The 127,804-nt window shown below is 42.9% G+C and overlaps 6 protein-coding genes and 1 long non-coding RNA gene across 9 annotated transcripts in view; 3 read left to right on the top strand and 4 right to left on the bottom strand.

Moving 5' to 3' along the window:
• The first annotated feature begins 14,610 nt into the window (after positions 1 to 14,610).
• abca1b (ATP-binding cassette, sub-family A (ABC1), member 1B) lies at positions 14,611 to 62,346 on the top strand. 2 transcript variants are annotated; one of them, XM_080305198.1, is made up of 49 exons: positions 14,611 to 14,759; positions 26,106 to 26,221; positions 27,268 to 27,361; positions 33,808 to 33,949; positions 35,486 to 35,604; positions 41,347 to 41,468; positions 42,066 to 42,269; positions 43,474 to 43,563; positions 46,741 to 46,981; positions 47,301 to 47,440; positions 47,542 to 47,658; positions 47,794 to 47,988; positions 48,074 to 48,279; positions 48,827 to 49,003; positions 49,091 to 49,313; positions 49,441 to 49,662; positions 49,742 to 49,946; positions 50,178 to 50,291; positions 50,429 to 50,603; positions 50,689 to 50,820; positions 50,918 to 51,195; positions 51,275 to 51,495; positions 51,755 to 51,812; positions 51,910 to 52,160; positions 52,271 to 52,322; positions 52,400 to 52,522; positions 52,761 to 52,909; positions 53,000 to 53,124; positions 53,209 to 53,307; positions 53,450 to 53,639; positions 54,048 to 54,142; positions 54,481 to 54,513; positions 54,602 to 54,707; positions 55,031 to 55,105; positions 55,646 to 55,815; positions 55,928 to 56,105; positions 56,185 to 56,300; positions 56,431 to 56,575; positions 56,674 to 56,797; positions 56,906 to 57,035; positions 57,135 to 57,261; positions 57,817 to 57,879; positions 57,986 to 58,092; positions 58,865 to 59,006; positions 59,190 to 59,324; positions 59,816 to 59,919; positions 60,251 to 60,343; positions 60,509 to 60,752; positions 60,831 to 62,346. In XM_080305198.1, exons 1-49 carry the CDS (start codon positions 14,690 to 14,692, stop codon positions 60,984 to 60,986), a joined length of 6,993 nt encoding a protein of 2,330 aa, XP_080161324.1. In that variant the 5' UTR covers positions 14,611 to 14,689; the 3' UTR covers positions 60,987 to 62,346. The 2 variants fall into 2 exon arrangements, with proteins under 2 accessions (XP_080161324.1, XP_026039757.2); XM_026183972.2 differs by having other exon boundaries at positions 51,755 to 51,830.
• A 1,262-nt stretch (positions 62,347 to 63,608) lies between these two features.
• nipsnap3a (nipsnap homolog 3A (C. elegans)) lies at positions 63,609 to 66,533 on the bottom strand. The gene is made up of 6 exons (XM_026183999.2): positions 66,064 to 66,533; positions 64,639 to 64,846; positions 64,384 to 64,545; positions 64,150 to 64,299; positions 63,985 to 64,071; positions 63,609 to 63,901 (listed from the first exon to the last, which is right to left on the bottom strand). Exons 1-6 carry the CDS (start codon positions 66,127 to 66,129, stop codon positions 63,825 to 63,827), a joined length of 750 nt encoding a protein of 249 aa, XP_026039784.1. The 5' UTR covers positions 66,130 to 66,533; the 3' UTR covers positions 63,609 to 63,824.
• Positions 66,501 to 71,999, top strand: noa1 (nitric oxide associated 1). Of its 2 annotated transcripts, XM_080305210.1 has the most exons (10): positions 66,501 to 66,552; positions 66,986 to 67,229; positions 67,839 to 68,813; positions 69,319 to 69,483; positions 69,551 to 69,661; positions 69,942 to 70,033; positions 70,334 to 70,465; positions 71,192 to 71,308; positions 71,386 to 71,503; positions 71,585 to 71,999. In XM_080305210.1, the coding sequence occupies exons 2-10, from the start codon at positions 67,049 to 67,051 to the stop codon at positions 71,824 to 71,826; spliced, it is 2,133 nt and encodes a 710-aa protein (XP_080161336.1). In that variant the 5' UTR covers positions 66,501 to 66,552; positions 66,986 to 67,048; the 3' UTR covers positions 71,827 to 71,999. The 2 variants fall into 2 exon arrangements, with proteins under 2 accessions (XP_080161336.1, XP_026039772.2); XM_026183987.2 differs by lacking the exon at positions 66,501 to 66,552 and having other exon boundaries at positions 66,976 to 67,229.
• A 3,185-nt stretch (positions 72,000 to 75,184) lies between these two features.
• On the bottom strand, positions 75,185 to 83,861 carry rest (RE1-silencing transcription factor). Its single transcript, XM_026183960.2, has 6 exons — positions 83,721 to 83,861; positions 81,130 to 81,409; positions 79,855 to 80,427; positions 79,566 to 79,726; positions 79,369 to 79,452; positions 75,185 to 77,177 (listed from the first exon to the last, which is right to left on the bottom strand). Exons 2-6 carry the CDS (start codon positions 81,372 to 81,374, stop codon positions 75,322 to 75,324), a joined length of 2,919 nt encoding a protein of 972 aa, XP_026039745.1. The 5' UTR covers positions 81,375 to 81,409; positions 83,721 to 83,861; the 3' UTR covers positions 75,185 to 75,321.
• Positions 83,862 to 92,139: 8,278 nt separating this feature from the next.
• b4galt1l (DP-Gal:betaGlcNAc beta 1,4- galactosyltransferase, polypeptide 1, like) lies at positions 92,140 to 115,639 on the top strand. Its single transcript, XM_026183948.2, has 6 exons — positions 92,140 to 93,147; positions 99,786 to 100,021; positions 106,518 to 106,705; positions 108,195 to 108,317; positions 110,142 to 110,246; positions 114,212 to 115,639. The coding sequence occupies exons 1-6, from the start codon at positions 92,844 to 92,846 to the stop codon at positions 114,339 to 114,341; spliced, it is 1,086 nt and encodes a 361-aa protein (XP_026039733.2). The 5' UTR covers positions 92,140 to 92,843; the 3' UTR covers positions 114,342 to 115,639.
• A 5,656-nt stretch (positions 115,640 to 121,295) lies between these two features.
• exosc3 (exosome component 3) lies at positions 121,296 to 123,240 on the bottom strand. The gene is made up of 4 exons (XM_026183935.2): positions 122,921 to 123,240; positions 122,542 to 122,691; positions 122,263 to 122,414; positions 121,296 to 122,165 (listed from the first exon to the last, which is right to left on the bottom strand). Exons 1-4 carry the CDS (start codon positions 123,143 to 123,145, stop codon positions 121,958 to 121,960), a joined length of 735 nt encoding a protein of 244 aa, XP_026039720.1. The 5' UTR covers positions 123,146 to 123,240; the 3' UTR covers positions 121,296 to 121,957.
• Positions 123,241 to 125,613: 2,373 nt separating this feature from the next.
• Positions 125,614 to 127,804, bottom strand: part of LOC145430319 (uncharacterized) — a 2,670-nt gene continuing 479 nt past the window's right edge. The window contains exons 1-2 of the long non-coding RNA XR_013910796.1: positions 127,787 to 127,804; positions 125,614 to 127,587 (exon numbers count right to left, since the gene is read on the bottom strand). The exon at positions 127,787 to 127,804 is cut by the window's right edge and continues 479 nt beyond it. This is a non-coding gene — a long non-coding RNA (uncharacterized LOC145430319). The remainder of the gene's footprint in view (positions 127,588 to 127,786) is intronic.

The following is a 127,804-nucleotide window of genomic DNA, read 5'->3' as shown; positions in this document are numbered from 1 at the left end:
TTGTACCTTTGTAAAGTTTCAGCAGATTGAAATTCTGGATTTGAAAAATGATGCTTTCTTTTCATTTTTAAGCACTAAAAATGTTATTACAGCTGTTGGGAAACGAATATCCAAGAGTGGTATGAGGAAGACTTTTTGTTTGTAAGTGATTTATTGTTTTGTTGTTTTTATTTCAGACTTTCACACTTTATTGGTAAATGTAATTCAGAATACAAAAAAAACAAAAAATAAAAAAAATAAAAAAGTAATCATTTGATTGCTGTTTGAGTTCCATGAGGTCCATGAGCATGTCCATGAGGCATGCTTAACAGTCTGGAATTAAGTCTGCACAGGCTGCAGCTTTATTAAACAAGACATTGTATAAAATTTCTTGAGTAGGGAAATAATAATAGTTCTTGGTATTGGCTAGACTTGATATTTATCCATAAGATTAGCACTGTTATTAAATGTTGTTGTTATAGTGCTTATTTGAAGAGTTTCAGTTGGGTTTCAAAGCTCATCACAGTACAGAAACAGTACAGTGTTTAAAAGTAGAATGGGAGGGAGAACCTTCGGTTTTCAGGCCCCTCTTCTATGGAACCAGCTTCCGGTTTGGATTCAGGAAACAGACACTACTTTCAAGATTAGGCTTCAAATTTTCCTTTTTGCTAAAGCATATAGTTAGTGCTGGGTCAGGTGACCCTGAATCCTCCCTTAGTTATGCTGCAATAGGTGTAGACTGCTGATGGATTCCCATGATCCACTGAGTGTTTCTTCTTCACTCATATGTGTTTATACACCTCTCTGCATTTAATCATTACTTATTATTAATCTCTGGCTCTCTTCCACAGCATCCTCCCTTCACCCCTACCAGTCGGGGAGCAGATGGCCGCCCTTCCCTGAGATTGGTTCTGCTTGAGGCTTTTTCCTATTGAAAGGGAGTTTTTCCTTCCCACTTTCACCAAAGTGCTTGCTTATATGGGGACATGATTGTTGTGTTTTTCTCTGTTGTCTTTGTATTACTATAGGGTCTTTACCTTAAAATAGAAAGCACATTGCGGCAACTGCTGTTGTGATTTGGTACTGTATAAATAAACTTTTACTGAATTGAACAGAAGTTTATTAACAGTTTTACTGCCTTACTTTCAGTTAATGTATTTTGTTTTGCACTATGCATATTTTATATGCCATTAGGTCATTTATTGTGAAAATTCTCATGTAGGAACTATTGTACTGCATTTTGGTTCCACTGGTGCACCTGAGGGAGATGCACGCCCATGTTGATATGTGAGCATGGCAAGTTGAAGCAAGAGAAGCCAATTTAATTCAGAGAAAGTTGTTTCTTAAAAGTATCTGTAAAGTGCTCATTTCTGCCTCAAAGCATGGGTCAGCCAGCGAGGTATGTTTGTATGTTATATAGATCATTTTATGTCTTTAATTCACTCGTCTTACTATCTCATTGGATTTTATGTTATGTTTTAGTTCGACGGTGGCGTAGTTTGTGATCAAGGTGAAGCTGTAACAACCCCAAGATCTTACAACTAACATTAAAGCCAACTTCATGCCATCAGTAAAAGAACTCTTTATTGACTTTAAGAAGAGGTAGAAGTGATAGTCGAACTCGGACCTGCATGATTCCCGGCCCCCTGGTGGCAACATCGTGCCAGTGCACCAAGGACCAAGCTGCTGCAAATGTTAATGGACACACAGGTTCACAGTTGCTTCTTCATAAAGATGTCCAGAAGCCAGACATTAAAGTTTATGTTTGGAAAGATGACACAAGGAAGGAGAAACAATAAGGAACTGTGTTAAGCCTGACAACAACAGCATCACAAGTTAGCAAGAAGGGAATTAATGCACCCAAGTTCACAATTCATTACTCAAGTCAAGTTAAAGGGAGATTTTGCATCAACAAATAAATGCATTACAAGAAAAACAAAATGTCAGACACAAATGAGACAGAAATTGAAGCTCCCAGTGCAGAACAAGCTGCGAGGCAAGTGGATGAAACCTCTTTAGAGCAAACAGTGCAAATAGAGCAACGTAGAAGTGAAAGGTCTCGCATGCTCACAGAAAAGGGAAAAGAATTCCATAATCAAAGGTTACAAGGGTTGCAACGTCGCTTTGACAGTATTTATGACAGATGGAAAGCATTAATCAAGGTGGCAAAAAAATCTGTTATAAAAGGAGATCCACCTGACATTCTTGAAGGTCACATGAACGTTGTACAAAGAGAAGCAGCCGAGCTTAATGATATTTATGATGAATACAGAGCAATGGATGGACCACCTCATGATATGCGTTCCAAGCTAGACAAATGCACATCAGTGACTACAGTAGTTTTGCAAAAGATCAAATGTCACATTAAAGGAGAAACTCAAGAGGAGATTGTATGGCCTGATGCAGGCTCTATATTTACATCCTCTAGCTCTGTTAGTGTCTCAGTTCATAGTCCATTTAAAGCCAATACAGTTCTTTCTAATGGTTCCTCCTCCAAAAGACAAGAAGCTGCAGCAGAGTATGAAGCCACAAAGGCTGTGCTTCAGATAATGACAGAACAAGAGAAGTACAGAGAAAGAATGCAAATGCTTGAAGAAGAAGACAAACGCATATTCGCAGAGCAAGCAGCTGCTGCAATGTCACAACGTCTCCTAGAGGAAAAGGAGGAAACTGAGCGCAAGTTACAAAGAGAAAAGGAGAAAGCGGCCCTGATAAAGAGACAACAAGAGGAAAGTGCTGCGAGGAGAAGGTCAGTTGAGGACTTAAGAAGAGAAATTGAAAGATTGGAAAATCTGAAAGGACTCAAGGCAGCACAGGCAAAACTACAAGTTTATGAGGAAGACTACATTTCAGTAAAGCAAGAAAGAGTCACTCTAAACCCTGCAAACTTACAGGTAACAGAGTCCAAGAATACTGCTAATCAACCCTTACAACCACGAAGAGAGTTAAATGTCACTTATGAGAGCACAGGTGAGCTTGTAAAGGTTTTGGCAGAAGCTATGTCAGCTAATAGACTGCCTATTCCAGAGCCCTCGGTATTTAGTGGGGATCCACTTAAGTTTAAGCATTGGAAGGCGTCCTTTCAGACTCTAATAGAGAGAAAGAACATTCCCACTGCCGAAAAGATATTTTTTCTACAGAAGTATGTTGGTGGCTGTGTTAAGGAAGCCTTAGATGGCTATTTTCTGATTGGCTCTGAAGACTCATATGAGGCAGCATGGAATATGCTCAATGAACGTTATGGAGAGCCTTTTGTCATTGCTAAGGCCTTTAGAGACAAGTTACACACCTGGCCAAAGGTCACAGGAAAGGATAGTGCAGAGCTAAGAAAGTTTGGGGACTTTTTACAAAGCTGCCAATCTGCAATGACTAATAATGAGAATCTGAACATTCTCAATGATGGCATTGAGAATCAAAGACTTGCTGCTAAACTACCAGATTGGTTAAGTAACAGGTGGAACCGAAAGGCTACAGAGTACCAGCTGGAGCACAAAAGATTCCCACGTTTCAGTTACTTTGTAACATTCCTGTCAATGGAGGCAAGTATCGCATGTAATCCCATTACATCATACCAAGCCATAAGACAAAGTGACTTTGACCAACCAAAGACAAAACCTCAACCTACACCCATTCCTAAGAGACAAGATACAGTGAAAATCTTCACAACTAACTCTACTGAAAGAAGCATGGTCTCTTGTGTGTTTTGTAAAAGAGCAGGACACGGCTTACACAAGTGTCGTAAGTTCACTGAGAAACCTGTCGCTGAGAGAGTCAAATTCATTCAAGGTGAAAAATTATGTTTTGGCTGTTTAAATAGTGGCCATCTCTCCAAGAACTGCAGCAACAAGATGACATGCAACACATGCTCAAAACGGCATCCTACATGCCTGCATGAAGAAAGACAAAGACAAGAGGCAAAGAAAGAACCACCTAAAGAGCAACAAGTAAGTGAACTGAAGGAAACCCAGCATCAGGTAACACAGTCACAAGACATAGTCAATGAGACCACATCTAATAGAGTGACTCATGAAAGTAAAAACACACAGACATCCGCAATAGTCCCAGTCTACGTATCCACACAAAATGAGCCAAGTAAAGAAGTACTGATCTACGCTCTGCTGGACACACAGAGTGATTCTTCATTTATTCTTAATGAAGTAGCAAATAACTTGGACACAACCAAAACTCAAGTTAAGCTCAATCTATCTACAATGTCATCCAAGAAAACTACTGTACCATGCACAAAACTTGAAGCTCTGCAAATAAGAGGACTGTTTTCCAAGAAGAAACTCACTGTACCAGTTGTTTACACACGAGACTTTATACCCGCTAATCGTAGTCATATTCCTACTCCAGACACTGCAAGGGCATGGTCACATTTGGAGCATCTCACTGAACATATTGCACCCCCTTTGGACTGTGATATAGGACTCCTTTTAGGGTACAACTGCACACAAGCCTTAATGCCCAGAGAGGTCGTATGTGGTGAAGAAAACCAGCCATACGCTCAGAGAACAGATTTGGGTTGGAGCATCATCAGCTACTGTGATTCATGTGATACAGGTAATGATGTAATTGGAGTAAGTCACCGCATCATTGTAAAACAAGTTATACCAGAGACTGAGTCACCCACAAAACTAAAGAATAAGGTTCATTACATCTGCAAGACACAAGTAAAGGAAGTAACATTTCCAGATGTAATCAAAGCACTTGAATCAGACTTTACAGAGAGAGCAGTGGAAGAGACAAGCATTTCGCAAGAAGATGTCCGCTTTATTACAAAGCTACAAGAAGGAATAAAGCAAAAGCTAGATGGACACTATGAAATGCCACTGCCTTTCAAGGGCGACAGGCCAGATCTTCCCAATAACATGCCAAGTGCAATGCAACGTTTAAGTAGTCTCGAACGCAGATTCAAAAGGGACCAAAGGTACTACACAGACTATGCAAATTTTATGGCGAACATGATAGCATGTGGTGACGCAGAGAAAGTGCCGGAGAAAGAACTCTGTAATACACCTGTTTGGTATATCCCCCACCATGGGGTATACCACCCTCAGAAGCCCGGCAAGATACGTGTAGTCTTTGACTGCTCTGCACAATATCAAGACACTTCGCTGAACATGCACCTGCTTACAGGGCCTGACCTCACAAACACTTTGGTGGGAGTGCTCTGTAGGTTCAGGAAGGGCTCCGTTGCTGTAATGTGTGACGTGGAACGCATGTTTCACCAGTTTCATGTAACACCTCAAGACCAGGACTACTTACGCTTCCTGTGGTGGGAGCATGGTGACCTAAGCGTTCCACCCTCAGTCTTTCGAATGAAGGTTCATCTCTTTGGCGCTGCTTCTTCTCCTGGCTGTGCCAACTTTGGGTTAAAACATCTAGCCACGCAAGGTGAGGGAAAGTTCACTCCAAACACTGTAAGGTTCATTCAAAGGAACTTTTATGTAGATGATGGACTTGTTAGTGTTATGTCAGAGTCAGAAGCCATAAAACTAGTCCAAGAGGCAAGAGAACTGTGTAGCACAGGTAAACTAAGATTACACAAGTTCATATCAAACAGTGAAAATGTGATAAAGTCATTGCCGAGAGAAGAGTGTGCAGAAAGTATTAAGGATTTAGATTTGGCACTTGGAGAGCCATTAATGGAAAGGGCTCTTGGTGTTCAGTGGTGCGTTTCTGCTGATGAATTTCAGTTCAGAATAACTGTAAAAGAGCACCCAATGACAAGAAGAGGAATTCTGCGCACAATAGCATCAGTGTATGACCCACTGGAATTTGTGGCACCGTTCATCCTAAGAGGAAAGCAAATCCTGCAACAGTTATGTCAAGAGAAAGTTGGATGGGACGAGCCACTCTCAAATGATCTCAGCACACAGTGGGAATCCTGGCTCCTAGAGCTTCAAAACCTGTCAAAGGTGAAAGTTCAAAGACATGTCTTACCTGCAAACACAGACATTGCACAGTGTGAATTACACCATTTTTCAGACGCTAGTGTGACAGGCTACGGAGAGTGCAGTTATTTAAGAACAGTAACATCAAAGGGTGATGTTCATTGTGCCCTAGTCCTGGGAAAGGCACGTGTAGCCCCAACCAAGGTCACTACTGTCCCTAGACTTGAATTAACGGCTGCAGTAGTTGCCGCAAGAACAAGTGCAATGTTAAGAAATGAACTGGAGATAAGTGATCTTGAAGAACACTTCTGGACAGATTCCAAGGTAGTGTTGGGATACGTGAATAATGATGCAAAGCGATTTCACGTGTTTGTGGCAAATAGGATTCAAAGGATACGGTCACTCACAGACCCACGACAGTGGCATCATGTACCATCTGAAAGTAATCCTGCAGACCATGCATCAAGAGGACTCAGTGTCCAACAGCTACTCAACTCTAACTGGTTTAAAGGTCCAGAGTTTTTGTGGCAAAGCGAGCTACCTGTTGAAAATGGCAAGTTTACGGAAGTCAAGCCCAATGATCCAGAGCTAAAAACAGTACATGTGTTCAACACCAAAGTAGAAGAAAGGAGAACAATACTAGACCGTCTCACCAAATTCTCAGACTGGAGAAGAGCGGTTAAAGCTATTGCTCGTCTACAGAAATTTGTGAAGGATTTTAAAGGACTCACCCAAACAAAGGGTGAAAACACAAGTGTTGAGGACAGACAAAGGGCAGAACTGTTCATAATAAAACTTGCACAAGAAAACACATTCAGCAAAGAAATCAAGGACTTAACTAGAGGAAAGGACATTCAACTGAAGGATAAGACACACAAGCTGTACAGCCTAAGTCCATTTGTTGATGAGCAGGGAGTGCTCAGGGTGGGAGGACGTTTAACAAGAGCAACTCTGCACCCATATATCAAACATCCTGCCATTATTCCCAAATCAAGTCATGTGTCGTCTTTACTTATTAAACACTACCACGAAAAGGTGCAACATCAAGGAAGAGGAATAACTGTCAACGAGCTGCGCTCCAATGGACTATGGATCACAGGATGCAGCAATGCAGTTGCTTCTCACATCTACAAGTGCACAACCTGCAGAAAGTACAGGAGACATACTCAAGATCAACGGATGTCCGATCTGCCAGAGGATAGAATGGAAGCAACACCCCCATTCTCCTACTGTGGCATTGACTGTTTTGGACCTTTTTATGTAAAAGAGGGTAGAAAAGAACTTAAAAGGTATGGTCTTCTTTTTACATGTATGTGTTCTAGGGCAATACATATTGAAATGCTGGATGACCTTACCACTGATGCCTTTATGAATGCATTACGTTGTTTTATTTCTATTCGTGGACATGTAAGACAAATTAGGTGTGACCAAGGTACTAATTTTGTTGGTGCTAAGGGAGAGTTTTTGAATGCACTAAAGGATTTTGACAAAGAACAGTTGAAACAATATGGATGTGAGTTTGTTCTGAACACCCCCTCTTCAAGTCACATGGGAGGTGTTTGGGAGAGGCAAATTAGAACTATTAGAAGTGTTTTAACTTCTATTTTGGATCACACTTCTAAGAGACTTGACAATTCCTCACTCAGAACATTTCTTTATGAAGTCATGGCTATTGTGAATAGCAGGCCATTAACAGTAGAGAACCTAAATGATCCAAATTTAGAGCCTCTTACACCGAATCATATTCTCATGATGAAGTCCAGTGTTATTCTACCTCCTCCTGGTGAATTTGTGAGCCAGGACCTGTACCTAAGAAGGAGATGGCGCCAAGTTCAGTTTTTGGCCAATGAATTCTGGACTAGGTGGAAAAAGGAATACCTTCTCAATCTTCAACAGAGACAAATCTGGCAAAGAGATAAAAGGAATGCAAAGGTGAATGACATTGTTATTCTCCAAGAGGACAATTCTCCAAGGAACAAGTGGAAATTGGCAAGAGTAACAGAGATATATCCAAGTGCAGATGGAAGAATTAGAAAGGTTAAGCTTTTGCTCAGTGATTCAACCTTGGATAAGGATGGCAAAAGGACTGTCAAACCAGTGTACCTTGATAGGCCAGTACACAAAACTGTGTTATTGCTAGAAGCAGAATAAATGCTAAATTGTAAACATGTTCCTATTATAATGTTTAAGTAGAAATCACAATAGTTTTGTGATTTGGTGGGAGTTTTACTGCCTTACTTTCAGTTAATGTATTTTGTTTTGCACTATGCATATTTTATATGCCATTAGGTCATTTATTGTGAAAATTCTCATGTAGGAACTATTGTACTGCATTTTGGTTCCACTGGTGCACCTGAGGGAGATGCACGCCCATGTTGATATGTGAGCATGGCAAGTTGAAGCAAGAGAAGCCAATTTAATTCAGAGAAAGTTGTTTCTTAAAAGTATCTGTAAAGTGCTCATTTCTGCCTCAAAGCATGGGTCAGCCAGCGAGGTATGTTTGTATGTTATATAGATCATTTTATGTCTTTAATTCACTCGTCTTACTATCTCATTGGATTTTATGTTATGTTTTAGTTCGACGGTGGCGTAGTTTGTGATCAAGGTGAAGCTGTAACAACCCCAAGATCTTACAACTAACATTAAAGCCAACTTCATGCCATCAGTAAAAGAACTCTTTATTGACTTTAAGAAGAGGTAGAAGTGATAAACAGGATCATCCAACATGTTCAACAAAGAAACCTTGCGTATTTATAACTGATGTGATGGGTGTAGTTTCACTCTGGTGCAGCAGAGGGCAGTGTGACACAGCAGATGCTTCATCATCGTCGGGAAAAACGCAACAAGACAACAAATTTAAACTTTCCAAGCTTTTACTTTATTTCACAGTTATAGACAACCAGGTTATTACAGGCTTTCTGAAATCTTATGTCAGCTAAAATCTATTAAAAGTGTGCTTTAATGTCTGCTAAAGTTCAAACAAACATCTTTTAATGCTTCCTGGGGGCAGCAGCTGGAAGTAAACTCTCACAGCTGGTTGTCATTTGTGCAGCTGTGCTGTCATGGTGATAAGTACCCTTTTGTAATTACCCACAAAAGAGCTCAGGTACAGCAGTGGTCTTCTGTGGCCCAGACTTGAATTCAGGTCATTTATTTCTGTTGCACACTTAGAAACAATCAGGAGTTTACTCAAGGTGCTTTCCAGACAACAAGTATACAGAAAAATATGCAGAATACACAGTGACAACACAGAATGGGTGGTGCAAAGGAAAAATCATGAAAATCTCATAAAAGGGATGTCAAATAGAGCAGCTTAGAGGAAAATACATTTAAAAAATATTATTGAATGGATAAAAGCTAAGCAAAAATGAGAACACAAAAAATATCTGTATGAATGTCTTTATATTAGTTCAGTTATTTAACTGAACAAATAGGTGAACACAATCAGGGAATAACTTTAAAATAAAACAGGAAATAGCCAAACAATAGAACATAACTACTAATACCTGAGATGAAAGAGACCAGGAAACAGAAGGGACCAAGGTATAAACACAGAAACAAAGGAGGTACTGAAAGAAACACAAATGTACATACAATTTTCACAGGACTCTACTCTTTCCAGTGAAAACTTTCTTTTTCACATGAGTGTATCCTAATAACATGTAGTTAAGCACCCAAAACAGAACTCAGCGGGAATGTGGAAAACAACACTAGAGGCTAACTTCAAGCAAATAGCAAAAATCACCATTAACTGCGGAATCTACCAAGGAGATGTCCTGTGCCCACTGCTCTTCTACATAGGCCAGAACCCCTCAATGAGATTATTGAAAAGACTGGCTATGGATACCAGATGTTACGGTCTGTGTGGCAGACCGTGGGGATGAGAGGAATGAGGACCCAAGATGCAGGACTTAATGATGAAGGTAGTGCGTTTATTTACAGTGGTGCAAATAGTTCACAGAATAGATCCCCGTGTTTTCCCCTTGACTTCCGTGTCGTGTCTTCACCCACAAGTCCGTGCTCTTCCGCTCCTGTGTGTCCCCACACCCCGTGCTCGCTGCTCTTGTCTTCCCTGCACCTTCCTGGAGAAAATAACAAAGAGGCAACTTGTCAGGACACTCGACTACCGCAGGCATGCACTCGCTGAACTTGACATTTATCGACACTAACGTGGAGTCTCACACAACAATCCCATGCCGAGGAGCGCTCAGCCACAGCCTTAAGAAGCTCTCCAACGACACTTCATTAGCTTCAGGGTTTGTGATCATCTGCTTCAGGTGTGGCCATCCTCTAGACAGGATACGCCCACCAGGCCTACCTGAAACCCAGTACTCAGCCACATTCACAGACACACCCACTTGCCTATACATACAAGGATGGGGAATCACAAGAACAGCAGCAGTGCAGACAACACACACATCACAAAATAACAGCAATAATTATAACAGTAGTCCACGCTGCTCACGGACCCCGAGTCCCCGGAGCTTGAGTCCGTGACACCAGATACAGATGGAATTCAGCATCAGCCACCTCCTCTACATGGATGACACCAAGCTGTATGCGAGGAGTGAACGAGACCTCAATTCGCTAATCCACACCACAAGGATATACAGCAATGAGACTGGAATGTCATTCGGACTGAAGAAGTGTAGTCGGATGGTAACCAATAGAGTTAAGGTAGTCAGACCTGAGGGCATCGCACTACCAGAAGGCAGTATCAGCAATATCAGGGACAGCTACAAGCACCTTGGAATCCCACAAGCAAATGGAAACCATGAATAGGCAAGGAAAGCTGCAACCACAAAATACCTGCAGAGGGTCAGGCAAGTCCTGAAAAGTCAGCTGAATGGGAAGAACAAGATCAGGGCAATCAAAACCTACACCCTACCGGTGATCAGGTACCTTGCTGGAATAATAAGCTGCTCAAAGGAGGAGATAGAAGCCACTGACATCAAGACAAGGAAGCTCCTGAAAATGCCGAGTGGCCGGCATAGTATACCTGTATAGTATATCTGTGCCAAGTATTGTCTGGAAGTCCTGAGGGACAATGTCCGCTTTTATTAAAGTCAGTAAAGTCTGTACATCATCATATCAGTGAATATTAGTGCCAAATACCTAATAGATGCTAAAGTTTTTTAAATTCTCTGTACATTAAAGAGATTTTTCAAAAATAATAACTCTGAGGGGCAGCTCTTTCTCTGTGACAGGTCTGTGTGAACACTGAGTGTATACGGCAGAAGATTTTTAGGGTGACAGTTGAAGGGATTGTGTTTCTGTGGCACAACAGCTCAGATGCATGATTATATCGCATGTATCCAGCTGTGTGATCATCTGGAGCCAGGCCTCTGGGTCAGCAATCAAGCTGTGATGTCACTGTACAAACACCAATGAAATGGCTCCACTCTCACCTACTTATACAAAAGTCATACAGTTTGTGTGGGTGTTTTACTAGTTTGTGGTTTAGTATTTGGAACATTCTGATTCATTGTTAATCACCCAGGTAAGAAAATCAAATCGCAAAAAGTTGATTCTGTGGGAGAAATGTGTCATCCAGGTAACTTCTTCGGTCTCAGCAGGCTTGTCCAAACTTATAAACAATACATTTGCAAACATTTAAGTACCATTCACAGAGAGTTGGGGAATGGTTGCAATCACAGCATTATAAGATGGTCAAAGATGTACTCACAGGAATTGAGGAAGAGTATATCTTTCACCATCCAACAGTGCATCAGCAGAATCTTGATAAGTTGAGTTTCATTTTTGATTAATAGAAACCATAAAGTTAAAAAGAAACATTTTCCTGAATTATCTAAAGAAATCTAGACTCCTGCGTGAGAATATCAGGATTTCTTTTATTGTCTGAGATTCATTTTATTTTCTGAGTACGTCCTACCAGTGAGTCATCCATCAATTTAATGTGTCTAGTCAGGTCCTTGGACCACCTCAGCTGGCTCCCTTTGTTGTCGAGGACTAGCAGTTCTGCTCTGAGTTTCTCCAATATGACCAACCCCCTACCTTCCTCCTCATCTCTCCCAGAGAGGCCAGACACCCTCCATGGATCACCACCTTATCACTACTTAGTGTAAAATGTAGTAAAACAAAATAAATACCAAGTAAAATGGGCAAGCAACTTAAAATACATTAAAAGGGCAAACCACATTAACGTGTAATGAATTAAAATTCTAAATACCCCTTAGGTACTTCAGTGAAGGCTGGGTCAGTAAAACTAACATCAACTTAGTAACAGAATAAATGTTTCAGCAATCAGTGAGCTCTAATCAGTGAATACATTCACACAGTTCCAGACTTAAAAAACAAACAAACAAGATAACAAAATAAAGAAACTACAAAATGGAGTAAGCAATGTGTATGTCAGGTTAAAGATCACTAAATAAATAAAGATCTAGTACGTTGCGTCTTCAGTGTTCTCATTTCACATGAATCACAGCGGAAACTCTCTTATTGTGAAATATCAGCTGGGCCGTCTTTTATTGTGAAACAGTGAATCCAGCTGCTGGTGACCGATAGAAACCCCGCAAAGTGAGCGCTCCATCAATGGACTCTCAGAATGACCGGAAGCGTTGATACCACAATAAAAGCATATAAAAGCAATATAAAATACAAAAGCGATATAAAAACGATTTTCTTTTCATGCTTTTTAACAGGTTTAACTTTAAATTTTTAAATTTTCATCGGACCCGTTAAAACAAAAGCACTTCTTGAACAAAATACTCACAGAACTAATAGAAAGTTATTTTATAATACTAAAGTTTTTATATTTTGGTTGTTTCTGTCTTTTATTTTTATTCTTTGCCTGTACTTGACCGGTTGTTACCAATTTACCTAACTTATAATTGTACTGCAGTCATACAATATCAAGAGTCTTATTTTTTTTTCCTTAATTAATAAGATTGCATAAAATCTTATAAAATAAAATAAAGGTATTATATTTCATAAATTTAAATCAGGTAGCCTATTATCTAGCTTTTTATCTATTGGTCCACACTAAAAATGTATTATTTAATTAATTTTATTAGTTCCTTATGACAGGGTAAAAACCCCCACAAAATATCTCTGGTAAAAAGCAGAAATGAAATTGAAATATAAATATTGTTTCACTTTAAAATACACGAATGAATTGTCACTTTTAAAGAATAAATATGTTAAATATTATATAAAATATGATACACAATATACAATATTTAAACTATATTATCTAAAAATAGAATGTGATAAGATAAATATTTAAAAAAGGCACCCTTAAAATGTGCTCTTTAGAGTGTAGTGCAGCTACGGACTTTTCTGTTGTTTTAGGGTTGCTCAGCTTTGACATTTGCTTGTTTTGTGTTTTTTGTTGTTATCCTGGTTGAATAAATTTTTCATTAATTATTTCCAAAACATAAACAAGTACAAAATCACACACCGGTTTGTAAAACTTCCACCAGTACGGGTGTTGGACTTCCTCACTGGCAGAACTCAGGTGGTGAGGGTGGGTAGATGCGTCTCTAACAGCATCACCATCAACACAGGAGCAGCACAGGGATGTGTCCTCTCGCCACTGCTCTACTCTCTCTACACTTCAGACTGTGTGGCCACCCACGGCTCCAACACCATTGTGAAGTTTGCTGACGACACAGTGGTGTTGGGTGCCATCTCCAACAACGATGAGGCGGCCTACATGGATGAAGTGAAGAAGCTGGCATCGTGGTGCCAGGACAACCACCTCCAGCTGAACGTCAGCAAGACCAAGGAGCTGGTGGTGGACTTCAGAAGGGGTCAGCACAGAGACTACAAGCCCATTATCATCAATGGAGCTCCAGTGGAGAGGGTGCAGTCCTTCAAGTATCTCGGTGTCCACATCTCCTCAGACCTGACATGGGCTGCCCACATTCAGGTCCAGACCAAAAAGGCTAGGCAGCGCCTGTATCACCTACGACAACTGAGGAAGTTCAGGGTCTCTCCAAAGATCCTCAGGATTTTCTATACAGGCGCTGTGGAGAGCATCCTCACACAGAACATCACATCGTGGTTTGAGAACAGCTGTGTGAAGGACCAAACAGCTCTTCAGAGAGTGATCCGTACAGCAGAGCGATGCTACAGGATTGCTCTCCCCTCGCTTCAGGACACCTACAACAGGAGATGCCGGACTAGAGCAGCGCAGATACTGAAGGACCCGTCCCATCCTGGCATCCGGGCAAGGACAGAGAGACTCAAGAGGAGCTTCTATCCCCAAGCCCCCCCCCCCCCCCCCCCAAACACACACACGCCCTCTCACCCCCCCCCCCCCCACACACACACACACACACACGCCCTCTCACCCCCCCCCCCCCCCCACACACACACACACACACACACACGCCCTCTCACATCATCCATAAGTGACTGAGACAGGACTCTCTTCTAGACACTCTAAACCCACTGGCGCAATGTACATTTCGAATTCCTTTAATTTTAAATATTATCTATTTTGTAAAATGTTCAGATTGTCTATTCTTATTTAATTCACTTAATGTACAGAATTCACCTGCTTGCTACATGCTGCTGCTGCACATTCACTTAATGTATATATTATATATAATGTTCTTCCTCCCCCCTTTTGCACAAGTCGAGGAACGTGTCAGGTTTCATTTCACTGTTTGTTATACTTGTATAACTATGCATGTGACGAATAAAGAACCTTGAACATTCTTGTAGTTCATTTCCTCCATGGCGGTCGGGTTTTATTTTGAAGGTGCTAGGCGGAAGTGTGTTGTGACTATTGAGGCTTTACTCCGGTGAGTTTTGTCCGGCGGCTGCTGCTCCGTGAGGAGCAGATGCTGCTGAGTGAAGGCAGAGGACAAGACAGGGAGTCCCGGACCGAGCAACTGACTGCTAGCCACACAGGTGAGATCACTTCGCTTCTCTCCTCCTGTCCCCCTCTTTCATGTTCTCCCCTCTGCTTCTGCTCTTTAATCCGGTTTAACTGCGGACTTGGTTTAAACGCTTCAGCTTTTTTTTTCTCAGGGGGAAAGGGAAAAGTTCGCTTTAGGTTCTCGGACTGAATAAAAAGCATAGAAGAGGCTCCAAAATAAACTCCAAAGAACAAAAAGTGAGACAGTAAAGAGGAGGAGGACATCGGGGTGTGAACCCGGTTTACGTCAAACTCTTTAAAAAACAGAACAAACTCTTGCTTTCAAAGTGCATTTTAATACATTTAGCGGGGGTTATTTGGATTTTTAATAAAGTTTTAAAGCGAGTTGTGAAACAGAATGTGCAGTTTGTGATCGTACCGCTGGGGACGCTGCAGCAGCCGTAGTTGAGGTTTTATGAATCAAACTCCTAAAGCGGTATCGAACTGCAGATCAAAGCTTCTGACATGTTTTATCTGCCCGGAAATGTTTATTCCTGAACCTCCACATGTGAGTGTGTGTGAAATGTTCATATTTACTCAGCCTCCTTCACAGTCCCAGGGGAGTAAAATCTGATGAGCTGAAACCAGCAGCAGAATCTGCTTTTAGAAAGTCTGTGAAGAGAAGCTCAGTTTTTATGTGTTGTAGATGATGCCAAGTCAGGCTGCAGTATTGTCATATTTCCTCAGTGCGTGTGTGTGTGTGTGTGTGTGTGTGTGTGTGTGTGTCACGCTGTCTATTAGAACCCACAGACATTAAATCCTCAGTCTGGGAGTGTTATCACTGATGATTGGATTCGAATCATTTCCCTTAATCAGTAACTGCATTGATTTGTTCAGACTTTGACGATGACAGTGTGGCGTTTTAGAGGTGAAATGTGGAGTTGCAGATTTACCTGATCGAGCTTTATCGATAAAGTTTTCTATAGATGAAGCAGCTGTTGTGCCGTAGGCCGTTTCTGACCTTCTGATTTAATCATGGGCACACCACAAGAAACAAGTGTGTGTGTGTGTGTGTGTGTGTTAGAGGCGGAGCTGCAGCTCATTGATCAGTGTGAGTAAAGGTGTGTGTGTGTCCATGTGGTCTCCTTCCTTTTTGCCCAATCACATTGATCAGTCAGGCCAGTGCTGATTAAACTCTCCACTGCTGCTTAAACTACTTTCAGATCAGTGAAAACTTTATTTAAAACCACGGGCGGCTCAGACTATTCTCGACTTTGCTCAAAGATTAAGGCAGATTAGTTGTAACTTTCAAAACTAAAGACTACGCCCAGGATAAGTAACGCTAAGTGTTGCGGCTACTCCAACCAATGGCCGCGGCAGGCTAAACATGAGGACACCTGATGACGCGCAACAATTAACGCACAAAACACTTCTGTAACATTTGCTTCTTTATTTACACATGCAACCGTCCAATATATACACATCGGCACATAGGATTAACTATCAAACAAACGCACAGATTGCACAAACAAATAACTACAACTCGTCGATAACTGTACTAACCATTATGTCCAATTACAACCTGGTTTATGGCATTAATTAGTACTCCGATATACAAACACCATCAAGTTCCAGTTAAAATACAACAAAATCATTCAAGTTACGCTCAAGTTGTGCTCTGTTGCGCTCTGTTGCGGTATGTTGCGGTCAACAGAAAGTTTTGCCTCGTGCTCACCCTACCTTCTGCTCATCACATCAGGTGCTGTGTACAAGTGAGTGCAACCACCTTCACCTTATACCACACCCATGAGACACGCCCCACACCCATGCACCAATACAGTGAGTCCACTTAAACCAACCCATTTAGTCAGACGGAAACAACTCATATGGCTCCTACATACCGGCCCCTAATTATTTTAGAGCAATAATTACAGCATACTTACCACGTAGGAGACACTAATAAACATAATCAATCTTTTATCAAACATTCAAAAATACAATTTCAATTCCAAATAAATAAATATACCTTAATGCAAATAGATATTTAAAAAATGTCAATTTTCATGACTCTTCTGCTTCCTGTAGAAGACACACTTTAGTGATCGGCCTGTCCAAACAACCAGTCTTTGTCTTAACACGAATCCGACGTACAAGTCCTTTACTGTCAGAAATCGCTTCCACAATCCTTCCAGTCACCCAAGAGTTACGAGGCGCAGAATCATCGACAACGATAACCACATCCCCAGGAATGAAGTTCCGTCCGATTCTCTGCCACTTCTGACGCTCTTGAAGCTGGGGCAGGTACTCCTTGACCCAGCGCTTCCAGAACAGGTCAGACATGTACTGTACTTGCCTCCATCGACGTCGTCCATACACGTCCCCCTTCTGAAACACTCCTGGTGGTATCAATGGCTTGGTCTTAAGCAACAACAGATGGTTAGGAGTCAAGGCCTCCAAATCATTAGGATCAGTAGAGGCTTTAGTTATTGGTCTACTGTTCACAATAGCCTCTGCCTCGCAAAGAACTGTACAAAGGCCTTCTTCGTCCAAATTCTGCACTTTCAAAATGGAATTTAACACCTTCCTAACAGACCTTATGAGACGTTCCCAAACACCGCCATGATGGGAACCAGCAGGAGGATTAAAAATCCATTTAATGCCCTTTTGCAGCAGCATCTCCTGAATCTGTGCCTGATTCCATCCTTCCACTGCCTCTCTCAACTCGCGTTCACCACCCACAAAGTTGGTACCATTATCCGATCGTATCTCCAATACCTGACCTCGCCTTGATATAAATCGACGAAGCGCATTAATAAAAGAATCTGTGCTTAAAGATGACAATACCTCCAAATGCACAGCTCTCACAGCCAGGCATGTAAAGATAATTCCATATCTCTTTACTTCACACCTTCCACGCTTAACTTGAAAAGGTCCGAAACAATCCACTCCAACCCGAGAAAATGGAGGTTCATCGGGTGAGATGCGATCTTGTGGAAGGTCTGCCATCATCTGATATCCTGATGCTGCATGAAGTCTGCGACACACTATGCATTTAGCCAAAATCCTCCTTATGGCAATGCTTGCACCTGGAACCCAATACCTTTGCCGCAATTCGGACAGCATGTGGTTACGTCCACCATGCCCTATTTTCTGATGTACATGTTGAAGTATTAGGTTAGTAATATGCAGATCCCTGGCTATAATTGTTGGATGCCTTGCATCTTCAGGCATAGCTGCCCTACTAAGCCTACCTCCAACTCTCAACACACCATTCTCAAATTTAGGATTAAGCCTATAGAGCTCACTACTCTTCTTCACCCTGTCACCCCTCTGCAACCTACTGATTTCATCTGAATATCTCCTTCTTTGACAAAAGCAAAGAACTGCATTCTCTGCCTTGTTAAGCTCTTCTACCGAAAGAAATCCTTTAGCAGCATGGTCCTTGACAGTTTGCAACTCTCTTTTAAGCCTTTCCTCAAGATTTTCTTGAGTCACGCTTGATGCAAAGCTTTCTTCCAGCTGTTTCCTCTTTTTACTAAGTTCCTGCAACAAATCTTTGAATCTAAGAACCCATGCAACCATCCTTTTTAGACGAGTCCACGAAGAAAAATAAGTAATGAACTTCATCACCCCATCTTTGCATTCGTTTGTACCAACAGCATTGACTAAAACAGTCGTTTTAATCTCTGGATCATTTATGGAGCTCTTTCCAAAATCAAGATTCACTGGCCAATTAATTTCTGGTTCAACAAGGAAGTTTGGCCCTGACAACCAAGAATCATCCCTCAAAAAGGTTTGCACCTTAACCCCCCTGGAGGCTAGATCAGCAGGATTACATGATGTATTAACATATTTCCACTGGGAAGGTTTGGACACTTTAAGTATCTCGGTCACCCGGTTTGCTACAAACACTTTAAACCTTGAGGTTTCATTGCTGATATACCTTAACACCGAGGTACTATCAGTCCAGAATACCGACTCCTGCAAATGCATTTGCAGCTCTTTTTTCCACATCTTATCCATTCTACTCGCAACTAAGGCAGCTGTCAATTCCATGCGAGGAATGGAAGTTTGTTTTAATGGAGCCACTCTTGCTTTACCCATTATAAACGCACAATGCACTTGATTCTGGGTACTGCGCAACAGCAGATAAGTGACTGTGCCATAACCCTCCTCGCTTGCATCTGCAAAGTGATGTAACTGAGCAGAAGCAACGTCTCCAAAATCAGAAGGTTTAAGGCACCGGTCGACCTTAAAATCTGCAAGAAGGCAAAGATCATTTAGCCAAACTGTCCATTCTTGTTCAACAGTAACTGGCAACACATCATCCCAACCCCAATGACTTCTGCATAGTTTCTGAAGGATCAACTTAGCAGGCAGCACCACAGGTGCCAAAAACCCTAATGGATCGTAGATTGAGCTCACAAGGGACAATATCCCTCTCCTTGTTGGAGGTTTGTTTTTCAGTGTGATCTTAAACTTGAATGTATCCGATTGGATACACCACTGTACACCCAGTACTCTCTCTACCGGTAACACATCACTATCCAAATCCAGATCCTTCATCTCCTTGGATCGCTCCTGTTGAGGTATAGCAGCAAGCACTGCTCTTCTGTTGCTAACCCACTTTGTGAGCTTAAAGCCTCCTTTAGCACAAAGAGCAACAAGTTCCTGATAGAGCCTCACTGCCTCCTCTTCAGAACCAACAGAGATAAGGCAATCATCCACATAGAAGCTATGTAAAACATTGTTGACAACCTCTAGTCTAAAATGATCTCTGTTGTCCTCTGCACATTTCCTCAAGGCAAAATTCGCACAACTTGGGGATGAAGTAGCTCCGAAGAGGTGTACTTTCATTCTATATTCCACCAGATCCTGACTATGATCTCCGTCCGGCCACCACAGAAACCTTAACAGATCTAAGTCATCTCTTTGTACTCTGACCTGATAAAACATGGATTCAATATCTGCCATGAGCACCACATGTTCTTTTCGGAATCTGGTTATGACCCCGACTAGCAAGCTAGTGAGAACTGGGCCTTCCAGAAGTTGTCCATTCAGAGACACTCCCTGAAACGAAGCACCACAATCAAAGACAACTCGTAACTTCTTCTTCTGTGGGTGATACACCCCATGATGTGGAATATACCATAATCCTCCATCACAGCGATCGAACTCTTCAACAGGCACCTTCTCTGCATACCCTTTAGAAATGACTTCAGTCATAAAACTGGTGTATTCGTCATGAAATGAACCATTCCTAATAAACTTTCGTTTAAGGCTCAGAGCTCGCTGTTCTACAGCCTTCCTATTATTTGGCATGTTTACCTGATTGCATCTAAAAGGCAAACCAATGGTGTAATGACCATCAACCAACTTAGCAGAATCCATCACTGACTCCATAAACTGCTGGTCTTCTCTAGACAAAGCCAACTGCTCATCTTGAATACATTCTGGAAAGTCAGTCTTCATTTGACGTTTCCACAGTTCATCCAATCTTGCTACGGAAATCCTATTAACACTCACATCAAAAATGTCAGTATTACAATCCTCTCTGAGAGGACCATTCACCGTCCAACCCAGCATAGTTTTTACTGCATAGGGACCTCCATCTTGACTTCTAATAACATCCCATGGCTCCAAAGCCTTGGGCACATTGGTCCCGATCAACAGGTCTACCCCGGAATTTATCTCCAGTATGTTAATATGGCGCAAATGTGGCCATCTTTCGAGATCTTCCTGTCGGGGAATATTACGTTGATGAACAGGCATGCTTTTTTGAGTAAATAAGTCAGGCAAATCACAGTAATTATCTAAACCCAAACCAGCTACTTCCAAATCTGAAACCACATAGCTACTGACCATTTTCTCCTGACCCATTGTCCGCAAAAGAATGCCAGTTTTCCTTCCTGAAAGATTTAGCCTATTCATGAGTGCTTCCGTACAAAATGAAGCTGAACTCCCAGGATCCAGAAAAGCATAGGTTACCAATGACTGAGTACCTTTCTTAGACTTCACTCTAACTGGTATTACGGACAGAGCACTATTTTGCTCACCGGCCCCAGTAACACCACTGCTTTGCACAGCACAAGAAGGACCTTCATCTGATGGTTCTCTCCCTCCTATAGTTTGCACTGCGACACTTTCCCTCCGCTTGGAGTGAATATGTAAGAGTGTGGGGTGTTTCTGGCTACAAACTTTACACAAGAGACGTTTCCTACAGTCTCTGCTTCTGTGCCCAATGCGCAGACAACCATAACACACACCATTCTCTTTCAAAAAAGATAATCTTTCACAGTGTAACTTTCTTTCAAATGAAGGACACAAATCCAACATATGCCCTGCTCCACAAAACAAGCAAGCCTTCGTCACAACTGAACCATTTTCTCGCCTCAGTGCTGGCTCAATCTTCCCTTCCACCTTGGCCACTGTAGTAGCAAAACTACTCCGCTTAGCCTTGGGGTACAACTGAGGCTTACTATTCCTCGCATCTTTTCTGGTGGCTGTCGGAGGATCCTGTATATCTCCAAACAATGGATCACTTGCAATCTTAACTTGCCTTTCAACAAACTCAACGACATCGCAAAAAGACACTTTACGTCGAAATCTCTCCTGTAGATCGCAGACAACATTCCTCCACTTATCCCTGAGCTTGTAAGGCAACTTTTTTATAACTGCTTGCATATTAGCAGAGACATCCAACTCATGCAAGGACTCAACGTCCCCCATTGCATTGCAACACTGCCTTAACAAAAACCCATATTCCTGCAAAGCCTTCACATCATCAGATTTTATAGACGGCCATTTACTGACCCTTTCGACGTAGGCAGCAGCAATTTTCAGCGAATTGCCAAAGTTCTCTTGGAGCAAAGATTTAGCTTTAGCATATCCATACTCAGCAGGCATATAATGACAGCTTCTGACCATTTCTCTTGGATGGCCTCTAGTGTATTGCTCGAGAAAATATAAACAATCCTTAGCACTGTGAGCTTGACTCTCCACCATGTGCTCAAAAGCTCTCATAAATGTTTGATATTGCAAAGGATCGCCATCAAATAACTGAATGTCACGTCTTGGTAACAAAAACAGAGACTGCTGCTCAGCTAATAAAGTTGTAATTTCATTTTGTTTCTTCAAAACTGTGACTAAATGATCATGACCCTCACCACCTTGCCCTGTATGTGTGAGAGGTTTTGATTGTGCGTGGGACTGTGAAATCATCTGAGTAGTTGAAACTGCACCTGGAAATACTTGATGCAACTTAGTCTCTGCCCTTTCCAACGAAACGACCTTGGGTTGAAAAGTATTTTTAAACTTGGGCCTTACATCCAATACCTGTGCTTGATGATCACTAGCATCCACACCCTGATATGGTTGTTCTGGTAACACAGGTTTGAACGTCGGAGCATTAGGATTTAAAACGGCTAAACGCCCCTGCTCTCGTTCTAAATACGAATTCATTCCATCGGATTTAACATTAGCAGCACTTGAGACTCGGGACATTTCAGAAGTTTTTAAAACATTCACCTTTGCTGCTGAGGCTGCTATTTCAGTTTCCAAGTCAAGCAGCTCCTTTCTTTTCTTAAGCTGTATTTCTTGTTCTTCCAAAGCATGCTTTTCTTTCAACAACCTCTGTCGAACAAGAAGGGCAGCCATGTCAGCCTCTGCCTTTATGCGTGCTGACAAGGCAGATGAAACCATTGAGCCACTGAGTGATGATCTGCTTTTCCTACTTTTGTTTCCAACATTAGAGATGCTATCACTTGGATTAACATCATCTATCGCAGCACCTTTACCAACATTCCCGGTCTGCCTAGAAACACCAGAACCATTTCCAGCAGGTAATGGATCAGAGGAATCAACACCAGGTGGATTTAAATCTGGCAAATCAAGCTCAGACACCTGATTTTTGCTCTGAGGGTTTCCCTTTGCATCATGAAGCCATTTCTTTATCTCCTCCATAAACTCAGTATTATGTGCTCGCACACTTATGAACCAAGCAGTTTGTTTTTCTTGCTCTGCTTGAGGAAGCAAAGGAAGCAAGGTTTCATGCAGATGAGTCGCCTCTTTAAGCAACACAGACAAATTCTCTAACTGAGCCTGAACAGTTGAAACATTATCCTCATATTGCTTTAACTCTTTAATAATTTTTATGACCTTTTTAATTTTATTAATCTTAGTGTGACGTTCTGTTTGCAGTCTTTCAATCTGATTCTCCAAAGCCTTAGCAGTCGGTTTTGGCTGTCTTTTCTTTCCATCCACATCACCACATTGTGTTAATTGGTGTGTCTCCATTTTTCTTCAAAACATTACGAAATCCAAACGCTGAACTGCACCTATGCCACACAGCCTCATTCCAACACCTCAACTTGATGACGTTCACTTCATAAACCCTGGCCATACACAATTGACAGGAGCAATATCCCCCACTAACTGCCTATTAAACCTAACTAACTTAACCTAGTCTTCCGTACATACTAGCGGTGGGTATTTATGTACCTCCATACCGTCAGCTGTGAGGAAGACAAACTGTCTTAAACACAAACTGCGGCGGTACTCCCAAGCCAATGGCTTCAGCCGCCTGATGCACAAATACTAGAAAGCAAATCAGTACAACGCCTTGTGCAGCTGTACTGCTAAAACCTAACAGGGGAACAAAACTCCTGAACAAAATGCGCTAGTGTAGCCAAAGGCTTAATCTAAAGGCGGGTGGACAAAGGCAACAGCAAACTACAAAACTATCATCAATAAAACTCAGCTCTTCATAAATAATCCAATAAAACCTAAAAAGAGCTCTTTCTGTTGACATTTGTCCTCCTACACTAAGTCTTATTTCAGAGACGTGCCTGAGGAGCTGCCCCGATGGCAAAGGACGGAAGAAACTTAAACAACACAGCTGATAATTTGCACGGCACAAAAGAAAGAGAAGAAATCGAGCTCAGCAGTTTAGATTAAAGACGTGATCCTAACATACAGGTGACAGGCATGAATATAAATGCCAGCGGTGATAGGAGAAGATCAGTTCCAGCTTAAACGCTCAGCACTCATCACTTCTTAAGCATGCACTGCAGCTCTTCACATGTGTTTGCTCAGATCAGATTAATCATGCCTGAAAGCTGCAGCTCCCAGTTGACGTCCAGCTGATCCCTGCGGTGATGCAGCAGGTAGATGTCCAGAGAGCGTACATCGATTCGTTTTAGACTCCATCTTTAGTGCCTGCTTTGTGATGAGACAAGACGCAACGAAAAACTCCCTTTTCAGGCTTGGGTAGGGGCATCCATCTGCTGCGACCGGTTGGCGGTGAGGGGAGGAAGACAGGATAAAGACACACTAGAGCCAGAGGTGAATAATAACTAAAATTCCTTCAAAAGGATCTTCCTCGAAATATAATTCAAATAAAAAAATTTAAAGATGAAGAAAAGTCATTGTCGGGGTTTCTGCTATACACAGGGATGGATTCTGGGCGTTTTTGACTGTAAGGGTTATTACCCATTAAAACAGACTGTGAGAGTCACCTAGTCCCTAATTCCTGGTCCCCTTCTTAGGGTCCTGTTCTGTTACCATGTCCTGAATCTCATTAACACCACAAGTAACACCTGACCTGCCTAAACCCGGCGACAGGACGCATGATGACCTCTCACACCACCCAGACTTTAAACCCGAGACCTGCAGGTTAAAGAGCGACACCTGTGACTCACTCTCAGGTTATTGTAGCGCACGTGTAAAACCAGCTCGCTTTCTTATTTTCTTATCAAGTTTTACTGTTTCTGCATCCGAGAGTCTGCAGGGTGACATGAAGTTTGTTATCAGACGGTGAGGGTGGGGCTCGGCGTGGACATCCTTAGGCTCTGCAGCTCTCGGTGTCCACACCAGTATGTGGGAGCTGAATGATTAAAATCAATACAAAATAAAATACAGAACTAGAGAGCATTGCATCTGCGTGTTGCCCTACATTGTGCGTGTTCTGCTTTTTTGTAAAGAAAACCACCAGTGGCCCACGAGAAGTTCTCAGAAACAGGGGCTGACGTCACATGGGTGAATATTGCTGACTGGAGCTTTAGTTGACATCTCTTATTTATTGAAATGTCTGACCTTAAACACCGCATATCGTATCTAAGTGCGTATTCATGCCGCAGTAAAGGAAGAGATAAAGCTTTTGTTTCAAGCTTTATGGTGTAGATTTTCACGTGCACTTTGAGGCGTTTGAGTGCTTACACGCTGGATTTAAATCACAGGTGCTCAGATTGTTATTAGCGTGCAGGAGTGTTTTGCTTGGTTCAGACTTTCAGACCAATTGCAGTTACAGCAAAAAACTCGCAAAGAGAAACAAAATCACTTGGCATGTGTTTGAAGATGCAGAAACATATTTATTTGCAGCTTCTCGGTATTAGACCTTCCTTGAGTTCTCTACCTTTTCTGCTAATTAGTGTGTGGGAGGCTGTTTGCAGATCCAGACCTGAAAAAAAGTCAAAATACGAGGAAGGGATCAAGTTTTTACTGAATGATGGTTTGATGTTATACAAAGTGGGATAAAGTAACGCCTACAGGCAGGCAACAAGATGGATGTGCTCTCTGTTTAATAAAGTCATAATAGAAGGCAGTAGTCATCACGGTTCAAAACGAGACCCAGCCCATGCAGGTGATGATGGCAGGGTGGAGGTATGCGAGGTGAAGTTGTTTTTGTGCTGTTGCATGATTACAAACTCAAGCTAAAGCAAACCAGAGTGCATGAAACCAAAACGTGAACCTTAGTTTGGAGTTTGTGGTGTGAGAGACCCTCAGGTGTGTATTTTTAAATCCTGAACGTTGGATTCATAGCCAGAAGTGACCGAATCTGGATGAGAGGGTGGAGTAAACCCGGGAGGAAAACAAGAGAGCTGAGAGGGTAAAAAAGGAGATTTTCTTAGATTCACCTACGCTATAAATAATTCTAAGGAGATGAAATCCTGACTCCAGAAGGATACCTGGATCTGAAACGGGTTGCGATGTTCTCCTGAGATCATCCAGGAGACGCCCACAGTTCTGATTTCAGTTTGATGTGTTTGTAAAGATGTGACGGCAGATGTGCAGTTTGCTCCAAAGGTTCCTGGGTCAGGATTCGATCACCTTAAAAAAATACACATGTCAGGTCTCTGATTAAAATCCTCAGATAATTTAAAAATGTTTGATGAGATTTTAATTTGTGTTTAACTTTGTGAAATATTTCCTGTTTTATTTCCAAATGCTCTCGCTAAGAATGAAGAGGGAACCCTGTGAGGATGACTCTGATGGGAAACACTGGGACAGTTGCTGACTGTGTTTCAGCTGATAACTTGGACTGAGATCAGCAGCTTCAGTATCTGATGTGACCTTTGACCCCTGCACCTTTGAGCTCAGTGTTGTTTTGTGCTTTAATGCAGAGCGAGCAGCTGCTGACGATTATTCAGGCGGAGCAGCGACGGCGGCAGGAATGTCTGTCACTACACAGCTGGGTCTGCTGCTGTGGAAGAACTTCACCTACAGACGACGACAGACGGTCAGTCACACACACACGCACACACATCAGGGCTTAGCCTGTCAACCTTTACATCACTTTTCATTCATCAGGGTGTCATTTGGTCCATAAAAAGTCTTTTTAAAGGTTTTTGTTTTTCAGTTTCTGCATTATTCAGTCAATCACTTGGTCCATAAATAACCTTTAGACCCTTAAAATCTTAAATGTTGGACTGAACGAAATATATTGCTAGACAAAACAGTCGATTAGGCTGCTTTTATGAGCCTTTACCTTCCTGTCCTTAAAGAAACTGCACCTTCTGCTCTGACATGTTGGATTTATTAATCAGTCATGTGGTTCCTGAAACAGCCGATATCTTTAGCTGAAGGAAAAAGTGTTTGTGGGATTTTTACAGATGGTTACAGAAGAAAAGTCTAAAAGCGTGGAATAAATGCCATGTTGTTTGTATATGTTATCAGTGTGTGCCTGTCCTTGGAGAAAGAACTACTTGTATAGCAATTTAGATTAAATGTTATTTAGCTGATCAGTTTCTGGATAAATCAATCGCTTGATTGTTTGATAACATGTCTGATAACAGAGAGAAACATTTTTTTAATGATGCTTTTACGCAAAGCATCATGTGAGGAGCTGGAAATACAAAAAATACTTTTATTTTCTACATTTTTATGTTTGCAAACTGAGATGAAGCTGACTTTAACTGGTTCAGTTTGTGTTACCTGGATAGACCACCTGTTTGACTTGTTTTATGTTTGACCACAGAAACAAAGCGGTCAGTGTGATGGGGGTTTAAGGTCACCTCTCTGGAGTTATGTGGGTTTTTTTGTTTTTTGGGGGGGATTTTCACTCGACCCTGATCAGTAACCTGGTTTGGGCTCCGTGCTCTGCTGCTGATCGATCAGTGACTTTTCATTAATTATGAATAACTTCTGATAATAAACACGTGAAGCTTAAAAGGAGCCAATCAGGAGGCTTTTAGACCGCATGCACGCACTCTTTTTGTGTTTCTCTAATGGTTTCCCGTTTCTAGCTGGATTACGTGTCAAAGTGTGTGTCTGTGTGTGTTTCAGCTCCAGCTCCTGGCGGAAATCGTCTGGCCCCTCTTCATCTTCTTCATCCTCATCTCTGTGCGGCTGAACTACCCTCCCTACGAGCAGCATGAGTGTGAGTTGAAAACCTTTATTTAAACGCTAATCAAACGGCGCTCTGGTTCAGAGCCTGAGCCGATCGATCCATTGAGGCAACGGCTGCCCCAGTTTCACAAAGTTTCAAGAGATGAAGAGTGATGTCGGAGAGCATCCTCATCCAATCAGCCTGCAGCATCGTGTCTGTTTGATCTGGGAGACAAATCTTGGTGTGACGCGAAGTTTATGCTTGTCATGGTTGACCCAGCACACGGAGCTTCGGGCTAAAAATGATGATGTCATAAACATGGTGGTGACAACATCAGGCGGTGTTTGACGTATGTTGGACGTCATCTACGTTGACTTCGTTTTTCAGCTACGAAAGTGATTTTCTTTGCACAAAAAATGAGCACAGCTTCTGCTAGAAACACTGTCAAACCAAAACAGAACTGGACCAGCACCAGTCAGGTGGTGCAAATACGCGCTGGAGGTGAGAGACATGAACACAAAGGTTCAAATCTAGAACGTTCCTGCTGTGAGGTGCAGCACCATTATATAAATCACACAATAGGCGTGTTTCTGACCCCAGCATCATCATGGAGGGGGGATAGAACTACCTTAATTTGTGCACCCTGACCCCGTCTCCTCCTCCGGCGTGGCAGTGAGGGTGTCAGTTATTGGTGGTCACACAGGGGGCGATCAGGCTGTAGGCACATACATTCCAGCCCAGTCCAGCTGGAGTCCTGTTTTCAGGTGTTCCTGGAGGGTCCAGGGGCGGCCAGATGAGTGCTGGAATATCTTGTGCTGGTTATCATCTCTCTTCAGACCCTTGCACCTTTAGGAACATCTGATATCAGTTTCACACTGATTGATTTCTCATTACCCGAGGTTATTGATTGACAGTGGTCCTGGAAGCAGGAGGAAGTGCAGTATTGCTTACTGCTGCAGGATTTCAAATTAAAGCTTCATGTGCTAAATGAATCTCCCCGTGTTGTTTATCACGAGGAGCTTGTTTTTTATTGCTCTTTATCGCTCATTATCAGACGTCGTGAAGGCCACAGTGATCCATCGACAATCAAAAAGCTCTGATAGGAGTGCTAAACTGCACGAAAGGGTTAAACCTCACTTCAGCGTCTTCTTTTTCCGTCTCAGCGTAGACCTCGATGTTGCATAAATAAATCAGCTGTTTGAAATCAGATGTTTTGAACATCTTCCCAAGCCTGAAAGGAAATATGACGAAGGACATGGAGAAGTTGGAGAGAAGAAGCTGACTCAGACAGGAAGTTATGGTGATCTCACAGAGAGAGAAAGCAGGAAAACATTTTCCAGGTTACTTCCACATGGAAACGATCTCAAGTTTGAATCAAAGGTGTTCGAAGCTGGACTGAACTGCAGATGGAAATTGGTCTTTTTTAAGTTTTCTGTTATGTGTAGATTCAACACCGATTCATCTCTTGAGTTTGGCGAATTTTTATGTTTGAGTGATTCATTTGTTAATGCTAAATGGTTAAAAATGGTCAGGTATAAGAACTGGACTGAAAATGAGTGAAAAAGCAGCAAATGTCCAGAGAAAAACTGGATTTTGCTCCTTGAAAGCAAAATATGAAGACGTGAAGCGGTGACTCAGTAGCGAAGGTCCACTTTAAACCTATAGCGAATGGTTGTGTGATGCGAGGCCTTTTCGCCCGGCGAGCGCTGTGAAAATGAAGAAAAACTGAACATCTGCTGGTAACTCCATTTATTAGTCACATGTCAGCAACTTAATTATGTTTCCACCCATCTGTTTGTTCATTTACTTTGAGCATTGACTGACACGTCCGCTCAGCGAAAGCTGACGTCACCCGACGTCTGTAGCTGGGGTGGCTGTAGCTCAGGTGGCAGAGCAGGTCAGCCACTAATCAGAAGGTCGGTGGTTCGATCCAGGGCTGCCTCCTGGCTGCATGCCAAATATCCTTGGGCAAGAAACTAACCCCATGTTTGCCTACTGGTGGTGGTCAGAGGGCCCGGTGGCGCCAGTGTCCGGCAGCCTCGCCTCTGTCAGGGCAGGGCAGCTGTGGCTACAATGTAGCCACAGCTACATCGCCAGTGTGTGAATGTGTGTGTGAATGGGTGAATGACTGAATGTAGTGTAAAGCGCTTTGGGGTCCTATGGACTAGAAAAGCGCTATACAAATGCAGGCCATTTACCATTTACCATAACAGTCCAGACCTCAAAAACACAGACTTCACGATTGATCAGTTCACGTTCTTCCCATCAACTAATCGGTAAACTCTTCCACCGCTGCAGACGATATTGTGCAGCCGACAGTCATATTTTAACCTGGATGAACCCTGTGAGATATAAAGTCACGATCTGGGACGACCCCAACCCCAAACTGTTTTACAGCAGTTCCGGAAAAAAAAGAAGACTTCCTGTCGTGTGTTTTCATGCTGAGACTTTGAAGGAAAAAAAGTAATTTTTCTCATTTGTTGAGCAGTTCAGTTGAAAAACAAAGGAAGAACAGCCTAAAATTGTTTAAGAGAAATTAGTGGAATCAGTGGAAATATACCAGTGTTTTTCCACACTGCTGTCCTTAGAGACCTATTGTTATTCCACCCCCGTGAAATCTTTACCGTAAAGGCATTCAAGCAACTTGTCCAGATCAAGAAATGCTTTTAAGTGTTAACTTTTTACTATTAAATCTGGCATCACTGCACCGGGAATATCTGTGATTTTACTGGGAATTTGTCACAGTTAATAACAGCAATTTGCTGTAATTGACTCTTCAGCCGTCTTTTCATCTCGCTCTGTTGAAGCTCAGGAAATCCTTCCTTAAAACGACGCAGTTAAACTTTTAAAATGTAACACATGTCGGCATAAACCGACTCAAATAGGGTGTAAAATGCCAAAGTTTAAAATGACTGAGGGGATCTTGAGATAATCTGGTGTCAGCGGCTGAAGATGAAGAATCAGAAGCTTCAGGCTATACTTTTTTACTGGATGAATGAAACCTGCCTCACAGGAAACAAAAGGAAACGCTTTCATTCCTCACCGATTATCTCAGAGGAGGAGCGCCTCTCTGCCTCACTCGGGCCAAACGTCAACATCAGGAGATGAAGATGGAGCAGGAAGCTGCTCGTCTTCCTCTTTCCCCGTGAAAGCAGAAGCTCTGGGCACTCGAAGTACTTTCACTTCTCGTGCTGTGTGAGAATAGTTGTGCAGTGCTTCACGCAGCATGTGAGCTGCAGGGACGTGTTGAAACTCGCCACGCTGGATCAGAGACGAGCTGGAGCCCGCTCGATCCTTTAATATCCAGTTTTCCACACCAGCATAGCTTTGAACATGTTCATGGAGACGAATTTATAATGGTTAATCCCTCTGCGTGGGCACTTTGGGTCAACACCGCGTGCTAAACGTGCTGTACAAATTAATGTGACTTGACGTGACACGACAGCTCCGCTGCACACAGTTCAAACTTTTCTGTTTGTTTTTGTGGCATATATTCAGAGCTGCTGAGCTGCTTTCAGCTGTAGATCCCACTTTTCTTTCAGGCGATTGTCCACCATGCCGGCCAAAAACATCAGAAGTATAATGGATGTGATTGAGTCAACAGGGTAAAATTACTTTTTAAGATTAATTTCTAAAGAGAATGTGGCTGTTGACATCACCTTTAACGAGTCTGAATCAGTCATGTGAGGGCAGTCTCCTTCATCTGTGGCTTCTTTTTAAGGTTTTTCCACATTATTCACTTCAGTTGACTCTGTTTACAGCATCTAAAAAAAAGTTTAGATGCTGTTTAAAATCTAAAGCGTAAAACCAAAGTGTGGATGTTTCATCCTAAAGCAACTCGTCAAGTGTTGAAATTTGATTGTCTTTTTAAAAAATATCAGCTCTTTCTCAAATTCAGTTGTTAACACGCTTGAGTGAAGTTGTTACGGGAGAACGTTTCCCACTGAGGTGCATCACATCTGTACACCAACGTGTTACTCCAAAACCTCTGACCTTTCAGGGGTGTACTTGAATGCATCGCCAAGTCTCACAGGTGATTTAAGAGTTAAGGCGTGGTTGAAAAACTCACCTGCTGCACTGTGACCAGATAAAGAAGCGCTTTGGGAAGAACATATTTCAACTGTGCTCCTGAGCAAATAAGATAAGATACCTTTATTAGTCCCACGAGTGGGAAATTTCATGTTAAGGCTGCCGATCTAGTGCACGCAATAGCGGCGCCATCTTACCCCCCGACCATACATACATGACACAAAAACATCACATGGGGAAGACAGGTCAGAGGAGTATGCACAACACGAGGAAAGATAAGGAGAAAAAAATAACTCCCCCAGACTGAGCTCCAACAGGGAGATCAGTTTGAGAACAGAAAAAAAACACCTCTGCACATAAGAGCACATGAAAAAACTCTTAATACACCAAAGAAACACATGACAAGCAACAGGGATGGGTAAAGGGTGAGAGACAGCCAGTGTAGAAAGTGCATCCGGCCTGCAGCATAAGCGCTGGTCTCCTTGATCCACCGTCGGCATCGGAAGGGAATAAGCGTCGAAGGTGTTTGGAGGGGGAGGGGGGATGAGTGTACATCTGCATGTGTGTGTGTGTGTGTGTGTGTGTGTGTGTGTATATGTCCAAATGAGTTTATTTTACCAACTTCCAGCAAACTCTGAACACCTCAGGGGCCACGATAAGTGAAATTACTAAATAAAGCAGCCAGCTGACTGAGGTGTAACCACGCTGGAATATAACTGCAAAGAAAACAACGTGATGATGTGGATGGTGTGACGCAGTTATCACAGCAGAGTCAGGCCACAGTGCGTAGATCCACATGTTTGAGTTGGCAGCACGAAACAGAAGTTCTGTTTCATAACAAGTCACAGACAAGAGAGTCTCCACCTGCTGCTGGGACAGGTGGAGGACTGAAGGATATCCCTTTAGTCTGTCTGTGCCTAGACTAGCGCCATCTTTAGAGTATAACTATTTTCATTACAGTGTGTAAAAGGCTGTTTATGGCTATGATTCAGACGTCACTGAATAGCGAGCTAGCGTAGGTTACCAACCATAACACCCACATAACCTCAGCTTTCTTTCTTCCTCTAGTTTTTTCTTTTTCAGCCCCAGTGGGAAAAATCTTGATCTGACCTGTCTGTGTGTATGAACATGACTTCTCTGTCACGGGCAGCAGACATGATGAAAGTGATAAGTTTATTAAAATATTTGCCTAAACCCGCATGTTTATGTTTACCTGCCTGTTTTTGAGGATTGTTGGCAGACCGCTGCTGGTGTGGGGAAATCATGGTGCACAAGTGGACCCAATTGCAGTAATGTAAATTGCACGAGTCTGCATATGGACCTGCTTACAATGTAAATCTGAACCTGACAAACACCAGGAGGGAGGTCCGAGCGGGTGGAGCTTTTGCTCGAGCTATTAATTGATTAAGCAGCACACAGTTCATCATTTGCTCTGTGGCACTCGTGGCTCAAGAGTTGGGAGTTCGCCTTGTAACCGGAAGGTTGCAGGTTCGAGCCCTGGCTTGGACCGTCTTGGTCGTTGTGTCTTTGGGCAAGACTCTTCACACAGGTGGTGGTCAGAGGCCCCGGTGGTGCCAGTGTCCGGCAGCCTCGTGGCTACAATGTAGCTTGCCATCACCAGTGTGTGAATGTGTGTGTGGATGACTGGATGTGTAAAGCGTTTTGGGGTCCTTAGGGACTAGTAAAGCGCTATACAAATACAGGCCATTTATTAACATGTTTTATGATCATTATCAGTTCACAGATTTAAGCTGCAGTGTGTCTTTTACACCCAGTTTAACAAGTCAAGCTCTGGTGTTTTGGTCTGGAGCCTGTGGGAGTTTTTCACCCCTGAGCTCATCCTGAAGCTGTTGTTCCACCTGTGTGGCCCTCACTCTGCTGTCGAGTGAAGTGAATCTGCGCCTCTCCTTTATCTTATCTGTGTTTTGATTAAAAAGAGGCCAGTTGGCAGTCTTAAAGGTTCCCTGATATCAGCGCCTTCTCTGTGCGTACAGCTGACACGGTGAAGCTCAATGAGAGAAAGGGGATAAAGGTCTTTGCTCTCAAAGTGAACCCGCTCGTGCCTCTGCCCTCGGCTTCAACCTGCAGCGGGTGCCGCTGATGCTCGACTGAGGGCGACAATAAACCAATTGCAGCTTATCTGACACCTCTGAGTCCAGGTGAACGTGGGAACACTCTGTTCCATCAGAGCAGGAAGATAAAGAAACACCCTGAACATCTTTCAGATTAAATCTGACCGCAGCACACAGGCAAAACCACATCTATGGCTTTAAAACCTGCATATCTTACATTGGGAAACACAGGGGCTTTATTCTCTTCATGTTACAGTGCAGAGGTGAGAGGGCGCCTAAAAATGTGCACTATATCTCCTGTGAGCCTGTTTGGAGCTGGTCACAGCTTTCCTGTCATTTTTACTGCAAGATCTTCCGACTTTCTTGTGACTTCCTGTTTTCATTTCCTGTCTGCAGGTCATTTTCCAAACAAGGCGATGCCATCAGCCGGCACGCTGCCCTGGCTTCAGGGAATCCTCTGCAACGCCAACAACCCCTGCTTCAGACATCCGACACCGGGCGAGTCCCCGGGCATCGTCGGCAACTTCAACGACTCAATGTGAGTGGCCAAAAAAGAGGCTTTTATTCTGAAAAACTTCTCATCTTTATTAAACTGCTAAAGCGTGCTTGTGGTTTCATCTTTTACTAATCAGCAGACATTTTTAAGTAAAATGAATTTTATTCTGATAGTACCTCACATTCTTTCATTTCATTTTCATTACATTTACATATAGAGTGAAATCTCAGCTCAGTTCTTACATAAATGCCGTCTGTAGAGCTGAAACAGGCTGTCAGTGACTTTATTTCTGAAACTTTATTGATACACTTTAACTTTCCTCCTCTCACACATTAACAGACAAAACAGAATTTTAAGATTTCAGCTGCTTTTACCTCTAACCAACACCGGCAGGTCATCTGCTCTCAGTGTTTGTGTATAAGCTGACGCTTCAGCTGTTTTCATGGCCTAAACCCAAAATCAGTAAGGATTCATCATGACTGATTACATCACACACATCAGCCGATTTTGTGGTCGCTTTTTTCGCTATTAGTTTACACTCGGGAGCTGCTCGTTAAGCGGTACTGGAACAGTGACCTTCAAAGTAAAAGCTGCGGCCTTTTGAAATGTGTTGGTTTCACCAATAAGGAGTCGCTTTTACTATGAAGGCGAACATAGTTTTTTTTTTCTGGTTTGTGTCGTATGTGTTTGACTTTCACCACTCTGTGGTTAGTGGGCGAGCGTTTGCAGACTAACCGGCATCTTTCATCCAACCTGTGGTGTACCGTGGGAATCTGCTGGTGACCAGATCGATCATAAAGAGGTTTTGGGTGCAACATCTTCTTCGTGAGCCAATATCACCCAGAGGTCGCTGGAGGTTCGCTGGTCTCTAGGCCTGTGTGACTGAGGCCCCAAAGCTTTAATCTTATTGGTTGCTTATCAAATTCCTGCTACGTTTCCATTCTCCTAAGGAGCCAGAAGCTCAATAACTCTCAGATGTTGTGACACATAAACATCAACTACTTTTAAGACTTAAAGCTACGATATAAATTACTTATCTGAGCTTTTTCACTTTAATACTTCATGTTCCTTTACTTGTTTTAAAGTGACACTTAAACTTCCTGTAGAGTTTAATTTTGAACCTTTTTCCACTGTTTCACTTCACATATTTTAAATAGCACCATCTGCTGACACCTTCCTCCCTTTTCTGTCTGCAGACAGTCAGTGTAAGAAGGTTAGCTTTTGAACCTGTGGACTGAAGTAGTATCCTTACATATCTACTACTTTTATCTAGAACCTACCTTTGGCTGATCCCTTGTTCAGAAGGTGGTCACTTCAGCTGCAGATTGGATCTGTGATCAAACCGGGGGATCTTTTGCTTGTTAGGCGAATGTAAACCTTAAACTCTGGAGTTTAGTTAGTCACTGCTTCCATAATAACTAACACTTTAACTGTTTTGAGTGTCAACAGAAATGTCATTTTAACCTGTTTGTTGTTTTCACTGTAAGCTGGCATGTGCCGGGTCTTTCCCTCTGTGTTTGTATGCATGCTAAGAGCTTCTTTGTGGCTCACGTTTGATGTTTTACTTTTATTTTGCAGAATTTCTCGCCTTTTCTCGGACGCCAAGAAGATCCTCCTGTACAGTCAGAATGATAAAAACCTTGAGGGCTTCAAGGAGCTGGCTCAAGCCCTGCAGGTGCTGCAGTCCAGCCGCTCAGGTAGGACACGCAAAACGCAACCCTCACTGTGTGGGGATGAGCTCAGATCAGGGTTAGCGATGCAGTTTGACTTTGTTTGATTTCGCTAATCTGAGCATCAGTGTGGTTTGGAGTGATAACAGACATATCAGCCGTAATCACGTCATCACAAATAAGAAATACACAATGTAGATAAAAACTCAAAGCGTTTAAATGGCTAAAGTTCCAGCTACGAGGTGTATTTATAGACATGTTCTTGTTTTAATCTTAACAACCTGCACACGGCAACAAAGATTAAAAAAAGGACTTTGCCAGCTTTTGGATAAGAAAAGTAAAATCTTACTGTGTCAACATGACCATAGTAATAATATTCATTATTATCATTTTTAAACTGTATAACAGAACAAATGCAGAATTTAAAAGAAGTAGAACATTTTCTTTTAACAGCCAGCCGGTGCCTAAATGTGAAGGTTTTATCGCCATTCCTTTAACAGAGGAACCTAAAGGCCAAAATGCATGCACTTATTTTGAAAGGTAATGTTGTAAAAACACAGCAGAACCCTAAAACTGGTCACCTGGGCCCTGATTGGTGTTAAGAAGTTAAACTTACTGAGACTTCAGGCCAGATGAGAGCCTCGGAAACCAGCCACATAACACCCATCTTCCATATTTCTGTGAGAACAGTTCCTCGTGCAAAACAAGGAAGCTGGAGGCAAAGGTTTAAACATTTCTTGTGCTGATTTTATGGCAGCTATAGGACTTGGTCTTTTCAGACTTTTGAGACGCACCTGATGAATTCCTTAACCCCAGGTTACCATGTTAGAGGAGAAGATGGACTGAAGTTATCACCTAATGCTGGCTACATTGGTTAGCAAGCTTCATCTATAGACTGTACAGTAGGACACAAACAGTTAACAGACAACTTGGACGCCGTATTCATACAATTAAGCTAACAGCAGCCATAATATTGGTTGGATAATTGTATAAAAATTAAAAAACTGCTGGAGCCTCGAGTGGACGTTAGAGGAACTGCAGCTTTTGAAACTGGAACGTTAGCTTTTATTTTTTAGCCCCAGAGGTTAATGTTTGGAGAGAATGCCTTGACTAACCCTACAGTGTAATTCATAAACCTGTGAGTCATGACTGTCGGCAGGCTCTTTTTTTGAATGCCACCTTCGTCAATAAATCATCTCTGAGATCAGCTCGCTGAAGGAACCTAACAGCTAGCGAGTCTTTGCAGAACCTCTCAAAGGTCAGCAGGTTTTTAGGAGTCCTTTCTCTGCCGCAGGAGTTTTCAGGCTCGCTGAACAAAAAGAATTTCTCTCTTTTGTGCGTTAATTTGCAGCTTTGGCTCTCTGTGGGGGGCGTTTGTTTTCCCTACCTGCACCGACCTGCCGGCTCTCTTGCTTCTCCTCCCTGTTGATTGAGCATCAGCACGTTTCTGCTCTTTATTCCCTCTAATCTGATAATAAATGAAGCAGTTTTATTGGTCAGGAGGGCGATGGTGTGATGAGGGGGCGGCATGACACGCTGCAGCAGGTTTACCTGCTTACCTTCCAGGTGAGCTCACCTGGTTAGAGGGCAGCAACCAGGATTCAGCAGTTCTCAGGAAACTTCATAGCCCGAGGCCTTAGAAACAGATCTGCGAAAATGCAAATGTTTCTCTGCAGGAAAGCGACCTTTAACGGTTTGTTCAGCACCAATAAAACAGATTTTCATCTGACAGACAATTTTCATGTCAGTTTTAAATCTAAAGCAAGCATAGAAAGCTAATCAGCTAATTCTCAAGCTTCAAATGAGCCAAGACCTCCAACGTTCACATCGAGGCGTTAAGGCTAAAGACCGCACAACGAAACACACTGAAAGTTTTTCCTTTGTTTGTTTTTTTCTGGTGGTTTTTATAGTTTGTTTTGTCACTTTGTGTTGTTTTTGTTTGTCTGTGTTTGTGTCCTGGTTTTTGTCTCTTCATGGTTAATTCGTTGTCTTTTTGTCTGTTTTTGTCTCTTTTGTAGTTGCTTTTTGTCTCTGTATGATATTTTGTTTCTTTGTATCCAGTTTTTGCCTCTTACTGTTTGATTTCTTCCTCTTTGTGTTTTTTTTGTCTTTGTTTTTGTGGTGTTTTTATTTGTCTGTGGTTGTTTTTTGCCTCGTTATGCTGGGTTTGTTGTTTTGTTCTGTTGTTTTTGGTCTTATGTTTTGGTTTGTTTTGTATGACATGGGGTTTTTTTTGTCTCTGGTTTATTTATTTGTAGGGGTTTTTTTTGGTCATTTTGTGTCCTGTCTTTGTCTCGTGTTGGTTTTCTTCTCTTTGTATTTGATTTTTGGCTGTTTATGTTGTTTTTGGCTCTCTGTAGTTGGTTTTTGTCTCTGTTTTGTTTTTATGGTTTTGTGTCTTATTGGTTTTTGTTTCTTTTTATCTTGTTTTTGCCTCTTCATGTTTGTGATTTGTGTCTGTTCGTGTTATTTTTTTTCTATGGTTCCATGGGTTATTTATTTGCCACTTTGTGTCCTTTTTTTATTTTTATGTGATTGTTTTTGTTTCTTTGTATTCAGTTATTGCATCTTTCTATTCAATTGTTCCCTCTTCGTGTTTGATTTTTTTCCACTTTGTGTTGTTTTCTCTCTGTTGTGGATTTTGTCTTTCGGTTGTCATCTGATCGCGAGCGGTCACTCCACACGCAGTTTTCTGATATTAACACAACTCTCTTCTGACTCTGCTGAGGGGGGTAGAAGGGTGGCAGCAGGAGCCGATTCTGATTGGCTGGCCCTGTGGCCCCTCCCCTGCAGGTGGACTGACAGGGTCAGCGTACATCGTGCATGTTCGCGACGCCCTGTCGTGTTGGGTTTTCTGCTGCTCGGCTCGGCGCCGTCCCGCAGAGCGTCACTGAGTTCAGATGTGTCCCTGCAGCTGTACAAACGTGTAATTCAGAGTGCCCTAATGGGGGTCCACATCAGACCTGAACCTGGATTTGGGTCGCTGCAATCATCTCACATAACCATTACTGTACAGTTTAGCAGCTGACTGTTAGTTCCTCTGTGGATTAAAACCCATCCGGCAAGCTTGAAGTCATGAAAGTGGAGGACTCTTTGAACATCTTTAGTTTCTGAAACACTATCAAAAAGTTCAAACATGATGAGCGGCAGACAAGAACCAGTTTTTTAATGTGGTACCGGAACGCGGTGGTGTGGTGGTTTAATGATGGCGAGTTGTGATTGAAGCAGACGGGCTTCTCTGCTGGAAACTGCTTCTCATTTGACCAATCACATCACTGCGAGCTGCTGATGTCAGACAGCTGGACCTGTCCTCTGACCCATCACTAACACTAACTGTAGTAACACTCAGTCGGCTTTTTGTCCCCAAAGGGCCTCTATACCTCCGCTCATCTGAGCACAGATGAACACCACATGATTGTCGCCTTCGAGCTGAAACAGGAAAATTAATCATCGATTGATTTATTAGAGACAGATCAGAGAACATATGATACTTCCTCGGAAAAGACTCGCTTTTACGGCAGTCCTACCTGAACTTGATCTGTTCAGGGTTCCTCCTGCTCGAGCAGGAAGTGAAGCGAGTAGCTGATCTGGGCTGGCACTGAAATCAGATTGAGGCTGAGGAGTGACGGCTTCTGATTTTAAATAATTTCTTTCACAACAAAATCACATAAATCATAAATATGATCTCCGTATTTTAGCTGAACATGCTGAAGTCTGCAAACATGGAATGAAAAGTGGAAAATTTAAACAGATAAATGGTAGATCGTCCAGGCTTACAGAAGCTTGTAAACCATAAAGTTGTGCTACGTGAGATAAGCGCAAAGACAAAGTGCATTTAGTGAAAACAATAAGCTGTCACACAAAACTGGACTAAAAGAAAACGTAAAGAAAATTGTGTGGGCTGTCACAACCCAGCGTACTCCTAGTGTCAGTCCCAAGGCCAGATAAGTGGGAGGTTTGCGTCAGGAAGGGCATCAGGCGTAAAATCTGTGGGAAAGCAGATGTGCAGATCCATCCATGCCGACCTCTGGGGAAAATAAGGAAGCAGCCGGAAGTACCTGTACTGTCCGGTCCAAATATGGTCGTTTGTGACAAACCTGTAATAAAATATGAATATAAAAAACCAACATGGCACGAGCCAAGTTACTAATGTTAAGTCACTTTGAGTGAGCTAAGGTAACAATTGTGTGACAGCACAATGGCTTTGTCCATGTTTTATAAAGTCTGTGAATAGAAGGGTACAAATATTAATTGGATGTATGAAAATACAGATCACATCTTGGAAAATAAGAAGTGAAACAGGAAAATGCAGCAGAAGAGGGATAAAAAGATATGCCTCAGTTTGATGCTCTCCTGCTGATAAACAGAGTGATGAAGGAGCCGATTAATAACGGTGACGTCGTTCTAAGCTGGAGGATAAAAGCTTCTGAGGAAGCTCGACGATGCTTTTATTGAATTTTAGGGTTTCTGATGGAAGCTGGCTGATGGATCAGCAGCCGCATTTTACCAGTTAGAGCGTTTCTTCATGGATGTCCATAAAGCTGCAAATAAAACCAATCGATCGATACATTTCTGTGGTTTGCTGATGTTCAGCAGGCTGGAGGCAGGAGGACAGCAACGACTGTAATCTTGGATGATCCGTCATCTTAAATCTCCATGTTTTGAAAGAGTGAAGCAACACAGGCAGAGAAGCTTCACACGTTAGCTTCCTGTTTGTTTCAAATGAATGACAAGAGAAGCTCCTCTCAGCCTTCGTTGCAGCTGCCTGTTCAAACCTGCAGAAGAAGAAGAAAGGCGCAGGGAGGGGTGGGCATGTATGCGTGCGGGGGCATCATGCAAAAGTGCATCCAGCTGCTGTGATGGAGCTGAGTGGAAAGTTTGAGCTGCAGGCGTGTGTGAGCACGCAGGTCGAACGAAGAGCAGCGATGACGTAACAAAGACTGAACGTAAAGCCCACTTGCAGCCGCTCGGGTACGGACGTGCCCCCGACAAGCCCAAATATGGTCCGAACGCCTCCTCAGGCCGCAGTTATAGCATCTGTACCTTCACTAAAATGATTTCAATCTGACTTTCAGATTCAAACTGACATCAGATTAAAATAGAAAATCCAACCACAGTAAACGGACCATTAACAATCACTCCAGCCGTCCAAATCCAAACACATAAAACCTCTCAATCGTCTGGGATTATTGGTAGTTCAAATATCTGTCAAAGGTTTTTATTGCTGTAGCAGTCGGCTCTGTTACCAACAGTCACACCTGTTTGTTTTTTTTGTTTTTTTATTTTAATCTCAGATCTGTGTTTTTGTGCAATTGAATTTTTCTCATCGCAGCTTTTTGGGGTGTTTGAGGAATTTTGTTTTTCAGGGATTCCTCACAGTTTACTTACCAATGTCATAAGAACATAGAGGAATGTCTCTGTTTAATGGCCTGACTGTTACCTGTTAGTCTTTCTCCTGCACCAATCACGAGTCAGTGGTGTGTCACCTGAGAGGCCTAAAAGCTTGAATGAAACCAATGTTTTATCAGCCTGTCTCGTTCTCAGCTTGGACGGATTTTAGTCAAACCGAAAGCAGAGATGTCATTTTAAAAATGTGCTGGGGGAACTGCTTCACCCTCTCCTCTGTAAAAAAATTACACAATTGCTTTGTGGCCACAAATACGTTCACATTTAAAAGACAAAACCCTCTGATTTACTGGAGGAGGAGAAGGAGGAGTCAGGTTTCTCTGACCTGCTCTGTTTTGTCTGTTTTTGTTTTTTCTCCCACAGGCTTCAAGTTGAAGCATTTCCTGCGAGACAATGAGACTCTGTCGAGTTTTCTGTTGAGGAACGCCTCCTTCCCCGAACACAGCGTCCAGCAGATCACGGAGGCCGACATAAACCTGCAGAAGGTGAGGAGGCATTCTGCACATGCTCAGTCTGTGAGCCCTACATGGAAACGGGCAGCTGGAGGAATTTTACTCCAACTTTCATTCATGAGAAAACTAACAGTGTGGAGTAAAACCATCCACAATATACAAGATAAAAAGTTGACAGATATCAGATGAAAGTCTGAAAATATAGGTAAAATTTAAAAAATATATAAAATGCAAAGAAACACAACACAGTATGGAGTAAAAGAAGAAGAAGAAAGTGTCAGACTAAATAAAATAAAAAAATAAAAAAATATGCAATAAAAGCTGGAATATTGTGAACCGGTGTACAGAACACAAGAAAGAAAAATGCAAATATGAATTAAGTGGAGAGGTGGAATAACAATAAGGAGGAAAAGTTCGTGAATGATTAAACACTTGAAATAGAATTTGCTAACTTGCAGAAAATCTGCAGAGTATATGGAATAAAAGACTGAAATGTTGGAGTACATGTTACACAGTAAAACATGAAATAAACACAATGATTGAAACTAATTTCAGAATATTAAAGTCAGACTATATGAAGCGAAACCTGAAGATAAAGAAATCCCTCTTTGGCCTCTGTTTCTGTCTCAGGTCCTCCTCGGGGGGTTCGGGGTCCACCTGAGGGACATGTGTCCCAGGAAGGGGGGCAAGCAGAGCCTGGAGGAATTTGTGACGATCTCGGACAAACAGGTGTCGGCGATGGTTCAAGAAAAGATCTGCCAGGGTCTGCCCGCCTGGCTCAACCACGCCGAGGAGCACTTTCTGGACAACTTGGACTTCCTCAAACCCATCCGGGTAAATACGGCCCTGCTAATCCACTGATATGATTCATGTTTTGCTCATTTAAAGCAGGTTTTTCATCCAGAAACTTTTAGAAACTTTTTCTCCCAGTGTGAAACCACATCCTGCAGCGTTTCAGCTTATCCTGTATGAACACATTTCAAATCGTGACTTGTCTTCTTTTCTGTTAAATACTTTCTCAGATATAATGATCCTTATAGATGTCAAACACTTGAACTGGCACACTGAGCACTTTTTAGCCCCGAGTTCTGCCTGCAGGTGTGTCTTTCAGGCTGCCTCTAACATACTTTAAATAACAAACTTGTCTGAAAACGTGAATTTTACACTGGAATAGTCCAAAGGCATTTTTTCCTCCCCCCCTCCGTTCAGGTGACACAGCAAAGGTGTGCTGGCGTGTCCTCAGCATATTAAATGTGTGTGTGTGGGAGGAGGCGTGCCTCGGCCTGTCCCAGCTCTTTACAGTCTCAGTTTTCGTAGCCCGGAGACCAGTTTGAAAGAGTTTGAAGGATTCAATGCAGCCATATGTCACAAGAGGCCTCAGCCTCTTTTGTGTGCAGAAATCTACGAGCACTTCGAGTGACTGCAAAGCTGAAACCGTGCGAGTTTCCACAGCAGCACAGAACGAAGTCCGTGAAAATCCAGCAGCCTCGTCTCAGAGAAGTCATAGGTGTTTAGCTAGTTATCAGTTATAGGAATCTTAAACAGAGCGAACTAGACTTAAAAGCCAGATTTTAGGGGAAAATCCCCCACACATGCCCATTATTGCCGTGCATTTATCTCCAGTTATGACACAGCAACTTTTAAAACTTGATTAAAAATCAGACAAATGACAATGTTCGGAGAAAAGTGGACAACACGAAAGCAAAGAAATGTTAGATACTCAGAGACAGAGGAGTGAAATCGTCACAAATATGAGCCAAAAATAAACAACAGCGAGCAGAGTTCAGGTGATCTGCTAGAAGTGCAGAACACCTAAAGAGTTCAGTTTGCTGGACGAGTGCTAAATCTGTCTGTTTACAGGGTCCAGAGAACGTTCGTATGATGACTTATGTCATCACTCAGTATCTTTCAACACTGCTAGGAAGGTCTCTGTCTCATCTGACTGTGAAACATGTAAAAATAAAAATAACTAAACTGAAGATATTATTTATTTCAGCCAAGGTTGAGCTGAAACTGAAAATGTCTCTTTGTCTTTCAGAGGGACGTCAGGGCTGACCCCGAGGCCGTCCAACAGGTCGCCAGGGCAACCGACAACCTGCTGGATAGTCTGGGTTCACTGGCAGTTGAGGTAAGTCATCAGCAGGAGCTCAGACCTTTATTAGTACGATTAATATCTCAGCAGCCGTGTTATTGGTTCACAGGTCCAGTTCAGACACTGAGGTTTAGCTTAGCATAAGCTAGCAGCTTAAACCACCTGTCAGTCAAAGAGGCCACTCCCCTTTCGTATCAGGCTCTGAAGGGGTTTATTTTTGCTTTAAATTGGCCTCTTTGGGGACTGGCTCACTGCTGGAGCCTCTGGTGGACATTAGAGGAACTGGAGCTTTAGCTTAACCCTTTATCCCTGATGGCTGATGCTTGATTCAGGCTGATGCAAAGATCATCAGTCAGTTTTTCTTTGTGTCTTTTCATCATGTGCTTTTAATGATGGTGTTTGTCTCACGAACAAAGATCTGGGCACAAAATATCACAGTCAGCTTTTTACTGGACATGCGCATCACCCAATCGAGTCTTCCGGGCCACGTCAGCACCATCAGGGGCCACTGGGTTTACTTGGCAGCTCTGAGTGTCTCTGCGAGTCTTTGTGTCCAGATAAAAGCAGTTTCCCTGCAGCAGAGACAGACGAGTTCCCAGCTGAACAAAGACTCAAATGTCTCAGTGGGTTTATACTTCACAGCCGCCTCAGGAGGAGAAAGCACGAGTCCGAACAAACAGCAAACACTCAGCGTCCGTCTACGTCCTGCTGAGACGCTGAAGACCGCAGATGGCTGCATGCAGCCTTTAGTGACCATGTTAGAGGTCACAGAGACACTGAGGGCGCTCTGAAAGCTGCATTGTGTGGCAGAAAGTGGTTTGCGACACATCTGCAGCTCTGCAGAGCCTCCAGCCTGGGATTACAGTGGGAATAGACTGGAAATAAAGTTTGAGTGGGAGACTGTGGTTGGCGTGAACAGTTTGATAACCAGAGTAAAGTTCAGTTAGACTTCCCCAGATTGTTGTTTTTTGCCCCGAGGTTATCACACACTTTAAAACACACAGTACACGCAATCGCTCTGTGGGCTAAAGTGAAAACATGTGACAGTGTTTTTTTTTGGTTTGTGCAGGCGCTGAGTCAGGGACAGGATGAGTGTGATCCTGTGAAAAAGGGATTTAAGATGGGCATTATTGAACTGGCAATCCAGGAAATTACAACATTTAGTTTAAAAAACCCAAACAGCTAAATAACTTTAACAATCTTATCTCCTTCGTTCTGCTTTGTTCTCATGGTCAGAGAGGAAGTGTTTTTCCCAGCACTGCATTAAAAATCATGTGATGAAGAAAGAAGAGACACTCAGCTGTGATGGGACCATTAGAACAAAACCCATTTTACATTTTCTGTGAAAAACTCCCAGTTTAAAATAACTTTATTCAAACATCTGGAGCTCCATCTGTTTGATAGGATCCCAGTCATATGAAAAACACATACAGTGTCTCCCTGTCCACAGGTAAACACGTAGTTTACACGCCCACGCTGTCAAAACCTGACCTACTTTCAAGCGTCTCAGCTGTGAGGTTTAAAGGCGATATGTACGGGATCTGATGATACGGCGACAATAAAGTAGTCCTTGTTTTACTGCCTGGTTAATATATTTATTTGTTTAATCAGTTCATAAAAGAGTGCTTTGAACAATAACTTTACAGCTTTAACATGAATGGTAAAACATGCCTGTCTGAATTTCCCAGAGCCCAGGGGACACACTATAGAAGCACTGACAGCAAAGGCTGGGGACAGTAGAGAAACAATAAACATGCTGAGGACAAAAACGGGAAACCCAGCGTAGAAATACTGGAAACAAACTTTAGAGATACTCGACACATAGTACTCAAACTTTTGCAGATAATCCGGATAAATATTGAAGAGGTGGTGGGGACAAACTGAAGAAATACTGGGACAAAACTGTAGACATATTGAGGACATGTTTGGGACAATAACTACCCTTTTCCTCAGATTGGAGCTGCAGCAGTTTCACTTCTGCTGATGCCGCTGACCTAAAGTAACCTGCGGCTCTTCCTCTTTGAGGTCCCTTCCTCCTGAGGCAATAAAAATAATAACATCTGAAGCTCCCTTTACCTTTCCTCTATTGGTACTTTTTTAATGCTCATATTTAGATTCTGCCAGCAGGCACCAAAACTCCTGTGGTGTTCCAGTCAAATTAGAACCTTTTCATTTAGAAGAAACTCACATTGTTACAGAAGAATGTGTTCTTTCTGGTTCCTATTTTGTGACACACCTGGGGAACATCTGTGAGCTTAAAAGGACCTAATTACCAAAAACAGGTGAAATAGCAGAACTGGAAAGATTTTGAGTCAAACAAGCAAAAGTTGATGCTCAAATCTGTAAATCTGTTTGGTTTATTCTCCTTTAAATGAGATATTTTTAGAGACTGAGCAGACACATAAATCATGATGTGGTTTAAGGACCGAATGATTAATCTGTGAGCAGAAAACCAAACTGCTTAATGAGTTATCAGATATTTTGGTTACAACTGTGAGACTTTTAAAAGCTACTTCAAATTAAGCATGTGGACCATAAACATTGTTTTTTTTTACATTAACTGGATCAGCTCTTTGCATCTGAACTTTTGCTTTGTTACATCACTTTTGTTATGATATGTATAAAATTAGTCTGAGCTTCAACAGGAAGCGCAGCCAGACACGAGTTTACTGTCAGCAGTTTTTAGCTAGGGGAGAGTTCAGCTTCATTCTGTGATCCATTTTTAGCATGTTCAGTTTTTAACCTTCGGCGAATGTCTATAATTCCTGAGTTCAGACTCTTTTTAAAGTTTATTTCATTTTTAATTACGCATTGTTTTCCACTTGAGCCTTAACTTTGATATTTTTCATTTATTACATGTTTATATATTTCAATTTATAATTTTTATGTAAATCTAGCGCTGGTTCATAACAACAGAGAGAGAACCCAAACATTGGGTCAGGGAGGAGCATCTGCCTTGACCTGAGGGGTGAAGGAACAGAGAGGAGAGTGTAGATAGACAGGGCAAAACACAAGCTACAGTCAAGTGCAGACAAAATGTAACATTTTGAAGAGGGAAGTGGATGCTCAGTGCATGATGGGAAGTCTCCCATCTCCTTGAGCATATAGCAGCGTAAATTAAGGGAGGGTTCAGGGTTCGCGTGATCCAGCTTTGGCTATCAGTCCAGTCTCCCTCGACCAGTCTGACCAGTATCTTCTGTCTTGGGTCTACAGTTGGCCAGTATGAAGAGCTGGATCGATCTGAGGAATGAGATAGTCTTCCTGACGCAGAACGCCACGTCGTCGCCCAGCACCATGTACCAGGCCGTCTCCCGGATCGTGTGCGGTCACCCTGAAGGCGGCGGCCTGCAGATCAAATCCCTCAACTGGTACGAAGACAGCAACTACAAGGCTCTGTTCGGAAACTACAACAGCAGCGAGGACGAGACGGCGTCGCTCTATGACAACTCCTCCAGTGAGTCCTCGGGGTCATCCTCGGACCTTCCAACCCCAATGAAGCTTTTGTATTCAGTAGACAAACATTCAGCTAATACAGCCCATGTCAGAGAAACTAAACTCTTGCTATATAACAGCCTCCTGTGAACAGATATATGTCCGAGTCCAAGAATAAAAACACTGAGGTGGACATGAGCTATTATGTCCACTTCAAGTACTCTAGGTGCTTTTAAAGCCAGACTCTGATACTTCTGTATTTATTTTTCTTTGTGTTATCGTGATTCCTGAAACATGCCTGCTACATGTATGTGGTAACCTCCATCACGTGTGTGTCGTAGCTCCGTACTGTAACAGCCTGGTGAAGAACATGGACTCAAACCCCATGTCCAGGATGATCTGGCAGGCCCTGAAGCCCCTGCTGTTAGGGAAGCTCCTGTACACCCCCCACACGCCCGCCACGCAGAAGATCATCCACGAGGTATGATGTCACTTCCTGTGCAAAAGCTCCAGACTGCAACTGATTGGTCACCTTTAGCTAGTAACCCAGGGTAAAAAGACTCATGTCTGTGGTGTGTTTAGGTGAATCGGACCTTCCAGGAGCTCGGTGTGTTCAGGGAGCTGGGGGGGATGTGGGAGGAGATAAGGCCCAAAGTCTGGGACTTCATGGAGAACAGCGAGCAGATGAACGTGATCAGGGTAAGCAAGCTCCGCCCACCACCTCACGTGTTCTTCATCATCGATGTCTTTCTAACTCATCTGCTTTATTTTAGACAAAATGTTCTCATACCTTTTCTTTTTTCCTTTCTTCTTTCCTTCCTATCTTTCATTCAGACTCTGCTAAAGAACAACATCACCGCCAGAGTCTTCCGCGCTCAGCTTGCTGACACGGACTGGACCGTAGAGGACATCTCCAACTTCCTGTCCAAGCAGGCAGATAACCAGCAGCCACCAGGCAGCTACCTCACCTGGAGGGATGTGTTCAACGAGACCGATCAGGCCATCATGAGCATCTCCCACTTCATGGAGGTCAGTATCCAAGCATGCAGGGAAACTGGCTGTAGTTGGTGTGCACAGATCACATGACCGGATCTGTGTCTGTCTGTATTTTAAGTGTGTGAACCTGGACAAACTGGAGCCGGTCTCCAACGAGGAGAGAATGGTGAACGTGTCCATGAAGCTACTGGAAGACAGGAAGTTCTGGGCAGGGATTGTGTTTCTGGATGTCCCTTCCAACGCCACAGAGCTACCTCCCAAACTCAACTACAAGATCAGAATGGACATTGACAACGTGGAGCGGACCAATAAGATCAAAGACGCGTAAGGAGCCACACACACAGGCAGATAAAAGTGTCCTGTTCCTCATTCCTAAATTCCAGAATTTACTCCAGTAAAGCCAGCACAAATAGTTTATAGGTGGGTTTGTGTACGGTCCGTGTGAGGACTCGCCTCTCAGTCAGCAACAGCCAGGACATCCCCGTAATGTAAAGCATTTAATTTCTACAGGTAAAAACTGTATCTGGCAACACTGTAGAGAAAGCATAAACAGTATGTGGGTGAAAGGTTATCTGATGCTCTGCAAACCAGAGTTTTAGGTTTGTTTTTTAAAATTAATTGGAGCAAATTTTAACACTTAACTTATAATAATTACATTTTTACAATAACAGTTTTTTTTTAATGTACTTTTAAGTTACAGACCTTGCAATGCAAAATAATGCATTTGAGGTCTAAATTGACAAAGTCATGGCCTTGGCTCCTTTGCTTGAGCATTACCTTTCTTTCAGTCTTGTACTGTTGCTTCTGTAGCTCTTTATCACATCCTGCTGTTTAACTAGCAGCACTTCCTGCACTCTGTCCTCCTTCTCAGATACTGGGACCCGGGTCCTCGTGCCGACCCGTTTGAGGACATGCGTTACATCTGGGGTGGGTTCTCGTACCTTCAGGACGTTATTGAGCAAGGCATCATCAGAGCGGTGACTGGCACCAAGGAGAAGACGGGAGTTTACATCCAGCAGATGCCGTACCCGTGTTACGTAGATGACATGTGAGATTATTCACATCATTTCCCAGGTTTGGTCCCCTCCTCGCCGCTCTCGGTCTGTAACCCCGTCCTTCCTGTCCTCTTTCTCAGTTTCCTGCGGGTGATGAGCCGCTCCATGCCTCTCTTCATGACTCTTGCCTGGATGTACTCAGTGGCCATCATCCTGAAGAGCGTGGTGTATGAGAAGGAGGCTCGACTGAAGGAGACTATGAGGATCATGGGTCTGGATAACGGCATCCTGTGGTTCAGCTGGTTCATCAGCAGCCTGATTCCTCTGCTCATCAGCGCCGGGCTGCTAGTGTTGCTGCTCAAGGTGACGACTAAAAACCAAAATACATAGAAAACAGTGTCATTAGAAAAACAGAGCATCCACACATACACATCTCCAAGAATGCAATATTAATAATGTCCCATCTCTTCTTCTCGTGGTTCCTGTGCAGATGGGGAACCTCCTGCCCTACAGCGACCCCGGCGTCATCTTCCTCTTCCTGGGGTCCTTCGGTGTGGTGACCATCATGCAGTGCTTCCTGCTCAGCACGGCATTTGCCCGTGCCAACCTCGCCGCCGCCTGTGGAGGAATCATCTACTTCACCCTCTACCTGCCATACGTGCTCTGCGTCGCCTGGGAAGAGTACATCGGCTTCGGGACGAAAGTCTTCGCTGTAAGGCTGCGCATCTTTTTCACAATTTTAATGTTGTGATGTGATGGGGCGAGTCACATGCCCACCTCTCGCTCTGCAGAGCCTTCTGTCCCCTGTGGCGTTCGGATTCGGCTGCGAGTACTTCGCCCTGTTTGAGGAGCAGGGAGTCGGTATCCAGTGGAAGAACCTGGTGTCCAGCCCTCTGGAGGAGGATGACTTCAGCCTCCGCACCGCCATCATCATCATGTACTTTGACTCCTTCCTGTACGGAGTCCTGACATGGTACCTTGAAGCCGTGTTTCCAGGTGAGAGCTTTTCTTCTTCATGTGTTTATTGAACTGCAGTCATCATTATTTAGCATGCTACAAGAAGTAATTGTTAGTTATACATTATTAACGGTTATAATCAACACATCCTTTGAATAGCTCATCCCCAGTTCTTCAAACTATCGATCAGTCCACAGGCTGTTTGTACACTGACCATGAAAAATCTCTGATACACAACAAAGACTCCATAAAGCACGTTCTGCTCCTCAGGTCAGTATGGGATCCCTCGGCCGTGGTACTTCCCCTTCACTAAATCCTATTGGGTTGGAGAAAAGGACGGAAAGTCCAACAAACTCCCACTGAATCGGAGAGGAAACCCCGGAGGTGAGATTACTGTGCTGCGAAGCTCCAGAACTTCCTCCTAAAAACCAACAACTGAGTTCTCTTTATTTTTAAACAGAGTTTTTAATGTGAAAGAGACTTCCTGAACATTGCAGTAAGATGTGTCTGCATGTCTGCAGCGGTGTGCATGGAGGAGGAGCCGGCTCATCTGGAGCCTGGAGTCTACATCGAGAACCTGGTGAAAGTTTACCGTCATGGTAAGAAGCTGGCGGTGGATGGACTGACGCTCGGCTTCTACGAGGGACAAATCACCTCCTTCCTGGGACACAACGGAGCCGGAAAAACCACCACCATGTGAGTCCGAGACACACCACACTGCTGATACAGATTCTGCCACAGGTCCTGGTGCAGGTAACATCCTCCTCTCTTTTCCCTGCAGGTCCATACTTACTGGCCTGTTCCCACCTACCTCTGGCACTGCCTACATCCTGGGCAGAGACATCCGGACAGAGCTGAGCGCCATTAGGCAGAGTCTGGGAGTCTGTCCACAGCACAACGTCCTCTTCAGCATGTGAGTGCTTTTCCTCAACATGCTTGTTATGCTGTCTTCGCTCCGTCTTTACCTCGATTGTTACGTGACCTTGCTCATGTTGTGGCACCTCTTGCAGGCTCACGGTGGAGGAACACATCTGGTTCTACGCACGGCTCAAAGGCTTGCCAGAGGAACGCGTGAAAGGTGAGATCGAGCAGATCCTGCAGGACACAGGGCTGCCGCACAAACGCAACTGCAGGACCAGCACTCTGTCTGGGGGCATGCAGAGGAAGCTGTCCGTGGCCCTGGCCTTCGTCGGGGGGTCAAAGGTTGTAATCCTGGACGAGCCCACAGCCGGCGTGGACCCTTACGCCCGCAGAGGAATCTGGGACTTGCTGCTGAAGTACCGTCAGGGTAAGGTTCTCCCAGATTGGTCAGATTTTAGCTACTCTCTTCGTTTTGACTGGATTTTTAACGTTGGGTCTCATTTCAGGCCGGACCATCATCCTGTCCACTCACCACATGGACGAGGCGGACATCCTCGGCGACCGCATCGCCATCATCAGCCACGGGAAGCTGTGCTGCGTGGGCTCATCTCTGTACCTGAAGAACCAGCTGGGGACCGGCTACTACCTGACGCTGGTGAAGAAGAACCCAGAGCCATCACTCAGCTCCTGCAGGAACTCGGCCAGCACCGTCTCCTTCACCAAGAAGGTCTCTGTAGAATTTATTTACTAGTAATGCTTAGCTCTGCAGTTTTCAGTAGTATATAGGTCTTTCTTTACACTGTATTCCAGTACGATTGATTAATTTTCAGCAGTTTGTCTGTTAGTGAAAAGTATTTTTGCAGTATTTTACCTTTACCGTGTAGTTGTCTCCTTATAGTATTTTTCTTTAGCATTTGGAGTATTAATTAGCATTATTAATTCCTGTGCAGTAGCAATACCTTAAAGTAAAACCATTTGTGTTTTAGGAGGAGGAGTGCGGCTCAGTCAGCAGCAGCGACGCAGGACTCGGCAGCGAACATGAAAGTGAGGCCGCTACCATCGGTGAGCTCTCTGTTCCCACAGAGCGTTTGATTGGTTCGCTGTCCGGTGGATCTGATTTGTTTTGTGTCTCCGTCTTCAGAAAATGGCCCAGCAGCATCCACCTGCAATATCCCCTTTGTACCCCCGGACGTGTCGCTGGTTTCTGCCTTGATCCTGCGTCACGTCCCCGACGCCCGCCTGGTGGAGGACCTGGGACACGAGCTGACCTACGTCCTGCCGTACAGCGCTGCCAAAGACGGAGCCTTCGTGGAGCTCTTCAAAGACCTGGACACGAAGCTTTCCGACCTCGGCATTTCCAGCTACGGAGTGTCGGACACCACCCTGGAGGAGGTGGGACACATTTGAGTAAAACTGATTTGTGAAGCATTCTTCTCGGTGAATCACCGTGAAGCATGAAAACAAAAGTATGACATTAGTTTTAATGTTTTATGTCACTTTAGATTTTCCTGAAAGTGGCTGAAGACAACGGAGTCGACACCGAAGTGACCTCAGGTGAGGAAGGAGTGATGTCTGACTGTGACATATCAAAATAAGAGCCTGAAATCACATTTCCAAGTTTTTTTGTTTAGACGGGACACTTCCTGTTCAGAGGCGGAGGAGGACTCATGCTTTCGGTGGAGGAGACCCTCAGAGCTGCTTGAGACCGTTAACAGATGATGACAACGATGACTGCAATGATTCTGAAGACCAAGGTACAAAAAAAACACAGCAAAGCAAAATGTATTCACAGAGAGTTACAATGGGATAAAATACCAGGGGCGCAAAATTCAAGGGAAGAAATCAAAAGACTGGAATTTCAAAATAAAGCGCCAACTGTACAGAGTAACGAGTGCAAATATGAGAAGTTTCTCACTTTTGTTGTCTTGTAACATCTTGTCTGCGCACTCTCAACGTTTTCTTATTTGATCATGTGACCTCGTTTCCTCTCAGAGTGCAAAGAAACCGACTGGCTGAACTGTACTGACGGTAAAGGCTCATATCAGGTGACAGGCTGGACTCTGAGGAGGCAGCAGTTTGTTGCTCTGATGTGGAAGCGGTTTCTGTATGCCCGGCGCTCCAGGAAGGGCTTCTTCGCTCAGGTATGCCGTCGCCAGCGATAAAAACCCGCTGCTGCTTTCTGATCAAACCGGCCTGCTGCGGCTCATCGGGGAAAAAAATCTGTGTTTCAGATCGTCCTTCCGGCCGTGTTTGTCTGCATCGCTCTGGTCTTCAGTCTCATCGTGCCGCCGTTTGGAGTTTATCCCAGTTTGGAGCTGCAGCCGTGGATGTACCAGGAACAAGCGACCTTCATCAGGTACACGACTGCCCTGAACTCTCACTGAGTTATCCAGAGGTATTTCCTGCGATCTGACTGTGGTTGTGTTTTTCGAACTCTCAGTGATGATGCTCCTGGAAATGCCAACATGCAGAAGCTTTTAGATGCGCTGCTGAACGCTCCGGGATTTGGGACTCGCTGCATGGACGGATACACGAACCCGTAAGAAACTTCGACACCCTGAGCATTACATTCACTTTAAACTAGTCTTCATCAACGTGTGAGCGAATCAGCTTTTACTCACCTGAAACCTCACTACATTTTTTTTTCTACCCTCTGTCTCTTCCTCTCCTCCTCCCTGTAGAGAGGCACCCTGTACGATGGGCGATGAGGACTGGTACACTCCTGAAGTTCCTGAAAGCGTCCTGGAACTCTTTGGCTCCAGAAACTGGACCATGGACGATCCCTCTCCAGCCTGCATGTGCAGCTGCGATGGCAAGAAGAAGATGCTGCCAGACTGCCCAGCTGGAGCCGGAGGTCTGCCCCCACCTGAGGTCAGAGCACGGGGAGTGGTGGGCAGATACGAAAGGAGGACACACACATTCAACCTCTATGGGATGCTCGTTTTACACCCAGTCAACTTGCTAATTAACCTCATTAGCTGGCAGATGTTCCAACAATAGGTTTTTAGTGTAATCGTTTTTTTAGCTGTAATAACTTTATCAAAGCCACTTTGAGCTCTCTGAAGGGGAATTTCTGTAAGCTTAGAAAAACTTTGAAAAGAATCACCTGAACACACTTAATATTAAATTAGTTTTAACATAGTTTTTAAAAAAAAAACGCTATTTTGTGCATTTGGCCCAACTTTAGTCTTAGATTTACCTGACCTAAGCCTGACCCACCTGTGTGCAGCACCCTGTGAAATTGTGGTTAAATAAAAAGGGACTCTTCCTGTCGTTCAGATGAAGCTGAGTGAAACGGACATCCTACAGAACCTCACTGGGAGAAACATCTCCGACTACCTGGTGAAGACTTACGCTCAGATCATTGGCAAGAGGTAAGACACACTCAGAGGACTCACCTGCTCTCACACACACACACACACACACACACACACGCTCAGAGGACTCACCTGCTCTCACACACACACACACCTACACACACACACACACACACACACTCAGAGGACTCACCTGCTCACACACTCACACACACACACACCTACACACACACACACACACTCAGAGGACTCACCTGCTCACACACTCACACACACACACACACACACACACACACACACACACACACACACACACACACACACGCTCAGAGGACTCACCTGCTCACACACACCTGAACACAAGCCAGACTGAAAGTTTTTTTCTGTTTTCACAGCTTGAAGAACAAAGTCTGGGTGAATGAATTCAGGTCAGTGTCTGGTTTTATTTTGAAATCATAAACACCATCTGTTGGTCATTTGTAGGTGCTCAGCTGTTTTCTTTTGGTATTTTTACAGGTACGGAGGCTTCTCATTGGGTGCCAGGAGCACTCAAGTCCTCCCTCCGGCTAACGAGATCGACGACGCCATAGAGAGAGTCCGAAAGATCTTTGAGTTAGAGAAGGTCAGTCAGAGAGAAACATGTTTGACTCATTGCAGCTTTTATTGTCCAGACATTCCTCCAAGCTGTCGGGTTTATTACAAAGCAGACGTTTTACTAAAAACACACCGGCTTCAGGCTCGACTCACAGGCTGATGAACTCAAAAGACAATTACACCATCAGAATCTAAGTTGAGATGGTGGATATATTTTAGGTCAGAAATAATTTATCTTTAGTCTAATGAAGTTCATCAGAGGAAAGCCAGTCCACCTGTGTGATCCAGAACCAGCCCTTGGTTCTTTAAAGGGAAAGTAAGACTTTGAAATGTGACTGCTGTTTCCTGCAGGGAGCCGCTGCAGATCGATTCCTGGACACTCTGTCTGGCTTCATCAACGGTCTCGACACAAAGAACAACATCAAGGTGAGAACACATGGTGGCGCCGGCCTCAGGAGTATGACTGCAATAATAACTGTAGTATTTTCAATGAAGGTCTGTTTGGTCTTTATACTATGAATTAGCGTTCCAGCATTTCGTGCTTTATATCAACAGGAGATATTAAGACAGTTTTTTCAGGGTTGGGAAACACTTAAGTTAAAATCGTTTTATAGTTACATTTTTTCCAATTATTGAAATCTAATAATACGAGTGGACTTTTGTGGACTCAACATGAACGTGCGGCAGGTAAATTGTGTGGTTTACAGACAACTTGATGTCATTTTTCTTTGTTGTTTTGTTTGTAATGTAATATGTTTTGATTTTATTACTAATTACATGTTAGAAACAAAACCATCAGTCCTTCAATCAAATATTTGACTCACTTCACCCACTGACAGCTGAAAGAGTCAGTTTAGTCAAACCTGCGGATTAAAACTGGTCATTCACGGCTCTGTTGGGAGGAGGGGACGCCAGCTAACATGAAGAGGCTGTTCACTGGTTTGTCCTTGAATCCTCTCTCCTCAGATCTGGTTTAACAACAAAGGCTGGCACAGCATCGGTGCCTTCATCAACGTGATGAACAACGCCATCCTCAGGGCAAACCTCCCTCAGGGGAGAGACGCCAGCAAGTACGGCATCAGCGCCGTCAACCACCCGCTGAACTTGACCAAGGAGCAGCTGTCCCAGGTCGCTCTGTGAGTGCACACCTGAACGACACACCTGTCGGCAGTCTTTGTTTGCACCTCAGTCCTCTTAACCCCCCCTCTTTGTCTCTCCCCACCACCTCCTTCTGCTCTTCATCTCCAGGGTGACGACCTCCGTGGACGTCCTTGTGTCCATCTGCGTCATCTTCGCCATGTCCTTCGTGCCTGCGAGCTTCGTGGTCTTCCTCATCCAGGAGCGGGTCAGCAAAGCCAAACACATGCATTTCATCAGTGGCGTCCATCCGCTGCTCTACTGGACCGCCAACTTCATATGGGACATGGTGAGACCCGAAACAAGTGCCCCTGTGTCCTGTGTGTTTGTGCGCTTGGGTGTTTGCTGATGCCTGCTTGTCTCTGCAGTGCAACTACATCGTCCCGGCAACGCTCGTCATCCTCATCTTCATCTGCTTCCAACAAAAAGCCTACGTATCATCCACAAATCTGCCGACCCTCGCCCTGCTGCTGCTGCTCTACGGGTCAGATACTGCAAAATACTGCAAAGTACTGCAGTGTACTGCATGCTGCCACTGTATCATACTACATCAGAGAGTGACACCGAGCCAGTTTGTGCTCTAACAGAAACCTTTGTTTTCCTTTTTCTCCCAGCTGGTCAATCACGCCGCTCATGTACCCGGCTTCCTTCTTCTTCAAGATCCCCAGCACGGCGTACGTCGTCCTCACCAGCGTCAACATCCTCATCGGCATCAACGGCAGCATCTCCACCTTCGTCATGGAGCTGTTCGGAAACAACGTGAGTCCTCACGGACGCCGACGCTAGATTTTAAAACGATTCACAGATCGAATGAAAATAAACCCGAGAGCAGCGGTTTGACTTTCCATTCTTTTCAGGAAATCGGAGGAATCAACGACATCCTGAAGAACGTCCTCCTCATCTTCCCTCATTTCTGTCTCGGTCGAGGTCTCATCGACATGGTGAAGAACCAGGCGATGGCCGACGCCCTCGAGAGATTCGGTAGCTTTCCAGTTTCTGATCGCAGCATTTATTTATTTGTTGTCTGTAGTCAGTCAGCGTGATGTGAGGCTGTTGAATGGCTCTGTGAACGCTGTGGTCGTGTTCCAGGTGAGAACAGGTTCCGCTCTCCTCTGGAGTGGGACATGGTGGGAAAGAACCTGCTCGCCATGGCTGTGGAGGGAGTTGTCTTCTTTTTCATCACCGTCCTCATTCAGTACAGGTTTTGCATCAAACCCAAGTGAGTCAGCACACCTGGATCGCTTCATTTCGTCTTATGTAGACCAGTTTGCAGGAAAGCCGGTATGAGCACCGTGTTTGTGCGTCTATGTGTGTGCAGGCCGGTCAGTAAGCTCACCAAACTGGCACCTCTGGGTGAGGAGGATGAGGACGTGGCCCGAGAGAGACAGAGGATCGTCCACGGCCTCGGACAAGGAGACATCGTGGAACTTCGGCAGCTGACGAAGGTGCAGATTTTTATCCAACTTGTTTTTTCCACCTGAACCAAACACACAGTCAGAGGCTGAATGACGCTGATAAACTATATTAATGAAACAAAGCAAGTACTTCTTAAGAGCTGTTACCCAACGCAAGGAAATTTTAACACAGCTTTTCCAAACATCTGGTTTTATTTCAGATGCTTACGTTATTTTACTTTCCACACAGAAACAGAATTTTTTCACCAAAACCAGAAACTACCAGGGTCAAGATGATTAGCCCCCATCCTAACAGTCAGTTTTGTTTAATTTTTGCAGTCGTTTCTTGTAGTTTTTAACAAGTCTCGTGTACGTCTCCTGAGCAATCCCAGCCCATTCTTCTTTTGGGAACTTCTCAGGCTCCTCCTCAAATCTGGAGGAGCCTGAGAAAGAAAACCTAATGAGTCACTCTCTCTTTCTCCCAGATTATAACAAATCTGTTGTTGTGTATGTGTATTTTTATGATGCTTGTTAATCTTTATTGGAGATTGGAAGTAGTTTAATCCAAAGTAAATGATTCGTGACCGAGTGAACTGTGTCCTGCAGGTGTTTAAGAGGAAGGAGAAGCCGGCGGTGGATCGACTGTGTGTCGGGATTCCTCCCGGAGAGGTGAGCTCGATCTGCAGTCTCATGTTTCAGTTCAGCCTCTAAAACCAAACCATCACCTTCATAAAAATTAACCTGTGAATGGTGATTTTAAAATGTGCGTCCTCAGTGTTTCGGCCTCCTCGGTGTGAACGGAGCCGGAAAGACGACCACCTTCAAGATGCTGACGGGAGACACCATAGTGACCAGAGGAGAGGCTTTCCTGGCTGGGAAGAGGTGAGGTCAAAGGTCTAAGCAGCTCAGAGCTTATTGGAGCTGAAACTTTCTGGGTTGTTGTTGTTGTGTGTTGGAGTCGGGGATTGACCTGGTTTCCTGCAGATTTATTCTGAGGATTTAGTTCACTGAGAACTCATTTCACTTCACGTGGTTGGGCCTTAAAATTGGAGGCCATAAGTCGTAATTAAATAATTTAACCTCATTTTAAAAGAGAAGGTAGGACGATGTGTGACACGTAAAAAAGTTTCAAAAAAAGTTTCAAACAAGTGAAAGATCTCTGGATCGATCCTGAAATCTCTTTGGGGTTGTATCAGGAAGAACATCTAAGGTAAAAATCATGGATTTAAAATCTGTGGAGCCAGCCGCCATGTTATTCCAAATCATGAACACTGATTAATTAACTAAAGACATGAGCGTCTTCATCTCTGAGGGCTTTGTCTTCTCGTGATTTCTTCTGACTGTGCAAACAGAACCTGAGCTGAAGCTTTAACAGCCGAGCAGCTCATTACTCGCTGCTCGGATCCTCGTTCAGCAGCTCAAACAAAGTTGCTAAAACAAAGCCAGGAAGTTGCTCCATTATTTTATAATTGTCAGCAATTCACGTGCAGAGCTGCGCAGTGTTCCCTGCAGGGCCTTCGCCCTCACACACCGTCCTCCATCCACCAAAAAGTCACACTAGGCACAGGTGCAGTGGTGGGACAGCAAGAGGATTAATCTAAATTTAAATTAAAGTATTTTTCTGCTCTTCATGCTAATATCTGTGTGTTTGCAGCATCCTGCGGGAGATTGACGAGGTGCATCAAAACATGGGTTACTGCCCTCAGTTTGACGCCATCAACGAGCTGCTGACAGGAAGAGAGCACCTGGAGCTGTACGCCATCCTAAGAGGGGTGCCTGAGAAGGAAGTGTGTGACGTGAGTGTAAACACACTGCCAACAGACTGCAAACACTCAAAAGCACAAAGCAAACATGCACTGCCAACACACATTGTAAATATGCAGTTTTAAATAATAAGACACCCTGAGCAACACACTGCTGTGCATCTGCTGCCCATGATAATGCTCATCGTGATGATTCTGCTGCTGTTTGATTGACAGGTAGCAGAGTGGGGTATCAGGAAGCTGAGTCTGGTCAAGTATGCAGATAAAGCAGCTGGAAGCTACAGCGGAGGAAACATGAGGAAGCTGTCCACATCCATGGCTCTGATCGGAGCGCCCCCTGTAGTGTTTCTGGTAAGATGCACCTCACTGCCTAACTTTAGTTAAAGGTAAAACTAGATTGAAGTAAGATTCAGTAAGATCACCACGAGGGGCATCGAAGCAGAGCCACAGATTCACCGCAGGGGTCAAGACTGCAGGTTTTTCCTTTAATTTGTCACTCGTCTTGTAACTGAAGAAACACGCTGTTGCACAACAGCAGCAGAACCAAGGCAGCCAATCACAGTGCAGATGCTTAACAGTAGGATTTGTGTGTGGGGGGGTGAGGTGGAGTTGGAAGGGTGGAGGTTGTGTAATGGGAAAAGGATTTAAAGGAGCTGCTGAGGAAAACAGGAGTAGGAGACGGGAAGGTCTGAAGCACAGAACAACGAGAGCCGGTGCTTTGTCAGGTGCAGGTAGAGGAGGTGTGGCTACAATGACACTCCTCCCCCTCCTCCTCACCTTTACCTTCTGCTTCCTGCTGCATCTGTGGGCCAACCTCAACCTGGCTATCCTACTCGTTACAGGACGAGCCGACCACGGGTATGGACCCCAAGGCCCGCCGAGCCCTCTGGAACTGCATCCACAGCGTCATCAAGGAGGGCCGCTCCGTCGTCCTCACCTCGCACAGGTAAACACGAGGACAGGCGGATGGTTTCATGGTTAATGCGTCCTCATAGTGGGTCTGCCAGTCGCTCAGTTTAGTTGGTAGAGATTTTGAAAGGTTGAGACATGTTTTTACCATATCTGTAGAACATTTTTGGCACTTTTATATTTCCAGTTCAGATTTATCTTTATTGATTCCAAAATTGCTCACTGTCATCAGTGACTAACCCTTTGGCTGGTGATAAAAACAGTAATAGATATCTACAAGCACAGCCAAACATATGTTAAACAGTCATCGTGACACCAGCTGGCGTCCCCTCTGCGTGTGCTTACTAAAGCGGCTGTGTGTGTTTCAGCATGGAGGAATGTGAGGCTCTGTGCACGAGGATGGCGATCATGGTGAACGGCCGGTTCAGATGTCTCGGCAGCGTCCAGCACCTGAAGAACAGGTAGCGCTCACTGACACACGACAGCAGCTACATTTAAACACATTCATCCTCCAAATCCAGCTTTTTAAATTGATCGGTCAGAGAAGTTTGTGCTCAGAGAGCCTCTAATGTGAGTTTATTTTAAATGAGTATCTTCAGTGTTGAACTCCCGGTTTTGTGCCTCAGGTTTGGCGATGGGTACACCATCATCCTGCGGGTGGCGGGGCCGAACCCCGACCTGCTGCCCGTCATGAAGTTCATTGAAAGCGAGCTGAGCGGCAGCACGCTGAAGGAGAAGCACCGGAACATGCTGCAGTACCAGCTGCCGTCCTCGCTCACCTCGCTCGCTCACATCTTCTCCATCCTGGCCAAAAATAAAGAGACGCTGAGGATCGAGGACTACTCCGTCACTCAGACCACGCTGGACCAGGTAGAGACTCGCACGCACCTAAGAAGGTACTAAGGGGGTGTGGCCTGCAGAGGCTCTGACTGATGTTTGTACTTTCAGGTGTTTGTAAACTTCGCGAAGGATCAGAGCGACGACTATCACTCCAAAGACAACTCTGTGAGGCGGAAGGACGTCGTCGTCATCGACCTCCCGGTACTGAGCTCGACCAGCGGAGCCTCGCATGATGGTGGCAGGCTGTCGGAGAGCGTCATGTGACCGCACTGTGAGGCTGAAGCTTCAGCCTGGACTTGACCCGCAGCAGAGAAGACACCTACCTCTTCTCTGATGTCACACTGATTTTTAAAAAAAATGGCGGTGGGCGGAGTCACCTGCTGCCTTATGCCAGTCAATGCAAATGATTTCCTCTGGAGGCGGGGAGCGCTTTGCCGACAACGCCGACTTAAACACTTGAACGAGTGCCTTCAGACCTCCCGCGGCTCCGAGACTCTTCTTCTCTTCCTGATTGAATGCGAAGAACGCGAGCGACTGTTTTTGGTGACAAACGATGAAGAATCCGAGGGCTGTTTGAAAAAATAAAATCACACGTTTAAAAAAACAAACAAAACAAAAAAAATTTGATTCCGTTTCTACTGTCAGACTTTATTTATATGTGTAGTGAAACGAGACATGTGTAATTTGTTGTTTTATTTTGACAGAGTCATTAACTGTTTCCTGTAGTGTTTAACTGCCAATCAAAGCACCTGATACAGAGGAGACATGTACTGATTTTTATAGTTTTGTTTTTTAAAGAAAGGATACTAAGAAAAGCCGTTTTGTGAGTTTGGGTGTGAAACAGTGAAATACCTCATCAGCTTCTGAAGCACACTACAGTATTGATGAGCGGCCTTGCTGATCGATCGGCGAGCTGCTAAAGGTGACTCTCTGTGACTGCAGCACTTGAAGTGTTCAAACACCATCAGTTTGTCTTTGCACTGAAATCAAACTTGATCACGTTTATTGACCGTGCGGCTGATGGATGAAGAGCTGTTACGACCCGAACAACCAGGATTAAACTGAAAAAAATCTCCTGCCTCCACCCGGCTCTTTACTTCGCTCTGACACACACACACACACACCCACACACACACTCCTCTCTTAGGTTTTTTAAATCACTAACAGTAAAAAATGAATTCAGGTTTGGAAAAGTTCAGTTTAAAAAGCAGAATCAGTTTTTCTGCCACTGAATCTCACCCAGCAATCCTGAACACCACCTCTGTGAGGTATTTTGACCATATCCCTACAGGTAGGAGGCTTCTGAACACCTCCCTATCCCCACAGATGACTGGGAGGTGGTGTGTGGGGAGAGGGCAGTAAGGACGTCTCTGCTTAGACTGCTGGCCCCACTGATCTGAACCCGGATAACTGGCAGGAAGATGGATGGATGGATCCTGATGAATCTCCTCAGACCTCTCATATACACTCATGACTAAAAAAATGTTTGTGGAAACAAAATTTGTGCCACTATGTTCTTTATTATTATTATTTTTTACATGTTTCTATGATGTAGTGAAGAACAATCGTGAGCATTTCATGTTTCAAAGGCTTTTATTAGCAAATAAATCAAATTTCAAGCAAAGACTTCTTCTGCTGCAGTTCTCTGTGACGTGCTGGCTATCCGTGCTGATCAGTTTGCGGGTTTCTGCTTGTCCACCCACTTTTTAAGGAAGAACCAAGTAATGTTACTGTTCATAATCCATGTGGCCAAAGGTTAAAGGCCCTGAGGTGGACATGCATAAAAATAAAGTCTAAACTGTAAAGACAGAATTCAGATTTACACACAGTTTGAAGTTTTTGTGTGAAAGAAAAGAAAACATGTTAAAACCAAGAAATCTTCAAATTCTAGAAATCTTAAGTTTTCTTCTTTATTTTGAATGAGATGCTTTCCCACAGGGTTAAATAAGCTTTTAGGGTCATTTCATCAGAATCAGCTGATTTTACCTGAATACTAGTAAAACTGCTATTACAGGAGAGCATCCATAGCTCACATCGCACCCCGAAGGCTAAAGGCTGCATTAAAACTTTGATGTTTGTATTACCACACGATGCCACCAACCTGTTATGGCGTCTCTGTGTCTTTTCATATAATATATTACTCCATGTTTTGTTTTTTTCAAGGTCAGCTTTGACCTGGGATCCCAACAATGAAGATCAAATGCTTAGTCAAGCCAATGGCCTTTGTGGGAAGTAGAAAGTTTCTACTGATTTTCACAGTTGCTGTGACCTTGACCTGCGACCATCACACAAAATTTGAAAATGAAACCTTAAAACTGTGGACGCCTGACTGCTAACAAACAAACAAACAGACCGATTACATGCTCTCTCCCTTTGGTGGAAGAACAGGGACTGGATGTTGATCCTGGTGTTAAAAATAGGTGAAAATGGGAATTTTCACATGTTCCAACTTGTTTTGAGCAGCCACCCATCACACGTGGAGACACAATGCCTTAAAAAGTGCATTTTGGATAAAATTTAAGTTTTCTCAGAAAACAACACGATCAAAATTACATTAAAAAGCTCCAGATTTTAACCCAGCTCTACTTGCTTCTCAGTTTTCAGCCTTTTTATATGTTGTCTTTGTACCAGATATTATCATATATAAAGCTACTTTGGGCTGCTCCTTTATTCACAGCAGGTAGCTCCACACATGCCTGATGCAACCACTCTCTGAGCCAAATGAGGGACCTTTCACCTGTTAGGTGAATGTGTAAACTGCTCCAGATGTTATCGGATAACAGGCGTGAAATGACGTGTAAATCATCTCCTTTATTTAAATATTTTTTAGTCCCAGCTTTGTGGAAAATAATTCCATCCATGAGCGGAAAAACAGTCCACAGAGTCTGAGAGGCACGTGACAGTTTATTTTCACACTTTGAAACTTTAAAGCAGCCAGTCAGTTAACCTAAAGCAAAGATAAGCCCCGCCCACCTTTTAGCTGTCGCCAACACTTGCTGCTGAGCACGTCTGCGTCTACAGAGGCCCAAGTAGGTCAAACTAAAGATCAGGTTTGCATGCTAAACTTTGTTCTGGGTGAGAGGCGGGCATCAGGACAGGAAGTTACTTCAGAGGCGAGAAAGGACACGGCAACATGAGCTGGTTCCTCTGAGAGTCCAGATTGACGATGTTGTTTCTCACTGAAAGACACAGATTATCGATTATTGATTAATGTATGAGGGATTTTTGTCAGTGTGCGATGTCATGATGGGCGGAGTCTCACCTGCAGCCACCACTCTGGCATCATGGTGAGCTGTGTGTCGGATTTCAGCTCTATGGTCGGGGCTCTCGAACCACCAGAGGGCGTGAACTGACGAGATGCACACAGTGACATTGTCAACCACTCACAGTCCCATGATCACTCACAGTGACATCGTCACCTCAATACCTCTATTTTGCAGTCCAAACTCGCAGTGGAAAGCTCCTATCAGCTTGCCGTACCCAGGTGCATCATGGGCATTGATAGCGGCCTGGAAGGCCTTTCCCCAAACTGCTGGTCCACCAGGACGCATCTGGAAAGAAACCAGCTCGTACACACCTGAAACAAACAAACAAAACAGGTGAGTGTTGACCAGCTGGGGATGATGTCACTGACACGTGAAACACAGAGGGCGGGGCTTACCACCCTCTTGCAGCGGACTTTGCAGGCGGCTCCAAGGAACCATATAGGTGACTTCGTTGTCCTGTGACGTCAGCATTGGTAAGGCCTTGGAGAGGTACTCTGACACCCAGGCGGGATCCTGAGCGAGCGTCGCCCGGACCTCTGCCCGCTGGGCGTAACTGTCTGAGGAGTGGGTAGGGACCCGTTACCTTTTAAAAGCCCCATGAAGAAGAAACACCTTCATATTGTGTGAGAGAAGAAGAAACAGGTCCTCACCATACTTCCATATGTGGAAGGCCTTGTTCAGGCCACCGTACTCAACGCTCCAGTAGCCGACCAGCTCGGAGTGGGCAGTGCGCAGGTGGATCTTCTCATTGGTCAGCTTGAGGAAGGCAGCATTCTGATCCGGGAGGATGCAGTAGGTGCGGAACTCATAGAAGGTTCTGTGTTTCTGCTGGGGACCGGTGCCGAAGTGCGCACGTGGCTGCAGAGAGGAGGGAGGAGTGCAGAGGTCTCACTCTGACAGAAAAGAAGGAGCATGGAGTTCATCGATACTCAAAACACATTCTGGTTTCTGTTGTCCTAAAATCAGCGTTTGTATGATACAGCAACAAGAACACGCAAGCCAATCAGCAAACAAAGAAACACATTTGGATCAAAAGGTCTGAATCATGGGCCAATGCTGCTGGGGCACAAGTCAGGGACCGATCGCCATTGGCTGGGTCACCTGAACGAGGACATCTGATGTCACAGGACTGAAACACCGGATGACTTCAGGAAACATCACTGATGATGTGACTGCTGAAAGAAGTGTACAGAAGTGTGTACAGGGCTATACTCCCTCATAAACTGACAGGATGAAGATTAACAGTGTGAATGGGTAATTTTATAATAAATAAGCAAATGAGTGTGTACCATCAGACTGTCCTTTATCTAAATAAAATTGGGGTTGAGGGTCATGAAATTATTTCTGTTTACCTAATATCACTAACTCCTCTGTGAGATGCAGTTTTTCAGCATAACGAACCATCTAAGGCTGGAACCAGAACCACAACCAGAACTGCTAAAGCATGTTTAAGGTAGCAGGAAGTCATTTGTTTGTTTGTTTTTTTTGTTTTTAATTTGTCAGAGATGTTTCTTATTTAACCACTCCCCTTCTCCCATGCCTTTTTGGGTCCCACATTAAAAAACTCAAAACAATCTGTTTATAAGTCTGTATTGGGGGCATGTGAGCCCTTTAATCTGTGTTAGAGATATGACCAGTGTTAGAGGAACATCCAGAACCCAGCATGGGAGGACAGACCCTGATAAAAATCAACACAAAACTGTCGTCATGGAAACGGTTTTAGTTGTATCCTGCTGCCACCTGCTGGGCTCCTTAAAACACTGCAGCTGAGGGATACGTGACCGTGGACCACAGAGCAGGCTCTGTTTGTGTCTCCGTGTGTACTCGTGTGCGTATTCACGTGAACCCACTGCTTTTCTGCTGCTGGTTAATTTTAAACTTGTGATCTTTGACCCAGATCAAAGCTCAGCAGGTCACACACGGAGCTCACAAACATGAAGTCTAGAGCAGGAATGTGCGTGTGCACAGGTTAAAGTTTACATGTTCCAGCTCGGACGTGCGTGCACTGTCAGGGTCAAGGTGCAGATTCGGTGCACTGACCTGCTGGGCTGGTTCTGGGCTGCAGCTGGACTCACCTGAGCAGCAGCAGCGGGTCTGAGGAGTAGCGCGGCGGACCTCAGAGAGCAGCTCAGCTTCAACATGTTGAGAAAGTGTCCGAAACGAGTGGAACTGCAGAAAGAAAGTCAGGCAGGACGTGTGCAGATCCTCTATGAGCATGAGGTCTCACTCCTTAGTACTTCCTTCCGCTCCCTCTCAATGAGATGATTCCTATCAGGGTTTTTTTTTTTTTTTTTTTTAAATTCTACTGGTCAGTCCCTTGACACTGGCACTGACTCTGCCTGATGTCTCTTCTTTCTTACCTGCCCCCTTACTATCCCTGTGTCTGATTGGACTGATGCACCCAGTCCCTGCTCCAATCCAGCTGCACCACCACCTACTTTACCACCAGCTGGGGTCATTGAATGAGTTACTCAGAAGGCTCCAACCACGCATGACAGTACCTTTTCAATGTACGTGGAGACACGATGAGGGATTTTACATCCACAGCAATCAATAACACATAGGTAACTTGGTTGTAGCTGCTAGCTGCCTCCAGGCTTCTCCACCTAACGAGTAAAGACACAAATAAGACTTAAATACTATCTGGTGACAAATATTTATTGTGAATTGTCTGTGCTAAAGAATAAAATAAGCAAATTAATTAAGGCCAATCTGTAAACACTTTGTTTTTGCTTTTTGTTTTTTAAAGTTGTGCGTCTAAATTTAAGGCGGAGTGAGCTCTCCTGTCTTAACGTCTCAGATAGCAGGACATTATGACGTCACGACTTTTAAAACGTTTTCCATTTGGCTGAATTTATGAATTACTTTATTATCACTATCTCACGCGCAGTGTTTGATTTTTGATTGCTTAAAAAAATAAAGTAAATGTTAAGTAAATTATTATTTTTTATTAAACCGGAACAAAAACAAACCACTAGCCTTACGTCACGTCCACAGGAGGAAGTTGAAGCAGAGAGGTCGGCTCCTCCGCGTGTGCTGAGTGCGCGTGCGGCAGTCGGGATGCTAACGATCCTGCAGGTGTGCGTCCGCCGCCACCTGTGGAGGAGCGCGTGTTCTTCTGCCGCGGGAGCGCAGAGGGGCTCTGGGGCCGCGGGGGGTCGCGGTCTGAGCCGGCCCGGGGTCCGGACCTGCACCGTAGACCCGAACCTGGAGGAGCAGTTCGTGTTTCTGGACTGCACAGGTGAGCGCGCAGGTGCTACAGGGATAAGAACAGGTTCAGCCCAGCAGGTGGTTAGCTGTTCTGCAACAGTTTAATGTGGAGATATCTCTGTTTATGTGTATCTCTGTATATGTGTTTAATATGGAGATATATCGGTTTATCAAAGAGAAACACGAAAATCAAGCACCAGCTGACAGTTCAACCTTAACTGGAAAGTTGAACTCTCCGGGAATAGTTTTTTCTCATTTAGTATTATTATTATTTCTGCTGGATCAGTAAAGGTATTAGCATAGCATTACTTGTCTGTCTTCTGCTATGTTCATATGATCAACAGGAACAGACGGGTACTACTAAGAATCTCTTAATAATGCTTTGAATACTCTTTAAAAGCTTTAGACCCTCCTGCTGTCTGCACATTGAGGTCTGCGGGATCTTCCAGGAGTGGCAATGCTGTTTTTTAGTGGAATGATTGGTTGGTGGTGGTTCTGTAACATAAGCTGCTCTGGAGCAGGTTAGGTGTGCAATCACTGAAAACCGAGCCTTAAAGCCCCAATTCCAGCTTCAGAGGACAGGTGTCTGCAGAGTTGCTGCAAAGGTGTCATGAGTCTATCTTCTTCTCTCCTGGTTCAGATGCAGATGAGGACTCCAGTCAGGAGGAGAAAGAGCTCCTCCATCAACTGAGTGCCACCACTTCCTCCTCCTCCTCCGCTGCTGCGCCCGGATCATTGGTCGATACTCAGTTGTCCCCGCAGAAACACCTGAGGTCTCTCGAGCGTCAGCTGCAGCTGTTGAGGCATGGCGTCCTGAAGGAGCCGCAGGCAAAGCTGGACTCCCTGATCCAGTTCCATGATGTGGACTTCCCGTTGGACGAGAGCATTGTGGCTGCAAAGAAGAAAAAGAAGGCGGCTGTGGGGAAAGGCGAGCACAAGATCTACGGCACCCCCGACGTGGACGAGCCGGTCAGCGACACGTGCTGCTCAGGCTGCGGCGCCATGCTGCACTGCGCCGCCGCCGCTGTCCCTGGCTACCTGCCCAGTGAGAAATACAAGGTGCTGGTCCAGGAGGGTCGTCTGAGCGGCGCCACCTGTCAGCGCTGCCACCTGCTCACCCACCACCACAAGGCCCTGAACCTGCAAATGCCCAAAGACCAGTACCGGGACGTGGTGCGGCAGATCCGCCCGCACAAGGCTCTGGTGCTGCTCATCGTCGATCTACTCGACGTGCCGGACTCCATCATCCCCGACCTGCCTGAGCTGGTGGGACGCAACAAATACATCGTTGTTCTTGGCAACAAGATCGACCTGCTGCCCGGAGACTCGCCGAACTACCTGCAGCGACTCAAGCGGCAGCTCTCTCAGTACTGCAAGGAAGCCGGCTTTGGCGATCAGGTGACCGACGTCCACCTGATCAGTGCTAAGACTGGGTACGGCATAGAGGAGCTGATCTCCAGTCTGCAGCGGTCCTGGAAGTACAAAGGTGATGTGTACCTGGTGGGCAGCGCCAATGCCGGGAAGTCGACGCTCTTCAACACGCTCCTGGAGTCCGACTACTGCAAGTCCAGAGCCTCAAATGTCATTCACAAGGCTACCATCTCACCGTGGCCAGGTCTGCACCAGACTCCATGTACATTTTCCCCAATTTATCGTATCTTTGTTTTCATCCAGATACAGAGAAGTCCCAGAGCATGATGGGAGATGTTTATGAATTTGAAGTGGCTGCTTCTTAATTCGGGTTGAAAAAAATTCTGTCACAAACAAATCTGTCAGCAATACATTCAAGACAAATGCTACTGGTTTTAGATTTTTAGTTAAATCTATTCCGATCATATTTATTCTTTTGAGTTTCCTGTTTTCCCGTAGAATAATTTAAAGGAGCTTAGTTAACAGTTACTAATGACAGCTGCCCCCACGAGAGATGGTGTCAGAGAGTCTATTTTTATTTTAAGACATTTGGCAATAAAAAAAAAAATATATATATATATATATCTAAATACTGTTTTAATGATTTAATTCTTCTCCTCTTCAATTATTTCTGATATTCTTGTCTCTTGGTTAAACTGTTGAGTTTCCCATCATCATGTGACTGTTTCCTCCTGCTGTGGTGCATTCAGGGACGACTCTGAACCTGCTGAAGTTCCCCATCATCAACCCGACTCCGTACAGGATGTTCAGGCGTCAGGAGCGACTGAAGGAGGCGTCGCAGCAAAAGGAGAGCGAGCTGTTGCCAGAAGAGCTAAAAAGGCTGCAGTACTTCAGCAAGCAGGGATACTTAGTGGGTAAGTGGTGAAGGAGCAGGAAAGACGAGGAGGTGCTTCCTGTCTGAACATGTGTTTATCTCTTCAGGTCGCATTGGCAGAACATTCCGGGTTGAAGGATTCAGACCGAATGAGATCCAGTTTGATCCTGACAGCCTGGCATTTGGAGAAAACGAAGATGGCGAGGAGACCACGACAGGTGGGCGAACTGATGCAGGAATCTGTCGAAAGCATTTTATGGGAATCCAAAAATGTTTAAGTGATCATTATTGAAGCTTTAATTAGTGGTTATCTTGCTGTAACATGCTTTACCTTCTTCCTGTATTCAGACTGATATTTACTTACTCCACAGGAGACTCCATTAATGTTCTCTCCCATCTAAGCCTCCAGTTGTGATGCTCATAAATTATTACAAGTCTTATAGAGTTTTACTACACTGCTGATTTGACCTTTGACCTCTGTGTGACGTTGCCTTCCAGCTGCCAGCAGGTCAACTGAGGAGCTGAGTCACAACGAGCTAAAAGACGCCCACTGGCTGTACGACACGCCGGGAATCATGAAGGAGCTTGATGTGAGGCTCATTTTAATCTTCAGGCTTGGAGCTAGTCCTTTAAGAAGACTTTCTTATGATTGGCTACCCTTCGTCCCAATTATTGTAGTCACCTGAGTTCATTCTCTAAGCAAATATCTCTGGAGTCACCCTTACACTTTCATTAACTATAAATCAGTGGCAGAAGCTCTGATTTTACATGTTAACTGTAAATGCCAGCCTCCACACAGCAAGGGGCACTGCTCCACTGAATAGACTTCTCCTCAGTGTGTTCCTGACATTGGATGTTCACAAATCTTTCTTTTCCTCTCTCTTTCTCAGATTCTAAACCTGCTGCATGAACAGGAAGTGAGGTTGGTAGTTCCCACCCAGGCCATTGTCCCGCGAACGTTCGTTCTGAAGCCCGGCACGAGTCTGTTTGTGGGAGCTCTGGCCAGGATCGACTTCCTGCAGGTGAGAAGAAGAAGCTGAACAAAAGAACTGAAATCCAACTACTGTGGCGAAGAGTGAAAAAGAGCAAGAGAAGCAAGCTGTTAGTCAGAGTGGAGGAGCAGCACCAGTGAGAGCGGACTCCATCTCCACTGAGGTGGATGAGCTAGTGACTGTAGTCCTCGAAGTTTGGGGGAGGGGGTAGGGCAAGGCAGAACAAGGAATACTTTTGGATCAGAGTCCAACAGCGGGATGAGGCTTGCTGGAGAGGCCACTGAACGTATTCTTCAGTCATTTATTTATTAATGAGTACAGGTGTGGTCACCTGTACCTGTGGGTGTGAATGTCACAGTTGGCTGGGGGAAAAAATTAAAGGGAAAAATCCAAAATAAATTTCAAACTTGTCAACCTAAATCTTTTTTTTCCTTTGAAGTCTTTACAATAATTCCACTTTGAACAAAGAACACTTCAAGTTTCTGTTATCCTGACCACACCAACGAGCCAGTATCTGTTTAAATTAACCCAGATGTTGTTAAATAAATTGATACATTCATGATTGGAGATGTTTAAGGATTACAAATATCACAGTGGCACATGGACGTAAGCCTGGGCTCTGAAACGGCACCACTGGTACTTGAACATGTGGATGTTCCTGAAGCAGCTGCTGCCACAAATAGAAATGAGCTCTTTGGTGCTTCTGAGCGACTAATAAGTGATTGATAAGCTGCTGATCTGCGCTGTCCTCCACAGGGAGAAAAGTCCTGCTGGTTTTCTGTCGTGGCCTCCGATCGGGTGCCGGTTCACATCACTAGCCTGGAAAAAGCCGACAGCATTTATGAGAAACACGGTGGACACGTGCTGCTGGGGGTGAGTTGCATGAGCCCTGCACAGTGCTGCTTTCGAGTGCTTGTGATTATTAATGCTTGTGTGCGTGCTGCGTTCAGGTGCCTGTCGGAGGCTCGGAGCGCATGAAGGAGTTTCCTGCATTGGTTCCTCAGGAGTTCAGTTTGGAGGGTCGGGGTTACCTGGAGGCTGCTGCTGACATCAAACTGTCATCTGCAGGTAAATTCATAAACATCACCTGCAGCACCTTCAGTGTCTCACCTGCCTCACCTGCCCATCTCTCGCACTGTCTCTCTGCAGGCTGGGTGGCTGTGACAGCAGTGGAGGGCGATCAGCTGCTGTTGAGAGTTCACGGGCCGCAAGCTGCAGGCTTCGGTTTGAGGACGCCGTCGCTGCTTCCTCACGTCATCTCTCTGAAAGGAGAACGTATCCGCAAGTCTGCTGCATACAAACCAATGAAAGCCGTGGGTCTGCTGCACAGCGGACTGTCGGCCACCGGAACCGAGAGGCTGCAGGTGAAGAGGAAGAAGAAGAAGAACTGAGCCAAGGGTAGAGGATGTGGAGGAGGCGCTCTCACCACCAAGACTCTCTGCAGGTGGTTGTAGCTCCACATCTAGAAGAACTGACCTCTGACCTCAAGGAATGTGATTCTGGATCAATTTGGCTTTGTTGGAGGATGTGTGTCGTTTTGTTAAATAAATATACATATTTCATACTGTTATCGTCAATGGCGTTTATACAGCTGTGTCTTAATGTTCTGACAGTGACAGGCTGAAATTCAGCCACAATAAATACGAAGTTATACTATCGAAATAAAATTAAATTCACACTTTTAAACCAACGTCCTCACAAACTGGGCCTCCAGTGCCGTTTCCTCACCTCTTTATTTGTGGTTCTTAAATAATTCACTTGTTTCCCCCGAGAAACTCCTGTTTCTTTCACTCTTTCTGGTAGACTTTAACCTCCTGGACAGTGTTCATCATTTGTTTTGTTATTTTCAGAGCGTCTTCTTTGAAATGGTTTATTTTATTGATGTTGCTCATAAGTGACATTAGACTTTGTATTTCATTAAGTTGTATACTAATTTTCCCTGAGCCAGTTCTGCTAAAGGTCTATTCCTGGTAAAGGGGAGTTTTTCCTTTCCACTGTCACCAAGTGCTTGCTCATAAGGGGTCATTTGATTGTTGGGGTTATCTCGCTATTATTGCAGGGTCTTTATGCTTGTTGTTGTGATTTGGCACTATATAAATAAAATTTAATTTGTTTTAAATGTAAGGTGTAAAATCAGAGGTCTAGGTGGAAATACCCTCACATTAAATCTTTTTACTATTTAAACTCGTGTTCACAAAAATCTGTTGGGAAAACTGTTAATTTGGGGGGTTTTGGTGTTAGCTGGTCGTGATGCTTTGATTCCATTCTGTGCAAAAACACATCCATGTGTGATATTTTAAATGTTGTAAATATTTAAAGTCACACCAGATTTTCTTTGAAGTCTGATTTTTAGAAATAATGAGGCTTTTAATAGACTCCGAGCTCCGGTTAATTCTGAATATGTTCCAACTTTATTAAAAACGGGCAGACAGATGCTGAAGTTGCTGATAGTGTTTGGAAATCTTTATTTACAAAAAAGCAGAAGAAAGTACGTTACAGATTAAAGCTTTAATCGGTTAGTTTTTAGCTGAAGAGCGCACTCAAGCTACTCACAATAACATCAGACAGTTAGACAAACATTTCTAATTTGATTTAAACCTGACAGGAGAAGACGTTTCATCTTGTTAAACAGGCTGCAAACCTTTGTAAACGATAAAGTTGGTGTATTATCTGATCATTTTCATCACTCAGTTACTCTGATATTAAGCTGTACATGGGGCATGGTGGAGGCCAAGGTGCTCAAGTTGAGGCTTCAAGACGGAAACTAAAATACAAAGTCTGTAGAAGCAGGAAGAACCTTCTGATCGCAGTGTGAATTAGCAACAAAAGCGGTTTCGGGACTGACTGGACGGACTTTTTGGCTCACGTAAATGTAGTGTCCTCTGAACGCAGCCCCAAATAAATTTTGTTCCTTTCTTTAAAAAGATCATTTTCACCTTTCTGTCACAGTTCAGTTAGGCTTAGAGATGCCTGAGAGCAAGCACTGAGGGCAGTGCTTGCTCTGGAAGACTCGATGAGCCCCAATGGGCTTAATTACAGAAAAGATCAAATAACACCATCCTTATCGTTAAGTTACAGAAACTACACAAGCTGCTGCTGACACAAACCTTTACAAGCAGTAACTCATACACATGATGTCGTTTTCATTTGATAGTAATAAGCCTCTGTAATAATAACAGTCCTCGGATGACGATCACTCTGTACAGTTGGAAAGAAAACACTTTGGCGTCTCCACTAAATGAAAAATAACCCCCCAACCCCTAACCATTAATGGAATTTAATGTTTTACTACAGCTGGTGTAATAACCAGATCTTTAATCAAAGCATTCACAAACTGGTACCAGGGCCACACTAAGGGGAAAAGGGAATTTTGAGAATAAAATTCATCTTCCTGTTGGCGCCTCTATAATATGGGCTGTGCTGACAAATTTGCACAGTCTGGTGAAAAGTATCCGGAATTCAGCTATTCCAGTTAGGCACATTTGAGCAGACTCAAATAGCTGCTAATGCACAGATGCAAGAACATCAGTGGTCACAATAGTGAGAGGCCACCACAGGAAACGGTGAGACACTTAAAGTGTTTGATCCTGAAGGCGTGGGGCTCAGGTGCTATGTGGTTTGAAGCCTGCTCAACACACACACACACACACACACACACACACACACACACACACACACACACACACACACACACACACACACACACACACACACACACTTTTTTTGTGGAAGCACAAAATAATTGTGTGAGCAGGTTTTCATCCTTTCAAAAATCTGGTTATTTTAAGTAGACTTACTATTTAGTTTGGTTTTAATCAATCTTTTCCATAAAGTAGCCCTAACACTAGTCCCTAACACAAAAATAGCATATTCAGACCAAATGCAAAGTGAAGTTTAAGTGCAGCGTGATTACAAACAAAGTTTGGAAAAGGTTGTGAAGAACTGAACACAAATTCAACAGATTTGCTTTGAGCTGTGTTGATTTTCCTGCAGACTGTCCATTTACTTCAAGCCAGAAATGGAGGAAAAGCCAGCTGCTAAATGATAAGGAGAGTAATCTTAGGACTTCATTTGAATGTTACATGACTCCAGGTATTGGTGAGGTTTATTAAGAAGCAGTCATCCCACTGGCTATTAATATATGTGATTGTGAAAAGGTCCAAAAACAATCCAGCGACTCTGCTTCAGGTTTTGTTTGAACACACCAAAGGAGAAAAGCATTTTTCTGCAGACTTGAACCTTCAGACGACAAATATAAAAACAAATGAGAAGAAAAGCGCAACATTTCAACAGCTGATTGTCAAAGGCACTGAATGTTTTTTCTTTAAAAAAAAAAAAAGGGGGGGAAAAATTCCGCTTTTACACTAGAAAATCTTTCTTTTTTTCCCTACATGGAGACTTCACGACACTGACAGGTTTAAAAAGGTCTCCAGATGTTCTGTGGAGGTCATGAAAATTGATATGATGTTAAAATTCATTGTATGTGCAACAGCAGAGTTGAGGTGGACATGATCTGAGAGAGAGAAAAGCCAGTGTGTCGGCTCAAACTGACCCTACAGACCAGACCAGACCAGCATGTAAAAGTTCAAAAGGGTCTGAGCACCTAACATAGCCCCCGACGCCTCTTCCAGGACTCCACAGGAGGAGGCGGATTCTGGAAGACCTTCCAGAATCCTGGAAGTCTTCAAATCAGCAAAACAAGAGCAAATCTGGTGATAACTGAATAGAATCAGCTGCTAAATTTAAAGAGTTGGTGCTCGGACACCAAATGATGAGACATTTGTTCAGTTTATACGTTTGTGCAGTCTTATTTCACACAACTGGAGTGTCTGCACTTTAAAGCAGAGACGGGTCCTAAAGATGCACAGTGTGCTGGATACAACTCCTCATTTCTGGGAACTGCTGTCCATGTAGTAGACGTTCACCAGGTGGCGGTTCAAGTGGCGCCGATACTCCACCTCCAGGGGGAACGTGCGGTCGCAAAAGATGCACATGTGACTCTTTAGCTCAGTAGGAGTTGGGATCTCATCAGTGGGTGTTTCTGGGTCATTGGACATCTTAGTCGACCCGGCGCCGTTGCCATTGAGGCCGGAGTCGTCGCTGCCCTCGGAGGCGCTGTCGCTGATGTCACTCCCTCCTTCGTGGCTGCTGTGGATGCCCTCGTCATCCTCGGGCTCGGTGGGTTTGCTTCGCTGCCCAGGGAGCACCAGAGAAGGTGGTGACTTGGGTTTTAGGAATGTTGGCGCAGGTTGTTCTTCAGCAGGAGAAGGCGTGTCCTCACCGGAGCTGCAGGTGGGTGAAATGTCCGTCTTCTTAGAGTGTTTGTTTGGAGTCTTTTCTGGCTCTGGTGGAGCATGTGTACTTGCGGTGGTTCTTGCTGCAGGGCTGTGTTCTGTTGGGTCGCTGTGAGCGGTTTCCTTTGAGTTGTCCAGATGAGAAGAAACTTTCTGAGCCTCTGAGCATGGACTGTTGATTGAAGTTGCTCGACCCTCTGCTGGCTCCACAGCAGGCTGAGGGGTGGGGGCTTTCTTGTTGGAGCTCCTCGTCTTCTTCTGCTTTGCTGGTATTGCCCCATTGGACTTGTGTGCTGTCAGACTGGACTCAGTAACCTTACTGGTGTTTTGTGAGGCAGGTTTAGACTGAACATCCTCCACAGCTGAGGCTTTCACCCTCCTGGTCTTGGATGGAGTGCAGGGCTTGCTGGAAAGATCTAAAGCCTCCACAGCTCTCCTCTTTAATGCCTTTTCCTTGACTACCTTTTCCTTCTGACCTTTCTCTGGACACTTGTGTTTCTGTGGAGCTTGTTTGACGTGCTCTGCAGTCTTCTCAGACTTCTTTGTTCCAGACTTTCTGGCTTTGCTGGCATTTTTGCTGTCATTCTTCTGATTTTCTTTCTCTTTCTCAGGCATCCCTTTTTGTTCCTCTTTGTGCAGCTTCTGCCTGGCTGATCTTGCCTCCTCTGGCCTTTGTTGGTCAGATTTCTCTCTCTCTGCTGGGTCTTTCTGGGTTATGCGTGCTTCTGCTTGGTTCTGAACAGCTACTTTCTCTGTTGCAAGCTTCTTGGCTCGTCTCTTCACTTTGTTCTCTAAACTTTCTGTCTCCATCTGTATTTCTTTAACAGATGCGTTCTCCACCGGACTCTCAGTGACCTTCTCGACCTTCTTCTGTCTTGTGATCTTTTTCTCTGGTTCCACTTTGTCCTTCGCTTTTGGCAGTTTCTCAGATGTGATGGTTGATTTCTTCTGAACCTTGCCAGGTGTTTCGGTCTGTACCGATTGGCCAGTGCTGGGCCGAGTGTTCTTTCTGATTGACAGATTGATAGGACTCGACTCCTCCTCCCCGTTGTCCATGTCCAGGTCTTCCTCAATGCTGGATGAATCATCAAGCTTATTTGCTCCAGAGTCTGACTTTTCCTCTGCACTCTCGGGACCTGGTTTCTTGACTCGCAGCTTGACTTTGGAAACATCCAGGGCAACATTGCAGCCAGAGTGCCTAGACTTGATGTGATACTGCAGGTTGCATTTCTTGGAGGCAGCATACTTGCAGAGGGGACAGAGAAACTGCCGAGGATTGAGGTGGAGTTCAACATGCTTCTTGTAGTTGCTGCGATCAGCGGTCTTGTACTCACAGTAGGGGCAGGAAAGAGGTTTGGGACCATTGTGGACCTGTCGAGCATGTCGAGTCACCTCGTGTTGGTTGGCTGCCAGGTAGGTACAGCTCTCGCACTTGAAAGGACGCTCACCTGCACACAAGAAAGTGAGGTGTTACACCCTTGCAGTGAAGGCAGTAGGATATAGAAAAGCTTCATGCAGCAGGTGAGTCTGATACTTGAGGATCTATATACGTCAGTAGACTGATTCCTTATGTTTGTCTGTAACTGCTATATGTCTGTATTCACAACCCTGAGGTCCCTTTCTTAACCATAAAGAACAAAAAACACACCATGCACAAGTCTGACTCATCTCTAGTTCAAAGTAATCTCCTTGTGCACCTGTGGACAACTTCCCATTGTGGCTGCTGTTTTTTGAATGAGCTCCATGGTGAAATCGAGCAAACTAGCTTCCAAACATCAACTTCGGTTTAAAGTGGCCACCTTTCAGGCCAAAGATCATCACTGCTGAAGTTGAACGGTCTCCAGCTGGAGCCCATAGACCAAACATTTATCCAACGGTGTGAGGGAGGGCAATTACTGCTGACCAAACCAACAAAACTTTACCATCCTACCCTCCTCACAGAATTTGGTTACGTGGAGATTGGTCAAATTGCTGTTAATGTGCTTTTTGCTTTTTATAGGTGGAGTTTTTATTTAACCTTTTCTCAGCAAATCTATAAATTGTATCTTGTTTAGTAAAATCTGCAAAATTATTACTTTCAAATCATTCAGGTTTATTCGTGTATTCGATGGAAGCCAAAAAACTGAAACAGGATCGTTCATGCAGGAGTTTGAGGATCACAGAAGAGCAGATAAAACTGAAACCACTTAATCAGAGGCCGTTTTCTGACCCCGCTGATATGTTTTCAGATTCATCTGCTCTTCGGTGTGAATGCCCCACAGAGCAACACAACACAACACAACACAGGAGGTGGTAGCATATAGTTCTGCTGTTACCATGTTAGTCCAACAGCGACAGCTTCAGTGAGAGCAACACAAACAGAAATGTTCAGAGTGAGTCAGAGGAACAAAAACAGAGCGAAAACATCAGTGATATTAATTCTACTTAGTCCTATCATATATCACTAATATCACCATGCTACATCTACTAAAGTACAGCAGTGTGAGCACTAAAACTACTGTAATACTAATACTTTAACAATTTTACTCTCGGGTCTTGAATATTCAACTATGAGCTAGATAAGAAAGAAAGGTACATTTCAGAATCTAGACCAAGGGTGTCAAACTCGGCCGTATTTTATAAATATGGGACAATCCTGCTTTCAAGGGACAAGAAACTACTACTACTAGGGCTGCACGATTAATCGTTAGAAAATCGCGATCTCGATTCATACTTATGTGCGATCTCATTTCCAAATGACAACGATTAAAAAAAAAAAAAAAAAAAGACGACGACGATTGTACCGCATTTTGATCCGGGACGCACTCTGCATGAAAACAAGCGCTCACTCTTCCTGCTCAACAAATGACAAGGGCGGAGCCTTATACCACGTGATACAGAAGCTGTGCCGTGTGAGTTAGCAGGGAAAAAACAACGGAGAGCACGTCAGGGATGACAAGAAAGTGACAGGAGAAAATCCGTTCTGGTCAACCACCCAAACACCAATAACGGGAACCTTATACAGCGCTTCCCTATACACGTCGAACTCAAAGAAATTATGGAGGCTATCACTTATCACCTGACCAAAGATATGGCTCCCATCAACACTGTGCAAAACGAGGGATTTAGGAAAATGATCAACACCCTAGACAAACGCTACACAGTGCCGTCCCGCAACTATTTTTCTATCGTTGCACTACTTGCTCTATACACGCAGTGTCGAGCAACGGTGGAGACGGAATTTCAAGCAGTTCAACATTTTGCAGCAACAACAAAACGTGAGACATTTGTTGTTTTTATGGTTATTTATTGTTTTTATGTTCAGTCTCAACTGTTACGAAGTTGATGTGCAGTTAATAAGTGCAATAAATATTTATACTGGAAAAGAAAATCGTGAGAGAATCGTGATCTCAATTCTAAGCCAAAAAATCATGATTCTCATTTTATGCAAAATCGTGCAGCCCTAACTACTACTACTGCCCTGACAAACTGCCCGGGTCTTTACGCCATCTGCTTAATCCTGGAACAAGTGCCAAACAAAGAGAGCAAACCACTCACTCTGGCTGGCTAAGAGAAACATCGAGCAGTGTTGTACAACTGATTTAACAGTTTACTATTCAACTCTCCAACTGATTTATTAGCCTCTACAGTTAGTTTTACCTGAGTGAGTCCTCATGTGTCGGGTCAGGTGGGTCTTCTGTGAGCTTGAGTAGTCGCAGTATGGACACTGGAATGGGCGAACACCTGAAATAGACAGAAAATAACACTGAGGTCCCACGACTACCTACATACAGACACTTTTAGTGCCTAAAAGACTTCAGACAGGCAAAAGACAGAAACGCAGAGGGTCGTCGTACCAGTGTGAGTCCGAATGTGTTGGATATAGTTGCTCTTGCGGTCAGAGAAGTAGGAGCACTGGCTGCAGGTGTGCAGTTTGCTGGGGAAGTGATTCCTTAGATGTTTCCTCCAGTGGTACTGACTGACGGTGGTGTATGGACACAGAGTACACTTAAACACCCTGCAGAGACACAGCGGCAGCACACACTCGTTACTCAGGTCGGTAAAAAAACTGGTCATTATTTTTCCTGCAAAATGCTGGTATATGGAGGCAAAGTGTGTGTGTCAGTGCACAAGTGCAGGTCTTACCTGTGGTCTTCACCCTCCTTGTTGTGGTGTTTCAGGTGGGCGATATAGTGGTCGTATCGGTTGGTGTTGTAGCCGCAGCGCTCGCACCTGATCAGCCCTTTGATGTCATCTGCATTGGCTGCCACCTCCCCGCCGCTCTCGGCCTCACCACCTGCCGGGTCCTCGGGTGCTTCCGCCTCCTTTGCCTTGGTCTTGCTCCTCCCCTCCACCCGGTTCACCACCATCATCTTGCTGATACTGTGGGTGCTTAGATGATCCACAAACTCCTGCTCATTTTCCGCCTGGAAGTGACATGGTTTGCAGAGGAACGGTTTCTTCTTCTTCGTGCTCTCCGTCACAGCAGGCGGGGTCTCTTTGCGTTTGGCACCCTGGGGAGGTGGTGTTTTAGTGGTGGTGGCGGAGGAGGAGCAGGGCTGAGGCGGGCAGGACAGATCTTCAGCTTTGTCTTCCTCATCCTTGTTCTCATTCTCCTCTGTCCTGTTTCCAACAACCACAGCACGGATACCTGGGCCCAGAGTCTCGGGATACTTCTCAATACCGGCATCTCTCTGATTCTGGTTCTCGTAGCCATACCTGATCGCACACACAGGTGAGTTAGTGGCCAGATGAAACAGGTATCTGCAATATTACTATCAGGTTCTATAGAGCAGGTCTTTCTTTTATTATCAGTAATATCTCAATCAGAAAATCTAGAGCATGCTTTAAAATATTTTGCCTGCTGTGGGCATCCTTTGCACAAACGAGGGAATTCCTCGCAATACGCACTCACAGTTAAGCTGAAATCAAACCAAACTACCCACACTAAGTGCTGCTGGAAAGGGAAAATGACTACAAAAGCAACAACTCATTCTTCATGACAGCAAAAAAGGCAGATAACTCGCTTCTGAACTGGGAGCACATGGGAGCTTCACGGGCTGTCCTCAACTGGAATATGTAACGCCTTTTGCAACTTCACAGGGAAACATAAAACATTTATAGATCTTAGCTTCCTTCATTTTAAATCCAGACTTTTTAATGACCTGCGGGAACCCTGTGTGTGTAATCATGTTTGACCAAACGCAATCTCAACAGAAAAAAAGTGTGATTATGATTTCTGCCATTCAGAGGAGCTGTCGCTGAAGGTTTTTTCTCTTAATGGCAAATATAGAAACGGCTGGATGTTTCCAGGAATAGCAAACAACCCATGAGTTAAAAAATAGTTCCAATGTTTGTTTAAAGTTTCCCTTGGTTAATATGGGGGTCAAGCCAAGGTCGGACTCGTTCTCACTTCCTCACCTGACCACACTCTCGTCCTCGCTGTCCGAGTAGCTGCCTCCCACGGTCTTCAGCTCCATCATCTCCTTCTCACCATCACAGCCACCGCTGCTCTCCCCGGCTGTCACCGCTGCCACGTTTGCCAGCATCACCAACTGAGGGGCGGGCAGCGTGTTCCTGGGCATGTCGCTGAGATTCTGCCCATCCTCCATCAGAGGAACACCCACGGGGAACATATCGAGTGAGAACACAGGCTGAACTGCCATGTGGAGTTCAGCGCTTCACCTAGACACACGGAAAGCTGCAGGGACAACGACACGGGAGGAATGTTTTTAATAACTGCGACCTCAGAATCATAACCACATATATGTTTCTGGTTATTTTTTCCTTTAACTTATGTGTAACACTGAACATGAAGAGTTCTAAATCCTCTCTGCCTAAGACGGACCACAGATAACAGTTTTTCTCATGTAGGATTTGAGCACAATCTACTTAATAATGTCCATAATTACAGATAAATGCAAATCTGCAAATCCACACAAGCTCATGGCCCTCATTTCTGAATATTTGAGTGGAACCGTTCCTACCCTGTGCAAAAAAATAATCTACAAAACATGTGGACCGGCTTGTTTTCGCATGTTACTAAATCAGACTCATTCTGAACCAGCAGGCTTGTGCAATCTGCATACTGCCACTACTTCTCTATCACTCCTCTAGTTTACCTCCAGTTGAAGCAGAAGTGGTGACGATGTTTTAAGAGAGAAACCTGCATCGCTAAGGCAAGAAAAAAAAAGGGGGGAAGCGAGGTTCCACTTGATCACTTTCACTTTGGCTTTAGAACTAAAGAAACTCTTGGATGAGACGTGAAACGTTTTCAAGAAATTTAAATAAGTCCACTTGCCTTCTTATAAAGCTTCCTAGGCTAACATGACCTGGATGACTGAGACATTATGGTTTGTTTGGGGGATTTTTGCAAACTGTAGATGATGACCAAAGGGCAATAATAACGACAATAGTTTTATTATTGTTATTAGCAGCAGTTTTCTATTTAAAGACTTGTGCTTTTTCCTAAGAAAAGGGCCACTATTTGTTCTCATGCTGTTACATCTAAGTTTGAGGGTAGAGTACGAACACAGTCAGGTATAAAATTACTGATAAATCACTGGCTTGTGTGTAAATTTTTCTTACTCACAATTTACGCAGTGCATTTGCACAGCGTACTCCTACGTGGAATAAAATGTGTCACAGAAACAGTGTTTGTCTTAACTTTTAAAAAATGTATTCTTTTCCTAGTATTACTAAAACTTTTTAAAAATATTTGTAATACTTGGACTGTATGATACATTTTACTGATACAATGTGTGTTTTTAACTTATTGTAAAAAAAATAAAAAATAAAAATGGGACTTCATTTTATTTTATTTTGTTTAAAATATTTTTCATAGTAAAAAAGCGATTCGTTGGTCATGTTAGTCGCTTAAATAGCTTGGTCACTTGCGGCTTAGGTCTTTTTAATTTACCAATTTTAAATATTAGCGCTTATTACTAATTAATGAGCCTCCCGGGAGATGAATTTGCCTATTATAAAAAAAGAGGAAGTCATTACAGGGTAATTTTCCTTCCTCTCAGAATAAACATCCTGCAGTAAAGATGCTGAAATAACAACTGAAAACTTTCACTGCATCGCTTTGTCGGCCATTTTGAAAGCAGCACCACGGCTCAGTCGACAGCGCCACACAGAAGTCCCTCTGGAAAAACACCAAGTTTAGAGGACCATCCCGCGGGGAAGGAGGCCGCCTGGCAGCTACTTAAACCCCACATCTCACCAACTAAAGGTCAAAGTTATTCAGCAGAAAATAAGCCGAATTTATGGTGGAAAAACAGAAGTGAAAAAAACCTAAAACTCTGCCACATAAAAACACAAATACCTCCATAAATCTGTCGACATCGAATTAGCAGTGGTGGAAGTAAACTTGTTCAGCTGATTTGGATCAAGTTAAATAAGGTCAGAGTGGACAAAAGAAGGAGGTTTTAAGTGAAGGATTAAAAAGTGAAAGTCCAACAATCTGCCCAGATTTAGGATGTCTGGGGACTAACAACATCAGGAACTATTTTCTGTAGAAAAAAAAATCTCACTCACGATTTTTTTTCCTGAGACGTTTGATTAAATCACTTTTAACTTGAACCCATGAGATTATATTTTACTCGTGTAAAAATGGTAGCTGTAAAGCTGCCGTTGTAATTTACAGCCACCATTTCAGATCCTTACGGAGTTTCACCAAACTTCGTTTGCGGAAGCGCACAAGTCGAATCAAACAGCGACATTTTACTGCGGCACTTCGGAGTCGGTCTAAAGTGTTACAGGAGCTTTTCCAGCTGTTTTTCAGCGGCGAATCTGCAGCTGGCAGCCGGGAGAATGTGGGGAAAGTGTGGGTCGATGTGTTAGAGTGTTAGCCATGGTCCTGATCAGCCCCGGACAGCGCCTTCTTCACCGCCTCACCGCCTCCATTTTCCCAAACTGACTTCAACTTTGCAGCCGCTCCGCTCCGACAAAAACCCCGCACAGATGCGCTTTCAGCCCGACACTTCCCGCCCTGCAGCCTGGACACTCACCGGCTCCTCACGTCCGAACTCTACGAAACTTTTCCTGGACTTCTGCTTCTGTTTGTAGTTTTTCTTTCTCCCTTCGACGAACAGCGCACGGAGAAAAGTGAACACAACTTTCCGCACATTCCTCCACAGCGACGCACGACCGTGACGTCAGCACGTCGTTCACACAGCGCGAGGAGGTGTGGAAATCAGTTCCCAATCTTTTATTTTAAAGTAACCGTATTATTTATTTATTTATTTATTTATTTATTTATTAAATAGCATAATTCATTAATTTTATTCACTTTATTTCGATTATTGTACCTGATACATCCAGTTGATTTAATTTTTTTTATATAAAATGTCACAGTTACCTACAAAGATGACTTTTCCCTCATACAGAACAATAAAGACAGTTTTTTTGTTTTGCTTTTTAATTGAAAACAAAAAGTTATACTCTGTTGTTTCAGTGTTGTGCCAAAAAGTAGCCTTGTATTGTTATGGAACTCTTGTGCTTGCTACACCAAATAGCCAGTTCCTGTTAAAAAAAAAAAAAAAGGAAGAAAGAAAGAAAGAAAGAAAGAAAGAAAGAAAGAAAGAAAGAAAGAAAGAAAGAAAGAAAGAAAATGGGAGACTATAGAAATGTCTGTCTCCTAAACAGCTAATGCAGTGCTCTTGTTAAACTCTTTGAATTAAAGCTGAAAGTCTGTGCCTCAATCACATCTTGTTTTTTGTTTGTTTGTTTGTTATTTTATTTTAAATCCACTGTGGTGTGGACAGAGACAAAATCACAAAATATGTTGCTTCCCCAAATTCTTTGGACATAACTGTACATAGTCCTCACCCTCACCTGACCGTGAAATTTATACAAATTGTAAAACCTCCATACACACCTATCGTTCAACTAGATTATCCCATTATTGATGAAAGTATATGAATCAGTATAATAAAGGGTTAAAAATGCTCACACCACTGATTTCTCAGAATCATTTTTGTTTCAGTCAATCAGGTTTGATTCCTTATTGAATGATTTTAAACACAAAATTAACATCTGAGTATATCAAAACAGTGCTTACAGACTGGCAAAAGCAAAGGAAAAGGCAGATAGTGAATTTTATAGGAGGTCGGATACTAAGGCATGAGAAAAGAACTTGTATCAACTGGCTAGGCAGAGATATCAAACTGTAAAGGATGTGCAACAGGTTAGGGTGATTAAGGGCAGAGATGGAAGTGTACTAGCACTCAAAATGAGTACTTTGAGTGGAGGATGGATGGTGGAAAGAGTGAATCAGGAAGAGCTGATGATTCGTAGGGAGGAAATGAGGGTAGCTATGATGAGGACAAAGAGTGGAAAGGCAGATGGTCCAGATGACATACCAGGAAATGTCTCGGAGAGAGGGCAGTGGACCTTTTGATCAGATTGTTTAACACAATGAGAGTAGGGAACAGCTGGAAAAGAGCCCGGAGAGGCGAAGGCGTGCTTTGGAGAGGATGACTGAGAAATGGAATAGAAGTGCGTTGGTACCTATTTTCAAGAACAAGGTTCTCAGAGTTTAACAAGAGCAGTGAGCAGTATTCAGTGATACAGGAAACATCAGGGTAACAAGACACAGCTAATTCAAAAAGATGATACCTGGGCATCATTACTGGAAACAAGTGACAGGAGTTACAAAACAAAATACAAACCTTATTTATTTAGATTTTTCTAAAAGGATCTTGGAGCAGTTACCACTTAAAAAAAGGAATGAGAATGAGGAGAGAAAGTGGGGGTTTGGTACCTCTGGGCCTCCATCTGGAGCCTGCCTAACATTAAAAGTTTCATCCACAGTGAGAAACAACCAGCAGCTTACTTACAGGTATTATCACTTCTCCTTCAGTTTGCACAGACGACAGAGCAAAGACTGCCGGCCGAGGAAGACTGCAGGTGCTGCTAAACGCTTCTGGAAAAACATAACGAAACTGATTCCAAGTCCAGCATAAACTTTTAAATTTATGGATGGATACTTGATTTCTTTTTTGCCAGGCAAAAAGCTGTATTGAACATATTGTAACAACAACACAGGCTGACCAAATACAATGATCCATAAATATAAATATGAAAAATAAATATGTCAATAAATAAAAATTATACAAAAAGAAAAGAGAAAAAAGAAAAAAGGCACACACACATATTAAATTTAAATTACTAAGTAATGAGAGTAATTTATAGACTGATCCATTTTGAACTGCTTTCAGAGACTTACTAAACAGGTTTAGATCATTCGTCCAGAATCTGCATTTGTGAATGAAATATTTTCCAATTAAAATTACATTGTTAAGTTCAATTCACGGAGAATCTCCGTGAATCGCTACCTTATTGTGTTCCCAGGGATCCCAGGGGCTATGCTGTCTGGGCGCTTTTGCCCCCTGGTAGGGTCTCCCATGGCAAATTGGCCCTGGGTGAGGGACCAGACAAAGAGCGATTCAGAAGACCCTTATGAAGAAAAAAAAATAGGGTTACCGGGGCCCCGCCCTGGAGCCAGGCCCAGGGAGGGTGCCCGAGGGTGAACGTCTGGTGGCCGAGGCTTAGTCCATGGGGCCCGGCCGGGCACAGCCCGAAAAGGGGACATGGGCCCATCCTCCCGCAGGCCCACCACCCGCAGGAGGCGCCATAGGGGTCGGGTGCATTGTGTGCCCGGCGGCGGCCAGGAGCGGAGGCCCTGGCGGACTGATCCCTGGCTGCCAAGACTGGCAATAGGGACATGGAATGTCACCTCTCTGGTGGGGAAGGAGCCCGAGTTAGTGCGTGAGGTTGAGAGGTACCGGCTAGATATAGTCGGGCTCACCTCTATGCATGGCTTGGGCTCTGGAACCAGTCTCCTGGATAGGGGCTGGACTCTGTCTCAGTCTGGAGTTGCCCCTGGTGAGAGGCGGCGGGCTGGGGTGGGTATTCTAATATCCCCTCGGCTTGCTGCCGGTACGTTGGGGTTTTCCCGGTGGATGAGAGGGTTTGTTCCCTGCGCCTTAGGGTCGGGGAACGGGTCCTGACTGTCATCTGCGCTTATGCACCGAGTGGCAGTTCAGAGTACCCAGCCTTCTTAGAGTTCCTGGGTGGTGTGCTGGAAGGTGCTCCACCTGGAGACTCTGTTGTCCTGCTGGCAGACTTCAATGCTCACGTGGGTAACGACAGCGAGACCTGGAGGGGCCTGATTGGGAGGAACAGCCTCCCTTATCTGAACCGGAGCGGTGTTTTGTTATTGGACTTCTGTGCAAATCACAGTTTGGCCATAACAAACACCTTGTTCGAACATAAGAGTGTCCATAAGTGCACATTGCACCAGGACGCTCTAGGCCAGGGGTGCCCAATCCCAGTCCTCGAGAGCTACCGTCCTGCAGCTTTTAGATGCATCCCTACTCCAACACAGCTGAATCAAATGGTTTGGTTACCTCTTCAGGATGCCATAGTGTTTGGCAAAGGCCTGATAACAAGCCATTCATTTGATTCAGCTGTGTTGGAGTAGGGATGCATCTAAAAGCTGCAGGATAGTAGCTCTCGAGGACTGGGATTGGGCAGCCCTGCTCTAGGCCGTAGGTCGATGATCGATTTTGTAATCGTATCACCAGACCTGCGACCATATGTTCTGGACACTCAGGTAAAGAGAGGGGCTGAGCTGTCAACTGATCACCACCTGGTGGTGAGTTGGATCAGGTGGCGGGGGAGGACGCTGGACCGACCCGGTGCACCTAAACGCGTAGTGAGGGTGTGCTGGGAACGTCTAGCAGAGGCCCCAGTCCGCGAGATCTTCAATGCACACCTCTGGCAGAGCTTCAACAGCATTCCGAGGGAGACTGGGGACATTGAGTCCGAATGGACCATGTTCAGCGTCTCCATTGCCGAAGCTGCTGCATTGAGCTGTGGCCGCAAGGTGGTTGGTGCCTGCCGTGGTGGTAATCCCCGAACCAAATGGTGGACACCAGAGGTGAAGGGAGCCACCAGGCTGATGAAGGAGTCCTATCGGGCTTGGTTAGCCTGTGGGACTCCGGAGGCAGCCGACAGGTATCGACAGGCCAAGCGGAATGCGGCTCGGGCAGTGGCTGAAGCAAAAACTCGGGTGTGGGAGGAGTTCAGAGAGGCCATAGAAAACGACTTTCAGACTGCCTCGAAGCGATTCTGGCAAACCGTCAGGCGTCTCAGGAGGGGAAAGCGGTGCTCTACCTGCACTGTGTATAGTGCTGGCGGAGCGCTGCTGACTTTGACTGAGAAAATTGTCAGGCGGTGGAAAGAATACTTCGAGGACCTCCTTAATCCCACTGACACATCTTCCGAGGAGGAAGCAGAGTCTGGGGATGAGGGGAATGACCCGCCAATTTCTGGGGGCGAGGTCACTGAGGCAGTTAAACAACTCCTTGGTGGCAGAGCCCCTGGTGTTGATGAGGTCCGCCCCAAGTTCCTGAAGGCTCTGGACGTTGTAGGGCTGTCCTGGTTGACACGCCTCTACAATGTTGCGTGGAGATCAGGGGTAGTACCCCTGGACTGGCAGACCGGGGTGGTGGTCCCCATCTTTAAGAAGGGGGACCGGAGGGTGTGTTCCAACTACAGGGGGATCACACTCCTCAGCCTCCCTGGGAAAGTCTATGCCAGGGTGCTGGAAAGGAGAGTATATCCGCTAGTCGAACCTCAGATACAAGAGGAACAATGCGGTTTTCGTCCTGGTCGCGGAACACTGGACCAGCTCTTTATCCTCTCAAGGACACTTGAGAGTGCATGGGAGTTTGCCCAACCAGTCTACATGTGTTTTGTGGCCTTGGAAAAGGCATTCGGCCGTGTCCCTCGGGGTGTCCTGTGGGAGGTGCTGTGGGAGTATGGGGTGTCTGTGGGAGGTGCTGTGGGAGTATGGGGTGTCTGGCCCATTACTATGGGCCATTCGATCCCTATACAACCGTTGCAAGAGCTTGGTTCACATTGCCGACAATAAGTCGGACTCATTCCCGGTAGGTGATGGGCTCCGCCAGGGCTGCCCTTTGTCACCGATTCTGTTCTTTAGGCTGTTAGCCTGTACGTTAGCCTGTTATTGGACTCATCTCGGACGGGGATGAGTCTGCCTACAGGAGGGAGGTTGAACGTCTGGTGTCCTGGTGCAGCCACAACAACCTGGTGCTGAATGCCCAGAAGACAGTGGAGATTATTGTGGACTTCAGGAAGCACACAGCCCCACCCCCCCTGTGTTCACTGCATCATTCCATGTTTGGAACTGATCACCACCTGCACTCATGTATATATCTATCTACTTAGCACTTTTAATTCTTATTTTTATTTTTATGTCTATTTAAGCGTTATATGACAGTATGTTTGCACTAAGTACCGCAGCAATTTCCTAATGTTGTAAACCTGCTCAACATTTGACAATAAAACCCTTTCTGATTCTGATTCTGTTCAGAATTTTTATGGACAGGATTTCTAGGCGCAGCCAAGTGGCGGAGGGTTTTCACTTCGGTGGCCTCGGAATCTCATCTCTGATTTTCGCGGATGATGTGGTTCTGTTGGCTTCATCGGGTGAGGGCCTCCAGCTTGCACTAGAACGGTTCGCAGCCGAGTGTGAAGCAGCGGGAATGAGGATCAGCACCTCCAAATCTGAGGCCATGGTTCTCAGCCGGAAAAGGGTGGAGTGCCCACTCCCGGGTCGGGGATGAGTTCCTGCCCCAAGTGGAGGAGTTCAAGTATCTCAGGTTCTTGTTCGCGAGCGATGGGAGAAGGGATCGGGAAATCGACAGATGGATTGGTGCTGCAGCTGCAGTAATGCGGAGGCTGCACCGGTCCGTCGTGGTGAAGAGGGAGCTGAGTGTAAAAGCAAAGCTCGCAATTTACCGGTCGATCTACGTCCCTACCCTCACCTCTGGCCACGAGCTGTGGGTAGTGACCGAAATGAGCTTCCTCCGAAGGGTGGCTGGCCTCTCCCTTAGAGATAGGGTGAGAAGTTCGGCCATCCGGGAGGGGCTCAGAGTAGAGAAGCTGCTCCTCCACATCGAAAGGAGCCAGCGGGCCAGCGGGCATCTGATAAGGATGCCAGGAGGCATCCTTATCAGATGCCCTCAGGAGGTGTTCTGGGCATGTCCCACTGGGAGGAGGCCCCGGGGCAGACCCAGGACACGCTGGAGAGAGTATATCTCTCGGCTGGCCTGGGAACGCCTTGGTGTTCCCCCGGATAAGCTGGAGGAGGTGGCTGGGGAGAGGGAGGTCTGGGCTTCTCTGCTTAGGCTGCTGTCCCCGCGACCCAGCCCCGGATAAAGCGGATGAAGATGGATGGATGGATTGTTGAGCAAATTTCTGCTTTTCTATTCTGGCCTGCAACCAATCCAAAAGGACTGTATTGTTTTACACTGAATTTTTCTGACTCACTGTTACAAAAATACAGTGATTTACCTGTTCTTTAAATCTTAGTGTAATAAAATCATTAACTGGATAAATTTCATTTAAAATGGTTTAAAATGTTGTCTCCAAATTTTGGTTATCTGATCTGATAGAGATAAAAATATCTTATAAAGATATAGTGTCTTTTAACCTGATTAGTATAATTTTTTTAGCATTAAATGTAATATTTTCATTGTGGCGCAGATCAGGATCTTTGAAATCTCTGAGTGCTGCAGATCTTCGCTAAAGTTTGAGAGAGTGGGACTGTTTTATCAACTTTTTATAGATTTTTGGATTAAAGCGAAGACTGAATTTAAAACAAAGTTCTTGACACGGCCAGACACCACCAATATCATTCATTTATATGTGCTATTGCCCAAACGGATATTACTGAGATTGGTGTAATTAAGAAAACTTTGTTGTTGTATTTCAACATTTTGACCACATGGAGGCGCAGTAAACATTCGTAAATTACCACAGCCCGTTCAGACTGTAATAATAAACTTCATGTCAACAATTTATTATACTTTTTAAGTTCTTTTGTGTAGTTTATATGATTTATTTTCAGATAATTTACTTGGCTTGTAGTTTTTATTTTGTGCCAATTTTTCAATGTTCAATTAATTAATTTCACTTTATTTTATTTTAGTTTTGTTTGCTTAATCGTCTAAATGCATTAATATTAAATTAATGTAGTCATTGTTTTAAAGGTACGTAACTGATTGTCACTTAAGTAACGACAACTCTGTTGTTTGTTTAACTGAAGCATTGTTTGTTGTTGTTTACCTGTTTATTGGTTGTTTATTAAATTGTTTCTTCTCATTGTTTTATTTTGTCTTAATGTACTTTATTTTTATCTCTTATTTTACTTTGTGTAATTCATTTGATTTAAGTAATTTTATTTTATTTTAGTATGATTTATTTCATTTCATTTCATTTTATGAATTTATTTATTTATTTTTTCGTCTTCTTCGTTTAATTTCTTTACAGCCTTTAATCCTTAAGAATAACTAGCTTGACTCAGGGAAGATCAATGATTCATAACGCAAATAAAAGATTTGTGAAGTCTGTAGGCGGTAAGAAGACGTCACTGCTTTGTATAACCGCAAGCCAAGTCTCTTCTTCAAATTCACTACCGTGAACTTCCTCCAGGAAAATCGTTGCGTTTGCCTTCAAAATAAAGGTCTGGCTAGGAGCTAAGAAGAGTTTAGCTAATTTTATTCTCATGTGTTATCGTCACCCTAGCATATTAGCATAGGAAAAAAGTAACTGATTATGTGAGTAATTTCATTCAATAATCTGATACATCCTAAATGATTTGGTGCTCTGATAATTTTGACAGTTGTATATTTTTTATGTTTAACAATAATTTCTGATTTGAGTTCTAGTAGTTCTTACATTCGATGTTGTCTCATTAATCATCTGACAATTCTTCTGACCTCTACAGTTTGGCCTGGGTCTGCCTCTCCACTGTTAGGATAAGAAGATATTTTGAAACCTTCACTAAAGCTGTTTTTTGTACTGTGATAAGCTCTGAAACCTGACTGGATCTCTTCAAATAAACCATCTTCAGATAAAAGGAAGCTTGGAGATTGGCCTATAATTAGCTAAGACAGTGGCCTTTAAAAATGATCATGAAAGTACTTGAAGGCATGTGGTACATAGCTGATTAACAGTGACAGATTAAATGGTGAGGTGTTTCTTTTATTATGTTTATCTATATGATTGGAGCAGAACTGGTTGAAATGTTATATTAATCACTATGTGCCTCATTGTGGCATTTTAGGGTACTGTATTGCACAGGTACAAAAGTGTGTTGCCCTTTCATATGTGAACACTCAATATGGTTTCTTGAATTTTTATTTCAATTAACTTTGGCCTTGGGCAGTGAGAGTGAAGGTAAAGGTCAAATGCAAGGCCTAATATGTCTTTAAAGCTGTGGATGCGAACAAACCGACACTACCTACTCCCTCCCTTGGGGTGGAGTGTGTGTGTGTGGGGGGGTGTTATATTAAAAAGAGTGTTTGTCAATAAAAGAAAAAAAAACTTATCAATGGATACATCCATGTTTTATATAGAAAAAGACTTCTTGATTGATTAATTCACTGACTGACTGACAGATCAGTGGGATTAATTTATAACATATAATTTATTAGTAAGCATTTAGAGAAACGGCACTCCGGGTGGTTTTGTGTTTTATTGTGAAAGTCTGAAACCGGAGGTGTTCACAATAGTTTCGTCACACTGACAGGTTAGTGTCCTCTGCGGCACGCGAAAGTTTATCCACTCTCTCCGGAACTTCGCAGCTCACCCTCCGAACTGACGTTTGCTGCTCCCGGCTCCGGTACTGACTGACGTGCGGATGTTTCTCTCGAGCACTTTTCAGAACTTTTCTGCGGGATTTGTCAACGTTTGTTAGCCAACTTTAAAAGAGCCGTTTAACGGAGACGCATAGTTTCCGAGCCGCGTAGCTGTGAGTTTATTTTAAACCGGAACTGAGGGGCAAACTAATTAATTTACCATCCACCTGAACGTGACGGAGCTCGTTTTTGTTTTTGACGTCTCGGTTATTCGCTTTATTCCCGCGACATTTCGCTTATTTTAACCGGATATCACAGGAAACTTGGAAACTTTCCCGACAACTTGCAGGAAAATGGAGTCTGAAAGCAGATAACATTAAGCGACCAGGGGAAACAGACGTTATTTCCGCTTCATCGGCCGGGTTTTAACGAAACACCTCCGGGACTGTGCGAGCCAGGATGCCCGGAGAGTCCTCCGTCAACTTCGGCGTCCTCCACCGGATTTGTAAGCTGGTGGTGCTGCTCTGTTTTCTCCACATCGCCGTCACTGTGGTCTTCTATGTCCGCTCCTACGATTTCCGCCTCGCCTTCGTTCAGAATCAGCAGTCCAGTAATAACATCCCTAAGATCCAGAATAACAACCCGGTGGTGACCTCCGGACTCGAGCCTGCGAAAGACGGGGATAAAGTCTCCGAAGAGGGGGAAGTCTTGGAGCAGCCGGTGAAGAAGCTGGAGAAATGCCCCGAGACGTCCCCCCTGCTGGGTAAGACTAGCCAGAACCCTGGTTCTGAGGTCCACAGTCTGTTTAAAGGTTTAAAACAGCACAAACCTCGGAGATTGACTAGTTTCGGTCCTCACATTTTAATAGGAAACAGGGCAGTATAATTGTGACAGTATTGGTTTCTGTGACTTAATAACCTATTCAAACAGACTTTAGCTTCAACTACCAAAAACAATAAATATGCTTTTCACGACTCACGATCGTTTACTTTTTAACGGCATAAATGCAGATTACTAACAATTAAAACCAAGCATTTGGGGCTTAAATAGTGTACTTGTTCCCTCCCGACACCTCACTGTATTTCTGTAGCAAGATACTGTACTGCTCCTTTAAGTTTCATCACCAAGAACAAATGAGGTCACTTGAGTGTTTGAATTGTTGTTTTAGAAACGGTTTGTGGAGCTGGATTTTTTAAAATAACTGCCCGAGGTTGGAAATGCTGCCTTATTGCAGGGGTAAGACATTGTTTAAGATCCATCCATCCATTCTCTTGCGCTTATCCTTTTCAGGTTGACGATGCTGTGACAGCATGAGTCGTGGCAGAAAAAAGCAGCACACTGGACATCGTGTCTTCCTTTCCTGACAAAAACTACAGTTAGGGTAGCTTTATCTACTAAACTTAGTTCATACTGGTTGTTATTATTTACGTATGGCACATCACTCTGCTGTGGAGAAGAGGCGCGAGAACAGTTACTCAAAGAGACGCCTTCACGTGCTCATCTTGTCCAACAAACAGTCCATACCTCTATGATATTAACTAAATGAAAACGGCACTTGAAGAGTTTAATTCAGAAATGTGGCTGCCTTAAAGCCACATTCCTGTACTCTTTTTGCCTGTTGCACAATCGAGTTACAAATCACTTTCTGTTCCCACTTTATGGCATTAGAGAGCACCTACTTTCAGTGATGCTGGCAGAAATGAAACTTACAGGTTTTAAAAGTATGATCTAAATATGAAGCTCAAGCTTCAGGATCTGCTCCAGTATCAGGATAGGTGAACAGACAAGGCTTTGCAATTTAGCTGAGATCTTTAGACTTGATCAGGTATTTTTCATAGGTTTTACAGCTTTTTATATTGATAAAAGACCCCTCCCTGCAATAGTAATAGATACACAAAGAAAAAAAGGTCACCTTCTGCCTTCTGGTATAGAAATTACTCTCTCTCTCCTCCCCCCCCCCCCCCCCCCCCCCCCCCCCTCCCCGTCCGGGGGGTTCAAGTAAGTCTTTTGTGAATGAACAAAAACTTCATATGTTATATTTACAGGACAGTCTGGACAATGAACCGTCAGCAGTTATATTTTCTGTAATTTTACACATTTTGTTATATACTTTCACTGATCCATGATGCAAAATAACTTTGAGATCCCTGGACTAGATTAACCAAATATGTTTTGTGGTACATGATATGTTTTGAAGTGTACCTGGAAATAGCTTAAATGACATCTCGGTCCAAAAATACCTCCTGCCTCCTTCTGTCGTGAGGTCAAAGATAGCTCTGAAGTACGACTGATAAGAACTTGTGCTCTGCCTTCATGCTAACAGTTTGTTACCATGAAAAAGTCATTACAAAAAAAAGATCCAGTGTAACTCCATTCTTCCTCCTTATTAAGGCTTCTCATGTCTGCATCACTATGAATTATGGGACAGCATTATCTCCTTTCCTTCCATAAAGGAGAATTCAAATGACTAATCTTGTCAAATTGCATATGTGTATGAATTTCATGGACACATGCTAAATCTAGCAGTGGGAAAGCTTTAATGTTTGTTTTGGGTTTTTTTTTTAGTAAACCAATTAGACAGAAAATATTAAAATTTTAATCACTCCTCACAGTCTTAAACCTCAAAAATGTGATTAATTTGCTTTAATAATAAGAGTGCATGCACCTTTGCATTCATGTGCTCCTCGGAGAGCCGGAATCTCCCAAGCTGAGAAATCATTCCTATGATAGTATTGTGCTGATTTTGGCCGAAGAGGATTACTGCCAGTTAATACCTCTTCCAACTCATCTTTGTCTGTGAACGGTTACAAATTACAAACTAAATCCCAAAACAACGAAAAGTTTCAACTTTATTACCATTTTCCCATTATTTATTTTTTAGCCAGCTGGAAACAACTTTTTTCGATATCACATGACCGCGCAGTAAGATTGAAATAACCAAAATGAGAGTAATTGTTGTGTGTGGCGTTACTTTTTAAATAGATGAGGTGGAAGAACACGAGGAGCTGCCTCCACGTTAGGTTTCATGAATCTGTGGGGTTGCAGATGGCTCTAGTTTAAACACCAGAATGGGCTTGATTTATGGGGGAGTTTTGTGTGTTCTTGAGTTCATCTGATTGGAGTCCAAACAGCATTCAGGAGATACAACGTACAGCTGCAGCCAGGTGTTCGGTTACTTTTAAACTTCGTAGTTTTGGCTCACATTAAATCTCAGTGTCATCCAGCTGTGATCTAAAGATCTCTAATAAGGTGTTTCCTCTCTCCTCATGTCTCCTCCTGGTGTGGGGATGCAGTCAGAGGTGCTGGGATGTTCTCCAGATGTGAGATAATGCAAGCCAATCAGAGCCTCTGTACATGCTCCTCCTCTGAGTTTCTGCTGGAGCTCGGGTTTCTGCTAAAGCTGCTTGTCCTCCATGCTTTGTTTGTGAGAAACAGCCGACAGAAGCAGCAGCAGTTTGCAGGCTTACGAGTCTCTGAGGAGGTAGAGTAGAGGAAACCAGATGCTGTCTGTTCACATCTGACCTGAGGTTTCCAGTCCTGAGGCTTCCTTTATAAACACACACATGCAAACACACACACACCTCATGTCAAGGTTGGAATTTATAAGATAAAAAAACGCTTACAGAGCCCCTTTAGCGGAAACATTCAGACCAGCTGGCTCTCGAGTGCGTCTCTCCTCCCATAGACACACTCAATCTCCTCCGTGTTGGACTGCAGCTTGGAGTCCTCGTCTTGTTCTGCAACCTCTGTGACTTTGGCATAGCAGCACCCATGAACCAGTTCGCCAGCCTACTGCAGGTTTTAGCTAGAGTGCTGCAACTAAAAGGAGAGAATCCACATTCATGAGGTGCTTTGCATTTTTGGTTGAATGAGTTGTGTCCATTATGAGGTGGACTGTGGTTTTAAAACAAGTCTGTTCCAAATCACAGGTGCAGACAGTGTTATAAAATATTTTGTAGTGCAGGTACACTTTTAGTACGAGTTCTGTGTTCTCTTTCATAAACGTCCTCTCTGCGTGTTTGTCTGGACTTTCAGTTTGATCAGTTTGTGTAACTTTGATCAGGATGTTTGTTATTAGTCTGATGATCTCATCGTTTCCTCAGCTGTGACCTCTCGGACCCCCTCAGACCTCTCAGATCAGCTCTGTCAGCCCACAGACATTCAGCTTCATCGCACTCTTTGGTTTCTGAGTGCGAACTAGTCTGAACCCATCTTGACTTTTAACTACACAGAGAACTTGTGAAAGTGTGGATTTTTAAAATTGTGACCTCGTACAGACAGCTTTAGAAAATGTGACAGAAAACATACATTTTTAACTGTATTTTCATAAGCTTTATAGCTTTATCTACCCAATATATGGATGTTCATGCTACACAAAAAAGATTGTTTTTTACAATCTACTATAGACATTTATATATTTATTTATTCATTTATTTTTTGCAGTGTGCAATTAATATTCATTGCACACTGTCCATTTTCTTTCTGTTTGAGCCGGATTAAGTTTGCTCTCCTTGGTTATTAATGAGCAGTGAAAATGATCAATGGTTTGACTCTGTGAACTCTGTCAGACATTGTGTCATATAAAGAGGTTTCACTCTACAACACTTATTTGTTTCTGTAAGACCAAAAGCTCCTATTATCCTAACTAATATTTACTCAAGTATTGGGCAGATTACGTGGAGCCACAAGATGGCTCCATGTAATCTACGGTCTGACAGCCAGAGGTCAGTAATGGGTATGTAGGATCAGTCGATTGGTCAGCTGTGGGGTTATTTAGGTCAAGTGACTTGTGTTTGCTCCAATCTCATAGATGGCAAACTGGCTGAAGTGAACCCTCACTATCAAATAAGTTTGAATTTTCACAGTAAAGAAAGACCATTGAAATCCGCTTGTTAAGTGGATATGATTTGCCATTCGCTCTTTCTGGGTCCAAGCGCTCCTTCGGGTTTCAGAATCAAACAAGCACTTAAAAACAGTCCAAATTCTTCTAGCTCCAGTAAAATGATCTGTGCAAGTCTGCTTTTTAAAGACTGCCCTTAAATCTCCTCAAAGACCAGCTTGAATGATCCAGGAGCAAAGTGACATTATCCAGCAGTTTGTATCCATTGGCAGGAAACTTCTCAACTTTTAATTCAACTGAAGACCTACGAGCAGTCCTTTAAAAGCACAAACTGTGATTAGCTAGGAGTGTTGGTAAGTCCAGCATGCTACGGAGGATTGAAAACGTTATGAAGGAGACTCACAACTGTAAATACGGACTCTACACTGTAAAAGTGAATTATTTAGCAATAAAGTCTTTGAAACTTATGACATGCTTATGATTGTTGTTCACTGTATCATAGGGAGAAAATTGAGCCATTGCCCAAACTTTTGTATATGACTGTAAATACTCAGCTCAAGATTAACTCCCCCTTTATAAAAAACAAACAAAACTCCATTAGGATATCTCAAAACTCCTGAAATATGATTGCACGCTGCTCTATTTAACAAATCAAATCTCACACAGACGTACATCTTTTAATAGCTGACCTTAAATCTTTATCCAGAGGGATGACCAACTGAAAGCAGCTTGAAGTGGCTTAAAGATGAACATATTAACATGTGAAACTGTGCTGAAACCACGAGTGGAAGGCTAACAGTGAAGGATGTGGTAAAATGGTTCCAGCTGTGCTCCTGCTTCCTCTGTTAGGGAGTCCTGTTTGGTTTCTGTTGACACGTCATCACACGGTGAGAAATTGTACTCTGGACTTGCAGAGGAGCAGAACATTTTATCTGACATGAGTAGGACTCTGTTCTAGCTGTAGTTTTCTTGGCACTGGTCTAGCATGATGTCACTGTTACAGAGATGTCCGTAACGCGCGGGCAGACATGTTTCCGTGTTCAGGAAAATGACGTGAATATACAGGCTGTATAAAAGTTGTTGACCTGAGATCAGCGTCTAACTGCTCTCTGGATGAAGAGCGCAAATCTTTGTGTGTTAATGAGCTGTTTGGACTTTTGGACGCTTTCTACAGCAGCATATTTCTCTGATTACACACTGAGAACTGCAGAAGGTTGGAAAATGTTCTGCAAGACAAAAACAGTTTTCTGTCCTGCTGTTTGTGCTCACATCATTTCAGTCAGAATAAACCAGAACAGACTGGAAGAACACGCTGCAGGCGTACACAAACACATTTAACCTGTCCTGACGATTATGTGACCAGACTCTTCACAGCAGTTTTCCTCAGATACATTTTACTTCGTCTCTCAGGGGCCGCTCTTTTCATTCATTCAGATATAATGCTTATAACACATCAGAGTTTAATGGGAGGCGGTGCTGGTTATCTTGGTGATATGTTTGGCATGAAAGGACTCCGCATCGTTTGATGGGAATGAAATTTATCACTCACAGAGGGATGAACCCTGAAAATCAAGGTGTGACTGGCTAGTCCAGTTTGCCCAAATTTCATTGTAGCAACTCAAAAGCGGTTCTCAGTAGTTTGTATGCCTCCCCCCCCCCACCTGCTTGTATGCATGCCTGACAGTGTTGGGCCATGCTCCTGATGAGATGAGATGGTGTCCTGGGTATCACTGAGCTCCTGGACAGTCTGAGTTGCAACTTGGCATAAGCCAAACATAAGTTTTGAGCGCAATCTATCGGATTTAGGTAAGGCAAGTGTGGAGGCCAGTCAGTAGTATCAAATCCTTCATCCTTCAGGAACTGCCTTCATACTCTCGCCACATGAGGCCGGGCATTGTTGTGCACCAGCGGGAACCCAGGGCCCACGGCACCAGTGTATCGCCTGACAACAGGTCCCAGGATTTCATCCTGATATCTAATGGCAGTCAGGGTGCTGTTGCTGAGCCCGTGGAGGTCTGTGCGTCACTCCATAGATATGCCTCTCAGACTATCACTGACCCTACATACTAATACATACATGCTAAACAATGTTACAGGGAACATATTGTTCTCCACGGCTTCTCCATATGCTTTCACGGCTGTCACATGTGTTCACGGTGAAGCTGCTCTCATCTGTGACGAGCAGGACGCCATTGGTGGACCTGCCAGTTCTGGTATTCTATGGCTAATGCCATATGGGCTAAGGGCCTTCTATGGCCCTGTCCAGCACTCCCAGGGTACCTGCCTGTCTCCCAGAATATTTGGAATAATTTTTATTCATTAGCTTATCCTACTGTATTTTTCCATGTGGATGTTAGTGAATGAGGGCTAGTTGTTGTATATTTATATATTATTTAACTTTTTGTTTTTCTACACTCTATTTTTTTTTTTTTTTTTTTAAATAATACTTTGTCTCAGTTTTTTGCCTGTGGGTGAAGCTCTCTGCTGTGGCCACCTGAAAAGGTTGTGCTGATCCTTTACTCTGTAGTCAGACTCTCTGATGTTGGTGTTTGTGTCCTCAGTGGGTCCCCTGCGAGTGGAGTTTAACATTCCTGTAAACCTGGAGCTGATAAAAAAGGAGAACCCCAACGTGCAGCCGGGCGGATGCTTCAAACCCAAAGACTGCGAGGCGCTGCAGAAAGTGGCCATCATCATCCCGTTCCGCAACCGAGAAGAGCACCTTAAGTACTGGCTGTACTATCTGCACCCGATCCTGCAAAGGCAGCAGCTCGACTACGGGATCTACGTCATCAACCAGGTACACTTGCGATGTGTGTTCATACATGAGAACAAAGGGACAATTAAAATCCTGTGTGTATAAGTTCCACTGTTTACTTGACAGGGTGGACTGTTGGCCTCTTTGCGTAAAAATGAAATGAGAGAGAGCATGTTTATCCAGAGTTTGGTTTCACAAATAGTAAAATAATACATCAGGTCTCCTGCCTGTGTGACGCCAGTGTTGGCATGAATGGCTCTTTAGCCTCACAACGCCAGATACATTCCTGGAATTCAAGCTTCAGCTTGTTGCTTACATGAAATAATCAGTTTGGAGACATTAAATACACTGTTGTGTCTGGGTGCTTCCTCCTCACTATCACTCCCCCTTACTGTGCGATGGCAGGAGTTTGTTTTGCAGTGTGCAGCTGTCAGTGATAAAAAGAAGTTTATCAAATGTGACTGATGGGGGTGTGTGCAGGGGGTTGATCTTGCTACTTCTGACCAGAAATACCAGTCAGTTAAGCTATTCATGTAGCTAACTATTGATTTACAACAGGAATAAACCATTTATAATAAGTCCTCTGTACAAAATCAAACTTTTTATTAATGCAGTAACTACCTTTAAAATTACTGTTGAGTATTAGATTAACAAGAAAAATAAGTAATGAAAGCAAGCCATGGGGTTTAAAAATAAGATGATAATCTTTATTTATTTATTTTTTTGCCTCTTTTTGAACTGGACCCCATCTTATAACTAAAAAGGAGCAGTGGCTATCAGATGTAAAGCTCTTAAAGTTCCTCTTAGGGTGGAGAACAGTGGTTAAAAAAAGGCTTCATTCCTGGAACAATTAATGAAATACCTTTGAACTTCTCTGTCTACTCTTCAATCACATCATGATTGTTTAACATAAAAATCCACAGGTGGTTCACAGAGTATCTCACAGTAAGAACTCTAAACTTCTTTCTTACGCGAAGCTTCTTCAATCAGCAGAATTTACTGTGAATTCTTGGAAACTGGGAGTGTGATCACTAGTGCTATTGATGTTTGCAGGCCGCAGTGTCACATACTTTTGAGGATTCTGGAAACTGTGCGACTGAAAGACTGGTGGCTTTTGCTTAAGTACACAGAGAGGGTGTGTTCACTGTGTTTTGTGTTGTGCAGAAGGCTTATCAGCACAACACAAACTGGAGCAACACTAACAGCGTTAGTGGCTTTGGAGCTGAAATTCGAGTCGGATCAGTCACCCATCTCAAACAATTTTAGGTTTAGATTGGACTCTGGTTACTAGGAAGATTCATTGTATTGCAGTTACTCCCACCACTTATAGATTACCAGAGGAGTTATTTAACATCTCTCTTAGCAGGACTGAAGTAAATACGCTTAAATCTATTTTAAGCCCAACAAAACTCACTCAGGCAAATTATTATCAAAATAAACTATTGTTGTACAGTTTGATAAGCTGACAGATTCTGCTACTCCAAGATGTAGGTGATGATGATGCGATTAACTAAACAAACGAATGTGTCTGTGTGACATCAAGTGTTGTGTTTGGATAGTAATGTCTTTTCTCAGCTTCTTAGATCCTGTTCCTGATAAATCCTACAAAGGGAAACAAAACTGAATTGAAATAAAAATTCAAAATTAATAACTCTCATCTGTGTTGATTATTTTTTGATTACTTGAATAAAAGGACAGTTTTTAGTTTTGGGGCTCAGAAGTCACCAGTGTTTCTGGATCTTTGCATAGTTGAAATGTTAAAATGTGTTTACACAGCATCCGGAGAGCTTGTGATATGCAGTAGAGGCCATCAATTAAAAACTTGTTAGAAATTTGTTATTGCTCCCAAATGTTGTGCCTCTGGGCGCTGCTTTCTGCTGTCTGTGTGGGAATAAGAACTTTGCGTATAGTTACAGTCTGCGTGCTTGGTCTGAGGATCTTTGCTGCTTGGTTTGATGAAAGCCAGCCACCAGGCCTCTGAGGACGGATAAGCAAGCTCGGGTGTTATTTACATGTAAATGAGCTGGTGCCCCACCTGCAGACAGAATCAGGGTCAGTTTACACCTACCCAGGTGAACCCAGGTGACCTAACGAATGAATATTCACTAAATACGTGGGAGTTCATTTGCAGAAAACTTAAATAACAGAGACGAGTAAACACGAGTAAACTAGCACCTGCTTTTCCAGTCAACAAAGACCTCAGTGTTTTGCCTTTCTATACCACGGAACTCTATTCAAATATCTTCTAATTTACCTGCAGTCACTCTGCATGTATCCAAACCTAATCCAAATGTTTCCCAGCCTCCATTCAAATATCTGCTGATTTACCTTCTCTATAGGTATATGCTAACGTAAACATACACAAAACTTAATTTAAGATAAATGCTAATATAACATCGGTCTGCACGTAGGCCAGCAGGAGGCTGTCGCTGATGAAAATTTCACACAATTGAATGGAAGATGACAAACAATAGTTTTGTAATATAATCATTTTAAATTGAAGGGTTTGAATCATAAATATTTAACACTCAGTAAATATATGTGGTGATAGTGACTGTTTACAAACATCATCTGGCACACGCAGCTGTTGTATGTAGTGTGTGTGTGTGTTGTTGTAACTGCATGGACCCCAGTGACTGAAGACTGAACGTCATAGTCAATCACCTGACTGATTTCTGAACTTTCTTCTTCTGCTTTGTTTCTCTGTGTGACTCACAGTTGTTGTTTTTCTCTTTCTTGTGTGTGTGTCCTTCCTCCTCCTCTTCCTCCTCACTGTGCTTATCTTGCTGCCCCTCCTCACCCCTCCAACCTCCCCTCCCTTTGCATGTCAGGCCTTTCTGATCAATGGTTGTGGCCCTGGAGACGCTGAGGCTCAACCCCCGTTTGGTGTTGACTGAGGGGGTCGCACTGGTAATACAGGCTTCCTTCTTCTCTTGTTTTCTATCTGCTCCAACTTGTTTCTACTGTATTTGTTTCCTGTGAAGCTTTACTAACCTCTTTGTGGATCTTTTCATTCTGGCAACAGGAATTTTATCAGTTCCCTTCGGGCGCACTTCTTATTTTTTTGCATGATTACACTTGTTAAAGCATGCTACAGAGCTGCTGTGATGCAGATATCTGCAGCAGCTGCAGATCTCAACTTGCCTTCATGCCTCATGAAGTCACCTGAAGGATCTCTAGCTTTGTGTGCTTGTCAGCTGAAACACAACTCCTTTGTTGGGTTGATTTTGCCCTAAAAATAAATATGTTTAGTTTAGTCTTTTAAAAAGAACGCTTGTTTGGTTAGAGCATTAAAAACTACTTTGTTAAGATTAGTCACTAACAAGAACTCAGTTATGTTTAGGCCCTCCATACACCTTGGTCAGGTTTAGACTTTAGAAACTACCCATTATTTGGCTTCTGTACTTTTGGATGGAAAATCTGAAGATTTACGTTTATGTAGATGTACATCAACCTTCATCTTTAGGCTCCCTTCACACCTGCTCAGTGCTCACGTTTGTTGCGTAATCACCTGAGGTCTGTTTACTGCTCCCATAGAAACCCGAGTTATTATTAGCACAGCAGCAGCAGGCATGAAGTTCTGAAGTTTCTCTCATCCATCCCACGTGGCTGCTCACAGCTCCTTTATTCATCATGAAGGACAACTGGACCAGGATCAGTGAAGGAGTGTTGGATTCACTGCTGGTCTGTTTGTGAACAATGGTCATGAGTACCATTCACAAACAGTTGGAGAATGGCTGCAGTAACAGCATTGTAAGATGGTGAAAGATGTACCCTTAGGTTCTGTCCTCGATTTAGAGATGGTGAGGTCTTCCTCACAGCCCATTGTTCATTCAGTGAGCTTGTTTCAGTTATTATGCAAATATACGGTTTATAATGTTGGGGAAACCCGCAGTCACCTGAGACACTTATGTTACACTTCAATGAGATACTTTTTACCCCCCCCAAAAAAGGCAGAGGTACAGGGAGTGCAGAATTATTAGGCAAATGAGTATTTTGTCCACATCATCCTCTTCATGCATGTTGTCTTACTCCAAGCTGTATAGGCTCGAAAGCCTACTACCAATTAAGCATATTAGGTGATGTGCAACTCTGTAATGAGAAGGGGTGTGGTCTAATGACATCAACACCCTATATCAGGTGTGCATAATTATTAGGCAACGTCCTTTCCTTTGGCAAAATGGGTCAAAAGAAGGACTTGACAGGCTCAGAAAAGTCAAAAATAGTGAGATATCTTGCAGAGGGATGCAGCAGTCTCAAAATTGCAAAGCTTCTGAAGCGTGATCATCGAACAATCAAGCGTTTCATTCAAAATAGTCAACAGGGTCGCAAGAAGCGTGTGGAAAAACCAAGGCGCAAACTAACTGCCCATGAACTGAGAAAAGTCAAGCGTGCAGCTGCCAAGATGCCACTTGCCACCAGTTTGGCCATATTTCAGAGCTGCAACATCACTGGAGTGCCCAAAAGCACAAGGTGTGCAATACTCAGAGACATGGCCAAGGTAAGAAAGGCTGAAAGACGACCACCACTGAACAAGACACACAGGCTGAAACGTCAAGACTGGGCCAAGAAATATCTCAAGACTGATTTTTCTAAGGTTTTATGGACTGATGAAATGAGAGTGAGTCTTGATGGGCCAGATGGATGGGCCCGTGGCTGGATTGGTAAAGGGCAGAGAGCTCCAGTCCGACTCAGATGCCAGCAAGGTGGAGGTGGAGTACTGGTTTGGGCTGGTAACATCAAAGATGAGCTTGTGGGGCCTTTTCGGGGTGAGGATGGAGTCGAGCTCAACTCCCAGTCCTACTGCCAGTTTCTGGAAGACACCTTCTTCAAGCAGTGGTACAGGAAGAAGTCTGCATCCTTCAAGAAAAATATGATTTTCATGCAGGACAATGCTCCATCACACGCGTCCAAGTACTCCACAGCGTGGCTGGCAAGAAAGGGTATAAAAGAAGAAAAACTAATGACATGGCCTCCTTGTTCACCTGATCTGAACCCCATTGGGAACCTGTGGTCCATCATCAAATGTGAGATTTACAAGGAGGAAAACAGTACACCTCTCTGAACAGTGTCTGGGAGGCTGTGGTTGCTGCTGCACGCAATGTTGATGGTGAACAGATCAAAACACTGACAGAATCCATGGATGGCAGGCTTTTGAGTGTCCTTGCAAAGAAAGGTGGCTATATTGGTCGCTGATTTGTTTTTGAATGTCAGAAATGTATATTTGTGAATGTGGAGATGTTATATTGGTTTCACTGGTAAAAATAAATAATTGAAATGGGTATATATTTGTTTTGTGTTAAGTTGCCTAATAATTATGCACAGTAATAGTCACCTGCACACACAGATATCCCCCTAAAATAGCTAAAACTAAAAACTACTTCCAAAAACATTCAGCTTTGATATTAATGAGTTTTTTGGGTTCATTGAGAACATGGTTGTTGTTCAATAATAAAATTATTCCTCAAAAATACAACTTGCCTAATAATTCTGCACTCCCTGTATTGTTGTCATTCCGCCAGGTGGCCATGTAGTGTAGACATCAAAGGTCAACTTTCCTTAAACTCCCCTAGTGTGCGATAGAAATCCTATCTATTAGGATGTTTTGTTGGGCATTGTGCCTTTGAAGAGTGAAGAGTGTAGACACACAGGATTTTATTTGATCAATGTGACTTGAAGCTGTCAGACCAACTTTATTTACTTTATGGGGTAGTGCAGATGTGTGACTTAAATGTTTTTTATTTATCACCTCGAGGCAGTATGAAGATTTGGGTGGCTGGTAACAAGTCACCGAGGAATCCAGAAGACTCAGTCTAATAGCTTGAATGATCCATCATGCTGGGATTAACTATATTTTTTTTCTAGTTTTCGTCCATCTGTTTAAAGTTTCTGTGCACTGTAATAACCTCTATTTGGAGCAGCTTCGTGCTGTCTTATTGTCCTTAAACGGCTCTTCTGACTTCACTCTCTCTTTGAAGGAAGTCATTTTTTTTCATATGAAGCAGAAAGTACACTAAATGCAAGAAAAATGCTGCAAACTTGCATAAAGTGATTAAGAGTGTAGCAGGAGACTCAAAGTCTGTCACCACTAAATGGGTGATGCAGATTAGGCTGCATTGAAAGTAGCCCCTGTAATCTTATGACACGATAGTCGTACGTCAGCGCAGACATAAACATTTTTAAACCCAGTAAAATTTCATTAAACTGTTTGTGTTGTCTCAAAATCCTGCAATGTTTTAAGGTCATACTGAGCTTTATCTTGTATTACCTCGAGGGAGGCTTTTACGCATATCAGTTTCTGCATATTTGTACAGTTCAAGTTGTCTAACATTCTTCAAACCGGTCGATCAGGAAGCTGCTGTACAAGGAGACAAAAAAACATCATTGTTTGCCTGGTGATGGATTCATTACATTTGATCTATATTATATACTCTACGATACAGGTCAAGTTTGAAAGTGTTTTTTGTGACTAACTTCACACTCTGTTCTTTAACCAGTGCTGCACTTTTAACCCCGTGATTACCTGTGTGTGTGTCAGGATGGCGACGAGACCTTCAACAGAGCCAAGCTGCTGAACATTGGCTACGCGGAGGCCTTGAAGGAGTACGATTACAACTGCTTTGTCTTCAGCGATGTCGACCTCATCCCCATGGACGACCGCAACACCTACAAGTGCTTCAGCCAGCCTCGGCACCTGTCTGTGTCCATGGACAAGTTCGGCTTCAGGTGAGACGCCACAGGAAATAAAGGGATGAGAAACTTAAACGACAGTTACGCTACGGAAAACTGAATGGAGGTGCAAGACAAGCAGATTTATTGTGACCATCTCCAATGAACTTGGGATCTCGTTGATTTGAAGTGATTACTTCAAAGTCGGGGACCAGGTCTGCAATAACTTGCAGTCTACTGTTGTCTTCAAAGCAACTTTAGTGCATCGAGATGGGACGGAGACAGACAGTAATGGTTTATCAATTTCTTGTAACCTGACCCTGTTATTGAGGATCTCTTTGTCATGCTTTGAGCTGATGGTGTCAAACTCTGTTCTGTTGAGGTCAGCTGAGAGAGGCACAGTATGTGCCGTATACCTGTCAGATACATGTTTTGGGAGGAGACTTTTAAAGGAGTCGTGTTTATCTCAGCTATGTAACCCAAGGTCGAACACAAGGTCAGGCAGAATTATCTCATGATTAGTTCATAACAATACCCTGGAACTGTAAAAAATGACCCCTGCTTGCATGCATTTAGAAGTTTTTGAGGAAAAACATCCTCTTCCTTTTTCTTGCTGGATCCTCCAGCCTGTCTGACTGCATTGCAACACAGGAGAGGCTGTGCAGCTGCTGACTGTAATGCTGTGTTTGAGGCTGGGATAATTATATAACACAAAAGTGATTGAACTCATTAGTCACAGTTTTGGAGTAAAAGAGACTTGCTGCTGGAGATAAATTAAAAAAAAAAAAGCCTCCTTGAAGCATTCCTAGCTGAGAAATGAGGGTCTTTTTTTTTTCTTTCTAAAAATCCTTGTCTTTGGTCTCGCTGTGAGATGTGAAACGAAAGTGCCATTTTTGGCATCGGATCATCCCGCAGAGCTGACGTGTCAGTACTCAGGTCTGGATGTGCTCAGCACTGAATCTGTATTGTGGGCCGGGTTAATCGTGCAGACAGTGTGTAGTTCTAGTGAAGAGAACAGACAGACTTTGAAACCACTGAGAAAGAGGTGGGTACTGAAAGAAAACCTCCCTTCCTGTTTCCTGTCACCGCTGTCCCTGAGCAGCAGCATTTCCTGTCAGGAAGCCCAAAGAAGCTGATGTGTGTCATTTCACCTCCTGCTGTTGTTCTGTGAAAAACAGGCTGAGCATGGAAGGAAAAAATGTCCACTGTCACTCAGATCACGACACGAAGTGTTTACACAAAACTGCTTTGTACAAATACAGGATGGTAACTGGTTATGAGAACAAGTGAAAGCTGCTTCCTCTATGCTCTGCAGGCTGCAGCTGAGTGAGGCCTTATCATGTCCAGCTTTGTTTTTCTTCTTGACTTTATTAGAGTCACTTTGCACGATTCACAGTTTAGAATAATAATAATTTACCTTATATTAGGCCTTGGTGCAGTCCCTCAGTTCATGCTTTGTCTGAAATGAGCCATTTTAGCTCCTCTGCCTTTAATATCCAAGATCGATCATGTCGGTCAGCTTTAATGACCTGTTTGTCCTCTGCAGGTTACCGTACAATCAGTATTTTGGAGGCGTCTCCTCGTTGAGTAAAGAGCAATACTTGAAGATCAACGGCTTTCCCAACAACTATTGGGGCTGGGGAGGAGAGGACGATGACATCTACAACAGGTACATTTTCTGCTTTACATGCTGCAGCGGACTCGCTCGTGTCATTACAAACGCATCACATTAGGGCTGCTCAATTAATCGAATTTTAATCACGATTACGATCTGGGCTTTCAACAATCATTAAAAATGACTGAGCCGATTATTAGCCCCTCCCTCATTTATCCGCAACACCTTAAAGGCCGGTCCGTGAAAATATTGTCGGGCATAAACCGTCCGTGGCGCAAAAAAGGTTGGAGACCGCTGATTAAGAGGACCCGAGGGAAGCTCGGAAAGCTAAGCAGAAGTTATTTGGAGAGTGACTGCCGTTGGTTGAAAAGAGAGTTTAAAAAAAAAAAAAAACTTCAGTGGTGTTGCACACTATTTTATATTATTTTTTAAAGTCATTATTCAATACATTGTTATTGTTAACCCTTTAAAGCCGGTCAGAGCTGCACGCTCCGTTTTGTGTAACTATTTTTAAATCCCTGTAGAACCTGAACTGTGTAAGCTAGCGCAATAATTTGTTTTGCATATGAAACTTACATCTTATGCCATCAGCTTGTCCTCGGTCACGGTTTCCTTCCACATAAAGCTTTGCAAAAATTGCATAAAAAGCGCTTGCAGGAACAAAAACATAATATTCCAGAAACACGCTTTGCCGATCCGATCAGCTGTTCGTAACACTTCCCACATTGAAACAGACGTCACCGCTAACTATCGCATGTCCGCCATTTCCTGCCCGAAACCGGAAGTGACGTCATTTTCGCGGAAAATGTAGTTGTTTTTTTTAACTTGTAGGCCTTAAAAGCCTATACTGGTCATGTTTGACTTTTCTGAATAGTTTCTGGGATGCTTGCACTGCTGGAAATAGTTTATTTTGATGCACATGCTGTTTTCTTTGCAAATTTGCATCATAGGATTGTTTTTGTTTTTCCTGCAGTATATAAAAATTGCTGTATCTCCAAAATAAAACTATGAAGACACTCAAAATAAATTTCCTGTTGTTGTAAACTATTTTTTCCAACTTTTTTGTATTTAAAGTTTTGAGGGATAAGCCTCTTAAATTTCTCCAAGTAGAAATATATGTAAAAAAACAAAACAAAAACGATTTTCAATTTTTTTTGTAGTTTATTGCACTTTTTTGCAATTAATGTAGTTACTATGGACTTAATGCATACATATTATTAAAATATGGGCTATAACAGTTGTATAGCAACTTGAAATGCTCCCACAAATGGCACTACAACATGTAAAAAAATAATATAAGCTCTGGCGGACTTGGTTCTATGGTAGGTCGTTAGGGTTAAATAAATATCGTCAAATAATCGAGATCTCAATTTCAGTGAAAATAATCGTGATTATCATTTTTGCCATAATCGAGCCGCCCTACATCACATACCGTCTTTATACACATGTCACATGATCCACAGTCTACAGGTCAACCACAGCTCCAGTGTCAGTTTTTATGTGTCTGAGGCTTTTATTTGATTTGAATTGACAGCAAATATGTGTTGTTATCCACTCATCAGCTAATGAATCATCATAAAAATGAATAAATATGTGCATGAAAATTACCCACGTTTGAAAAGAACATTTTTATATGGGGCAAAAAGGAAATATGTAACATTTACAAACACTTGGAAAATATTATATTATAAAATATATTATAAAATTATGAAGAAAAAAAAAAATGCATGCCTGGACAATAATAAAAAAAAATTTTAATTACCAAAAAATAATTCAATGCTACAAATTAATTATTACCATCTTTATTATATTTAAAAAATATAAATCAAAGAAAGACAGTTTAAATATATTCTTTTAAAAAAACTGTTGTGTTTTCAGGGTGGCATCTAAAGGAATGTCCATCTCCAGAGCCACCGGTGAAATCGGGAAGTGCCGCATGATCCGACACAACAGAGACAAGATGAATGATCCAAACCCACAGAGGTGCAGACCCAAATCATCTTCACACAACTCTGCTTGTTATACCAGACACACACAACACACACTGTCGTTTATTCTGCATGATGACAGGGAGTCACGCTGGAGTACACCCACTCCTGAACTGTTTTCACTTCATATAAAACTTGTCACATGAGATTTAATTTCATTAATTTCATTTCCAATGTTATTCCTCACTGTTGCATACTTTGGAAATATAACATTGACTTTCACTGCTATGCCGATGATCCGCTGCAGTGTATTTCTTCCAAACCCAGTTTCTCCCTTCCACCCATCTCTCTTTGATTGCTTTAAGAAGATTAACCAAAGTTCTCTGATTTTCTCAAACTCAGTGGTAATAAAATAGAAGCTCCACCTGTCAGCACAGATTCCACTTCAACTAAATCCTACAGGTTTTCCATTAATATTGATGACAACTCCATCCTTCTCTCCACTCAGGTTAAGAGTCTGGGTGTCATCCTCGACAGTACTTTATTAATCTTCCACTTAAGCAACATCAGTCATCTCTATCCCATCATCATCCTCCATGCTGCTGCCACGATTAGTCGACTAGTCACGATTACGTCGACTATCAAAATCGTTGATGACTAATTTAATAGTCGGCGCATCGTTTGAAGCTTTGTAAGATCCCAAAAGACGCAGGAATAAGTAGCAGGATTTAAGAGTGTAATAACGGACTGAAACAGAAGATGGCAGCACTGCATGTACAAGGATGCCAGCTGCCGTTAAAACCCGAAGAAGAAGAAGCAGCGTCCGGTATCGTAGCTGTGTCCAAATTCAGGAACCGCATCCTCCTGTGACCGCATTTGTAGGCCGATTACGTTACAGTGACACGACGAAGACTGTCCAAATTCGAAGACTCCCGACAAATGCGGCCGACAAATGCGCCCTTCATTTCCCCAGATTTGAAGGATGGGTCGGGTGTATACTTCGTGGCCAAACCTATCCCAGAATTCATAGCGCGGCCCTGCTCAGTTTCCAACAATGGCGGCAGCTAGTTAGTTTTGATATTTGATATTTTAATTATTCTTTCTGGGTCACAAAATAAACATTTAACATATTTTCAGGCGAGAATGTAGCTGTGTAAACTTCAAATATCTGCTCAGTTTATCAAGACACCACATATAGGGCTGGGTATCGTCACTGATTTCTAGAATCGATTCAATTCCGATTCACAAGGTCCCGAATCGATTCGATCCACGATTCGATTTGATTCGATTTAAATCTGGGAAATTTTGACAGTCAGAAATATTATAATTCAGATCAGTACATTTACATATTTTTGTATCAATAAAAAGGAAGCTGACACACGCAAGACTTTATCACAGGTGTGAGCATCACAGCAGAGGCCTTTGTGTCAAAGTAGCTGAAGATAAAACACAGAAAAACATGAAGGTGATTTTCCTGGCCTGGGATTTTATAAAAATATTCTGCAGTACATCAAAAACGAAAGAAAACCATTAATGAACATTACCTCTGACGTTACAGCGGTTTTATTAGAGACACGGTTAAGCGTTTTGCATTTTGAATAATTTTAAAAAGTTTAAATTTGTTCAGTATTGAACAGCAGAAATTAGGTTTTCTTTTCGGAAGAATATAAAAGGGAAAAAACAGCGGCTGACAGCACTGTAAACAACAGTAGACTTTGCGTAACAAGCAAGCGAATAATGAAGAAAGGGAAACTGTTCTTGAAGTACAGAGAGAGAGAGAGAGAGAGAGAGAGAGGGGGGAGGGAGAGAGAGAGCTGTGCATCGCGGTGGAAGCAAAACAGTAAAAGTCAGAGTGAATTCATGACGATGTTTATGTGAAGCGTTTGGATCTTCTTTTGCTGCTGGTTCGGTCAATATTGTTTGGAGAGAGATCAAACTAACAGCTTTAGAATCGGCTCATTAAGGGCGTGAACACAAAGCGCGGAGCCGCCGACAGATCAGAATCAGCGAGCTGTCGGCTTTCAGCCCCGACTGTGAGAAAGGCAACATCTGATTCTGAGCCGCGGGTCGCGCTGTGTGTTTAAGTCTATGTGCAGAATCCGTGTTCCTGCTCTCATTTACTGTCTTAACTGTTTGGTGGTTCTTGAAATTTTGTGAGATGTCACCAGAGATTCTGGCATTTTGGGCAAAATAAATTTATATTAAAAAAATTGATTCAGGATTTTAATGAATCGATTTTACGTTATCCAAGCCAGAATCGATTTTAATCAATGAATCTATTATAAAAACCCACCCCTAACCACATATTTTCAAAAGCGCTCCGACGTTTTCGGAGACGTCTGTTACCCACTAGCTCGATAGCTAGCCGGGGTTCAAGGCTCACTAGAGCTCGTGAAAACATCGAACTCTTGGTAAATCGTTTTCAGACCCACCGCCGTCTTTCGCTACTCAGGTTAAACATGATATATGAGTCACTTAGATAACTTAAAATGTTATTGTTTGGTTTTTTTTAGTATTTTATTTGTTCCTGAGTAAATCGGTTTGGCTGAGATTAAAGTTATAGTTTTTACACAGCTGAATAAACATCAAGCAGACAACTGATTATCAGAAGTGTGAGATGCTCGAGAATATTCTCCGGTGTCCTGTTATATTTTAGATAGCAAGGAGCAGACGGCTGCGTTTATTAAACTCCACCAAGACAATCTGCTAATTTCATTAAAATTGAATAAACTATCATCTTGTCTTTATTTTTAGTTAGCACATACCTTAAACACTCAAAGCTGTAAGCTAATGATAGTTATATAAGAGCAGATCCATGCTGGTGCAGTAAGCTGTACGTTTTACGTCCAATGGATGCATGATCTGATTAGTCGACTCATGGCAAAAATAATCGGTGACTAGTCGACTATCAAAATAATCGTTTGTGGCAGCCCTACCCTCAATGCTGCTGTCATCCTTGTCCATGGCTTTGTCACTTTTTGGATGAATTATTGTAATTCTCTTCTCTTTGGTCTCCCTAACAAGTCCCTTGATGAACTCCAGAATTCTGCAGCCTTGATCGTAACTCGCCCACACCCTCAGAGAGCACATCACCTCTGTGTTTCAGCCACCTCACTGGCTGCCTGTAGTGTCTAGAATCACTTTTAAAATATTGCTTTTCACTTTCAAATCTCTCCATAACCTGGCTCCTCCCTGCTTGTGTTGCTAGTCCCTTCCGCTCCCTTATGTCTTCTTCTGATACTCACCTTATTGTTCCCCGCACCCATCTCACCACTTTTGGGAACAGAGCTTTGAGCTGCTCTGTTCCCCAGCTCGGAAATTCACTTCCACCTGATATTAGAAACACAGGCTCTTTTCCCTTATTCAATTCAAAACTAAAAATGCATCTTCAAACTGGCTCACTCTCTTTAAACATCAACTCCAATTATTGTCTAATGGTGTTTTGTTTTTTTGTTTTTTTAAATCCTTTTTACTCTTTGTCTTCTATGCTTTGAACACTGACCTTGGGTTTTAGTAAGGCGCCCACAAAAAATGTGTTATTATTGTTATCAGTACTGTTAGGTCTACACTTATAGACCTCGCTGACTCAGAGACTTATTCCCGTGAACAAAGCAAGACGAACAGAGATCAATCGGTTTTAACTTGCGCATGGGGAGCCCAGTTGGAATCTTAGAGCTGTGAGTTCTGCACCCAACCTCAGAGGCCTCCAACTCTGGCCCTCTCCTGCAGAACATATGTCGTGTGTGTCCGCAACAGTGAACGTGTGATGTGTGTGTGTGTGTGTGTGAGCATGTGATGTGATCAGTGAAAAGTGAATGTATGTCTGTGTAGAAAACAGAGGTGAGCATTCATGCTAAAGACCTAATCATCTTGCACACTGACAACCATAATGATCCACAATTGTCTAACAAGTACCATTACTCATCAATATTTATACTGCTAATTAAAATGATGGCTAAATGTGGTTTTAAGAGTGAGGCTGTTGGTTCTGAAGGGTCTGGATGCTGTTTTTGGTTCCAGGTTTAACCGGATTGCTCACACTCGAGAGACCATGTACAAAGACGGCATAAACTCTCTGAATTACCAGGTGGTGAGCATCCAGAAGCTTGACCTTTTCACTATGATCACCGTGGATGTGGGAAAGCCATGAAGGATCTGTGGCACTGGGACCAGGCTGAAATTCACACCGTGCCTCTGACACTTGAAGCTTTAAGTTCTGGTTCTGCTCCAGAACTACTGGACTGTTTCCATGATTTTTCTTTTTTTTGTTTTTTGGGTTTTTGCACAAACAGACTCATGGTTTGTGGAGTTTTTTCGGGGCCTTAAGGACTCATTTCTGATTGGTCAGCTGGAACCAATCAGCTCCCACCATCTGTGCGTCAGACGCTGCTGCTGGGATATTTCCTAAACAAGACTTTTGTTTTGAAAATCAGACAATCAGAGCGGCCCTCAGGGTCATGTGGTCTGGGCTTTACTGCTGGAGGATTAGGGGTTATTGAGTGTGTCTGTTTTACCTTTTTTAAAAATCAGGTTTTCAATCAGTGATCAATGTTTCTTTTCTTTTTACAGCCAAAGTTTAATCCAAAATGAAACAAGAGTCTGTTCCTCAATAGATTCTATTACTAATTAATCAGCACTGATTGATTATCTGCTCGTTTTGATTCCAACAAAACAGGAAAAAAAAGAAAAATGATAATTATCGGTGATGGTTGGTTTCTCTGTTGACTGATTAGCTGTACTTCATTTTGATTGATTGATTGTATCTCTAAGTGTCCTTATTGGTACCAAAGACTTTACTGATCCTGTGGATGAGGTCAACTGACTGCTGGACAAGTTCGTTTGATTATTGATGACACATATTGATTCAGTGTGTGTTATCTGTCCTGCATGTTCATTTGTGTCTGCAGACCAGTCTCCTCCTCACTCTGTGAACAAATCACCTGTAAATGTGCCTTAGTGGTGGGACTGGTGGAGAAGCCAGTGTATGAATGTGTGGGTTCTTTTTGTTTTGTTTTTTTCCCCTTTTAATATGCCATGTGTATGTTCTTCTTTGTGTCTTGTTTCACTCGGTGTTTGTGGTGTTGTCTCTGTGGGTCATGCTGTGCTGTAGATAATCATTTCCAGGGTGGAGGTCAGCCTGACCCACAGAGATGAAACGTGAATGGGAACACAGCAGGCTAGAAAAAAAGAAAAGGTAATGATCCTTTTAAAAGCACTAAATTCAGATTCATAAAACCAGTTAAATTAGTAAATACCTGAAATCAGATTTCTGTCCTGCTGCAGTGATTTTGGCTATAATATGTTTCTGTATGTGGACATTAAAGATGATGTGTTGGGCTTTTCATTGTTTCCTCTATTTGGATTCCTTTCCTGTAATGCAAACAGCATTTCACAATTTAAAAAAAAATTAAGTAAATAAAGAATTATTTGGTTTCCCTGCACCATTAATATGCTTTGATGCTTCTTAGAAGATTATAAAAGCTTTTGCTACTGAAAAACAGGTTTTTTAGTTAAATGTTATTCACAGAAGCCCCGCCCAACTGCTCTTTCTGACTCGGAAAGCTTATTTAACGTTTGAATCTGTTTTGCCTGAAAAAGAAAGACACTATAGTCCTGTCTTCCTGTCTTCACCCCCCAACTTGTTGCTGCAGATGGCTACCCCTGCCAGTGCCTGATTCTGCAGGAGGTTGTCTGACATTGGGGTTTTCGTAAGCTGTAAGCCATAATCATCAACATTATAAAAAAAAATAAAGGCTTGAAATATCTTTCTTCATATGTAATGAGTCTATATCATATATTAGTTTGACTTTTTAAGTTAAATTACTGAAATAAAATAACTTTTGCAAATCTTCAAATTTTTCAAGTTTCAGGAAATTCTATCCAAATTCAATAAAAGCTGTGCCTCCGAAGCATAACAGAAAAGGAACTTTGCTTTGATTAAAAAACATTTTACGCCAGTAAATGAGGGAAAGTGATACAGTCCTAAAAGCAAATATTTAAAATCACAGCTTAAAACTGACCACTGCATGTACAGAATCATTAGAAACAAAGTTACAGGGCAACTTAACAAATTTCTTCCTCGAGATCAGAACACAACAGAGAAATACTAAATTACTGTGGAAAAGTATTAATCAGAGAGCACCTGAAAAATATATCCATACAACTTCAAGTAAACTGGGCCATACAAAATGAGTCTCGTTTTTGTAAACAGTTTTAATGACTATTTTATTAATGTTTGTTATTAATATTTTATTAATAAAGTTTGCAGAAATACAATCTGCTTTATTTTAATTGGTAAAACTACTTTAACTCCCAATTACAAAGATGATGATGATAAAGTACGTAAAAATATCTAAACTATAGCCAAACTCATGAGCAAAGTGCACCTGGGGGCTTGATACTTTTCCCCTAAAGAATTATAAGGAGTTTTTAACTACTTCTGTTAGTCATTTTATTAATTAGTCATTGGAGGAAGGTATATTCCCATGCCATTAAAAACCTCTACTGTAACTCTATCAATATACCACCAGCCTCTTCAAAAATGATTGAAAAGGTTGTGTCTAAAGAACTGATGGCCTAACTGGAGAAAATCTACTACACCCCATACAGTTTGGTTTTCGAGCTTACTGCTCCACATCTAACTCCATCTGTCTATCAATGCCAACAAACTGGATTCAGTCCTGACTCCTGCTTATCGTACTGCTTTCAGTGTTTCAGGATAAAACTGAAAATATAACTGAGAGCCTGTATGGGAGTACCACAAGGCTCAATCTTAGGACCATTGCTGTTCACTATAAACAATTTAGTAAATATGATTTTCCATCTGTGTGATGGTGTTAAAACCTTGATGTATGCTGATGACCCAGTGCTATATTTACACATTAAAGACCTTGAACAAATTGCTGCCAAATTAACATTCAGTATTCAAAAAGTGCCAAAATCATTCATATTTTATTCTGAATAAACAGAAATCAGTGACTGTTCTTTCAGAATGAACACAACGTATTCACCCAAGTATCTACACTGATGGAAAACAGTTAAAAAAAATGCTGTTCAGTTTAAATATTCAGAGGTTACCTTAGATTCCACTCTTATATTTTAAAAAACATTTCAAAAAGATGTGTCATATGCTTAAATACAGCATAGCTACTTTAATTCATTAGGAACTAACTGACAGTTGCTGCATCGAAGACATAATTGAATGCAATGATTCTTTCTTAATTTCATTACTGCATTTCATGCTGGTCACAGGACTGGATTAAAATCCATCAGATCATTTCACAAATGAGTTCTTCAAGTTCTGGATACTATTATAGTGAGATAATTACTGAAAATAACATGTAACATTTTGATAATCTAATATTGTATTGTTTATACATAATGCTGCTCTGACACCTTTGATGGAGAATGAAGTTTCACCAAGTCATATAGTATAAAGAAGAGCTTTATGACTTGACCAAAGAGTTTCAGCTTGTCCCCTTCATCACGGTCATCAAGAACAGTATTGCAGACAGCATTTTAAATAAATTAAGTGTCTGAGTAGAGAAAAAAATCTAATAGGAAACATTTAAAACAACCGATTGTATGACCTCAGTGTATTTCTACACCAACAGAGCACCAGCATGGATGGGCTCAGCATGTGGTCATGTGACATAAGACCAAATAAGGAGTGACTGATGTCCAGAGATGGGCAGTAACGCGTTACTTGTTACTGTAATATAATTACTTTTTCAAGTAACGAGTAAAGTAAGGGTTTACTATTGTAAAAATGGTAATTAGATTACTGTTACTTTCCTGTAGGAACGCTGCAACAGTGGATCATATATCGAGTGCGGGAGAGAGTATGAGCATGCAGTGTTTAAAGCGTGGAAGTACTGACCTTACTTTGAGTTTGATTCCATAAAAAGTGACAAAAACATTAGCGTGGGAAGAAAACTTCTTTTTACAGCGAAAAAAACCCTAAACAAGCTCCTAGTGCGCAACGACGTAATGGGAAATTCACAGAGAAACTCGCAGATTCTTCCACTGACCACTGCGGCACACCTGCACCAGGGCACACCTCCGCCTACTCCACTCCTGCTTTACAGGTGAAAATAGAGCAACAGGACCGCTAGTCTTTGATTTTATTTATTTTCTGCTGTGTTTTACTTGCATCTATTTGAAAGACTGAGTGTAAACACAACAAATATTTTATTTTATGTGCTGGAATGTGCAGAAAATAGGTTTAGATATTAAACTAATTTCTTCAAGTCAGAGAATGGTGCATATAATTTAATTTTTGCTAGATGCATAAAGTTAAAAGATTAAAACTAATAAAACAAGTTTAAAAAAAAGAGACTTTTCCATTTGATTACATTTTGTATGATGGATTATGCAGAAAAAGTAGAATTGGGCTGAAAGATCTATCGCTTTATCACCTATTCAGGTTGTAAATCGTGTTTTTAAAAAGTAACTAAGTAATTCATTACTTTTGAAAATAAGTAATCAGTAAAGTAACGGGATTACTTTTTTGGGGAAGTAATCAGTAATTAGTTTTGATTACTTTTTTCAAGTAACTTGACCAACACTGCTGATGTCACATCTAAGTGTGAGATTTGTCCAGCACTGCTCTGAGTAAATAAACGGAGCTAATGGTAGGACTGTAATATACCTTTCCAGATGACACTGGGAGTGTCAGCGGGAAGTTTAAGGTGGTTTTCAAACAAGATTTATAACCAAACACCTTTATTATCAGCGTGTTGATCAGAGTGAGTTTACTGAATGCAGTCATAAGAGAAAGTTTGAGAGAGTTTGAGGTATTTTCAGACCTGGAGGTTTGATGATTGCTAAAGTCTCCATGAAACAAATTGAAGTCACAGCCCATTGTTCATTTAGTGGGCTAGTTTCAGTCATTGTGCAAATTTACTGTTTATAAGGCTGAAGAAACCTGCAGTCAGCTGAGACTGAAGAAGTCACTTGGATGAGTGACAAAACGATTCTCCCACTGAAAAAGCTAAGTCCAGATGAACAGAATCAACCTTTTGGGATCTTGATGAAACAGCACACCCCTGCTGAAGGACCAGAGTCCCTGCAGCTCTTCGCTGTTTCAGGACTCCGAAGTTCTGCTGTCTCTACAAAAAAGAAAATATAAATAACTAAAACTTAAGAAATACGAAAAATAACAAAATCACAGTTAAGGACTTTTAAATACTGAATGCAATACAAATTTCTTCAAATTTGTATTCTATTAAGGAGGTCAAGGGCAAATGTGGCACCATATATTGACCTCTTACTCTTACTCTTAAACTCAACCCTGAGATTTCTGCTATATCTTCTCGCAAGTTCCCAAAATGCTGTCCTGTTCGGTCACATATTTGACTTTCCAAGTAGGTACAAAGGTTTTGCATACAGTTGCAGTGATCTAGAACGTTCCACTCAATGCATGTTTTGCGCTCTCCTCAGTTGCATCTTCTTGTGCATTACTTCTCATAGCATCTTCATGTCTGCAGCCTTACTATCATGAGAAATATCTCCTGTCTGAAGAATCAGGTGTCAATTTGTGCTCCCTGATGATGTTTCATTACAATTGACAAAACCAAATAAAGGTATCAATCACCATATAACAGACTACCTATAAGCATTTAATAGTTTCTCATTTTCTGTGAAGAAGCAGTGTCATTGTGGTGCTACGAGTGCTGATCATCAGCCTGAAACCGACCGGCTTCCTCAAATTTGACCCTGGCTCACTGTCATTAACAACTGTTTAAAACCAGTCCTCAAGCTGCTCTGCTCACCTTTGTTTTGGAATAAAGTTGTTTTCCTATAACTTCGATACCCTAATGTGGCTTCTTGGGGAAAGAACAAGAGTCAAGGTGTTTGCCAGTCTGAGTTTGGTTTGAATTAAACGAATGTCTCATGCCGCTGGGGCTCTGGGATGCAGAAAAGTTTCTAGTTTGGCAACTAATCTTCAGATAAGAGATAAACCTGACTCATTCAAAGAACATGAAAAAGGCTTGGAACATAATCTGAAATCTTACTGAAACAAACCCGAGATTTTAAAAGTGACAAGTTGTTGACAAACTGAGGTGACAGGTGCACATTTAATCTGTTCTTTCCCCAAACAGAAGATACAAAACAAGCCTGATATAAGGGAAGCGACCTCCATACACCCACATGTGAAACCAGACTAAGTGTGGAGGCCTGAATTTCCTGAATGAAAAAACTGGAGAATCATTTTTAGAAAGTGATGAATGTTTGAGACCATCACTGCACTGTGTTAAGCCCTCATCAGACATGTGTCAGAGATAAGGGAGGATAAGGAAGTTGGCGGTTACTTCTTTATGTCATGGTTACCAACTGCCTTTGCAGGTTGTGGTTCATTATCTGATAGCACAATAGCAGAGGAGGCATTTGGTGCATCGTTTCTCTTCTATTCAAACTTGACCAAGTGAGCTCCAGTCAGAGACGTTATCAGAGGGAGAGGTGACAGACAACAGCAGATAAAGATCTATAAGCTGCAGAACAGCATTAATATTCCTGTGAATTTATGAGATAATATTAATGCAGTAAACAAGCATGAAACTGTGTTCTTATCACTGTCTATGAAATAGTTGCTTTGGTCTTTTTTAAATATTATTTTCTTTTGTCTTTGTTTTTATGTGTTGCTGTGTTCCACTGCCCCCTGGTGGTCAACACAGATGCTGCAGGTCACCTACAGTCATTTAGAATTAAAAAAAAAATTAAAAACAATTTTCTTTTTACTTAACACTTAAATTTAAACCTCTTTAAAAACCAGAAGTAAAAAATTAAATCCATATTTGATAAATGCACGTTATGCTTCAGTTTTTAATTTTGATCCTGATCCCATCTTTGGGTTCATTAACAGCGGGACAATTATCAACTTCAGACTATCTGAAAATCTAAAGGAATCATGAAAATACAAATTTTATCACGCAGTGTCTCCAGTTATGCTGCTGCTGTGTCTGCCATCAGGAAGCCAAGCTGTTCATGTTGGACTTGGAGCCGATTAAAAAAAAGAAAATAGTCATGGCTAAAGGTTTTGACAGTGTCAGAAATGTGTGCTTCAGCTTTTTTAAATGTCTCCATCTCATAGAGAACAAAGCAATTTATACATTTTAAAGGCTTTTATTGGCAAATAAATCAAATGTATGCACAGAGTTAGTATTTACAGTGTTGACCCTTCTTTGTAACCTCTACAGATCTCCGTAATGTGCTCTAGATCCATTCCTGCCTCATCAGCACTCCAGTTGATCACAGATTCTCAATCTCATTAATAGTGGAATTTTCTGGTCCTGGATCTGAGATATTAATATGCAGATCTCTGAGGGATCACTTTACCTTGTGATGTGGTGAAAAAGGCACAGACTGTCACCAAACTGCTCCAGGATTGTAGGAAGGAGCCGCTCTTTGGTCAATCCTCAACTTCTCTGAACATTTATAATTTTGACATTACTTTTTTTTTTTTTTTTTAAATATTCCCCCCTCACCCTCATCTAGTTTTATTTATTTTCATCTTGAGTCTGTCATGTTTGTGGTTTTTGAGTGGGCAGGTTCTTTGACAGCTGCTTTTCAAAAACGTTCAGACTGGAGCTCCATGTGAAAACATGTAATGATCCTTTAAACACTGAACAGCTGTAGCCATGCTCAGTGTAATGTCACAGAGCCCAGGAGTGACATCACTGCAGCATTACACCTGGACTCAGGTCTGAAGTGGTCTACAGTGTGGGCTCTGCTGGTTCAGTCGGTGTCCTGGAGTCAAGAAGTCGTCTAGAACGCCCCCTGCTGGACCTTCCTGAACAGCTGCTGTCTCTGCTGGGCCGTCATGGTTTCGGCACTCTGCAACAGGTTTGCGATGATCAGCGTCTGCTGCACGCTGGCCGATTTGACCCAAATGCGTCCGTTCATCCCGACCACAAGCTCACACGGGAAGAGGTGCTCAAGGTCTGAGCGGATGTTGCTTTGGGGTGCCAGCAGCCTGAGGGGGGGAAAGTAATGTTTAGCCTGAGTTAAAAAGACCATAGACACAAATGCTGGTGTCATGTTAGCTGCAGAGGGTGCCATGTGTCAGTTACCTTCTGACAAGACCAAGAGAGACTCTGAATAGCAGACCTCCTGTTCCAAACACTCCCATCCCATTAGCTCGTCCTGAGCTGTCAATACACACCAGCTCTGGTTCCATGTCCTTATTGGCTATGAGGAACTGAGCAAACACCAGGTCGCCCATCTGTACAGGTGACACACAAACACACAGGGAGGAGAGAGGGGGAATCATTACAGTGGCTCTCTTTAACCTAAAGGTGGATTACCTTTAGAGTTCCCTGCACACCAAACTCCAGTCTGATTTTGGATACCTGGACGTTGGGTCTGTTCCTCTTGGTCGCTCCTTCGAATGCCAGGTAGGACAGAGACGCCTGCTCACTCCCTCCGAAGTCCACCTTGAAGACATCTCCAGATTTGGCGGTGACGATCCCGATGATGCTCTCTCCTTTAGCTGGGACATACTGAGGATAAAGAGAGACATAATCAGCTCCCAGCACGCACTGGTTTACGGAGGTCTGCTTGGTGCTGTGATTAATTCGGGGTTATACTTGAACACTGAGAGAAACACACGTTTCACACTTCCAGGTTTCTGAGATAAATTAGCATCCAGAGAGCAGAAAACCAGCCCCTATCGATGAATTAGGTTATCAGAAACTCACACTGGCGTTATCTTACTAATATTTCTCTCACCCTTCTCTGTTGGGAATCGATCCAGAACACGTTGGGCTCCTTGTGTCGCAGCACGCCGCTCTTACATACCACTAGCCGGTCACCGCAGCGCCGCAGGCCCGGACCGCACATCACCTTCTCCGACTTCACCGGCGCCGTCAGAGAAATGTTCTCTTCGGCCTCGAAGGAGAACTCGTCCCCCGGTAACAGCACCTCCCCAACCCTTTCCTTCACGGTAGAAAACATGCTGCCGCCTATTCTTCAGCGTTAACTCCTCTAACAGGTTGTTGTTGTTTTCCACCGGAACCCCCCCAGTATCACACGCAGGAAACATCCAACAGCGCCCTCTGTCAGTCAGGAGTTATTACAACATGCTGGTTGTTGGTAGATTTAGAAAACAAAACAAAACAAAATAAAAACCAAAAACATGTGTGACCCAAACCATTGTTACCAGGTCTGACTGATCTTTACCTAATTTTTAACATGTCTCTTTATTAAATATGTTATTTAACATCTCAAAGTGATTATAAATTGAGAACAAAAGCATACATCATTATAGTGTTATTTTATTCTTCAGATACTTTGATATGACAGTAGATTGAAAGACAAGAGAAAAAAATAGGGATACGTCTGAGAAAAAAGGCTCAACAGTGAAGTCCCAATTGTATCAACAAACAATTAAATAAACAGGGAAAAAACAAAAATCCAAGAGTAACATTATAATTTACAAGAAAAAAAGTGTCATTTACAGTGAGGATCATTGTACACCTAAATAAACAACTAAATAAATACATAAATATGTGTAGACAAACAGAGGATCTAATCTAAATTAATTTACAATAAAACAGTTATGTCAAATTATATAATTAATGATTCTTTAGTTGTTACATTTTGTGCATTTAATGGCACTTACTGTACATTTTAATTGGTATGAATATATTTTTGTATTTATTTTATATTTTGGCAGGTTTTGTCCTCCATATTTAATCCAGTCAGCTGCTGTTTTCTATTTTTATTTATGTAAATATACACCTCACACCTAGTTAATTTCAAATTAATTTTGCGCATCAGCAGATCTCTTTTCTTGAGCAAATGAGAGATCAATCAACTCATTCAATTCAGGCCATAATAAAGGAAAATAGCAAAATTTAGAGCATAGATTTTTACCATTAACTCAGCAGAGACAGATCTTTTTTAAAATTTTCCACCACCTTTGGCAGCAAGAACTACAATTGGGTTTTCTGATAACTGACAATATAAGTCTTTCATATTGCTGTGGAGGAATTTTAGCCCACTATTCTTTGCAGAATTGTTTTCATTTCATACACATTGAAGGGTTTTCCAGCATGACAGACCTGTTTAAAGTCACACCAAGGCATCTTGGCATCTTGGCTGAGTCAATCTGGACTTTGACTCAGCCACTCTAATGCCTTCATTTTGTTTTTCTGAGCCATCCAGAGGTGAACTTCCTGCTGTGTTTCTGATCTTTGTCCTGCTGCTTAACCTCAGTGTGCTTGAGCTTCAGGACAGGAACTGATGGATGGATTATAGAGAGCAGAATTTATGGCTCCTGGGTACCATCACACTGCCACCACCATGTTTGAAATGTGAAATGTTGTTAGTGTGATGTAATGGGATTCAAAATAGTTCCACTTTTGTCTATCCAAACAGTCTACAGAATATTTTCCTCAAAGTCTTGGGGATCATGCAGAAGCATTTCAAAAAATGTGAGATGAGCGTTTGTCCTGTTTATACTCAGCAGTGGTTTTCTCCCTGAACTCTCCCTTGGATGCCATTTTCGCTCCATTTTTTTCTTAATTATTTTTTTTTTTTACCTCAACTGAGATGTTACAGTGAAATGATCAGGGTGACAAATATGCAAAAAGCTAAAATCATGAAGGGGGCACACACACAGTAATATAAATGTTCTTGAGGGGGTAAATGAAGTATTACTTGTGTTTTAAAGTAAAGGGTTGTACCGAAGAAGATTAGGGCCAATGGAAAAAAAAATGGGCACATCTTTTTTTTTTTCTTCTTTTCCAGAATTCTGAGATCAAAGTCAGAATTCTGATTTTTTTTCTCAGAATTCTGACTTTTTTCTCAGAATTCTGAGAAAAAACAATTCTGAGGAAAAAGTCAGAATTCTAAGAAAAAAAAAGTCAGAATTCTGACTTTTTTCTCAGAATTCTGAAAAAAATAATTCTGAGGAAAAAGTCTGAATTCTGAGAAAAAAAGTCAGAATTATAAGAAAAAAGTCAGAATTCTGACTTATTTTTCTCTGAATTCTGACTTTTTCCTCAGATTTATTTTGATGTGCGCACTTTTTTTCCCCAGTGGCCCTAATCCTATTCTGTTAAAGAGTATGACTTGCTCACTTCCATGAAAATCCCACTTTGTTGGTTTTTGGAACAGGAGCCTAACATTTTAAAACGTCTTAGCTTGATTACACATTACAGCAGTAATGTGATTACTGTGGGGTTTACTTTTATATAGAAGATATAGTAGGTCGGAGGGCACTCTGAACTCATACTTATATAGATGGAAATATATCAAATGCGTTATTAGTTAGTGCACATCAACATGTTAATATATGACTCTTGTATTTGAAGTATTCTGTGACGCTAGAACTGCCCAGTATGTGGTTATGTGGTTTAGGTTCTGACACCAATCTGGTCCACTGGATTTATAAACATCTGGACACTATAGAGAAGAAATGTTGATATTTGCAACTATTTTAATTAAGAAGATGACAGAAGATGAAAGTTTGAACTGCAATTTATTTTGAATCATCAGACTTAATCCACACCAAGGACCAACACTTCAAGTGTGGTAGCAGTAGCAGATACTAATGTAATTGCACTAACAGTATAATGTAACTATAGTAACAGTAACTGCTACTATTACTATCCGGTCTTTAATTGATGACGTGATGAATCCTGCTTCCAAAGTACCCTGCGTTAAATAAGGCTTTTGTGTTTTTAACAAGTTTTAATGCTTTGTATCTGGTTCTTTTTATTCTCAAAAAGCCCCTAAAACAGTCAGTGATCACTGTCGCCCTCTCTGTTTTTATTACCGCTATTCATTTTAAAGCTCAGTGGATGAATTATCTCAGTTGTTCTCCTGACTTAAGTTTGGTCCGTTTACAGCATCCTGCCATGCGATTGCATTTGACCCTGACCATCAAGAATCCTCACGGCAACTTTTATCGAGTGGAATAAAGTTAGCGTTCATCCTCGACCTTCACTGTTTATATTATGCTAACATAGCTGTGTCGCTAGTGATCACGTAGCACATCAGCTAGCCAAACTTCAGTAACCCTACAAACGTCAGTGCTGTTTACTTTCTTGTCTTCATTTATGTCGGAAGTGATAGCAGAGCTGTACGTTTTAATTTGTTTCAGAAATCTCTCAGTCAGGACAGGCTATATTATATTTAGATAAAAACTAGCGAGCTAACTTCCTGCTAACTCCATTAAGTTTAATAAATTCCGTTTTCATGGATGCCTGGATGTTTAACCTAATTGTTACACCTGGTAGAGCAGCCACACTGATCATTTTATTACAGATGAAAGACAGTAATTTTTAGTAACAGATATTGATAAGTTGACACAAGAAACATAAATATATTGGTGGAAATCTGTGTAGAAAAACTATGCGGATTGGAAAATGTTTCGGCACGTTCTTCACTCAGGAAAGAGTTGCAGTCATCTGCAACAGGCTTACCAACAGAATCTGGGCTAAAACCAAGGATGAATTTGCCAAAATCCCCTTAGAGAAGTTCACAAACCTCGACAGATGATTTTTGAAGTCCTGTGTAAAAACTGGACACATGGAGAAGTTCTTATGGAATTACATAGCAAATTAATTGAAGATGAAATTGTTGATATTAAATCGGACGTGGACAAGCTGTAGATATTGAACCTTCGAGTCAAGTAACAAGGTTTCTGTAATGTAGGAAAAATAGTGATATCGATTTTAAAATGTTTCTAGAATACTAATTGGAGACTTTAAATTGGCTAGTTTTAAAATTATAATGGCTCTTTTAAATTCATGGAGTCACTTTTGAAAATCCTTTGACTGGTCCTATAGCAGGCATTCGATTCGATTCATCAGTATAAAATATTTATGTTCAAAGCACATTTCTCAGATTAAAAAGGTACAGAAAGGTAATTTGTTTTGTAAATAAATATAAATATACAGCAGAAAAGTTGTTTGTTAAAACAATGACAAAAATGTTTCTGAACCTGCATGGAACAGTTAAACCTTTCCCAATACACTGTGAACAACAGGCAGGTAAGTGTCTTAAACTCTCACACATAATAGCATTTCTGTCACACTTCACTATCAGAACCTTTTGTTCCGTTTCAGCAAGAGCTGCTTTTCTAAATTGACAGAGGCTATCTGGCTTTGTTTGGCTGTGAAGAGTAAACCAGTACAGCTAAAAAGTTGTTCACACGCAGCAGAAGCAAGCAGAGCTGTGTTCAGCTTAAGAGAGAGGTTCTTGATGGCTGAGAAGGAGTGCAGCAGCTCCATGGTGTCTGTGGCACAAGCAAGATAACCATCAAGCTCAACTGCAATTTGCAGCCTTCTGGAGATTGGTCTGGAGAAGAATTCATCTTCATGACTCTCTTTGCTGATCCTCACTCTCATGCTCAATCTTTTAAAGATGTTGTATGATGTATGTCAAGGCTGCAAGTAGATAACACAATTTTGTTATTTAAATTTAAGTAATTATTCCTGAACACACAAACTTAAAATCAGCTAATTCTCAACAAGGATCGTTTGATATTAAGGACACACCATCAATAACTTACAATGTATTAGGTGACATAAACATGTGTTCAAATGTAATAATACGCAAAAATGGGATCATATGAATCTGGCATACCAGCCTACATTACATCTG

The sequence above is a fragment of the Astatotilapia calliptera genome, chromosome 2, assembly GCF_964374335.1.
Source record: "Astatotilapia calliptera chromosome 2, fAstCal68.1, whole genome shotgun sequence".
Classification (NCBI taxonomy): domain Eukaryota; kingdom Metazoa; phylum Chordata; class Actinopteri; order Cichliformes; family Cichlidae; genus Astatotilapia; species Astatotilapia calliptera.
The sequence above is the reverse complement of the archived record's forward strand: the minus strand, read 5'-3'. Positions and strand labels throughout refer to the sequence as shown.

Coding starts and splice junctions, on each gene's coding strand:
- abca1b (XM_026183972.2), top strand. CDS start 14,690: ATGCTGCTGAGTGAAGGCAGAGGACAAGACAGGGAGTCCCGGACCGAG. Junction 26,222..27,267: donor CCTACAGACGACGACAGACG/GTCAGTCACACA, acceptor TGTGTGTTTCAG/CTCCAGCTCCTGGCGGAAAT. Junction 50,292..50,428: donor TCGGAGAGGAAACCCCGGAG/GTGAGATTACTG, acceptor GCATGTCTGCAG/CGGTGTGCATGGAGGAGGAG.
- nipsnap3a (XM_026183999.2), bottom strand. CDS start 66,129: ATGTTGAAGCTGAGCTGCTCTCTGAGGTCCGCCGCGCTACTCCTCAGA. Junction 64,300..64,383: donor AAGTCCGCTGCAAGAGGGTG/GTAAGCCCCGCC, acceptor TGTTTGTTTCAG/GTGTGTACGAGCTGGTTTCT. Junction 64,072..64,149: donor GTTTGGACTGCAAAATAGAG/GTATTGAGGTGA, acceptor GCATCTCGTCAG/TTCACGCCCTCTGGTGGTTC.
- noa1 (XM_080305210.1), top strand. CDS start 67,049: ATGCTAACGATCCTGCAGGTGTGCGTCCGCCGCCACCTGTGGAGGAGC. Junction 68,814..69,318: donor TACCATCTCACCGTGGCCAG/GTCTGCACCAGA, acceptor TGGTGCATTCAG/GGACGACTCTGAACCTGCTG. Junction 71,504..71,584: donor CATCAAACTGTCATCTGCAG/GTAAATTCATAA, acceptor GTCTCTCTGCAG/GCTGGGTGGCTGTGACAGCA.
- rest (XM_026183960.2), bottom strand. CDS start 81,374: ATGGCAGTTCAGCCTGTGTTCTCACTCGATATGTTCCCCGTGGGTGTT. Junction 79,727..79,854: donor AAGGAGGGTGAAGACCACAG/GTAAGACCTGCA, acceptor GTGTCTCTGCAG/GGTGTTTAAGTGTACTCTGT. Junction 77,178..79,368: donor ACACATGAGGACTCACTCAG/GTAAAACTAACT, acceptor TCTTGTGTGCAG/GTGAGCGTCCTTTCAAGTGC.
- b4galt1l (XM_026183948.2), top strand. CDS start 92,844: ATGCCCGGAGAGTCCTCCGTCAACTTCGGCGTCCTCCACCGGATTTGT. Junction 100,022..106,517: donor GGATCTACGTCATCAACCAG/GTACACTTGCGA, acceptor TGTGTGTGTCAG/GATGGCGACGAGACCTTCAA. Junction 106,706..108,194: donor ATGGACAAGTTCGGCTTCAG/GTGAGACGCCAC, acceptor TGTCCTCTGCAG/GTTACCGTACAATCAGTATT.
- exosc3 (XM_026183935.2), bottom strand. CDS start 123,145: ATGTTTTCTACCGTGAAGGAAAGGGTTGGGGAGGTGCTGTTACCGGGG. Junction 122,692..122,920: donor TCGATTCCCAACAGAGAAGG/GTGAGAGAAATA, acceptor CTTTATCCTCAG/TATGTCCCAGCTAAAGGAGA. Junction 122,166..122,262: donor TCTCTTGGTCTTGTCAGAAG/GTAACTGACACA, acceptor TCCCCCCCTCAG/GCTGCTGGCACCCCAAAGCA.